This window comes from Lissotriton vulgaris, chromosome 9, assembly GCF_964263255.1.
Source record: "Lissotriton vulgaris chromosome 9, aLisVul1.2, whole genome shotgun sequence".
Classification (NCBI taxonomy): domain Eukaryota; kingdom Metazoa; phylum Chordata; class Amphibia; order Caudata; family Salamandridae; genus Lissotriton; species Lissotriton vulgaris.
In genome coordinates, this window is record NC_141697.1 from 637282083 (window position 1) to 637426261 (window position 144179).

A 144179-nucleotide genomic window follows, 5' to 3' on the forward strand; every position below is an offset into this window, starting at 1 on the left:
GGTAATAACCGGGGGTGGTGATTCGGGTGGCCCGGCCGCTTGGCACCAGCGGCTCCCCTTGACTGTCTGCTCGACTCGTGTATCCATTTCTGGAAAACACACTTTTGTTCCTGAGTCTACTTTTTGTCTTCACCATTCCCTGGTGGCCACGGTGAGCCAGTTCGATGGCTTGTTGGGTCAGACTCGTTGGCATCACGAGTCGCGGTCCTCTGAGAAGGCATCCTTGGCTGTCCACTGACAGTTCGTCCTTTATCTTGAGGATGGTTTCTAGGGCACGCTTCGCCTCGGGCGTTCTCTTGTTTAGTGATGTTTGAAGTGTCTTCCAGTCATTTTGTCGTAGAGTGTTTGCGACTAGCCGGAGTATCTCATTGCCGCGAGTCGCCTCCACAATCATGTCGATGCTCATGGGTAGTGGTCGTGATCGCTCCAGGATTATTCTCACGTATTCCTTTGTTTCCTCTGCATCTTATTTCTCCTGGTTACTTGCCTCCATAGGATGCCTGGAGAGGTAGTCTGCAGGTTTGTTGCACCAGGCTTGAATTCCAACCGGTAATCATACTCTTGAAGTTGAAGGATCCATTTCTCTATTCTGGGTGGAGGTTTGGACACTGATCCCCTTAATAGTGGAAGTAGAGGCTTGTGATCGGTAGAGACGGTGAATGGGTGCCCATAGACGTATACATGGAAGTGTCTGCAGGCCCAGTGGATTGCGATCGCCTCCCTCTCGATCTGAGAATACCGTTGTTCGGTTTCGGTCAGCGACCGGCTGGCGTAGGCGATGGGTGCCCAGTCCTCTCCACCTTGGCTCTGTGTTAGCACCGCTCCTAATCCGTATGGGCTTGTGTCCATGGCTATGTTGGTTGCCTTGGCAGGGTCGAAGTAGGACAGAGTCGTGTTGGCTGACAGGGCCGCCTTGGTGTTTTGAAATGCTAGCTCCTGCTCTTCTCCCCACTGCCAGCGGGTAGTGGACTTGGTGATCTCCCGTAGTGGTCTGGTGAGATTGGACAGGTCTGGGATGAACCTCCCACAGAAGTTTACCATCCTGAGGAAGCTCCGCACCTCCGATGTGTTGGTCGGCGCTGGGGCCGCTTGGACGTCTCTCACTTTCTCAGGGTCTGGGGCCACTCCCTTGTCGGAAAATGTGTATCCGAAGAAGCTAATTTTGTTCTGCAGGAATTTACATTTTTCCCGATGCAGTCTAAGGCCTGACTCCTTAATCCTTTGCAACACGTCTCTGAGCCTCTGGTGATGTTCCTCCACAGTATTAGCGTATATCAGTAGGTCGTCGCTGAAGTTCAGGACTCCTGTGAGCCCGCTCAGGACCTCCCGAATCGTGTTTTGGAAGACTTCCTTGGCGCTCGATATTCCGAAGTTAAGTCGTCGATGGCGCCGGAGTCCCACGTGGGTGGAGAAAGTGGTAATGTATCGGGAGTCCGGGTGCAGGGGTAGCTAGTGATACCCTGATCTTAGGTCCATTTTGGAGAACCACTTCGCTCCATTTAGCTCTCCCAGGATATCGTCTATTGTGGGTGTTAAATGTCGTTCCCTCCTCACTGCTGCATTGGGCAGACGCATGTCAACACTGATACGGACCTGCCCTGGCTGTTTGGGTTTTCGCGCTACCACAATCGGTGACACCCATGGGGTGGGCCCGCTGACTTTCTCGATTATGCCTTGTTTTTCGAGGGTCTCCAGTTCTTGTTCCACCTTTTTCCTTAGGTGGAATGCTATTCGTCGATGCCGGAGGGCGACAGGCTGAATGGACCGGTCAATGTGTAGAGACACTTCTTTTCCTCTGAGACATCCAATACCCTGGAACGTGTCTTCAAATTCTTCGAGAATCGTGTCCTGTTCTTCTTCCAACACCGCCATCGCGAAGGAGATCAGGTGGAGATTTTCGGCTGTTTGGCCACTGAGTAGCATCCCACTGCCTTCTTTAGTGACATAGATGGTTGACGGTGTCTTCCGGTCTTGATGCTGTATCTCCGTTTGGAAGCACCCAATTAACGGTATTGGTGTCTTTTGTCCATAGGCAAAGACTCTGATCTTGGCCGCCTTCAGCGCTGGTTTTTCCCGCAACTGGTTGTAGACATTTGCCGCCATGAGTTCAATCGAGGCCCCTGTGTCGATTGTTGCTCTCACCTCTTGGTGTTGTACCATTATTCTGCACTTCGTGAGCCGCCTTTTCTTCCTCTGCGGCTGGTCTATGGCAAACACATGGTGAACTGGATAGCTGTTGGCGTCGTCATCCATGTCTTCACTCTCTGGGTCCTCCCTTACGGCATGGGCTGCCTCGGGCTTTGGCTTGGAGGATCTGCACACTGATGTGAAATGGTTCATGCGCCCGCACGACCCGCACTTCCTCCCCCGCGCTGGGCAGTCTTGTGCTCGATGCGGTGTGCCACCGCAGTATCCGCATTCTTTTTGACGTTCTGGTGGTCTTCCTCTCCCGAAAGGGCGTTGCTTTGGCCGGAAGACATTGATTTGCTCGGCCATATTAACTTGCTCCGTCTGGACAGGTCTGTGGAGCGCTGCTTCCATGTGCGACGCTCTCCCCTGTGACAGCTCTTTAGAGCCGCCTAGGTTTAAAATGTCCGCCAGTGGTTTTCCATCCTCTTGGAGGATCTTCACCCTTAGGTTGGAGGAGTAGCAGCCTTGAATGATCTGTCCGCAAATTTCTTCCTGCTCGTCGCGGAAGCCGCATGTGCTCGCTAACTCCTTCAGACGACCATGGAAAGCGTTGAGGGATTCTTCCGCTTCCTGACGCGCCTGCCTGAAAATGAAACGCTCGTAGTCCTTACTGGCCATTGGCTCAAAATGTGCATTGAGTGCATTGAGAAGCGTGACATAGGTATGAGGGGTGGCTTCCACCAGGGTCTTATAGATCCGATGAATGTCCTTTCCTCCGAGATGTAGAAGGAGTGCCCTGTGCCTTTCTCTCGCTGTACCAGCTCCCTCAAAGTAGAATTGTAGCCTCTCCGTCCAGTCTTTCCATCGTGGGGCTAGGGATGCTGGAGCCCCGTCGACCACAAACGGTTCGATGGGCGGGATGGTCGCCATGGTGGTGTGTAGTGGCTAGCCGCCGCACTGTGGGTGCGCAGGGGCGGGCGTCGCAAGTTTGGGGCTCCTCCCTGCCTGATTCGCCCTCGGGCCGCTGAGATACGCTGGAGTGAGCTCCTGCCAGTGGTAGCTATTTCGTAGGCTCTTGGGGTGTGCCCTTCTGTACTGGGAGGGAAGTGCAGGGTCGATCTGTGCCACTTTTAAATTGCACTCCTTCATCAGAGCCATGTGCTTGCCGCCGCCGCTCTCTTCTGCGCATTCGCCGCTGCGAGGGCCGCCTGCGAGGTGTCTTGGTGCGCGCCGTCACTCCAACGTGGGGCCGACAGCCTCGTGTCCGGCTGCAACGTGCGGAGCCTGCCGAGGTCGGGGCGCGTGAGTACGGGTTAGCAGAGCATGCTATATTTATGCTTAGGGACCAGCATGGGCTCGTCAAGCCCTCGTCGCCATTGTCGGGCCCTCAAGATGTGGGGCGCAGCGCGGGTAATGCTGCGCGCAATAAAGGGACCCGGGACACTGTTCTATCATTCCGCGTGGTCCGGACTAACCCCGAGACCACGCCCCATTTATTTTATACTAAACGCGGAGTGACGTATCACGCCCACGCTAGCGCACAGCTACGTGCGCAACAACTAGACTGGGATCCCGCAGTCATACAACATTACAAGGACGAGTACCAATGGCTCCAAAAGTCGCTGTGAATTCCAAGGCGATAGCGGCAGCAGAACGAAGGGCTTGTGCAGAGAGCACAGTGGAGTCAGCGGCGCGAGAGGGCTCTCCCAGCCACCCGCAGCAGGTCCCCTCCCCAGATCCACCGGTGATCAGGAAAGGAAGGGGTGGGACAAGCAGCAAAAGTCGCCCGGCAGGTCCGTCAGTTCCGTCAGTAGCGGAGCTGCTTCTACGGACGAAGGAAACGCGACCAGGAATAGAGGCGGCAGCACCGGTGTCAATTACCGATACCAGCAACAATGCAGCAGGAATTAAAAAGATTCGGTTTTGCCGCCATGATACAGAGGTGAGCCTAGTGGGGCTTCAGGATGGCTCACATGCTGGCATAGAATCTGGTAACCCAAAAGGTGCTATTACTAAAACGCAGTTAGAGGGAGATATGACTGAGTGTCCCCTACGTGGGGTCGAGGAACTTGGTGAGGATTCAGGTGCTTCAACTGAGCAGATAAATTCCGTGGAAGTAGTGGGGACGCCCCTACCAGAGTTGCCACCCAGTCTGGAAGTGTCTGGAAGTAGTAAAAGTGATGCCCTAAGTACATCTCAGGGGGGCAGTAGTTTAGAATCTGATTCTGAGGATAGTGATGGTAATCTCCCCTCGACTACTAAAAGGGTGAAGAAAACGGCCGGACAGAGTAGTATTCGGAATAAGGAAAGCAAAGATCTGAGATGGGATTACTCATTGGCTTACCACTTTCTGGGTTGCCCCTGGGTAAATCTCCAGTGGTGATATCAGAGGGAGGTCCTACTACATTGGATACAATACACCAAGCCATACTTGGCCATAGAGAAGAGACATGCCAAGACAGTAGGAAAACTCAGGCGGGGATGAGGAAGATGCGGGGGGTTATTAGGAAACTGTCCAAAGTCTGTGCTAATATTGGAGATAGAGTGACAAATCTCGAAGAGAGAATCGTGACGACAGAACTGGATGCAACAAACGCCGTAGCCCTGGCAGAATCACAAGGGTCGCAAATAAAGGACATTCAATGGAAACTTGAAGATTCAGGAGGGGGTGGAGGGATCCAAAACCAGGTCGTATGTAATCGAACTCTTCAAGGAAGCTTTTCCGGAACAGACTGGCTGGAACTGGGCAACAGAGATACAGAGGGCCCACCGTACTCCATTTATATTACGAGCACCTGCAAAAGAAGGCGACAGACCACGAGCTATATTAGTCTTTTTTGGGAATTTCATTTTACGCCAAACAATTTCTGAAAACGCAAAGACGGACTCTAAAAGAACCAGTAGAGGGGTATCATTTTTTGTACGGCCCGATTTCTGCCACTCTACTGTGGAAAGGCGGTGAAAATTGAGGCAGCTTATTAAGCCCTTTCAAGAAAGAGATGCTCAAGCGTGGTAGACAGTCAAAATATCGAGTTGGAAATATCGACCTACCATAATATCGAGTCTGAAATATCGAAGGAGCATAATATCGAAGGCAAGAATATCGTAGGACAGAATATCGACCCAAGGTAAGTAATATCGATATACTTAATATCGATGTAAGTAATATCGAAGTTAGTAATATCGATAGCATATATATCGATGTTAATAATTTCGATGACACTAATATCGATTTTTGTATTATTTTATAGTTTTTTATTATGTATGTGTTATATGTTTAATTTAAGTATTTAAAATAATTACTATTATATGTGTATACATTTTCTATAATAATATATAAATTTATAAGGAAATTTGATGTTTTAGTACCGGAGCGGGTTGTGGGTTTTTTTTATTTTTTTTTATTTTATTTTATTAGGAAAAAGCACCTCGCAAAGTACAAATAATCGCTCGCCTACAACCCATCTCGGGCCGGCAATAGGACTTCGTGCAACAACAATGACATGTACCATGATACATTAACAGTCCAATATACGCGCTCGCCGGAGGTCAGGTGAGGGAAACCCTCCTCTGTAGGCTTGTACCATCTGCTAAGTAGTGTGCATTTTGACTAAATGAACAAAGCAGTAAAATTTTAGTTTTTTCTCCCAACCAGTCCCTAACCCCGTGAACACCCCCCTCCCCGTAACTGGTCCCTCATTTGTGCTCCCCAAGTAAATCCTCAGGCGTCGCTATCACCTGTTGCATCTAGTGCGGCCTACCACTCTCCCTCAATCCATAATGCTTCCCCCCCTTCTTACACCTCTAGGAATGGGGTATCTCCTACCGCCTATAGAGCGCTAGTTGTGCGGGGGAACACCCCGGGCAGGTGAATCAGGTGGCTCTTGCATGACACTCCCTTGTTCCTCCCCTTCTCCCTCCTCCGTGACATCCCCGTCCGGCTTGGAGGACAAGTAGGTCTGGTATAGCCCCCAAAAGTTCTTGGGGCGACTTCTGGGCGGAAGGAGCTCGCTGTATGTTTCCGCCTGCGTGTTACAGTACATCATATCGCTAGCCCACCGCTTGAGTGTAGGTACTGGCCCTCTCATCCAGCATAATGCAACGACCCGCTTCGCAAGGAGCATTCCCATGCCCACCAGTTTCCTAACCGAGACGGGGATCGATTTCGAGTAACCCATTAGAGCAAGGGCTGGGTCCATTGCCAGGTCCACCTCCACTATAGTGCTCATTTCAGCGAATACACCTGTCCAATACCTCTGGACCCCCGGGCAGTACCAGGCTAAGTGCAAGAAGTCAGCAACCTGAGCCCGGCACCTCTCGCAGTGTGGGGAGTCGCGGAGACCGTACCTGTGGAGGCGTTCCGGTGTATGGTATACCCTTTGCAAAAACTTAAAGTGGACCAAACGGTGCCTCCCGTTCAGGGAAATGCGCCTAGTGGCCGTACAGCAGTATGCCCACATGTCGTCATCGATGTGGGTGTCCAGGTCAGTCTGCCAGGCTAATCGCGCCCTCGTGTAGAGCAGGGCCGTGTGCTCGTGTCCTATCCCGTACAGCCTAGTGATCAGCTTCTTCGGTGATTCGCTGTCTATGACATACACCAGCTCCGGGACTGCGGGGGGTTCCTCCATGTCCGGGCCTAGTAGTTCCAAGAGGGCGCTACGGACTCGATGGTACTGAAAGCGTTGAAGCAACGTGGAGCTTTCCCTCCGATGCGAAATCTGTGCCCACGTCTTCGCCTTGCCATTCACAAATAGGTCCCCCAAAGTGTGTGCACCTAGTTCGTGGAGGGCCTTATGGACACCCGGTTCCGCCAAGGTCGGCAGCCAGAGCGCCCATTGTATAGGCATGTTGGGAGCGTACATCAGTTCCTTGTTTTGCCTCCGCAGAATGGAATGCCATGCGTGGTTGGTGGACAACAAGGAGTCCAGAACGCCAACTCTGCGGTCTTTGGGGCCGCAAATGGTAGCAGGAAGTGGGGTGGGGTCTGCGAACAGCCGTTCCAGGATCACGTGGGGAATGTCTCGGTTGCCATGAATCCAAGTGTGGAGGTGGGAGGCCTGCGCGACCCTGTAGTAGCGCTCCAGATCTGGGGCCGCTAATCCCCCCTGCTCATACGGTAATTGCAACACCTTCCATTGCACCCTAGGTTGTTTCCCGGCCCACGCCAATCTCACCAGGAGTTTGTTTAGAGTTGCAAAGAAGGCTTTCGAGAGGACAATTGGGAGGTTATTGAATAGGAATAGAAACCTCGGGAGAATGACCATTTTCATTAAGGCAACCCGTCCCATCAGTGACAACGGGAGCTTAATCCAGAGCTCAACGTCATCGACGAGTTTGCTGTAGGCAACCCCGTAGTTCTCCCTCAGCATGACGTCCGGGTCCGTGTGAAGCATAATGCCCAGATACCTTATCGGCTCAGTGGACCATTGTAGCGGGAAGTCCATCTCGAAGGGGACAGTAATTGGGGTCAGTGGGAAGGCGACTGACTTCGCCCAGTTAACCTGCAGTCCGGATAGCGCGCCAAACCTCACAACCTCCCTCAGTAGCGATGCAATATTATTGGCTGGGTCCCTGACATAAAGCAGGGTGTCGTCCGCGTAAGTGGAAATACCTATCTTGTAGGTGGGATAATTGATAGCTTCATACGAGTGGTATTCCCGAATCGCACACGCCAGAGGCTCCGCCACTAGGGCGTAGAGTAGCGGAGAAAGGGGGCACCCCTGTCTCGTGCCTCTGCTGATGGAGATCGGCTCCGAGACTGCATCCCCCAGCCTGACTCTGGCTGTGGGCTGGTGATGAAGGGCGCCCAGCAGTTGGAGGAAGAGCTCACCCAGCCCCAGCTTCTGCAGTACCCTGCGCATGAAGGGCCACTCCACAGAGTCAAAGGCCTTCTCCATGTCTAGAAAGACCGCGATGGCTTTGGTATCATGCCTGGTGTGCTGAATGGCTCCCATGACCGTGCGGATATTGTAAGTGAGGTTCCTAGCCGGGATGAACCCAGCCTGCTCCGGGGCCACCAACTCGTGCGCCACCAGGGCCAACCTGGTCACCAGCACTTTTGCGTAGAGTTTAGCGTCCACATTGAGGAGGGACAATGGGCGGTACGAGCCTGGCAGGTCGCTGGGCTTGCCAGGCTTAAGTATAGTGACAATGAGCGCCTCCCGCATAGAGAGTGGCATCGCGCCGTTTTCGCAAATTTCGTCAAAGAGGGTGGAGAGGTGGGGGAGCAACTTATCTTTATACGCCTTGTAAAAGGCCACCGTCAGACCATCTATCCCGGGGGCACTGTCCGCTCTCATGGTGGCCAACGCGTCAGATATCTCCTCGCAGTGGATAGGGGCCATCAGGAATTCCCTCTGCCAATTCTCCAGGAATGGCATCTTGATGTAGCTAAGGTAATTGTCAATTTGATCCTCCACCCCCGAAATTTTAGTGGTGTATAGCTCCTCATAGAAACTCCTGAATTCCGCCAGAATGTGTGCCTCCTCCGTAAGTATCTCCCCTCCAGTGGTGCGCATTTCCGCGATTGTCTGCTTGCGCCTAGTGCCTTTCATAATCCTGGCAAGCAGTGCACCCGGGCGGTCACCCTCCCCATACGCGCGCGCCGTCGCGTACTTTCCTAAATGTCGTACCTCCCTGTCCGCTTCCTCATGGAACTCTTTCAAAAGTTCTTACAGGGTGTCATCCCCAGGAAGACTCGGGTCAAGGAGCTGACGGCGTTCATGGTCTGCTATCTGCCCCTCCAAGAATTTCAACCTGTTTCTAATTGCCTTGAGAACCCCGGAGTGCTTCGCCATGACCACCCCCCGTACATACACCTTGAATGTCTCCCAGATCGTCCCGAAGCTGTCCACTGATCCCAGATTAGTGGTAAAGAAGTTGTCTATGTCCTCTCCCAGGTCAGCCCTGAAGGCCTCGTCCAGCAACGAGTAAGGTGGGAAACGCCACGTGAACGGCGGGATTCTCTGCTGGGGAGTGTGCAACTCTAACAGCACCGGGGAGTGGTCCGACAGGGTGCGGGGAAGCACATTGCAGCTCCTGACCATGGGAAACAGGGAGTGTGATGCCAGCCAGTAGTCAACTCTGGTATGTATGTTGTGGTACGCTGAGTAGTGCGTGTACCCCCCCTTGGCGCTATGTCTTTCTCTCCATACATCTACCAGACCCAGCCTCAACATTTCTGCCTGCATGCGCTGCGCCGCCGCTGCAGGGCACCTGGCGGGGCCCGTAGACCTATCTAGGTCAGGGCTGAAGGTGAAATTGAAGTCCCCACCCCAGACCATATTCCCAGCGGGCCATTCAGTACAATGTTCCGCAACCGTTGCATAAAAGTCGGGGGAGTCATAGTTCGGGCCATAGACATTCATGACCAGTAGGTTGTGTCCCTTGCCTGTGCACTTGCTCAATACAAACCTCTCCTCCGTGTCCGCCTTCACCAAGGCGAGGGATAGCTTAGATTTCGGGTTAACCCAGGTAAGGACCCCTCTGGCGTGTGTGGTGAAGCCTGCATAAGTAGAGTGTCCCTGGAGCCCTCTGTGATTTAGCATCCTGCTGGTGTTGGGCAGATGTGTTTCCTGCAGCAGTGCCAAGTCTATGTGGTGTCTCTGTAAGTAGTGCATCACCTTGCGGAGTTTCCGGTAATCATTTAATCCCCTCACATTCCAGGTGATAGCCCGGAGGGACTCCGAATCTCGTAGTGAGTCTGTCTGTGTCGTGTCAGCCATTAACAATAAAAGAGGACATCAAATGTAGCGTAGTGACTAGGGCCGCCCCCCTCCAGTAGCGGCAGCCGCCCACCCACCCCGCAGCACATAACATTTTAGAGCACATGTCGGACCTTTCCCCAAACCTCCCAAACATCCCCAAATTCAGAACCCCTATTGCCCCCCTCCGCCCACAGTCAACCAACCCCAACCTGGTGTGACCGAGATCCCTACATACACCCCCCCCACCCGTCTTCAAACTTCCCCAAGCAGTCTCAAGAAGAGCCGCAAGCACTATAAGCGCCAGGGCAGAGGTAGCGCACTCGATGTCCAAATCGACCTCAGACCGGTCGTTCCTTCTGCGCAATATCAATAGGCCGCCCCCACGCCAGCGCCTCCAAATGCAAGTGCGGCTGTAAAAAATGAGAGCAGAATAGTACCCGCCTCAACGGGCGTCCCCCCCCCCTCCCCAGCTCGCACCGACCCTCCCATGTGGCAGGGCCCCAGTAACTCCACCCCGGGTCAGTCTAACAATGTCATGGCAATCGCCGCCCTCCACCATAACCCGTGCTGCTTGTGCAGATCTCACCCGCAGCATCACGTCCAGAAGTCCGTTCACAGCAGTGATGCGCCCCGAGCGGGCTCCCCCCGGTCCAACCGACCAGGATTATCGCAGGGGCTAGAGTAGCCGAGCCTCCAGAGGAAACCACCGCTCCCCCTCTCCTCGCTAGTCCTGCTCCTCCAGGTCGCCATTGCCAGCACGCTCCTCCGCAGTCGCAGTCCGGTCTTCTCGATGCTCCTTGAGCCATTGCTTCAGGGATTTCTGCAGCTCCTTGGGGTCAGTGAAAAAATGCGAGTGGCCCTGCCTGTTGATGCGCAGCCGCGCCGGGTACAACATGGCATAGTCCAAGCCCAGGTCTCTGAGTTGCTGCTTGTAGGGGACGAATCGCCGTCTCTCCTTTTGTACCTTGGAGGTGAAGTCAGGATATAACGAAATGTTCATCCCCTCGTACTGCAAATCTCCCTTCTCTCTAGCAGCACGGAGGGCAGCATCCCTGTCCCTGTAGTTGAGGAGTTTTGCAATTATCGGCCTGGGGTTTGCACCCGGTGGAGGCCTTGGTCCCAGGGTGCGGTGAGCACGTTCCACTATAAACATGGGGGAGAAGGTATCGTCCCCCAACAAAGTTTTAAGTAGTTTCTCAACAAATAGTTCCATTTTCCCCGTTTGGGTCGACTCCGCCACACCCGTGACGCGGATGTTGGATCGCCTGGAGCGGGCCTCTAAGTCTTCGGATTTTTCCTGTATCACCTGGAGCAGCCTTCCAAACTGCTTGCGGTCAGCGTCCCAAGTTGTTTGCGCCTCCTCCGCCTCCGTTAGCCTGCGCTCCGCCATGTCCAGCCTCTCGGCATGCTTATCCACCCTCTCCGTCATTCGATCCATCCGATATGCTAGGGCGTCAATCTTGGTGCCAATGGCCGCCATGCCCTCCTGTAGGCCCTTTTCCATCGTGTTGAGCATACCTTTAATCTCTGCGCATAGTGCGGAGCTCGGGTCTGCAGTTGCTCCCGGGGACTGGTCCGCCGGGGGGTCCGGCACCTTCTGCCTCCTCTGGTCAAACGATAGTTTAGTTTGGGTCCTGTCGCCCTTGCCCATCACTGCAGCTGGTAGGGAGGCCAGTGTCCTCAGGCCTTATAGTGCCGACGGTCCCCCAAGGGGACGGTCCAGGTTCCTGTCGTGTGCAGGCCTGCCTGCCCAGCACTGCCACTGGCCGAGGCAGGCGCTCGTCGCCTTCACACCCCCACAGGATACTTCGGTGCCAGGACACCCCCAGCCAAATTAAGGGTGCAAGGCTCGTGTAGGGGGTACACTTCCACGGATCCGCCCGCCGTCCCTCAGGGCTCCCTCCAAGCGGTCAGGCTGCCAGTCAGGCCTCTCCGGCAAGAGGTAATGGCGCCCGCGACTATGCAGGGTTCCACCGGCGCCACGTGTGCCCTTCCGGCGGGTCCGCCCTGCCGCCGGTGCTCGCTCAGGTCCCCCAAGTCCTTCAGGGTGTGCAATCGCTGTAGCGGGAGACCGCCGTGTGGTCCTGGGGCGCCGAAGGGGTCACGGCTACCGCCGGCCTCAGTGCACTCTCCGTAGCGGGACGTCTTCACCCAGGGGCCGCACGTCGGGTGACGCAGCCCGGCCCCGCGTCTCAGGACAGCGCGGGGATCCCGGCCTGGTCCGCAGCTCTCCGGTCAGTGGCGATTCCGGGGGAACCCACAGACGCAACTCTCCCAAAGCCGCGTCGGAGGTTCGCGGGGGGGTAGGGGAGGCAGCCCCCGCCGAGATACCACAAGTATCGCCGCTCTGTGAGGATAATTAGCGAATATTCAGCGGCGCTAGCGCGGAGCTCCGCACTTAAGCGTCCACCATGAACGCCGGCTAGCTCCGCCCCCCGGAGCGGGTTGTGGGTTTATAGGGGAATAGGGTGGGAAGTAATTTAATTATTGTAAGTTGATTAATAATTAGTAGGATTAATTAATTAATTATAATTATTTGCTAATTAATATTGATTAATTGGGAAATAATTAATTGATTAATTGATATATATTTTCTGTAGCGGGATGTGGGTTTATAGGGGAATAGGGTGGGGAGTAATTTAATATTAATTAATTAATTAATTAATATATGTTTTTAAATATTTATAACTAATTAATTGGCAAATAATTAATATTAATTAGTTAATTAATTATTATAATTTTGAACATATTTTAAATTAGTAATTAATTGGTAATTAAATCATATTAATTAGTTAATTACATTAATTAGAGTAATTTATTTATATATATAATTTTTAGTTACTGTTAATTAATTATTTGGGGAAAAATGATATTAATTATTAAATTATATTAATTACAGATTATGTGCTAATATATTTACTTTATTGTTATTGTTAATTAATTAATAATTGCTAATTAAATAATATTATTTAACTTTGGGTTAAGGAGTATTTTTAGGGTTCAGGGTCATTTTTGGGTTTTTGGGTAAAAGGGTATTTTTAGTGTACAGGGTCAGTTTTCAGTTTTTGGGTAAAGGGGTATTTTTAGGGTTCAGGGTCAGTTTTCAGTTCATGGGTAAAGGGGTATTTTTAGAGTTCAGGGTCAGTTTTTAGTTCTTGGGTAAAGGGGTATTTTTAGGGTTCAGGGTCAGTTTTCAGTTCTTGGGTAAAGGGGTATTTTTAGGGTTCAGGGTCAGTTTTCAGTTCTTGGGTAAAGGGGTATTTTTAGGGTTAAGGGTCAGTTTTCAGTTCATGGGTAAAGGGGTATTTTTAGAGTTCAGGGTCAGTTTTTAGTTCTTGGGTAAAGGGGTATTTTTAGGGTTCAGGGTCAGTTTTCAGTTCTTGGGTAAAGGGGTATTTTTAGGGTTCAGGATCAGTTTTCAGTTTTTGGGTAAAGGGGTATTTTTAGGGTTCAGGGTCAGTTTTCAGTGGTTGGGTAAAGGGGTATTTTTAGGGTTCAGGGTCAGTTTTCAGTTTTTGGGTAAAGGGGTATTTTTAGTGTTCAGGGTCAGTTTTCAGTTTGTGGGTAAAGGGGTGTTTTTTGGGTTCAGGGTCAGTTTTCTCGACTGTTGCACTTTCTGGAGTGGGAATAGTAATTTTATCCCTACGCTATCAAATGCTTTCCCTACTGTTCCACTCTCTGCAGTAGGAATAGTAATTTTTACCCTTACGCTATCCAACGTTTTATATAATTAATTGTTAAAATATCGCATGTTTATTTTATTTTTTATATTACTTACATTTTATTTATGTTATTGTTTTATGTTTGTAAATGTATTAGTAAATTAGAATATATTTCATTAATTTATAAATTAGTAAATTAATTATTAATACTTATTGTTCAGTACATATATATTATATCTTTACTGTATATATTTAATTAATGTATTATTAATATATATGTATTATTTATTAATTTTAAACATTATTAGATACTTTTAAATATGTATATTTTATTTATTAGTGTTATATACTTACTTTTACATTTATATATATAAAAAAAAACGATATTTTTAACATCGATTTTTTTTACATCGATATTATTTTTTCGATATTTTTGTACTTACCATGTTGTAGATAGGATGTCGATATTTTTGCCCTCGATATTGTTGACTCGATATTCTTGTAGGTCGATATTTCTGAGGTCGAAATTCTGTCAGTGATCCGCTCAAGCGTATCTTATCAACCCTGCTCAGCTTACGATTATCAATCATGGGAAAATGCTTTACTTTTCATCAGAGATAAAAGCAAAAGAGTATTTGGACTCTCTTGACAAATGAAGGTGGAAGGGCTAATGAAAATGTTGAAAATTGTGGTTCTGGTGGTAGCTGGGTGAGGGGGTTTAGGGGGTTAGAGGGAGAGGGGGGGTGGCGGTATAGTATAGTTTATTTGGCTGTTAGGATTGTCACTATCTGGAGTTGTTAGAGACGTTGTATATGGTGTATTTGGTTTGAAAAAGATGACCAGCCCCTAGCACCGCGCACATCACATGCACAGACTAAGGTCTGAGCGCCTCAGTGGGGTTTGTGGAGGGTGGAGGGTTTGTCTGGGAGCAGGGGGGGTGCTTGTCACCTAGAAGGGGGGAAAAGAAAAGGGGAAAAAATGAAATTATCTGGTACTATACTATGTGCATATGGTTTCAACGAGTTTTTGAGGTATCTGAACTGGCGGAAATTGAGGAGAGGGGATTTAGTACAAAGAAAGAATGGGGAAACTTAAGGTTTGCTCTATGAAAATTGTGGGTCTGAATGACTGGTATAAAAGACAGAGGATGGGTTATATTATTAGATCAAACCAAATTGACATTCTCTGTCTGCAAGAGACCCATCTACCCTGGGCGAAAAAACATTTGCTTAACATTAAAGGATACGATATTCTGGCTTGCTCCACGCAGACATGTAATATCAGATGAGTGGCTATATTGGCTAAGTCTAGTTTAGGGGAGGCAGACGTAATTTGGCAGATGCACATGGTCGTCGGGTACTTTTTGAATTGGAGTTGGGTTTTACACTCTGCACTATATATGGCTCCAACCAGGATGAGCCTGAAGTTTTTGATAATTTGGAAATAGAACTTGTGAATTGACGAAGCCCTCTCGTGGTCTGCTGGGATTTTAATATTGCGGCAGATCTTACAGATGCTGGCATGTATACCCCTTATATGGGCCGCAAACCGAGGGTTTTTCAAGCCTTGAGCTCGTTAGTTAAAACCCATGGCTTGCTGGATGTCTTGTGGGGAAAAGGAGGTCAATAATTTGGGGTTCACGTACTTCTCATGCCCATTTAAGAAATACTCCAAATTGGACTATTATATCAGCTATGGAGGCAAGTAGAGTAGGAATTAAAAAGTTACCAAAAGTCATCTCCGATCACATTCCATTACTTTTACAGTGTGAGATTGATACTATGAATAAGCCCCCCCTAAGGTGGACTTTTGAGAGGAGACTGTTAGCAGATAATACATTTAGGGAATACCTAAAGGTTTGGTCTCAGAATTTTTTTGATATTAATCGCTACAGTGCTTCCCGAAACGTGGTATGGGACTCATTCAAAGAAGCTTTGAGAGGGGAGACAATCAGCTATTCCACCAAGCTGAGGAAGGAAGTTAGGGCTCAGAATGATAACCTTATGACTCAATTGGCAGAGTCTGAGGAACAGCATGAGAAGGATATAGTCGGGGGCATGAGGCCACGGGAAGCCAGCAGAAGATCCATGTTATTAAATCTGAATGTAATAAACAGGTAGCCCAAAGAGCAGCTGATGAATGTCAAACGCACAGGGGCTTGATGTATGAGACTGGGGAGCAGGCAGGGAAACTTTTGGTTCTAAGGACTAGGCAGGAGCGTAGCAGGAATGGTATAAAAAGTATTTGTGAGGGCGATTAGGAGTATTCAGATGAGATTCGTAAGGTTTTTAAGAACTTCTATCAAACTCTTTATAAAGAGGAGCCCAGAGTGGATTTTTCAAGCTTAACGTTTGATGATTTAGGTCCAAAACTGACAGATCAGGATAAACTGGCACTAGACAAAGATATTTCATTGGAGGAAGTAGTTGAAGCACTGCGGGGTCCAGCAGCAGGGAAGGCTTTGGGACCAGATGGTATTCCACTGGAACTATACAGGTGCCTACAGGATGTTCTAGCTCCTATGCTGCTGGATCTATTTAACGTCATAATGTGTATTAGGGGTATTCCTGACTCTTGGAAAGAGACCAACATAGTTGTCTTCCATAAAAAAGGTAAACCCAGGGAGGACCCCAGTGCTTATCGCCCAATATCCCTCATAAATACTGATACTAAGATCTATGCCAAGCTCTTGGCTAAAAGGCTAGGGGGGTCATTGCTAGTCTGGTCTCTCTGTGGCAGCATGGGTTTATCCCAGGTCGAGGAACAACGGATCATGTCAGGAGGGTAATTACGCTTTTTGATGTGCATGCTGCTGCGGGGGTGGATGGCAATGATCCTTCTGGATGCTGAAAAGGCCTTTGATCGCGTAACATGGAAATATTTATGGGGGATATTGGAACACAGGGGCTTCGGTCCTAAGATAAGGAACACTGTCAAGGCTATGTATGCTGATCCCAGGGCCAGGATTCAGTTGATGGGAGGCAGCTCAGAAGAAATTGTAATTTCTCGGGGAACACGTCAGGGCTGCCCCTGTGCTCCGATTCTTTTTGCCCTCTTTATTGATCCGCTGATACGTAGGATACTAACCTGTGAGGCTATCAAGCCAGTAGTGTGCAAAGGGTTTGAGACCAAATTATTGGCTTATGCCGATGATCTGGCTATAACCACTACAGATCTAGCTGCGGCTATAATGGCTCTTATGGGGATAGCTGTGGAATTTGGCAACTGTTCAGGTTATCTCCTAAACGAAAGTAAAACTCAAGTAGTTTGTACCAATAGTTTGGTAAGGCAGGATGGGAGATATATCGATTCCGCAATCTATTTAGGGGTTAGGATAAGTCCTGTAATGAATAGAATCATTGAAGAGAACTTTGCCTCGTTGGCTGCGTCTATTGCTCAAGAGTAAAAAAGAATAGATACCATCCATCTATCTATTAAAGGTCGAGCCAATGTTTTTAAGATGCCTATGCTCCCGAAAATTCTATGGGCTAGATGTAGGTAATTTAAATTTACAGATTCGAAAATACCAACTTTTACCGATTCAGTATTTTCAAATCGGTAATGCTATGTGTGTAATCATTCGGTAATAAATAATTTACCGAATCGGTAATTACCGATTTGGTATTTGCCATTCATTCCTATGGGCCTGGAGGCCCATAGGAATAAATGTCAATTACCGAATCGGTAAATACCGATTTGGTAAAATTGAGAAAAAGTCAAGGGTGGCAGGGTTTCACTTTGAAACCCTGTTGCACCCCTAATTAGTACTTGTGTGGTAAATAACGAATATTTTATGCCCAGAAGCACTGTTTGAAGTGCTTCCTACATTTCATTTACCGATTCGGTAAATACCGAATTGGTAAATGATGATTCGGTAAATACCGAGTTGTTGTTTACCGAATTGGTAAATATGTCCCCTACTTAGGAAAAGTCTATTACCGGTCGGTAACGGTCGATTTTGACCGTTACCGACCGGTAATAAGCCACCTACATCTGGCCCTATATCTTTTCCGCTCAATTACTCTTGTGGTAGGTGACGACTATATAAGATCCTTAGAGTCAGAATTCATGAACTTTATGTGGCAGTATGGTAAAGTTAGAAGATCTATGAAGTTTCTATGTCTATCACAAGAAAGGGGAGAGTTAGCAAACCCCAATATCAGATTTTATCACTGGGCTTGTTTATTGAGTCAGATGGCGATACTATTTGACCCTGCGGTTAATCCAGGTGATTCTCCCTTTGGCAGTGGTAATCCCCCATCCATTTTTGAATTGTTCCTAGGTAGAGAAGCTTATGGCCTTCTGCTTTGCAGAACAAAGAGACACTATTATAGGAAAACTCTTTACAAGGTAGCAGATGGAATTTGGAGAGTCTGGAATAGTGTTCAGTAAATATTGGCAATTCCGAAAATTAATTACTATAAACCCCTTTGGAATTCAAGTATCTTCCCGCAATTTAGTATTGACAGTATGGGAATTATATGGGAACAACGAGGAGTCAGAAGAGTAGGGGATATTTTCTCAGACACAAATAACATGATGAGTTTTGATGATATCCAATGCAAATTCGAAGTCCCTTCAAATCATGGCTTCAAATAATTTCAAATCCATCTAACACTTATGGGTATCAGACCCCGTATTCACTCAGGGGGTGGATTAAATATGATTAATTATTTACTAAGAGGTGGAACTAGGATCAAAATGTTCTATAGATCATTAATCGTTTTGTTACAAGATGATATGGATAAATGCGAGACCTCGTGGATGAGGAAATTAGGGGATCCTGATGTTGATTTAGAAAAGGTATTACAACTAGAGGGCATATTGTTTCGCTCCACGAATCTAAGAGCACAGCATTTTAAAACTTTCTTTAACCTGTATTTTACACCTGCCAAGTTGTGTCAGTGAGGAAAAAGGGAGGATGACAAATGCCAAAGGTGTTAGGAAGGGCCGGCTGACTTGGTACATATGTTCCTTGATTGTGAAAATCTGAAGGGAATATGTGCAGAGATTGAGAAATTCTGGGAGGGGCTGCTAGGTATTAAGATCAACCTATACCCTACCCTTATGATAACTGGCTTTGATAGTAACCTGGCCCTTGACTGTGAGAAGGAGGCCTTTGTGTTTATATGTGTGGCAGTGCTACGTATTCTGTTGGCTGCAGGATGGAAAGATAGTCTAGCGCCCACTTTCCAGATGTGGTTAACCAGGCTTATGGGAATTCATAATATAGAGGCCTCTCTGTATAGTCGGAGAGGCCGGAGGATGAGGGAGTTGGGTTCACGTATTTGGGCCCCCCTCAAGGCCTGGAGGGAGTCCTGCTTTTAGCTACCCTATTGTATAGATATGATCATTTTCCCCTGCTTTTCCTATTTTTTAATTATTAACTTAATATATTAACCAGTTAATTATGTATCCCTATAGTGATTGTATTGATGATTATGTATTGAGTATATGAAGTTGTACTGTATTGCTTGCACAATGTATTGCACCAGGTTTCAATAAAATAAAATAAAAAAGAAAACAGGCTCCCTCCCCTTCTTATAAATAGGCACAATGATTTCTCTGTGCTGGCGGGGTGTCCCCCCCTTCAGAATGCCATTGATAAGAGCACTCAGATACAGAATCCATATCTCAGGGTGAGGCAAGTAGAAGTCTCCCAAAATACCTCCAGGACCTGGGACCTTCTCCCTTTTTAATAAATGCTGTCACCCCAAGAAATATGTATTCTTTTAACATTGTTCTGGTCTTTTGCCAAATCTGGTCTACACCGCTTCTTTCGCAGTATTCAATACAAATTTTTGACCATATCTTATAAAGCTTGGAAAATGGACGACCCATACATCGGTTTGACCTCCTGAATCCAGTAATTTCCTGAAGCTATGAGGTATCACAACTCCTTAGTATTCCTCTTGTGTTGGGCCTCAGTAATTTTTTCCCAATGCTCTATCTCCCACCCCCTTTTCACCTTTGTGAGTTTACCTTTATAGGGTTTCCTGGCAATCTACAAGCCCTTACCCTCACCCAGTTTTGCTGTTTCTACGATTGCCATTTTGGCCTTTCTGCATTCACTTGTTAACCATCCAGAGGGGTTTGAGATGGAATTGCCCCTCCACTCTTATTTTTCTTTCACAGTTTTATGTGCCCCAAAAGGGTCGAGTGTAGATCTACAGAATTAATAACACTTGATTCTAACATCTCAAAATAGGGCCAACTTATCTACATAGAGGTTGTAGATACCTGACTGCACTTTGTCATCATCTGCTATTAAAGCCCATTTCACATTCCTTCTATTCTTACATGTATTAATTTGACTTATGGCAGAAGTAGTTCCCAATGAGGATAGATTTGCAAGGATCTAGCACAGAAGTAGGCCCCTAATGCTTCATGGTCACTGTCATTTCTTGCTGTCATCCTCATATCAATTAGGTAAAGCCAGAGGGGACTGTCTAACAACATATAATCAATATTACTTTTGTGCAGCCCCCGCTTGAAGGTTGGGCGAGCAGGACAGTCAGACTTGGAACAACCATTAACAGTATTCAGGACAGATGAAGCTATCAAATGGAAAATTTGCTCAACAATCCTAGGATGACTTACTTTATGATTTAAATTGTCAACTAAAGCTATCCTTGGCCCATAGCATTGTTCCGTCAGATGAGGTGGAATTAGACCCTTTGGCAGTTTTGTATTAAAATCACCTGCTATAAGTTTAAAATAAGTGTGATCTAGGGATTCAACTATGAGAGATATTGTTTAAGAGCACTTCCAGGCAGAAATAGCAAACAATAACACTCCCTTGCAGAAATAAACAATCCAACAATGTATGCATCTTCTTGCTGGTTTATTCCCAGGATTTGCAGTGATGTATCAGTATATACAACGAACAGCTCGTAAATTTCCAATTTCCAGTGATTAGTCATACAATGTGCAGACGACACGTGTTGCTTCTGATGCAGACTTTTTCAAGGTTTATGTATCTCAGCTAGTGGTACCTATGGACATTATGCATGTTGGCTAATGTCCTTTGGGCCTTGTTTATTACATAAACAAATAAGTAAAAAAACATTTGGGTCATTGGAGATCTACATTACACTGGATAGTCCCTTTGGGCCTTGTTTATTTTAAATAAATTATTTAGATAAATAAATAGGTAAAAATATCCATAGCCATTGGTTTACTTGAGATATTGGGCACTACAGAGTCCCAAATCTGTCACATTATTTGTGAAATATACCCAATGGTATATCAAATGTCCAATATTACAATCAAAATATTCCTCTCTAGTGTATCAAATCCACTTCATTATTATAGGATCATCTTTGTCCTCAAACTGAATACCAAGCAAGCCATGAGTGAAAAACCTGGTTCTTACCTTGGTGACCTGTTGAAAGAGAAAAGGTCTTAAATTCACCCGCGCCTGCATCTCCCTCAGTGCAGCCTGGTATTCTGCTGCCCGCTCCTGATTCTGTTGCCTGGGAGGAAATAAAAGATGTGACTAGTACTTTGTGCTCCCCCGGCGACCCCTTGCCACGAGTCCTACTTAATTGCTGGGTGAACAGATAGGCCCACAGGTGACTAGAGCCTGAATACAATGCATAGGTATCCCTGCATGCACTTATTGGTACTCCTGGAATGCAGGAATGCTTAGTTATTACTACATAGCCCATACCAAATAGAGAACAACATGTGGGAACTGATGTTTGTGTTCTGGTGACAATAACTGATTATGCTGTGGTATTCTAATTTTCTCGATAGAACTCCTGGGCAAATACATCCAGCAATTGAATGCAATTAACCAAATATTTACATGTGTTAATGTGCTCTATGCGTTACTGGGCAGTATTTTTGGTCTGGTAACCTAGAACCATTTTGGACCTGTCACTAAACAAAGTAAAAATGCTGGACAATCTGTTTATTTTCTCTCAGCAGTTCAATTGTTGCTGATATGACACTTCTTTGCATGCAGGGAGCGAGGAGTGCAGGCACTGGGCTTGGTAATGTAGTGGGGTACTGTAGCTATGAACCAATGTTTAATATGATCTTTCTAGTCCTGCTGTCATGTCAGGTCATTCAGAGCTAGTACCTAACATTGGCCTCAAGTTAAGGGGAGAAGGCTCATCTTTTCATTTAAAGGGAACCATGATCTTTCTAATACAGCCTTAAAAACTCCTATAAATTATATATACTGAAAGATATAGCTTGACTTAACAGTAGTCAACAGTTTCATGTATTTTCTCCTTGCTAGGGGCTCCTTCCATTGCAATGCATGAGTCACAATGTTTTCTGCCCGCGACAAGGACTATTTGGTGAAAATAGAAGCTATCTTACAAAAAAGGCTTGCCCCAGTGAAGTCGTGGAGCCATTCCCTGTTCAAGGAAGAATGTCAGATTTTTTTAAATGAAAATCAAAGGTACCAGAACTTATGAAATGCCTCAAAATGGCCATAGTCTAATGTCAAGTATAGGCAAGTCAATTGGTGCAGGATTAATATGCTAGCACATGCAAACACAGGTATGCACAGTGATGGCTAGTGAAGTATTAAAGTGGTGGGCGTCAAAATATTACTTTTATTCTTAGTGAGCGAGCGTGATTTTTTCAGAGTGAGGAAAGGCTAAAGATGTTTTTATTTGAGAAACATTGGGGCGATTCACAGAACTATTCTGAGATAAAATCCTAAACTTACTACTTTTGGTATTCACAGAAGGCATTTAGTAGTAGTAAAGTTAGGACTCCTAACTTTACTACTACTAAACTGGGATAAAATCCTAAACTTACTACTTTTGATACTCACGAAGGCATTTAGAAGTAGTAAAGTTAGACTTTACTACTACTAAATGCCTTCTGTGAATACCAAAAGTAGTAAGTTTAGGATTTTATCTCAGACTAGCTCTGGCCCCATTGTTCTAAAAGACTGCAGTCAGCGCGTGTATTTTTAGGTTTTATCCAATCTAAATAACAATCATGCTCTCAATGCAGAATAAAAGTGATAACTTTACCCCACCACTTTAACACATCACCAGCAGTCAATGTGCATCCATGTGCCAGCATGTGCTAGCACATTAATCTCACATCTATTAGCTTGCCAATGCTTGTTGTTATGCTATGATCTCTTTCTTGTATTCTAGGTTTATGTGGATAAAAAAGAATCTGTTAGGTCCATACAAGTTTCTCACATCAATGCCATACCGCGGCACCACATGGGGGTCCTCTAGGGTCTTGCTTATGGTCTGTTCAGGTAACCTAGAAGAGGTTCTAAAGTAAGGCTGATAGATCCCCAGAGTGCAACAATTCTGCTATATTAACGAGTTAACTGCTAAGGTTTAGGCGGAGGGAGGAAGGAGATGGGGATGATGATTGTGAATGCAATGTTCACAGTGAATCTTTCAGGGAAGGAGCCGGTAACTAGTAGGCTATGACTTGTAAATATGGATCTCGACCTCATGTACACTGCATATTTGTCACAAAAGGTCAGTGCAGAAAGCAGATTGCACTAAAAGCTACATTCTTCATAGGCCGTGGAAAAACACTCTCCCATTGACTTTTATTCAAAAGAACACTAACCACATATTTTTGCTATTTCTGAAATCACCAGAAACACTGGAAAAACGTGACTGGAATTCACAAAATATCGAAAATTAGGACAGTAAAACATATGTATAAGAAACAATCCTAATAAACATTGGTAAAATTGGTATATAGTTACCTTTGCCCTTAACAAATTAAAATGTGTGTACAAAACCTAATATGTACCCATAAAAAAACTATGAAGTGACATTATGTTTATACTGTAACACATAAAAACAATTGAAATTCCACTTTGTGGTAATCTGCACAAACCATAGTAACCGGTAGAAACGTGCAAATTAAGAAGTCAAATGTCAGGAGCCTGCCAGTGTATTTATCTAGTTATTTAGTAGCACTCCAATTAGACATCTGTGTTTTCAAAATTAAGATTCACTGTAACTTCTTCAGATTTCTAGAGCCAAGTAGAAAAAAAATCAGAGTTTCTTGAATCACACCTAGGAAATGGGGGAATCTTTAAGCGATTTACTTGTGTCAACGAGCAGGACCGTTGATGTTTGTGAAACAGTGACCAATAACAGTAGGGTAAAAACCAAAGAAGGTAAATCTTTGAAATACCGAAAGTCCTCCAGCTTCTTGTTGAGCTCCTCCTTCTTGCTGAGGAGCACCCCACGGGTGGAGAGACATTTCTGAACCCGTCGGCGTATTCGCTGGTTTTTCCTCTTGCGCCGCTCCTCTTTCTCCTTCTTCTCTTGGTCTCGCTTCCTCACTTCCAGGAGCCATGTCCTGCATTGGATCACATAGGGTTAGCAGCATTTGTACCATTTGCCTAGAGCAGCAAAAATACGCTTGTAAACTTCACTATTCGTAGTATGCCTTTTAACCAGACACACGGGCAGGTGGTTACAGTTCTAGCTGCATGATGTGGCTATTTAGGCCTACATCCCAACTCTAAACACTGCCCATTGTGGACAGGCCAAGCACAGACTGGAAAAACAACAATATATGTCTCATGCTTGCTGAAGGCAGATGCACATACACACCCAAGATGCTGTACTGATTGTACCCGGTGGGAAATGTGATTATAGTACAGAATCAAACTTACGCCTACGTTTACTTTTGCAAGAATAACAGTTGATGGATGGAATACTGAACAATGTCAAACACTAACCCTCCCAGCTCCCCCCCCCCCCCCTCAGAGATATCTGGGCCTAAATTCATTGTTTTTTGGCTCACCACACCATTCTAGTTTGGAACCAGACATTTTCCAGCCACACTCCAGCCTGAACTGCCAGGCCAGGTCCTTCCTGGACCTGAAACAAGCATCTTAGGACCGGTTTTGGAGTATCACCTCTCAACAGCCAGGCTAACTTGAAACAAATGGCATAGTGAGCACGGGACTCATGTCTGGGCATACCCTTTCCACTTGGGTGACTATAGCAACACAAAAACATGATGGACGGAATGCTGAACATTGTCAAACATTCACCCCAGTACAGAAATCTGACCTAAATCTATTGTCTTTTTGCTCACCATGCTATTCCAGTTTGGACAGAGCCATATGCAAATCAGTCTTGACACTGCTCACCAATTCTAATTGCGTTCCTTTTACTGAATCTATTGATGCATGAATAATATTTTTGAGAGAAAGTAAGGCCGGGTTTGATTGACCAGCAGGATTCCTAAGGACAGAGTAAACTTGGTCTTCTAGGATATGTGGAGATGAGGGGTCTTTCTGTTAGTGAAGCGGGAATACATATGCTTTTGATGCGTTTAAGCTGATCCTAGAGCCCCAGTTGCGGAGCAGTCACTTTTCTGGAGGAATTCACATGCTATTGCACATGGGGCTCATGGCATGAGGGTGGCTTCCTACGTGTTGCTTTCCGTAGGATCTAGAAACTTTACCGACTTGGGGCCTGAATACGATGTCAGTGGGAAAGCCTCAGATTAAGCGAGACCGTATCGGAACCCATCCGCCCGACTTGGCCGGAAACAATTCTGACCTGCAGATTACGATGTTCGCGGTCGGAAGGGAAACTGTTAGGACATTCTGAATCGGTTCCGCCTAACATTTGGAGAAACCGAGTCAGTCGGTGCCAATTCGTACAAATCAATGGACGGCGTTTCCAATCGACCAACTACAATGTTGGATTTCAACAGCTTTCCAACTCGGTCTGTCTGACACGAAAACACTGTTTGAAACTGACTTTGGGGCCCCTAGCAGGACCTCCTTCATCCTGAGTCATCTGGGTCGGGGTCGAGAGGGTACCCAAAGGACCCCCTTGTAAAACCATGCACAGTGTGCAGGCACCATGGGGTGCCCGCGACAGGGTGTAAGGTTTTCCACGTTCACCCATTTTCCCCATAGGACCCTGTGTTGCCGGTTGGAACACAGGCTCCCATTGCAGTCAATGGGAGTCCTTGCGAACCGTGTTTGGAAGCATCATAATCGGTAGGGCAGAACCACCGATGCCGTGTCGGTCGGATCCGAATCCGACAAGGAGTCGGGCGGTTTAGTTTCCAACAGACATCGTAATGAGTCCCTTAATCTCTTCAAAAGTCATGCTCGATAGGTTTGGAACAGTGTGAGGTAGTCTTAAAATATTTTCATGATTTAGAATGCCATGCCTACCACCAGATTGATATTCTGGGATGAGGACTGTGAGCTTGCTGTGGGTTGAGTTACTCTGGATGTTTGCTGAAACATGTCTGGCTTCTATGGGGGACATTATTATGTTCGAATCTGAGTATATTTATCTATCCCTTATAGAGTATGAATTGTTTATTTATCTAAAAAGGGTGAGGCATCACTAGTTTGGCAGATGGGACAAAAGCCATAATTTTTATACCTGTCTAATCAATCTAAGGTCTAAAGTGCACAACTATCCCGGATGCATTTTCTCCTCTAGCACAGTTATATTCATCTGGTGACCATTCTCTCTACACTAATAAATACCTAACACTAAAAGTGTGAATTTCTCTCCAGAAGAATAGGTTTGATTGCCCAAGATTGCTTGCAGTCAGAACAGGGCAATGCTTTAGAGCTTTTAGCCGCCATGCAAAGAGTGTGTTCCCATGATGTTCAGTACAGTCCATCTTCATTTCTACAAGAGCCAACCTACTAAGAGAACTTGGTTCATCCTAGATTGAGGCCAAAGAAAGGCTTGCCAGAAACTTTCTAAGATATGCCAGACATTGGTTGGGGTGTGGCTTTCCCATTTCCAATACTTCTTTTGAGGTGGCTTGAAAAACAGATCCATGTGGGTTGAGCCACAGCTTCATTAAAACATCTCTCAGTTGGGCTTACACCGATACTGAGCGTACTTCTGTTGTGAAACAAGAAGAGTGCTTGTATGATGCCAGTTCTAAGGAACCATTATTCCTGCTGCACTAAATTTTAGCAGGTTGCTGATATCTCCGCGCACTCTCCAATTCAAGTTGAGAATTACAAAAAAGTTGTAATTCTCAACTTGAATTGGAGAGTGCACGGAGATATCAGCAACCTGATACTTTCGAATTTCTGTCTACCCCATCTCCCGGTGCACCCACATAACTGACAAAGATGCAATTCGATGATATCGCTCAAATCACGACAAACCAAGCTGAACTTCTAGCTTTCACAACAGAGGCAGCTGAAGAGATATACGGACTCATACAGGAGACCAGAGCTTTCAGTCCAAATGTTTCAACTACAGCCCAACTAATCAGACAATTCGAATTTCTAAGTAAAAAGGAAATCAACCAAAGATTACATGCAACGACACTGATACATTACCACAAGAACAGAAGAATCCCTAGGGGATTGAGAATCGCCCTCAAACCAATGTTGTGCAAAAATAATAAACAATTTGTGGAAAAGTGGTACCAAATCTTAAATAAATGTTCGTTGGATTTAATACTTCTAATCATACAAGAACTACCCAAAGTATTAAAAGAAATAGAATCAGATTTAAATAACATGAAAAAGGAACTTGAAAAACTTCCAGATCTCCAAACACTCCTGGAAGACGTCAACAAAAAACTGGACAAATATGCCAAGGAAGTAAACGATCGCAAAGTGAGAAAATATAAAAGAGATACGATCGATTATAAATACGACGAAGTATACACTTGGGCAGAAATATATAACCAAAGGAAATGGCAACAACCTAAATCGAAACCATCGGATAACTCATCTCAAGAAAGTTTAGTTTCTGAATCAGACACTTCTCAAACACGACAACCAATCAAAAAAACCAACCAACCAATAGAAAAAAAACAACAACCAAGCACTTTTAAGAAGCACCCTTTTTTAGACATCAGCCCAGCAGCCAACGAACCACCCATTATCACAACAGGAGGGGCAGACGAATCACCGGAAGAAATAGCAAAAAGAACAAGAAGTCAGAAAACACCAAAAACGACTTAGTGATTAACATTTCATCTAAACATCTAACCACTGCTCAGATGTCCATATTGAATAAAGGCACATCATTCGTCCCCACCTATAGGACGAATCTTGCAGAAACTGAAATAGCACTGTTCAAGTTTTTCAGATCTCTCAAATTAAAATACTTTTTCAAAGATTCAGTAACTACACCACTCTCGAACACAACTTCCTTTAAACCCAAGAGTACATTTTGTGCACCATACTCACACAAGACCATCGATGTATTTGAAAGATCGCTTCTCTCTGATATACAAAAACTCAACTTCAGTAAAAAATGCAAAAGCAACCTGTCAAAAACAGAATTAAGCACACTGATGAACTTATCTGCTGATACAGACCTCACATTCCAGAGAGCAGACAAGGGAGGAGCTCTCGTTGTTATGGACACCTCCTTTTACAAAGACAATGTTAATCAACATGTGAATGACACTAACATATATATACTTTTGGAAACAGATCCAACTGAAGAATACCAACGGACTCTTTCACAAATTCTGGATCATGCCCTGCAAATGAAATGGATTGACGAAAAAACTATGAAATTTCTTGAAACCAAATATCCACGGAGACCAAAACTGTATATGCTACCTAAAATTCATAAAGACATTGAGAAACCACCGTTTAGACCCATAGTATCAGCCTGTGGGTCTATTTCAGACAGTATTGGTAAATACTTAGATTGTCATCTGCAGCCAATTGTGCAAAAAGGTCAAACGTACATCAAAGACACAACAGCTTTTCTTAACATGCTTCGAACCATCCAATTAGATGCAAATCTTGAATATTGGTTATGTACAGTGGACGTTGTGTCACTGTACACATCTATACCTCACAACGAAGGCCTCGAAGCTATTGAGTGGAACTTATTGCAAGATGAAAGATGCGAAGCCAACAAAGTTTTTCTCATTGAACTGATGCAATTTGCGCTATATCATAGCTACTTTGAATGGGACAACAAGTTCTACAATCAATGCAATGGCACCGCAATGGGCTTTGGGGGGGCTCCCTCATATGCTAATTTATTCATGTCTAAATTCGAACACGACAACATACTTAACAACAACGATTGGACAGATCATCTTGTGATCTTTCAGAGATATATCGACGATATATTTCTAATCTGGAAAGGAAACAAAGAGAATCTACTTGCCAATATCAGTGAACTCAATCAAATGAACCCAAGAATCAAATTCACTCATACCATGGATAAAGAAACAATTTCCTTCCTAGATGTGCAAATCACCATCATTAATCAACAGTTACAAACTCGAGTATACAAAAAGACCACAGATCGCAATTCTTGCCTACTGTTCCAAAGCTTTCATCCTGAAACACTTAAGAAACATTTGCCAACATCTCAATTCATAAGACTGAAAAGAATCACCTCAGATACTCGTATCTTGGAACAAACCATCGAAGAACAACAGAACCAGTACCTCTCTCGTGGTTACCCCAAAGAAATCCTAAAACAAGCTCTTGAAAAAGTAACCAAACAAACCAGAGAGAATTTACTTACACCAGTTTCACAAACAAAAGAACAAAAAACTGTATGTGTCTTAAAATTTTCCACAGCAGCAAAACAAATTAAAAGACTCATCACGCGTCATTGGATGTTGATCAAAGATGAACCGGATTTACAACATCTTTATAGTGACCGAGTAACATTCGCATTTCAAAGATCTAAAAGTCTGAAAGAAATCTTAACCACGACTAAAACCAAAAAAAGTCAACACAAGGGAATGTCCAAATGTTACAATTGCATTCAATGTAACAACGTAATAACTGGAAACATATTCATGCATCCCACTAAAGGCCATAAAATCAATCTACACTTTACGGGCACATGTGATTCCAAAAATGTAATATATGCCATCAAATGCCCTTGTGGTAAAGTGTACGTCGGACAAACTGAGAGAAAAATAAAGACTAGAATATCAGAACACAAAAGTAATATCTGGACTAAAAACACGAAATCAGCAGTTGCAACCCATTGGCTTGAAAACAATCACCAAATAGCCCAACTTAAATTTACCATACTGGAGATACTCCCACAACGCTGTGACATGGATCCTGTTAAACAGCGTTTACAGGCAGAATTTTTCTGGATCAAAAAATTGAACGCCCTTTAACCGATTGGAATTAACAACAGAATTGAATACGCATGTTTCCTGTAATATACAATTGCTCAACTTGGAACATTGGGGACCTTTCCTCCCCTAACGTTAAAGTACTATATGAGTTGTTCCACTATGGATGAACTGTGACAGTATCCCAATGGTCTGAAATGAACTATTGTTATGATTTAAAATGTCATAGACAGATTTAGTGTTAAATCTGCACTGCATTTTACGAATCAACATTTTTCAACCTCTATGATTATCATCAGTATTCTTATTATGTGTAGTCATTATTCTCAATATATGTATGTATTTGCTTTGCCGTGATTTAATTATGTGTACACTCTAGCTCTCACAAACCATTACACATAGCGCTTTCTAGCCTTCCAACATGAGATTATGTAAACAAACACTCGCCATTATTGTGCGTTTACTTCCGTGTCATGTGACCTCCTATATCGCTACGTCATATATTTCACCGTCTTATACTTCACGGTCTTCACCGTTTTGTTAAATTATATCACACTAGTTCTCTTGTTTGGTTTAATTCTCTCCTTACACAGAAATATCACACGTATATTCGTTAGTTACATTATTCCACTTTACCGCAAACTCCTATGTCACGTGACGACCACAGAGCTATAACCTAAGCTCTGATTGGGTCCTGAATATTCCAGACCGCTTCCGCATTCAGATGCCGAGAACACCGCATGCTTCTGCACCGAGTAAGTTTGCTCCTCCGAACTAACATGGGCACATTAGATAATTTTCTGGTCGTTATCCCATATTATGCAACTCAATATGATACTGAAGCAGTACTTAATACTCCATATTGTTTTTTGTGATCATCCATGGTTAATACAACGAATGTTAACTTGTAATGTATATACATTTGTTCTATCGTTTTCTTTGGTTAGCATTGAAGTTCGAATTGAATAGCATGTTATAAGCTAACACTGGATGAAAATGTGATATAATTTATTAATTTTGGTTACTATATATGACTATGGTTACTATATATGACTATGACTATGGTGCACCCTCTGATCGCTATGGTCCTGTGTGTCTCCCTTTTTCTAGGCCCCTGACGATGGGTTAACCCTTAACCCGAAATGCATTGGGCAAGCATGAAGTAATGCAATATATTGGCTTATGTTTGGAAATGAATTTTGATCTACTAAAAGTAAATATGATGATTTAACTATGAATAAATAGAAGATGAAAACAAACATGAGAAGATTGGTTTAATGTACGACAACGAATCAATGTTAAATGAGTGAAGAAACCCCTTGAGTTTCATGTTAAATGACGCGTCCTTAGTGATATCCACATCACACATTATCTGCACTAAATTTTAGCCCCATACAATACTGTGGCTACTGCTTGACAATGTTGCATTTCAAGGGATTCCTTAAATACGATTGACCCCATCCCCGAAAAGGCAGTTAAAGCCATTGACTCCCTGTGTTAGTTTCTGCAGCATATTCTTGATTTTCTTTAGCAGTTAAGTCCAAGGCCTGGAAGTCGTAAGCTTAACTTCACAGTAGTCTGGAATGGTAGCACCTCCAAAATGTTGCTTATTAGAGAAAAACAGAAATCTGTTTTTGCTTCAGCTCCTTCAAGTGTTACTTTAGACTTGACTGTGTTTATGATGTTCTGTCAGTCTGTTGATAGATAAACTCACAAGCAGAGGGAAGCTGTAGACTCCTGATTTTGAGCACTGTTGTACCTGGGGACTCAAATAACCCCACATCCCTTTGTGTCTATCTGAGAAATTAGGTTAGTAAAGTGAGGCAATGGCCTCCACAAGGGCAGACTCAACTGGGTTACTAAGCAATATTTGTCAATGGCGTTGCATGTCTATTGAATTTAATGCCTGCTTCAGGTCTCTAAGAACCATAATCAGACAGCCTTCCTTAAGAAAGAAATATTTGTCCCTTATCATGTATACGAGCCACCACTGATACAAGCTCAAAACACCTTTGCAAATACCAACGTATGCCTCGAACACAATGTTTTCTTCCAAAACCACTTCTGAAGTCATCTCTATAGTACCTTCCTATAGATCTTCGCATGGATACCCTAAAGTAAAATCACATGGTAGCTAGCAGAGTGAGTCTTAGTCCCTTGGAAAGAATAATTATAATTCTTCTTGACGCTGGTAGGCCCTGGTACAATGATGGCACACCACTTTAGTCCATAAATCAATGCTGTGTTGATAAAGGATCAAACACAATTTGCTGGATCCTGGGTCTTACCCTCCATCTTTTGAAATAAGACAAGACAGACTTTCCCTGTAATAAATGGCTACAGTTGTCCCACACCAACATGGTGGGATTTACCCTACATCCTGGCTACTTCACTCTTAATAATAAATACCTTATAACATATTATCAAGCTGTACCATCTTGGTACAACAGCGACTCCATCTTTACACGTATATCTGAGCCCTTGGGGACCTCCTAAGTTGAGTGTTTCTTTTGTAATGCTTAGTATATTTTATTAAGATCAGCTCATATAAACACTGGAGTCTAACACCACTTGGGTGACTTGCCTTATGCATCTAGGTGCTAATCCCGCAATAGGAGTTATACTTTCAGCCATATTCATCAACATGAATTGCGCTCGCAAATGGCCAGATTCTGAGAATCTGGCCGTTTGCGAGTGCGATTTTTGCATTTGGGATTCATCGCTATTACCGAAATCGCATATTTGCGAGGAATTGGATTTAAGGAACCTCTAATAGAGATTCCTTAAATCCAATTCATCACCCAATTTGAAATTGCGAATTCGCAATATTTGGTCGCAATTTACCACAAAATCTGACTTTGTGGTAAATTGCGAAAAAAGAGTAAAAAGCACTTTAGTGCATTTTTTTCTTTTGCATGTTACACACACACATGTCCTCTGGACATGTGTGTGCGCAACACCTGTTCAAATGTGGATTTGAGGGGTGCTACAGGGTGTCCTTTGGACACCCCTGGCACCCTTCAAATCGCAATCTTATTTGCGATTAGCAAATTGCTAATCGCAAATAAGGAATACTCCCCATTCATTCCTATGGGCCTTTTGGCCCATAGGAATGAATGGGGAGTTTTTCCTTATTTGCGATTAGCAATTTGCTAATCGCAAATAAGGAATCAGTAGGAATCGCAATAAATTTTGCTAATCCTACATGAATCCCGTTTTGCGAGTCCTTAATAGCGAATCGCTATAATTCGCTATTAGGGCCTCGCAAAACGGGAGATTGATGAATATGGCTGTATATGAGGTGGCAGATGCTAAACAGTTTGTACCAAAATGTGTACTACACCTGTACACCCCAGTTATTTCTCATACCATGTCCCTCCAAGGATGCTCCATTGCTTCAAATAATTTCATCTTTCAACAAGAAGGTTATCTTTGGGGTGACACAGAGCTGTTTTCTTGATACCTGATGAAGTTTTTGAAGTGGTTCAGGATTTTATTACAACACTCTTCAGATAACTCGCCTTTGATGCACAGTTTCATATAAAACAGCAACAGCATGCAGATTAAAATACACATCATGGGGGTTTATGTGAAACATAGCAGCATAAACACATCTGAATGGACTTAGAAGAGTCTGATATTTACATACCTGTAAGGAAAATGAGGAGACAAGGCCATAGGGAACTCTTTACAGAAAGGCATTGGTTTTTAGACATAGACATTTACTAGTGGGTGTAATGGCATGGTTACCAAAGTTGAAAATGTAAAAGAATGGATTGCTAAAAAAGTTTTGTAGTCTATAATGAACATTTTAGGGTTGTTCCTTTACCAATCGGGATAAAGGGTTCAACAATAATCTTGGATCATGTGTTGGGCATTCTCATTTAAAAAAGGGAATGTATTTTTATCATAAACTAGCAGCCCGTCCCGACCTTGTCCGGGAGCAATCATGCTTCCCCAACCCCCGCCCGCCCGCCCCGTTGAAAATATAGTTTACAACAGTTTGGAGAAGTACAAACATGTATTTAAGCATATTAGCAGAAACAGGATTTTGTGCGTCTCCACACCTTCCATGAGAGCAGCAGTCGGGGGTATAGAAAAACGCATAGGCGCCAGTATTTGTAAGCTTCCCTTTCAGTTCCGGGAGGCATAAACATACTGTGGTGGAAGGGATTTAAACCAGATAGTTGTTCTTTTAAGACCTGTCTCCTATGCCCTGGAGAGCCTGGCCCACAGCTATTAGCCCGGCCCCCGCCCGGCCCGTCCTCTGCCTGCTCCGACCCCCACCTGCCCCCAGCAGCAGCCAGGCCCCCGCCTGCCCCGACCCCCGCCTGCTCCAACATGGGTCCCCTTACCTCAGCCACCGCTCCTCAGTTTACCGCTCCTTGCCACTTCACCTGACCGCCGCTGGCCTGTCCGCTGCTCCTCACGTCACCGCTCCTCCCCCGCGCCATGTCCGCCGCTCCTCTTCTGGCTCCTGGATGCCTCTCCTCCCTGCGCTCCTGACGTGAGTACGCATGTCGCGGCCGGCGCTACTTCGAAGGGACTATTTTTTTTTTTACTCTAAATTTTTTAAATAACGTTTAAAAAAAAATGTATATAGCCTATAACCATCTACACACCCTGACGATTCCAACGCTGTATCGGGTGTGTGGATTGGCGCTGTGGTTCCCGAGTTTACCCGCCTCAAAGGCTGAAAGTTCTTCCTTTATTATAGTAGTATAGATATGAAGGGTTTTGTATGAAGTTTTTTGCTGTTCCAAGCATTTTTTGTTAGTTGTTCTCAGACCCGGCCCATTCAGGTTAGATTGGTGGGACAGGGGTGCGGGGTGGGGTGGATTTGACTTAACGACAAGGGAAACTTAAATTTAAAAAAAGGAAACCATGGCTTTTCTTTTTTTCCTTTTAATTTACCTTGCTGTCGTATGTCGAACCCCCCGCCCCACCGCTCTTACCTGCATGGGCCGCACCTGGTTGTTATCATAGAATCCCACAATCAGGCAATCATTTACAAGCACCTATGTCAGTGCTCTGAAAGGGAGGTGCAAAGAGCAAATGAGTCGGCTCTTTCTCTTAGATACACTAAGGTATAATTACCCTATGACTACCAAGGGTAACATTTACTGTTCCCATTCAGTAAAACAAAACAGAAGGGAAATTGTTCAACTACGAGGGGTTAAATTTACCATTCTCACTCCACATAGGGTAACTGTAGAGAAAAGTCTGGATTTTGGAGGGGTAACATTTACTATACCCACTCCAGTTAGCGCAACAGTGGGAAAGTGTTTGAACTTTGAATGGGTAAAATTTACTATGCCCACTTCAGTCTGTGCAACAGTAGGGAAAGTGTTGCATTTCAGAGGGGTGAAATTTACTATGCTCACTCCAAACAGACTAAAGTTGTGAAAGCATAGGATATCAGAGGTGTAAAATTCACTATTACCACTCCAAACAGCAAAGCAGTAGGAAAAGTGTTGGACTTTGGATGGGTAAAGTTTACTAAATTAACTTCCCACCCTATACCCCTAAAAATATTACCACCCCCAAATAACATACAACAAAAAAAAATCAGTATTGCATAAGTTACATAAAAAATATCAATCATATAATTAAATAAAATGTATTAAATAATTCTTATTTAAATAGTAGCTAGTTATCTTTCCAGCCTATCTCCTTACTTCAACCAGCTACAACACTATAAAAAATGTAATAAAAAATTCAAACTCACTTAAAATTACAAGCTATATTTTAGAAACAATAACTTTATATAAGCAATAGTAATATATACAATTAATAAATCAACTAAAACACATTCAAATAATTAAAAAACAACATTTTTAACCACTGTATTAGTGAAAAAATACCAAAAACATCGATATTATTTAAAATGATATTAACTCAAAAACCAATATTCTTGAAAACAATGTTTGTGCATCACGATATTTGTGTGGCACGATATTTAATTTCTGATATTTTTGTCTACCAATATTTTTAACTCTATATTTTGGTCAACCATCGCGTATACATCTCCTATGTTAAGTTTGAGGAGTGTCTGGGTTTTGTGGACAGGCCTTTGGTTGGGATTCAGAAATTTCAATTTGTGAAGGAGCCAGAGTCCTCTTTGAGAGATCTGCCATTGCAGGCTGGGTCAAGGATATACTTCAGTGTCCTTTCGCCACCTTTGCCACCCACTCTATCTGTTTCTATGTTACTTGACTCTAATCAACATCAGGTCGCCATCAGATATTGCTAACTGACTTAGTCCAGCATATCAAATGGCACTCACCCATCCCTTCCTATATGCCTATTGCCATCACCAATCCTTTTCCCACATCCTGCTATGGCATCTTTCAGGGTTCTGACATGCGGAATTAGTCCCAGGAACAGGAAGAACAGATCAGGTCCATGGAAATATGGATAGATAATATGCAACTGCCACAAGATCCTGCCCCTGTGTTAATGCAGATAAGGCAGTGCAGGAGTCAGGGATGCATGGTATTAGCTGTTAGCCCCACCTTTCAGAACTGCTTTCTCCTCTCCATAAAGTATGATGTCAGATTATGTCAGAATATTGAGGTGAATAATGTTGAGCTGTAAAAAATATTGGGTTCAGAATACGTACGATAACTATTTTGCCACCATATATAAGTGTATTTTGACTATATGTGTGTGGGTGTGTGTGTGTGTGTCGGTGTGTGTGTTTGTATATATATATATATATATATATCAAGCTCCTGGTTGACACACGCAGTTTGGAAGGCACACAAGCAGCTGCGTAAGGATCAACCTATTCCTTGAATCACTGGTATGGGCAGCATCTGCCTGCAAGAAGAAAATAAATGCAAATCACTTTTTTGCCTGACGCGTTTCGTTTATTCACTTCTTCAGAGGCAATACCATGATGAACACTCCCCCATCGCTTTTAACGTCTATTTAACATCTGCCACGCCCAGATGGGCTGTCTGAATGGAACTGTGGTGATTTCTGGGAATTGGAGTGTCCGAAATTAATCCTCAAATGGAAGCACATTTCTTTTAAGCTCTGGATGAGCCCCCACAAGCGTCACTGTCCTCAATCCAGCACAGTTGCCCCATGATCAGGTAGGTGTATACCAAGCCTTATGGCCCCCAATGTTCGCGGGGTGGTGCCCTTCCGACGGCCGTGCAGCCGCCAAAACATCAAGCTCCTGGTTGACACACGCAGTTTGGAAGGCACACAAGCAGCTGCGTAAGGCTCAACCTGTTCCTTGAATCACTGGTACGGGCAGCATCCGCCTGCAAGCAGAAAATAGCGCCCGGAGAGCATAGTCATTTGAAGCGCCCCGGTGCGCGAACCGGGAAGCGTCCCGTTAGCACCAATGTCGCGAATGAAAACATGATTGTGACGTATCGCGGAGCTGCGTCCGCGTGATACGCACGCCGTAAGCGCACCCGGAAGGACTCGAGCGAATACGCTCGCGCAACCGACATATCCGACGCGCTTACGATACGCGACCCGGCGGGCGCGCACGGGGGCGCGTCGCGTAAGCTCGTCGGTCATGTGACCTGAAAATAACACTTTTAATTGGTGCAGAACAGTTTTAGTTACATAATGTTGAAATCCCTGGTCTTGTGACCTGAGAATAACACTTCTCATTGGTTCAGGCCTTTTTTTTTCCAAATGATGAAAGACCCCACCTTTTTTCCTTATTCTGACTTTGTCATTTGACTAAGGAAGACCTGATTGTACCTCTCTGTACCTTTTTGATCTATATAATGGCTTCAGTAACAGCAGCAGCTGGTGCATCTGCACCACCACCACCACAACCACCAAGAGGACCACCACAAGATTACATTGGTGGTCAACAAGAGGAGGAAGAGGAGGATGAGGAGGAGGAGGGGAGGAGAAGATGGCTTGAAGAACACAATACCCCATACCAGTCAAGACCACACATTATATGGGAGTTTTTTTCGATCCCAGAGGGGAAGAAAAAAGTAAATGCAGCCAAGGTGACTTGCTTAATCTGTGGGATGGAACTTTCTAGGGGGAACCCGAATAAAAAATATTCATTCGGAAACAACACAATGATTAGACACATGCAGTGCAAGCATCCAAAAAACTATTCTGCTGCAGAGATGAGGGAACTGGCCAGAAACCCTCCCCAAACTACAAGCACCACCTCGAAAAGAAAGCAACGCACTCCGTCGGGACAAGAGGCAAGAGAGACGATGCCTTGCATTCAGCCACGGTTTGCAGATTTCAGAATAACCTGTAAATATTGTGGGAAGACCATCTCCTACGGAGAACAGAGCGTAAAGCTCATCGTCCTTGCTGGGGACAACCACAAATGCCCCAATAAACCCTAATTATTTCTTTTCTTTTTTTTTTTGCTCCAGTTGAGCCATTTTCAATTCCCTGTTTTTTCGTTTCTCCCCATGAAAAATACAAAAAAAATATAAAACCGTTCAGAAAACCCCCCAAAAATAAAAATGGTCAAAAAAACAATAAAAAATATATAAAACAACAAAAAGAAGAAAAAAACAGTTCTTTTTAGAACTACCTCCAATTTATAAAAAAAGGCTACATTTTTTAAAAACTCTGTCATTCTTTTTTCCCCATGGTCCGATCCCCGGTCCGCTCCCCGGTGCGCATACCAGGCGCTCCCCCCGCGCAAATAAAAAAAAAATAATTTTTTTTGCCCCGCTGGGCCCTTTTGTGACCCCCACATCAAACCTAGGGGGTCAGGGGGGGTCTATCCCTGCCCCCTTATGGTCATTTCCCCCTTTTTTTTTCCACCTCTTGTCTCTCGATCCTACCGAGACACAAGATGGCGGCCGCTCCGGACACCCGAGAGCCAATCAGCTTTCCGTGAGCACCTCGCGTGGCGCGCCCGGAGCGCTCCTTGGTGCGCGTACCGGGGCGCTGCCATAAATATATATATTTTTTTAACCTAAATTACTCAAAATCCACTGGAGCACATATCTTGAGACATAGCAAAGGCACATCGGGCTACCAGTCCCTACAATTTTGCCAAGTTTGGTGGTAATCCATTCAGCCGTTCGGGCTAAAAGTGAGTTCGACCCCCCTATGGAAATTACCATGGGGAAAACATGTTTTGGGACACCCCTTTTATCTCGGCCCCCGCTTGACGAATCCCCCCGAAACTTTCAAGGAAGGATCGGAGCTCCGCGAGGCAAATTTGAGGAAATTGTCAGGCAGATTCGTCAACCGACGCCAAAGTTATTCCAAATAGAATTTCGAGATTTTGCATTGAAAAAAGTCCTAACTATAACTACATACTGGCGACCGACAGTAGGTAATATATACATATATATATATATATATATATATATTCATCCACAGCTGTACAGATATCGAACAGCAGAGACGTACTAGCAGGTCAATTTCTCAAAGATTCTTTATTGTGCGGATCCCCCCGCATTGACAGAAGCGTTTCGGCGTTGAATGCCTTTTTTAATGTCAGTGACACAAAGTCAATTTCTGACTTAAGTACAACCTCATAGGTGCATGTGATCGAACATTTCATATGGAATAGTAAACATCAAGAAGGTGAAATAGGCCTGTATATATGGCGGCCATCTTTAAAGGTGCAAAAAATAATAAATAAACAGTGATGAATAACCAAGGTATTTACATTCAGTATTAAGGGAAACGGGCCATCAAAACCATAATGGTTACAACATGGTCTAATTATCACTTAATAATATATCATATTTCATGGGCCATTGTTAGCTCTGGGGTGAGCGGGGGTGGACCAGCACCCATGTCGAATATATCTTCTGTAGTTTGGGAAGCCCACTTTGGAGCACTCTATGCCAATTCTACTGAAGAGACTACCTTGCTCCCTATCCTCAAACCACTCCATGAGCATAGATTGGAGGGGTCGATGGATTCTGTGTTGGGGGAAGCTGTAGAGACCCCATGCTGGCTACCCTATGACCCCGCCATGAGTATTAATTGGCGGGGCCCTTGGATGTTGAGATGGGTCAAGACGTCTCAGTCCCCAGGCATGAGCAACAACTGGATGGGCTCGAGCACATTACGCTTATGGAGGTGGAGTCCGCAATAGCTAAACTATTACCCAATAAGGCCCCTGGTTTAGATAAGATGCCTGGGGATCTATATCGGTCTCAACCAAAAATCTGGGCACCGTACCTGGCTGTTCTATTTAATTAAATACTTAAGGGGAATGACCCGCCAGATACCTGGCTTGGAGCAGAGATTGTCCCTATCCACAAAAAAGGTTGTCCGTTAACCCCATCTAACTATAGGCCCATCAGTCTGATAGACACCACACAAAAACTGATGGGCAGGATAATTTTAGATAGAATCCAGGAGTGGATAGAGGAAAACGAGATTCTGACCATATTCCAGGCTGGGTTTAGGACGGGCATTTCCACTATAGACCAAATATTTAGGCTCCAGGTTCTATTCTGGAAAACGGTGAGAGTGGAGGGTGGCAGCCTCTACCTCCTCTTTGTTGACCTGTGGGGAGCTTTTAATCTAGTGCCAAGGGACAAGCTGTGGAGAGTTTTGGCAGAGCTGGGTCAGCCGACCTACCTATTGAATATGCTGATCAGACTCCATACGAATAACTATGCCCAAGTGAGGTGTGGGAGACATGGTGATCTATCGGCCCGCTTTCCTGTGATGAAGGGGGTACGCCAGGGGTGCGTCCTGGCCCCAACGCTATTTTGTCTTTCCATCAACGTTTATTAGATCACCTACTTGGTGTAAAAGATAATGATGCTGCAAGGTTGGCTACTGGGCAGGTGCCCACTCTGATGTTTGCAGACGACACCTTGCTGCTGTCCAAAACGTCAGCTGGCATCCAGCGCACCCTGGATGGCTTTGGAGCCTTCTGTGCTTCGCGAGGACTAGAGATAAACTTGGATAAGACCAAGCTCATGATTTTTAATCCCCTGAAGCAGACCCGTCCTAACCCTCTTTTGAACGGTATTCCTCTAGAAAGAGTCAAGACATTTGATTACCTCGGTATTACTCTGACTGAAAACTTTGACTGGGGTTTTCAGACTGCAAAGGCAGCCCTTAGATTAACCCAAGTAGCGGGGGGTAATAGTAAAGTCCAAAGAATTTTGTTTTTTAAACCTGCAGTTCCGGTCTTTGAAATCTATAGAATGCAGGCCAGAACGGCTTCAATGTATGGAGCTGAATTATGGGGCCATCAAAGCACATCTAACCTCACGAAGGTAGAACATGGCTTCATGAGGAATTTTCTTTTTTTTAAACCTTTATTTGGAGACAAGCAGGTACAAGGGAAGTGTACATTCAAAAACATACATTCACATTCGGCCATTACAGTGGTACGTCAGTGCCTAGAAAGCATACAAAAAAATAAATAAATAAGGAGACACAAGGAAGTACAGGGCAGGACATCAGTCAACACAAGGAGCAACAACGAAATGTGCAAGAGATATTAAAATACAATGATCCAGCATGGGCAGGCAAGCCAATAAGACAATGCAATATGAATACAGTACATTAGCGGAGAACACATGAGCCAGAGGGGACACAAGTATGAGGAGCACTGGATAGAAGGGTGCCGCATAGGGATACAATCTGGATTCCCGATAAACTACCTGTCCGAAGGGAGACTCCCACCCCCCAATAGCTCGCAGGAATAGGAGACAGTCAGCCCCCCCCCCGATATCGGAAGAACAGCAGGTGTTGTGTAAAATCCCAGCCCATCACGTTGTCATCAGCCTATCCCCTCACGGTCCTCAAGTTCAGAATCAGAGTCCCGCGCCGCCCTGGTCAGGAGGTACACCTGGAGCGGACTCCAAAAATCCTTTGGTCTGCATCGAACAGGCATCAAGTCAGAATAGATATTGTACTGATCCTGACAGTAAATGAGGTCAGTCACCCAGTCTTGAAAGCGCGGCACCCTACCACGACCCCAGCAACAAGCAACCCTACGCTTAGCCAACAACAGGGCCACGTCAACAAATCTACGGTGAGAGGCAGGTACGTCTTTAGAAAAGCCAAGTAACATCACCAAGGGGTCAAACGCCACCCCATCCTCCGCCATAACCTGCAGGGCTTCATGAACCTGAGTCCAATATTCCAAAACCCCCGCACAGCTCCAAGCCAAATGCAAAAAATCAGCGCCTTCCGCTCGACACCTAGCACACCTGTCATCCTCCGCCAAATGAAACCGCAGTTTCCTCGCCGGGGTATAGTAGTACCTCTGAACAAACTTGTAATGGATAATTTTAAGGCGACAACTAGAAGAGACATTGGCCGTGAGCCCGCAACAATATTTCCACTGCTCGTCTGTAATAGGAGCACCCAATTCGGCAACCCACTGCTCGCGCACCCGATTGGTCGGGACCGATCGCTGTCGGCGAATAGCCCCGTATAACTTCGACACCAGGTGTCGCCCATCTGAAACCAGCAGCACATGGAGGGGGAGGGTTACCCCAGGCTCCGAAGGGTAGTCCGGTAGCAGAGCCCGCATGCCCTGCCGCAGGCGGACAAAGTAGAACAGGTCTAGAGGGGAGCAAGCAGCCGAACCGAAGAAATGAGCCTGCGTGCGGAAGGCACCTTCATGAAACAAGTCGCCCCACGTGAGGATACCTAGCCGCTTGCACATTCGCTGAAACCCCGTCTCCAACAACAGCGACAGATCCGGATGATAAGACAGAGGCAAGGCCGGCGAGTAGAGAAAGGAAACGTCTAGCAAATGAGCCATCCGCTTCCAAGCGTCCACCGTGCATGTCACCGTCGTGCGGGACGTTTCCACATCTGACACCTTGCCCAAAACCATCCCCTCCAGTGGGAGCGGGTGGGCGACCCAATGCTCAGCAGCAATCTGGGGCATGAATGGCGTGGGGCGCATCCAATGATAGGCATAATGCGCCTGAGCGCTGAGATAATAGAATTCAAAATCAGGGACGTCGAAACCGCCATCAGCGTAAGGCAACGTAAGGGTGGCCCAGGCCACCCGTGGCTGCTTGCCCCCCCAGAACAACCGCAGAAGCTCAGAACGAAGTCTACGAAAGAAATAAGCACCAGGATGATATGGGAGGTTTTGAAAGAGATAAAGAAAGTGGGGCAGAACCACCATCTTGATAAGAGACGCCCTGCCGGCCATGGAGAGAGGTAAAGACATCCATCTGGTGATATCATCCGCCAGTTTAGTAATGGCCACACCATAGTTGAGCCGAACCGCGTCTCCCCTATCCAAGGATACGACAATACCAAGATACCGCAACTCCGAGTCACACCATTCCAAAGGGTAGTCAAGGGGAAACCTGGCCACCGCAGCCGTGAGGGGGAAAAATTGAGATTTCCGCCAGTTGATATGAACCCCGGATACACCTCCAAAAGCGACCAGCTCCCGCAGGAGCGAATTAAGGTTGTTCTCAGGGTCCTTGACATAGAGTGTGACGTCATCGGCGTATAAAGAAATGCCGACCTGCCGCTGAAGACAATTAAAGGCGCTCTGCTGATGAAACTGACGTATCCTACAGGCTAGCGGCTCAATGGCGATAGCAAACAAGAGGGGAGAGAGGGGGCAACCCTGTCGGGTCCCTCTCGTGAGAGGGAACGAGGGGGACAGCACCCCATTCACTACTACCCTCGCCATCGGATCAGTATATAAAAGCTTAACCCAAGAGATGAAAATCCTGGGGAACCCCATCCGACAAAGAACATCAATAAGGTAGCCCCATTCGACAGAGTCAAACGCCTTAGTGGCATCGAGAAAGATAGCGGCAACCGGGACAGTGGGATCGATGGTCGACACAAGCGAAAACAAAGTGCGAAGATTGTGAGAGGTGGCGCGACCGGGCACAAATCCCGACTGATCAGGCAACACGATAACGGGCATGAGTTCGGCTAATCTCACCGCCAAGGCCTTCGCGAGAATTTTAACATCGCAGTTGAGCAATGAGAGGGGCCTGTAGGAGCCCACATCCAGTGGATACTTACCCGGCTTGAGCAGCGACGTGATGGCGACCTCACGCATGGAGCCCGGTAGGCGTCCCTCCTCCAGAGACTCCTCAAACACCTCACGGAGCACAGGGGCCATGATGTCAATATAACACTTATAAAATTCAGCAGGAAGGCCATCCAGCCCGGCGGCCTTCCCATTAGAAAGAGACATGATGGCATTCCTGACCTCCTCCACCTCCAGGGGCCTGCCTAAGAACTCCCGATGACCATCCGATAGCCAACAAAGCGCCAACTCATCGAGGAAACCACCGTATCGAGTCTCACCCGTCTGCTGTGTCGTGTAAAGGTGTGCATAGTGTTCAATAAAAGTGCGCTGAATCTCCGAAGTGTCTCGACAGCGAGTGCCATCCGGAGACACCAATTCCAACACGTCCGACCCATGCCTAGGATGTCTAGTAAGGGCAGCGAGGACCTTACCGGGCCGCTCCCCTTCGCAGTATCGCCTCGCCGTCCAATATTTCCCCCTGTGCTTAGCCTCTCGAGCAGCCTCCTCCTCATACTCGGAGAGCTTAGTGCGGAACTGTGCCAAAAGATCGGGGTCCGAAGTCACCTGCATCCTGCGCTCCAAGTCTCGCAAGTCAGCCTCCAACCTCTCGAGGGTCCGAACAATCAGACGGAGTACTCCACAACTTTTAGAAATAGTGACACCCCGGATCGTGACCTTGAACGCCTCCCAAATGACCTCAATGCTCTCCACAGAGCCCTTGTTTCTAGGGAAGAACGCCTCCACCTCCGCACCGAGTTCCTCCTTGAACACCGGGTCAAGCAAAGCACTCGGAAACAAACGCCAAGGCGGGCGCGGCCTGTGTAACCCGGGGACGGACAAATCAACCTTCACCGGACAGTGGTCTGAATACGTCCTAGCTAAATGTGTGGCCCCCCTTAGGCCAGCCATCAACCCTCTAGAGAGAAATACATAGTCCAGTCTTGCCCATGAACGAGCATGTGTGGTGTAATGGGTGCCCTCCCTAGTGGCAGGGTGGGCGTACCTCCAGCTGTCAACCATCCCAGCCTCCTCCACTATCCCCCGCAGCACATCCCTAGCCTGTACATTGTACTGAGGGCTACCCTCCGATCTGTCCAACTGGGCCTGAAATGCAAAATTGAAGTCCCCCCCCCACACAATGTGAGTAGCATCCACAGCAAGAACATGACCCCACAGAGTGACAAAGAAGATTGGCGTATCAACATTGGGAGCATAGCAATTAACAAACAGTATAGTGTTCTGCCCAAGCCGTCCCCATAGCAGCACATAGCGCCCCTCAGGGTCCCCCATAGATCCAAGTTCCTGAAATGCAAGCGACCTCTTAACAAGTGTGACAACCCCACGAGCATAAGAAGAGTATGAAGCAAACCCCCTGGCCGCAGCCCACCTTCCCCCGAAAGTGGGGGAGGGAGCAGGGCGCAGATGCGACTCCTGGAGAAAAGCAACATGAATAGCATGCCTGTCCAAATACTGTATCACATTGCGACACTTCCTGGCATCATTAAGGCCCCGTACATTCCAGGACAGAATTGAGATCTGATCTACAACAGCAGTTGACATCACATAACGTAAGGGCCCCACAGGACCCTATAACCAAATACAGGGCATCCAACTACCAGCAACAGCCAACGATAGGTCCACGCCCCAGGGCACGGGCCGACCTCCACATACACTCCATACATTTCCCAGTCATCTCCAAAGCAACCAAACAAGAACACAACAACTCCCCCCCAGTCGACCCATCCACGCAGCAAGCACTCAGGACAGACTACGCGCCACACGCCGCCAAGCCATTCCACACGGCCCACATCTCGCACACGCGCTACGCGCGCAGAGTGCGCCCCGGCACGTGGCAGCCTAAAATGGCGGCCGGCGCACTCGGGCCCAAAATGGACGGGAGCACGGATCCCAGAACCCGTCCCGTAAGATAGGAAAGTGGAACAGCCCGGATAGCGGGCACAACGACATTCCCGTGCACTCAAACAATAGTAGCTGCTACCAAAGCGAACCAAAAGTCCCAGGCAAACAGACATGGACAGCGTCAACCCCCCCCCATCCACCCACCTGACACCACCCCAACCATCAGGCCACATACACCCTCCCCCCCCATCCCTCAACACATATCCAGTCAACCAACATAGGACTAGAATCAAAACAAAAGGTAAACATGGGGCACACCCTCCGGGGAACCTTCCAGAGGTGCACGACGCCACTCCCTCACGCCACGCCAGTGTCCGCGCCAACGAGTATCAGGCGGCCCCAGGCGCAGCGCGGGGGGGTGGGTGCCCAGAGCGCGACATCCCATGACACCATCCTGCGGCGCCATCCCAACCCCACATAAACAGCAAAACGCACTCACTCATCGTAATACAGACACAACCCACGCATCAGCGAAAAAATCAAAAACGGACAATAGCTAGGCCGCAAATACTGAGAAGGCAGCCAGCAGGTCTCAATACAAAAGTTACATGTCCACAATACTACAAGAACCGGGAAGAAAATAGACAAAGTCCAAAGTCACCAGAATCAGGCGACCTCCTCCTCAGCAGCCGAATGTTCACCCTCCGGATCCCGATCGTCACCACGATCCGCAGCAGCGCGCTCGCGCTGGAGGCGCTTCGCAAAGTCCTCAGCATGCTGTGGGTTGGTGAAAAAATGTTGTTTAGCCTGATGCGTCACCCTAAGTTTAGCCGGATAAAGCAAGGCGTAGTCCACTTGAAGGTCCCGAAGCTTCCTTTTCACCCCCAAGAACTTCCGACGCTGGTCCTGCACCATCGGTGTGAAGTCGGGGTACATGGTAAAAGACACCCCTTCGAAGGAGAGAGCCCTGTTAGTGCGGGCAGCCTGAAGAGCAGCGTCTCGATCTCGATAGTTCAAGAGGCGCGCGATGATGGGACGCAGTGCAGCCCCAGAGGCCGGACGAGGTCCCAACGTCCGATGCGCTCTCTCGACGATGAACTGGGACGAGAAAACTTCCGTCCCAATGGCGCCCACCAGTAGCCTCTCCACATAAGTCTCCATTTTGCCCACATTCGTGGACTCCGGCACACCTACAATGCGCACGTTGTTGCGCCTACTCCTCGCCTCCAACTCCTCGTTCTTGGCGGCAATAACACGCAAGATATTGTCCATTCTCGCCAGCTGGGTGGTATGGGTGGCCGCCGTGTCATCATGGTCCGAAATGCGCTGCTCTGCTGCCGTCAAGCGCTCCTCATGCACGTCCAATTTCTGAACGACCGCATCCATGCGCGACGATATCTTGTCCACTTTGTCCACTATAGTGGCGAACCCCTGCCTCATCTCCTGCATCATTTGGGCAAAGTCCGGCGGAGGTGGGTGCGGGACACTCTCAGCGACATTCGGGGGGGGGGACCGCGAAGCCCCAGCTTCCTGGAGCGAACGCGCCCCACGCCTGGCCCCTCCAGAGTCAAAGGACAGTTTGGACTGTTTAGTGTCCGGCTTCCCCATAACGGTTGTACAGAAGGGAAACGAGGCAAATGGGAGTCAGGATACAGTTCGGACAAGGGACCCGGCCAAACAGTAAGCAGCTCAAATCGTGGGGGCACGAGCAGGCCAGCACGCCCCGCCACTCCCACCGATGAGTAAAGGCCGTCGCCGTTCCCAGCCCAAGGGGGGCAAACCCTCAAAATCCAAGTATTAAATCCGTTGTACCTCCGTGGGCGATGGTATCTGGGCAGGCAGATGGGAGAGCCGAGAGATAAGTCCGACAACAAGGGAGAGCCAAGCGCCTCGCCCGGCCAGCGACCGAACCTGGCGGAGAAGGGCGGAGCTAGGCCTACACCCCACGTGCAGAGCCCCGGACTGGCATGAACAGTGACGCCGGGCAAGAGGGCATCAGACTTCCAGAGCGCGAGTCGGAGAAACTCGGGACCCTCGTAACTTCGGCCAGCAACCTCCGAATGGCTCAGGAGTTGGACCGTGGGTGGACAGCCGATATCCCAACCGAACCGTGGGGTCAGTTCAGGGCGCAGCGATGGTAATCAGGATACCTAGGCGGATAATAGCTCCGGGCAGCGGGAGCCTCACGACAGTGCGGCCATTCCGCAGTGCGCCCTCTAGCGCCCCCCTTCATGAGGAATTTTCTGGGCATACCAGCAAGTACACCGCTCATCCCCTTGCGGTTGGACTTGGGGCTAGAATCGATAGAGGAGCTAGTAGCAGCACGGCCTATTCTCTACTGGAAGAGGCTTTGGTCAGTGCCTGAATTGGTTTCCTATAGAGAGGAATTTATAGAGGTTTGGGCTATTTTAAAAAAGTAAGAACATTCCGTGGCTTTTACATATTAGGGCACTCAGTAATTGGATTGGCTTATCTGAGTTGTGGGAGAACCCTGAAGTAAGTTGTTCAGGGATAACCAAATTAGAGCTCTTGCGCCATCTGAGGTATCAGAATCTAGTAGCTCTACAAATGTCCACTACTGTGGGAAGACTGACGGTAGAGTTCCTCCAAGTAAAAATCGAATCAAGAATGGAGGAATTCTTATATGTAATTTATCCTCCACTTGCGAGGAAACTCTATATCCAGCTTAGGCACGGTTGCCTCCCACTCAGGGTATTTACCTCTAAATGAGCTAACACAGAGAATATTGCGTGCCCTGCATGCAATTACAAGCAAGAAGATGTATGCCACATTCTGTTTTTTTGCCCCGCATACCAAGCAATAAGGAAATGCTGGTTGATTCCACTATGTAGGAACCTAGGATTTAGACACTGCGTTCATGCGTGTAGGGGCTTAAGGTATGATACCTACCCTCTTATTGTTTTCGCTGTATCATGGTTCCTATTTGGTATGTGGCGCAGACGGAACATTTTTGTATAATAACTGTCTTTATTCATGTATTTTATCCTATCCGTTTTGATAACCATCTAGTTTAATCCGTTTTTAGGTCTAATATATGACTGGATGGGTATTTATTGTTTTATTCTTCTGTGCTACTGTGTATGTATTTTATTTGCACTTTTATGGTCTGTTGACCGAAATAAAGTTATCAAATGAATATTTCATGAGCATTGCACGAAAGACCATGTGATCCAAGGATATTGGCCCCAATGTACCCGTCATAATTGTGCCCTGAATGGGCATGATCCAATTAATTCATACGGTGTGCCAGGATTTATGTATTGTGTCACTAATCACTACAGCACGATTCATCACTTTGTAGATTAGTATATCTAAAGAAAATATCAATTCATACAATCATTGAAGCTACACTGTGTCTGAATGTTGTACATAAATGTAAAAATAGTGTGTATCTGTGATATAATATGCCAATATTAGTGTAATACATAAGATAGTGACATAATAAAATAATAATTCCATAAGAAGAGCAGCAGCAGTTACTTCACATAGTCACCATGTTACCTGGGAGTGAGTGGGAGGGAAGTGAAAAAGGAGTAATCTAATCCAAGTGCACCCACATCCCTCATCTCCATTGTGGCCTCCTGGGAGTCATGGTTTGGAGCTTGATGATGTATTTGGACTCTAGGACTCGCAATTGTCTCACTCTGTCTCCTCCCCTCTTATTTTTAGGTACCTGATCCAAGCAAAAGAAGCTCAGTAAGTACCTCCAGTGGTTGTGTGTTTCAAAAGAAATTCCTTGGAACGATATCAGCCCCCAGTGGAGGATTTAATTTGGCAGAATGACTACAAGTCCTGGCATGCATGGTAACTTTTGAAAAAAATGGCACACCAGAGGCCAATAAAACTGATGAAGCACGCAGGGGAAATGTAGAAGCCTGAAAAAGTGATGAATTCCAAAAGCGCCTCTGAAGAAAGTGCGAAAATGCACTGAAACGCGTCAGGCAATTGGAAAAGAAACCGGAGCTGTAACCCTGTCTCTTGATTAAATAAAGTTGTACTTACCCGCTGGAGGAGTGCGTCTTCATGCAGGGGCATCTCTTTTTGGAATATATATATATATATATATATATATATATATATATATATATATATATATATATATATATATATAGTCACTAACAAAAACAAGAGTTCAAGTAACGTTAGTTAAGGGAATTTGTCAGTGACAACATTAATATTTTGAGCTAAAAAAACACAGAAATTCGTCAGTTATAATTAGCAGAGCTAACTATAACTTGAACACCTGCCATGCAGTGCTTATGACCTCACAGATTACATCATTCATAACATGTTCTATGACATCATATATGATATCAATGATGACTTCTCAAATTACATCATTGATCACATCACTGATGACATCATCCAAGCTTCGATTTTTCCACATAATGCTCTATATATTAGTATGGCTTTAGAGGCCTGAAAGTAAGTACAATATACCTCCGAAGAATATGAGGCATCTTTAATGTCATCACAGATACAACTCCCTTAGGTGTAGAAAGCACAGGTTATGTTCAACATTGACCCTATCCAAAACACTTCACGGGTAGCACAGTTGATATTAACAATCAATCACAGATCTATGGGAAACACTTGTTTCATATGGTTGAATCTGAATGCAACTATTCAGAGAAAGGCAAGTTCCTAAAAATAGTGAACGTCTGTTCCAAAACGAATGCCATACTATGGACAGCTTCTATATGTATCAAACCCCTGACAGTCACTGAACCTACATTGAGAAAATGAAGTTTTGAGTAGAGAAGTGGGTACTATAAACAGTATTCACTCTATGAAGAGAACTTACTCAGTATCATTCTGTTTGCAGACAGTGAAACTCTCATGAGAAATACACCACACAGTACTAAGAAGCATCACCTAACAACAGTGCACAATCTATGCAGCACTTGGCAAAAAGACACTATTAGCTCAAAATAGCTGAAGGTGCTGAAGATTATTCTACCTTCAGCCTCCATACTGTGGTGAAAACTTTACAGATAAACCATCTTCTGAAGCAAAACATGCACATATATGTAGCTTTATACCTGGTGCACACAGTCTTCTATTCTACATAGAAACTGTCCTGATAAGACTATTTTGGCTGATAACTCAAGGCTGCTTACAATAATTGGTATTTTGTATATATTTTAAATGGGAGGGGGCCAAGTGGACCCCTACCCGATCACTACTAGGCCCTTAGGACTCAATCCCACAGGTTTTTTTTTAAAGTGGAGGAGGGCCAAGTGACCCTCCTCCCCAAGTCTTATTAGGCCCTGGGATCTCCATGCCTAAGGGCTTTTTGTTTATTAAAGGGAAGGAACGGCCACATGTCCCCCCTCCGCAAGGCTCATTAGGCTTTGGGGACCTCATCCCTCAGAGCCTTATGATTTTTAAAGGGGAGGGGAACCAAGTGGCTCCTTTGCCCAAGACTCATTAGGGCCTGGGCACCCCATCACCCAGGGTCTTCTTTTTTAAAGGGTAGGGGGCTGCGGGCCCCCTTCCCCATGCCAAATATAGGCCCAGGGAGCCCATTCCCGGGCGAAATTTACTTAACAGGGGAAAAGAGGTGAGGGGTCCCCATCCCCCAACCTTATTAGGCCTTTAAGACTGCATACCCCAGGGCCTTTTATTAATTTAAGGGGAGTGGGGCCATGCAACCCCCCTCCCCCAGGGCTTTTTAAGCCCTCGGAACACCATTCCCTGGGGCCCACCCGGGACACCCACCATTTAGTCACTCGACTACCATCTGGCACCCATTCCCATATGGATTAATTTCAGCCCCAGGGGTGAAATCCTGGCAGGAGCAGCTCCTCGGCTATGGTGGAAGAGCTTCGCACCACTTCTTTTAAGCAGTGCAAGGAAGAAGAAACATAAAATGATAATACCTTAGAGTTATTATCATTGTATGTTTCCTGCCTCTCTGCGGGCGGGCAGGGCTGCTCTCCTCTCAGACCAGGGCAGAGGAGGGGTGGGGTGCCTTTAGGAAAAACGGAATTTGCACTGGGTTATGTGCAAGGATTTAAATCACCCAGTTAAGACGCTGAAAGAAGATTCAGGTACTAGTGAGTTTTTATATAAACTATTTTTTGTTTAATTTTATTGAGTTGTATCCAAATAGTTTGTTCACATATTTGTATCTATATTTTTTATAAAAACTTTACATATTTTGTGACTATACAGAAAGCATCCTGTTATCAATGACCATATACACAAATAAATAAATTCCAAACACAGATAAATCTCAATGAGTTGATCAGTCTTTTGTTGAAATACAGAACCAATTCCTCTTCAACGCGTTTCAGCGGTTAGCCTTCCTCAGGAATTCTGTATTTGCTATCTCTAACACATTGATACTTTGTTATAAGCTGGCAAAACTCCGTAGATATGACCTGTGCGATGTTTACTGGGTTGTTCTTAGGAGTTTGATGTTATCTGAGAAGTTGATCAGATGACTGTGAAGGACATTCTATGTTGTTCCCGATTTAAAAAGGTAGAAATAACCTTCCTGTGGATTTCTAGTGCTCGTATGCTGCGCCCGTAATGATCTGCTTATGATAGAAATATGCGGACAAAGCAAGGATCCTGTGGAAGATGAATCATTAGGAATCCTGATTTAAATCAATATTTTCCTGTGGCAGGTGGGAGATGATGAGGTTTGTTTATAACGAGCAGCCAGTCCTTCTGTGTCCCCGTCTTTTCCGTCCGTGCGAGTGCAAGGAAGAAGAAACATAAAATGATAATACCTTAGAGTTATTATCATTTTATGTTTCATGCCTGTCTGCGGGCGGGCAGGGCTTCTCTCCTCTCAGACCAGGGCAGAGGAGGGGTGGGGTGCCCACTCTTAAGTGCGCATTGACTGTTTGGTTGGTCCTCTCGGGCTGCCCAAACCAGTCATGCACACTTTCCCCGTTCTCCATACAGGCTGCATAACAGCCTGCATGGAGAACAACCCCAGGTCCCCATTCCCTGGTTGAGCGTCGAACCAGGATGCTCAAACCATCCACACCACTGCATTGCAGCGTTGTGATAGGTCAGGGGAGCCTCGCTGTACTTCCTGTCCCTGTCTGACGAGGAGAGAAGACATGAGACCCGGCGCAGCAAGGTAAGTGGTTTATTATTATTTATATATTTTTAATTGCCCACCGTACCCCAGTGCGCCCACCCCGTCATCCGTGAACCATGCCGCCCACCACTGGATCCTGGGGCCTGTGATGGCTTGGGTAGGGGGCAGCACACTCCTCTTACCCTTATTGATCAATTTCAGCCCCTGAGTTGGACTCTGACATTTTTTTATACAATCCCACAGGCGTTCTCTGGGATTGTGGCAAATTTGTTTTTGGGCTTTGAGGGAGTTCCCTCTGGGTCCCCCCATGGGGACTAGTGGATCAGTGGATCCCTACTCTGCTACATTATATATTTGTTTTTACATGTTCAGGACAGAGGACTAAATCCGCGTATACTGTAATGTCTGCCAACAACATTTTTGTCATGTTGCGGGCAGCTAATTAGAGCGCTCGCTCCTTCAGGAGTCTGACTCCCACTGCAGCAAATTGGCCCAAGTGAAAAAAGCTCCCTGGCCCATTCAGAACACTCTATTGTTTAAAATTGGTTTTGAGAGACTCTCGTGAGAGTCCCTCAAACTTAACCATCCAGATAACTATATTTTTAAGCTTAATTTCTCGAAAACTACTAAATGAATACATGCCTTATCACAATAAGCACAATCTGGGTACCAAGATCTAGCTTCCTGCCAAATTTGGTGCAGTTCTGTTCAGCAGTTTTTGCTGTAGCCCTTCTTAAAGAAGTCTATGGAAAATGCATGGAAATGTTGCGTTTCGGGACCACCCTTTTTTCAATCACCCTCCCATGCACAAACTAGTCATAAAGTAGTACCTTTTAGGAAAGTTTTGTACACATCCGAGAAATGGATTAGCAACATGAAAACGTATTTTCTTATGGAGTAGCTGACGATACTATAAATACCCAGTGGTGACTGCCACAGGGTAAAATATATATTTTTCAAAATCCTTTGCTCTCATTAATGTCATTGTCCCATTGGGAGGTGGAGTGCAGGCAGATACACGGCTGAATAATCAGCAATTCCTCCTATGAAAAAAAAGAGAAGCTACCAGCTGATCAAGGCCGTTAGGGGTCGAAACACCCTAAACCGTTTGCTGCTGCAATAAAATGCACTGCACCCCTACCTTGTGTGAGTGGCTTTATTTTTTTGTGTTAGGAATTACTGAGATCTGAATGGCTGTCACCACATTAACCAAGAAGTGGCGGCAGCTATCTTAGGACTTGGGGTTCAGTCCTGAATCCTAAAAAAACAAAGAAACAACATAGGGGGCAGGTAAGGGATACCCTGACCCTCTAGGCCTGGTTGTGGAATCTGCGAATCCACAGCAAAAAACACAACAACCCAAAAAAACTAAGCGTGGGCTCCGCTCTTGTTTCAAAAACCCCTCTTTGGGGTGAGCCCGGGCCCGGGGCGGCAACGCGTGTTTTATTTTGGGGAGGGGGCTTTTGGGCCTCTTCACCGAGCCTTTGAGATTCGCTGCGGACCTCATCCACTGGGGCAGAGGTAAAAAAAGAAGGGAGAGGGGCATGTGGCCCCACCCCAGAAACCTAAGTAGGGCCTCAGAGACGCGATCATCCAGATAGGAATGCATTAAAAGGGGGAGTGGGGCCATGCGGTCCCTGTCCCCGAACCTTAAGAAGGCCCTGGGGACCCGAAAGGCATTTGGGTGAGCTCCGCGGGACACAGTATTTCCCTGCTCACACCAACGTGGTGAGGCTGGGAAACATATGCTTGCTTCCATCTGGTCGGAGCATTTGTAGATCTCACTCCAGACGGGGGTAAAAAAGGCACGTCTGATCCCACCCGGAGGGATATTAACACATGCTCCTCCCAGACCTGTGTGGTTCCTTTGCCTGTGTCTACCCTGTGGCAAGACCTTTGGTTCCCCAGAGGAAGACCCACTCCCTTATTATTCCACTCACAATGTATGCCATTGATTTCACTGGAGGATGTAATGGGGGAGCGACTGGCCCCTGTTTTTGAGACTGCTGGGCTTTAACAAGCGTGGTCCTCTCTCCGCTGTTTCACACTGATGGTTCAAGATCTTCCATGCTTAGGTGCAGCATCTGGGGCAGGGTGGGCGGTGCTGTGATCCTATATGAGAAGAGTTGCCTTGCCTCATCAGGCTCATCCACGTCTTCTGTTTTGTCAAGTATCTTTGGAACGCAGGGAGTGGGCTCTGGAAAATGCTGATTTTCCAAGTCTTGAGATGGTAGGTTCTATGTCTGGTTCCTGTGTTGAATGTCAGAGGTCTCGCTGTTATGTGCACAATAAATACGTTTTAGGTTAAACCTTGGCTTGGCTGGGCACTTTCTTCTACTTCCTCGTTTTCTAGGGGTGGAGTTAGTTGGGCGTAGCCATAGCACGCGCAAAGTGGGTGCTCTCCTCTCAGGGTCAGTTCTTGCTGTGCTCCCCTGCTCTCTGTCTTCAAAGGGAGCTGGAGAACCTGCAGTCTGCAGCTGCTACCTTTTTTTGGAGTGACTTAGCCAAAGGACCAACCTCCATTGTACGGATTTGGCTTGAAGGAAGGAAGCAGGTATAGTTAAGAGTTGCACAGGAGTGCCCCCTCCTCTCTCCCTACGCAATAATTCAAAACAAAGGTATAAAATGATGCTAAAATTTGGAAGGGGCAACGCAAACTGACAGACCAAATACTGAGGGGGACCGTATTTCAGAGTGTTTAACTTCCAATTGCAGTCCCGACAGCAGCATAAGGAAAGTGAAGTGACTTGGCATGACAAAGCGTAGTTAGATAACTCTATCTGTAGAATGCTTATGAAAAATAGGTAGGTTTTAGACGAACAGAGCAGGGGTGTGAGACGAAAAATGCTAGGGTCATTTTGAGGGTTTGCCTTAAGATTACTTATCATCGCTAACATTTGTATAAGAATTGCCATTATTCTAATATATATAACTTGTCGTAGAATTATAATTGAGAAATGCCTAATTATTGTAAAAATACCAACTTTTGTGTGTGATATCTGCTTTCGGAAACAGATTGAGGTTTCATCTATAAAACTCCTCCGAATTTGTCTGACTCCCAATACTCCTAACATTCTCTATCTAGTAAAGCATGTCTCATTAGGGAAAGGAGAGTGGGACCATTCCAAAGTGGGTATGCCAAAGGATATTTCCTTTTTGGGCTAAGGAGAGCTACGAGGTACACCCCTAAACAGTGGGAAGATGACACTAGACTGGACTCTGCTTTTTGGCCCTTTCGGATTTGTCTCTAGGGCTCTGTGCTCTGTCCTCTCAACAGTCCGTTATTGTCCGCTCTTTTTCTTCGGTGGCTCTTGGGCTGCTGTTTTTAGTATCCTTGATTGCTGTCACTAACTGGTGAGTGGGTTGTTCTAGGCTACTGTGCCTCATAACTGCCCCAACTGCTGCCTTTGCGTGGCCATCAATTGCTTCTTTGCATGCCTCTTGCCTGCGCTGTTTGCTTTGTGTCGTTCTGCTCAATCATTATCTCTCTCTTATAAGGCTGGGCTTGCATTCTGTGTTTCACCATCTGTGGCTATGTGGTCTATCTTGGCAAGTGCACTCATGTGCCAACATGGTTTTGAGGGTGTTTCCTTTAAGGTTTTCTTTGGTGCCTGCTGGGTAACGCATTGGGTTGCACAGGCTCTCGTGTTCTGACACACTCGTCTCCTGTTAGTCAGATTCCTCCTTGTTCTTCGTGCTGCTCTGTTTTTATGTGTGAGGGGTCTGGTGGGTCCTAGCCTTTTGACTTCCACTATGGGGTTCTTTGTTTGTCTGCCTACCACTGGGTTTGTTGTCATGCACCTCTGCTTGAATTTCCTTTCACTGAGGTTTACTTTTTGTACTACACCAGTTCAGTTCTTCACCAATCTAGTTGACCTCTGTTTCTTCTTGTGGATGTTTCTTTATCTTCTTGTGGGTTCTCGGTCTGTTGGTGTGGGTTGTAGTTTTGGGCTAGGGTCCTGTGATTTGTCCTGAGGTCTTGTCATGCTCATCTCCCACTGGGTTGTTGTGGTCTGTCTTTTCTTCCTCACAATGCAGTTTAGCCGGTTCGAGTTGCCTTCAGGCTTTGGCAGTAATAGGTACATTTGGGTGCTTAGGTCCTGCCCCCTTCTTATCTGTCAGTCCTGGTTGGACCTGGTGGTTGTCAAAGACTTTGTTCTTGTGCCAGATTGCTAGGCTCGAACACTGCACAGGCCCATCAAGCAAAGCTGGAGCTGATTGGTGGTCCCTACTGGCCTAGAGTTGGCTCCACATTCTTGCCATGCTTTTGCTTTGCTATGGGTGTCTCCAGTCCCTACCTCTCAGTTTGCCTTGATCTGTCTCTCTCTTGGGCTGTTTTTAGATTTTGTTTGGTCTAGCTTTCTTTCAGCTTGTGGTATATTTGTCTTTCAGCTTGGGATTTATGTTCCGGATGTGTGCACTGGTATCTGGCTCACACTTGGTTCCTTGTCTCTGTTCAGAGGGGGTTCTTGGTATGCTCATGGGTTGCTCTGCGGTCCTTCTTTTTCCCTTTGCACTACTTTTGCCATCTTGTGTCGCTAGATTTGTTGGTCCATTCTCAGCATTCTTGTTGTACGTCAGTGTAGTGTTTAGCCATAGTTGTCTGCCAATGCCCTTACACATCAATCGCAGGTGCCTCCTTCAGGTTCTACAGGTTTTTTCTGTGTCTTTGTTGGGGTATTTTAGGTTCTAGTCGGACTCTTTGATTCTTCTCATGGTGGCTTTGTCTTCCATGGTTGCCTTTTTGCACCATCTATGGTCTTCATGTGCACTTGTGGGCTGAGTGCCTGGAGTTGTTGGTTTGGTACATCCCCCTGTATATAAGTACTGGGATGGAGTAATATCCCATTTACTTAACATTAATCTTCATTACTCCCTATCCTACTCTTCCAGGTCCCAGTTCTCTTCCCACCCTCCAGGTACCCTGGCCTCTAATTGGACATTTTGGTTTCAGTTTCTTGTCATTTCAGGTGGTAAGAGTGGGTGGGTGGGTGGCAAGAGAGGGTGGATGGCAAGAGTGGATGGATGATTTAGTTGAAGGGGAGGGTTTAGGAAACATAGAAGGATGTAATGAGTAAATTGCCTTCTTCCAAGCAATGACGTAAGGCCCTAACTTTCTCTGGAAGCTGTGGATCCTATCCTCATGTATGTGAGAACTAGAATGAGGAATACCAAGACATGCCATCCCTTCAACGGTCACAGCCACAACACGTGCATCTGGGCTGTGGTAATTACATAGGCTCTGAACCTTCCACTATCAGAAGCCTTTGGGAAGTCACCATGGAAACCGAGTTTGCTGCTAAAAAGACAAGCCCTTCTGGAAATTGCAGACCACTTGGAGCCACACGTGCCATGGATAACACATCATGAAAATATGCTTCACAGTGGCAACCAGTGTTTAATTTGAGCTGGTGGTGGCAGGTGGGGACGTCTGTATTCATTTTTGGGGACCAACACTTGCTTTTTCCTTACCAGACTTTGACCAAGAGAAAAAGAAAAAAAATACAAAAGGACCTAAGGTGGAGTTAGAGAAAGAAGGAAAAAACGCAAAAAAGGGCAAAAGCAGGGATAAAAAATGAACCTGCAAGAGCCAAATAATGGGGCAGGGAATGTATGGCGATGGAAGAATGAGGCATAAGGTGAAATAAAGACTGTGCAACACTCCTAAAATTTCTCATCAACGACTGGGTACTTCTCAGAAAAGAGTTTGGAACCAACTCTTATTAGTTTACAAATGAAGCACTGATTAAAAACAGTGGCATACGGTGATAAAAAAATGGATATATTAGGGAAAAGATGTATTGTTTACCTTATGGCTGCCTGGCGTTTCTCAAATGTTTTATTTGTCGATGGCAAAGCTTGTGACTTATCATAATTTCCATGTGGTCGGTGTTGACTTTCTCCTCTTATGCAGTGCTCGTCTTTGTCGCACGTGCCGTTCTTGGCCGTCTCCTTGAGGTCATGCTGTGTGCATTGTGCTTTTGTATTGGACGTCTGCAGCTGGAAAGGTTTACACTGTGTCACATTTCCTGCAGATGATATAGAATGAGTTGATAGTGTGGGTACATTTGGAAAGATCCACTAATCTCTGCAATGACTTCCCGGGAACCCTATCTGCACCAGATTTTTAGGACAGCTACCGACTCAGTCAGTCAGTCAAAATGCTTTATTTGATTATTTAAAATCATAAAAGGCATGATTACAAACATTTCAAATATGTACAATAAATAACGACAATCAATAAACAGTGTACAATGAATACCCATAAAAACATTTAAAAAAACTGATAAAATAAGACTGGATTATTATGGGTGGCTGATCTTTTAGATTTGTTCCGAACAGCAGCCACCAAAAAGCTAGCCACACAGAAGATGTCGCAAGTACTACTTAACATCTGTAAGTAAGTGAGAGCGGGCCTAACTTGTAAAAAACCCGCCTCTCTTAAAATTGGTACTAAAAACTTTTTCCGAATGTCAGAGTAGAACTCACAAAACATAGTAAAGTGCAAAGTGTCCTGTGTAGAAAAATTGTCACACCGACATGGATTAGAATTTTCAGGTTTGTCCCACGTAGGAAAATCGCCTAGGGTTAAATGAATTAAATTAAATCGGAATCTAAACAAAAGCTGGCAGTGAAAAGGTCTAGTTACTATTATTAAATACGGCTCAAGTGAGGTAGTAGTTAATAGCACATAATTGGCTTTTACACACGGTTTCTTTAGCTCCTGCTCCTCACGTTCCATTGTTAGCATATTTAAAAAACTAGTCCTTATCCAGCTTACGTCCTCCCTTTTAATGCAATCCGGTGATGTGTAAATCTCGGGGCGCCCTAATCTTGTGAACATTGATCTTACATACACAAGCCAGGGAACCCTGTTTGTTTTATCCATGGATGCACAATCACCTAGGATCTGATGGTTCAATGTAATTTCTTGGTTTAGCCAAGTCTTAACCCAACAGATTAGAGGGGCAACTTTCAACTGGTCCGTAACATATCCTAACCCTAGTTCCATACGTAATGAAAAAGTTGGGGTAGACTGAGGCACAGCGAGAAGAGATCTTAAAAGCTTATTTTTCGCAACTTGAATCCTATCGTGCGATGTATAGTCCCATAAAGAGGAGCCATATGTAGCTATAGCCAGACATTTAGATTTATAGATTTTCAAAAGGGCCTCCATTGGTCTCGCCCCCAGCCGCTTAGCAAAACCCATGAGTGCTGAGGTAGACCTGGCTACAGTATTACTTTTAAGCTTCTGTTGAGGACCCCAGGTCCCTCTATCATTGAAGAGGACCCCTACATATGTAAAAACGGGCACCCGTGTTACCTCCACACCATTACAAAAAAAAGATTTTAGCTTAAGTTTCCTACAATGTTTCCCTACCACCATGACATGTGACTTCTTAGCATTCACTTTCAAGTCCAAAGACCCCATGAATTCCCCAAAGGAGTCTAACAGCCTCTGGAGACCAAGGCCAGTACGGGCCAGTAAAACAGCATCATCCGCGTATAGGAGAAACGGAATTGCTGATTCTCCTATACGCAGAACATCCAAAGAGGCCCCCCTGAGGACTTCTCCAGGGCGTTAATATATAAAGTAAAAAGGAGGGGCCAGAATGCATCCTTGCCTGACGCCCCTCTTAGAACTAAAGTGACTCGTGCATCTACCATCCCGTGTAACCCTGACTGACGCTAAAAGACCCCGATGTAAAACAGCTAAAAAATAACCAAAGGTGGGTCAATGCCTATATCCAATAAATTTGACCAAAGTTTAGCCCGATTAACCAGATCAAAGGCTGAGGAAAGGTCCATAAAACCCATATAAAGGGACCCTCCAGGGCCTCTCATGGCCTACTGTGTTCAAAATGTGGGACCACAGAGCCGGGAGGCCCCTGGTGATCCTCTATATAACAGTCCCAACTACACGGATGAATATTAAAATCACCCATAAGGATGATATCAAATGCAGTGTTATGGTTTAATTTATATTCTGACAAAAAACAATCCAGGGAGACCAAGTGTTGGTTAATAAACTCACTCTCTCTGGCATTATAGAAGTTAATCAATAAAATATTAGCCAAGTTTGGCATAGCCCACGCAACAATTGAAATATTACTAGAGCCTGACTCCAACATTGTTAGGGAACCTTTCAGCTTTAATGAGAAAAAGAGGATTTAGCCTCCTTTTGATCTACCCACAGTCCATAACGTAGCAGGAACAACAAAACGTATAAAGCCATCCAGGCTAAAATTCTTAGATGTATCTCACATTTCCTGCAAGGCAATAATGTCATGTTGTTTTAAAAAATCCAGCCAAATATCACCATTTCTTTTAGACCTAAATCCTGCAATGTTCCAACTTAAAATCTTGCAAGGTATTGCATGATTTGGCTATGTGGGCGCTCCTCTAAATGCTGGGCAGTATCCTGTAGTCAATCATTATCCTCCAAGTTTGTCAAAGGAGTAAAACGATTTGTTAAAACTATGTCAAAATCTCGTTATTTTGAAAAATTAAAAGTTGGTTGTGGTACTACGTTAACGCTTTCCACACTATGGGGAAACTCCCCAACTATTTGGGGCTGGGAGGTATCATGCAAACCATTGGGCGCCAGTAAGGGCCTCTTCTGGCTAGACAATATAGGTATAGAGCATGTGCCTTTGTTTGTACAGCTACTGGTGGATAAAAGTAGCCCAACGGTACTGGTCTAATACCAGAGATATCTACCTCAGAGGCATCCCAGAACAATCTATCTGCCACATTACCTCTATTGAAATTAACTGCCACACAATCCCCTTCAACACTATTAGGGTGACATCCTATCCATCCTAGCCTTCTTGCCATAATGATAGTGGACAATATATCTAGACCTCCGCTGCTGTATTTCGTACACCAATTTTTGGACTGCCTTAGGAGATCTTGAGTAGATTCAACCACGTCAGCACCTAAAGGGGGAAGCCTTGTAAAAACTGCCACTAAAGGGGCAGCATCTGGGAGAAGATCCAGGTTAATACCACCAGAATGAATTCACAAACCTTTTACTAATGCTGTGGTTCCTTACAGTTTTCGTTCCAACTATTTAGTTGATAGTCCCTACCCCTTGATCGTTACCGGGGATAGAACTCCCATTGGTTTGTCGGGGAGTTTTACCAATGGCACCCGAATACCCATTTGTAGAAGTAATACAAGGATGATCCTGGGTTAAGGTTAAGCTGGTACTACCATGATGACCCTCCTTATCCCCAGATTTAACAGTACATACTTGCTGGGCCTGTCTCGCCAAATCTTGCTGGCCTCTATACTCTTTTATAAATTGGTCTATTTATTCACATTTTTTTAAAAGACCTGCAACACAGGAATTAAGAGTGTCTACAATGTCTTTGGCTAGGCCAACTAAAGCTGGTTCCAGCCCTGAATTAAACATCTTTTCCACCAGGTCGCCCAATTTTTTTGAAATATTACAGTCAGTGTGTTGTAAGACAGCTGCATTTTTTGTCCGCTTTATGCATTTCTTGGTACTTCTGCGTTTCCCCAAATTATGTTGTGCTGTGAGTCCAGATGGCTTTCCCCCATCCACAGAAACTTCACCCACAGCTTCTACACTACCACTTTGGATCTTGGCCACACTCGTTGGATTTGTTATTACCACAACCGGCTCTAATGGTACATTAGACACAGGCACAGGCATAATGTCAGGTTCTTCAGGTACTGTTACTGGGATGTCCAAACCCCAATTCCTTCTCAGCTGATGTCAAATACGAGATTATGGATTCTGACTTTCTCTACACCTTTGCCTTTTTACTCTCCTGCTCCCCATTGCTCTGCTGTTTTCGCTTACCCATTTGGCGAGGTTAGAGGGATGGCCTGGCCCGACCTCCTTCGGACTCCGACGGCCTCAGACGGCCCGTCCTTTGCCCGGGCTTGGCCCGGTGCGCGCCTGCGCGTGTCTCGCAGAACGGAAACTGATGCTCACTGAAATACTTACGGTTATAGGTGGGAGAGGCAGATGCTCGGCTGCTGTCCCCGCGGCTTCCTGGGGCTTGTAGTCCCTTCCAAACCCCCACAGGCTCTCCTCACCAGTGCGCAGCGTCTCCCTACTGACTCAATATTTCTCATTTCAATGTATGGCATGTGAAATTCTCCCATGTGGTTTTTCTGAAAATGTGGCCTAGTTCTGGCCCTCCTTGACCAATGTTGGACGCCACTGCTCCCCATTAAGGGAAAGGAGTAGAACTGACATGGAAACCTGGGGGTGGTAATTTACAGGCACTTTGCATCAGATTTGCATCATGAAAAGGGGAACAAACCAGTCGCTAAAAAAGAATGGGAGAGGGAATGATGGGAGATCCTTTTACATGCTGCTAATTGCAAAAATGATCACATATTTTGGAATATAATGTCCTCTGGCAGTAGGGAAGGGACTGGAGCAGTGAAAGTTAATATCTCAGCTAGTGATTGGGTGGCCCATCATTTGAGTCTGTATGTGCAGAAGGGAGAATTGACATCCTCAGCTAATGATCTTACAGGCCAGGGGACCTAGGGGCAAGCAATCCTGGACCCAGGTGGGGAGGAGGGTGGTATTGAAGTATCTATCCTGGGGATCTTCTTAAAGATCAGGGAATTTCAGTCCAAAAAATCTGCTAAGCCGTACAGGGTATTGTACCCAACAAGGCACCGGGCTAAGATAAAATCCCTGGGGATGTAATTTGGAAGGAGGTAGCCATCTGGGGTGCTTATTTATCACCATTTTTTAGATCTTCCTGAAAGGGTCCAACTTGGCCCCCACTAGGGCTGGGGCTGAAATCATACCCATATACACAAAAGGCCCTTGTGATTCACCTGCCAACTACAGACCCATGAGTTTAATCGACTGCGTGAAAAAGCTGTTTCCTAGCATCATACTTGGCAGATTCCAGGAGTGGGTGGATGGAAATGACATTTTGTCACCTCTTCGGGTGAGCCTTAAAGAGGCAACAATAAGGATTAGTTAGGTGTTTCGGTTCCTGATGGTGTACTGGAAGGAGGTCACCTTGGGGGGTGCACACCTGTACGTTGTGTTTGTCAACATTGGATCCTCATTTGATTTAGTCCCCCAGGTCAACCCTGTGGCGGGTGCTTCAAGAGTTAAGGGCACTGAGTTACATATGTGATAATATTGTGAGGCTCCACATGAATAATTATGCACAGGTGAGGTGCAGCCAGGCCGGTGGGCTGACTGATCCATTCCTGTAGACAGGGGGGTGAGGCAGGGTTGCGTACTTGACCCAACGCTCTTTTCTCTTTATATTGATGGTATTACAGAATTTCTGTGGCAGAATCAAAACAATGCTCCTAGAATGGCGCCCATGAGGATTCCTGCCCTCATCCTTAACAACAATGCCCTCTTAATGTCCAAATCTCCCAGGGGTCTACAAAACCTCCTGTATTGTGTCAAACATTTATTTTTGTAGTGTTCGGGCTTCGAAAATAATGTAGGCAAGACAAAGTACATGATTTTAAACCCAGGGCACTCGACTGGGGCTAACCCAGTCTTAGCAGGGATTACCTTAGAAAGGGTTTATCCTTTTATGCTTTTTGTCATCACATTCACCAAACACTTGACGTGGCAGGCACCCGTCAGCCAGTGTAGGCTAAAGTTAGAACACTGTGTGGAGGGTATATTAAAGATGGCACTCAGCTCGCTATTCCGACCTGTTCATCCAGCCCTACAAGTCTATCAACTTCAAGCCCTGGGGCAGCATCCTATGGTGCAGAGCTGGGGGGTCATCTGGATGCATCCTAGATTGACTTAGTGGAAAATAGGTTCATTCAGCAACTGGTGTGTGTCCCCATAAACACTCCCTTACTGCACCTCAGACTTGATTTTGGGTTGAGAGCATGCGCCCTATCCTGTACTGGAGGAGGATCTGGGTTAACCCAGAAGTCCAACAGTATTGGGCTAGTCTACCAGAGATATATAGATTTGCAGAGTCCCATACAATACCATGGGTTACGTATGTAAAAACTTTGGAGAAATTGGACTCAAAATCATGTGAAAGTGAGGGGATATCTAAGAACCCCATTAAATCAGTCTACTACTAGCATAAAGATCTTGCAATACACTCCCAGGAAGGCTGAGGTTCTAAGACTGATGCATTTGTTATAGTCAAGGATTCATATAGCAGAAAAGACTTCTGGGATTAGATCGAACCACCATTGGCCAGGCGTCGGTTCTTGCAAGTACGCTATTGGACTCTTCCCCTTCAGTTTTTACAGTGATATGAGCTACAGTCCCTAGGGCCAACGACTGGCAGTGCCCAGCCTGTGACGCCCCCAAGGAAACCGTAGAACATATCCTGTTCTGCTGCTCAGCTCACCAGAGCAGTAGGTGACGCTGCTTATTACACTGGTGTCGAAACCTGGGCATTAGAGAATATAAAGTCACCCTAAAAACTTTCAGAACTGCCCTTAGTAAGCGGTTGGTTTTTGGACTTACTCGTAACTTAATGGCTATGTGGAGAGCTAGGGCAAAGTTTTGCGCGCTACCCAACAAGTAACATACTGCAGATGTAGTGATGTGATATGTTGGCCATATTTACGCTCAGTTCACAGATGTTATTACATGGCTGCTCTCCCTTTTTCCCCTTTTCCCTCTTCTTGTACTTTGATATTTCATTATGCCTTCTTACCTATTTATTGCACTCACCGTATGACCATAACAATGAGCATTATTGTATTCTATACATACATGGAAATGTTTAATCTATTCGTGTTCAGTATTTTTTTATGTGCTCTTATGGCCTTTGTGCTGAAAGAAAGATTTGACTGGCTGCATTGTTTTAGGATTTACTTTACAACACAAATCATGGTCTGTGTTTGAAAGTTGCCTAAACTAATGTAAGGTAGCGCTGTATGCTATTTTGCGGCACGGGGGCATTCCATGGATGTTACAGGAGTGATTCCATACTACCATTCCTGGGTTTTGATGTAAATCCTTGTCTAGTAACATTTGTATAGTAGGATTTGCACCAGAAAATTATGCCTCCTTGAGGCAGGCGCAACATGGAAACAGGCCATGGTTATCCCTCTTCTTAAAAAGCCTAGCCTTGCCCCTGAAGTCCCGGCCAATTATAGACCCATCTCGCTCCTTTCAGCACTCACTAAAATCTTGGAGAAACATGTTCACAGCGTGCTCTCCAACTTTCTGGAGTCCAATGAGCTTCTTCACGCGTCTCAATCGGGTTTTCGACCTAACCTAAGTACTGAGACAGCGCTCTTGGAGGTTTCAGAGATTGTTAAGGAGTCGCTGGATGCCGGAGGCAGGGTGATGTTAGTTATGTTAGACCTGTCGGTGGCTTTTGACACCGTCCCCCATGAGGATCTCCTCATAAGACTACATGACATCGGTCTGAGGGGGACGGTGCTCAGTTGGTTTCGTTCCTTCCTAGCCAACCGTCGACAAACGGTCTGGGCCTCCCCGGGATCTGCCGAAATGTCGCCTCTGGGAGTCGGAGTTTCTCAGGGCTCAGTTCTGAGCCCTACTCTATTTAACATCTTCATGACCCCTCTGGCGGCAATGGTGGAGTCCTACGGGGCCCAGATCGTTTCATATGCTGACGACACCAGGCTTCTCTTCACCTGCCGGAAGAGCGAAGAATTCGATGGGGAAAGGATCCGTGAGTGCCTTGGGGCTGTTTTTAACTGGTTCCAACTGAACAGCCTCAAGTGTAACTCGGATAAATCCGAGATACTTTTCTTTGGATGCCCATCGGAACCGGACTGGCATGGCTGGTGGCCTGCCGACATGTTCCCTCCAGCTCATTCTTCTGAGTCGGCGAAGAACTTGGGAATTAAAATTGACAACGGGCTTACGCTCAAATCCCAGGTGCTGACCCTCACAGGAACATGTTTCGGTATCCTCAGGATGCTCTGAAAGTTCTTTCCGCTGCTTTCTGAGGAACATCGGAGAATAACTGTTCAGGCCCTCATTGGATCCAGACTGGATTATGCTAATATCCTGTATCTGGGTCTTCCGTAATACCTCTTACAACGTATGCAGGTGGCCCAGAATGCAGCGGCACAAGCCATTTTTGGCCTGCATCGTCGAGCCAGTGCCTCGAACTTGCTGAAAACCTTACACTGGCTCCCCATACGGAAGAGGATAATATTCAAAGCTATGACACTAGCTCACAAAGCCTTACACGCCACGGGTTCCAAATACTTACAAAAGAGGCTGGCTTTCTACCTGCCGACACGATCTTTAAGATCGGAGTCACTGGCACTCGCAGTAGTCCCCCGTATAAAGAAAGCCCGTATTGGAGAACAGTCTTTCAGGCTGTTGGCCCCTCAGTTGTGGAATGCTTTACCGCTGTCTTTGCGGTCCACATCTAACTTGCTCGCTTTTAGGAAGGGTTTAAAGACCTGGCTTTTCACTGGCTAGAGCTTTTTAGTTTTATCCTCTGGTTCTGCCTCTCTTTTTATTTTTGTTATGTTTTACCTGTCTCCTTTTCTGGGTCTGGAGCACAAAGCGCCGGGACACTCCTTTGGAGTAGCCGTGCGCTATAGAAGGCCCATAATAACATAACATAACATAACATAACATAACATAACATAACAGGGGAGCAACTTTTAAAAGTCCCCACGCTTTCCAAAGTTGCATGTGCTGCACTGTACAGCACATATACTTGGGAAAATTACTAAAGAATAATTTTTGTACGGGAAGGTTTTTCTTCCAGTACAAAACCTATGCTTGACCAAATGCACACACCCTTGCATTGTAGTGCAAGAGTGTGTGTGTTGGTGAGTGACCACTTAAGGTGATTTGCATTGGGTAAGAGAAAAACAGTACTGTCTTTCTCTCACACTTTGATGCCTTGCAGTACAGCAAGTTTAGTTGCAGTGCTGCGTTGCGTCAAAACTTAGTTCATCTGACCCTTGGTTCCTCTCTCACCTCACACATTTGCTCACTCTAGGGGTATTCATGGATTTCATAAACACAGATAATGAGCTTCCCTCTTACCCTAATCAATAGCCTCTCACGAGAATCACAGATGGTTTGATCATATCATTAAATTTCATCCTGTGCCATCAGAAACTATTTTCTGTACATTAATCTATTTGTATTTCACTAGCTCACTGTATTCACCCATTGTTGAATCAATATGCGCTATTTTTTCTCCTTTCTCCCCCTTTTTCCTGTTCCTCTGTCTTTTTTCTTCTGAACTTTCTATCCCCTATCCCCCATCTTGGCGCCTTCCTCATCATTTTCTAATATTTACCCTACTTCACCTTCTTTGCATTCATCTACTTTGCCCTTTTCTGCTCCCCACAACTTTTTCTATTCCCCTTTACCATTCCCCAATGTCTTTTCCCTTGACCCTCTGTCCCTTTGCCAAACGTCATCACACTCTTTTCCGTTTCATGATTCCATCAGCCTTGAAAAAGCCCATGGCCTAAAGGCCACCGAGGCGAAACACGTGTCGGCTGTTCTTTATTCACAGATGTAACATGAAATAAAAGCTACGCACATAAAACTTTCAAAGAACGTCTGTATTTCATTTTCGGATCACTTCTGACAAAACGTGAGGGCACAGTCCTCCACTTTTCCTCTATACTTACCCTTACAATGGCTCTTGGGTGAAGCCTTTCGCAAGGAATGTACCACAACACAATTGGGCCCTGACAATTGTAGCACCGAGACCCAGCAATTTCCACCCAAACATTTATCCAGAAACTATTTTGGCAACTTCATGAAATGTATCAATATTCTGAATATCTCCCTAAGAGACTGACTGAGACCACCTACATAGACCAACAAGACCACCATGCAGCGATTATATATATAAATCAATAATCCTGGAGCCAGATACATGATATATCGAAAAAAGGTAAATGAATAAATTTTAAAAATTATATCTAACTCATATTAGATACGTAATGAAAAAAAAAATACAATTGACAATGTAATACGGCAGATACATATCGGGCTAATAAAAAAATAAGAAAATGGGGGAGTTACCGGAAATAAACCATCAAACAGTGGACTTTAGATGATTAGTAATCTTGCCCCAAATCTGTTGACCAAGCTTCTTTTTCCTATGCCCTTTAAGGGCATACAGACTATGCTCCATATTATGAACTGCAAAAAAACGCGCTCTCCATAGTTCAAAAGAGGGGGGTTCCTGCTGTAACCACCAAGATGCTAATAAAAGTCGGTATACAGCTGTAACTAAGAATATTAGTTTTACATGTGGATGTAATAGATCTGATATTACCGGCCCCATTTCTGCACCTAGCATTATCTGCGTAGCACTTAGTTTAACGGGAAACCCTAAAGTGGCTGTTAGATAATACTCTATCTGTGAAAGTAAAAAAGATAGCCGAGGGCACCCAAAAAAAAATATGGAGATCATCTGCAGATATGTATCCACACCTATAGCATTTCCCAATAGCATCACCCTGCCATTTCGAAACCTTGTCAGGCGTATAATATAAATTAAAAATGGATTTGTAATGCTGTGCAGATAATTTTGCCGAAAGGAATACATTTGTTGCCATCTCCAGTGAGATTTCTATCCTGCCTCCCAAGTTTATTCCCCCATTTAACATTTTGTTGCTGTAAATCATTCGCCTTAGTATTCAGCAAATGGCCATATAGCACTCCTATTTTTGCAGATTTGGTATTATCCTCTATCAGAGGGTTAGCTTGTAGATTACTGGCTTTTTGGGATAGAAAATTCCTAATTTGCAAATATTTTGCAAAATTCTCCCTGGGTAGCTGGTATTGTATACGAAGTTGCTCAAAAGATTTCAAAGATCCATCCCTAAAAAAATCCCCCACTAACCTTAATCCTTTTTGCCACCATACATAGACCACCTTATCCCATAAGTCAATTGGCAAAAATAATGGGGACGTCAATGGTGGATACCAAGAGATTTTCCCTATTGCAAACATTTTCCTTAATGTCCGCCAGATTTTATATGCTGCTAATAGTACCTTAAAACGTGTGCGTTTGTAGTAGCTCCATTCCTGATGTAGTAACAGACAATTTTTAGCCTTCACACCTAGTAGCATCTGGTAAATTGATGGGCACTCTGCAATATTCAGAGGACCAACACAGGTTACCAGAACATTCATCCCTTGAAGCATACAGGCATAGTAATAAAGAGTAAAATCTGGTACTGACCAACCTCCTAGATTTCTAGGTAAAATCATAAAACGCCCAGCTCGGCGGGCCTTACCACCGGCCCACATAAAACGCATACAGAGAGCCTGGAGTTGTGCTAAGCTAGTAGTAGGTACTTCTAAAGGAACACACATGAAAAAATACAATACTTGTGGCAAAATCATCATTTTTAATAGGCTACATCGTCCTACTAAAGAGAGATGGAGACATTCCGCCTGATCCAACTGTTTCCTCACCCCTATTGTTAAGTCCTCCCAGTTAGACTTGACCAGGGCCGTTGAAGAGACCCTTAATTTAATCCCCAGATAGGTGACTTCTTCACACACCCGTGGATCAGAGTACTTAGGCAGATTGGCACATAATAGCTGGGTTTTAGTAGCATTTAATTTATAGCCAGCGACTGCCCCGAAGTTAGCGGCAATAGATTCAATCTCCCTCATTGCCGCTGTGGGGCATGTCGTGACAACTGCCACGTCATCGGCATATGCTAGGACCTTGAATTGATAGTTTTGCATCACCACAGGTGGTATCCTAGAGCAAGTCTCCAGCATTTAAAAAAAATGCTCAATGTACAACGAAAATAAAAGAGGAGAACAAGGGCAGCCCTGTCTGGTACCCCTCTGTATTTGTACCAAGTCCGACACGAGTCCCAATGTCTGCACGGAATTTATGAATTCAGGGCCAAACCCCCATCGCTTCATTACGTCCCATATAAAGCACCATGAGATCCGGTCAAAAGCCTTTTCGGCATCCAATAGAATTAAGCATAATGGCTCCTGGGTAACATTAACAAAATCAAATAAAGTAATCACCCGACGAACATGATCCGCCGTTCCACGGTGCGGAATAAACCCATGCTGTATAGTGGAAACTAGATTGGTAATTACCCTAGACAACCTATTCGCAAGAATCTTCGAGTAAATTTTTCCATCCGCATTTAAAAGCGAAATAGGACCGTAAGACCCAGCAAGGTTCGAAGGTTTTCCTTTTTTGTGAAAAACCACAATGCATGCTTCGCTCCAGCTCCCTGGGGGTGCTCCTTTCTGAGCATTTCTCATCGTCTCTAGAAGATCTGTTTTTAAAACAGAGAAAAAGGTCTTATAAATTTCCACCGGGAGCTTATCTGGGCCTGCCGCCTTTCCCCTGGCTAATCCATTAACTGCCATTTCAAGTTCCTCTGCCGTAATAGTTGCCTCTAGGCTTTCTCTTTCATCCTCAAGTAAATCTACTGTGCAATATTGCCCAATAAGTAAAGTAGCACTATTTATGTCATATTCATCTCCTTTGTACAATGATTCGTAAAATTGTCTAAAGATCTCTAATATTCCAGTTTCGTTGTCTACAGCAGTCTGTCAGCAGTCGACACTTAATGAGCTATTTATTCAAAAGTACTTGTTAGCCCACACCCCAGAGCCCACATTTCCCCCCAAACACCGATGAACCACCTGCTCAGAGCAGTTCAGTTAGTAAAGGGAAACAGAGTTGTCCCTAAAATTGGAGATAGCCATGTAGAAAAGGACCTGATAATTCTGGATCCGCACAATTACTCCCCAATCCAGCGACACAAGGGTGTAATTGCATGGTACAGGGATGCAATTATTGACCAGAATAAGAGATTAGAGAGTTCATTTCTGCACCTTTGCCCTGTGCAGCTCATAATTAGGCCTTAGATGGAAAAACATAGTTTCTGTATCCTTATCAAATGTTAACTGTCTAGGGAGAGACCTTTACCCACTCTGAAACTAAGAGCTGTATTTCAAACAGATTACCATTGCGTATGGGACCATCTCTGTTGAGGCATCATCTTACGTTTGTTTCTGGTCTTCTCCAGCGCCTTCTGAAACCGTCTCTGTAGAATGTCAAAGTTTGGGATGGTCGTGTGGATGATTGGCCGGAACGTCAGTTCCATCTCGCTGGTGTGCCCACACCTTTGCTTCCAACCAGGAGAGCGTAAATTAAACAATGGCCGCTCCATTGATGGTGGTTGCCCTTCTCTTGTGCATTCCATATCTTGGTTGCTGACCGTTTTCTCATTGCCGTCTGGTTTTTGGCCCACATGAGATGCTTTCATTGTATGTTCTGCTATTCCTGATGCTCCTGTGTATCCCAATGAAGGAAAACTAGGGGCTCTATTTATGCCTTTGAAATGGTCCTGCATAGCCAGAAGCCATCTTTGGCTTTTTTCCTTGCTATCCCTCCTCTCGTTCTGCTCGGGTATTTTCATTGCAAAGTGTGTAGGATTTTTGGAGCTACGTAGCGTGGGCCAGTCTTGATTCTGTCTCTCAACGTTGTTCTCTTCTTGCCAGGCTTGAGCTCTACCCTTTCTTAAAGGCCTTTTCTTCTCATGCTCCAGGATGGTGGCGAGATAAGACTTTGCAGGTGTCGACCCTGTCGCTCTCTTTGCTGCTGTCTCGCTTGCATGGTCCCAAGTCTGATCTGAAGAGGGTGGGTCGGCAGGTGAAGGTTTAACAGGGATTCCATCCCACTTCTGCTGGAAGGTGAAGAAGTCGCCAGTGTGTCCCACAGGGGTCTGCGAAGTTTTCTCCAGTGGGTCATCAGGGGCCAGAATCTGTAGCTCCTTTATGTGGGAAGACAGGAAGTCTAAGGTAGCTTCTACTTGACAGCAGTCACTTTTGCACCTGGTTGAAAACAAGAGACCCACCCACCCAAAAATAAGTAAATATCAGAATTGAAAATGAAAGATTCACTCACTCACATGCGATTCAGGCATATGTCTGTTTCACTAAAGATGGAGGGGCAGATCTGTCATCAATTGTGGGAAGACTATTTGTGTCCCAGACTTATAACATCCTTCTTCCACTAGAACTGATTGCCCTTTACCCGACACGTGTGCAAGTTTCTAGCAGCCTGAACTTCCCCCTTTAACTTTGGTTACCCTGACGTCCATAGGAGAGTGTTAATGTGCCCTCTTTTGGAGTGATAAGGACGTTCTTCTTCTTGTCCTATTATTGATTGGTCTTTCTCCACATAGAGGTGGAAATTGAGGTGTTCAGCCACCAAGCCCAATCAATTTTTGGCTGCTTGGGCCTTAACAAAAGAGAATGACCCTCAATACAAGTGGCCATACAGATGGGCCTGAAATTGCAGCTCCATAAGGCAGCTGAAATTTTTGTGTAAAAGATCAGGAAAAACATGGGAATTGTCAGAAACTGGTATTTTGGCATGTTATTCCTCAAAACATGTAACCCTCCTCATCTCTCCTCCTTGGGTTTACCAGGAATCCCAGTAACAGTGATTACAAGTTGGGGAAAATAATGGGGATTAATCAGGGGAACTCACAATAAAGTCCTTTCTGTATAATGCCTTTTCCATCCTTAGGCAACCACTACAGATACATCTCTGTTGTTTTGCCATTGTATGTGTGGTCTGGGTCATGTCCTGTCTCCTAACTTTTCCATGATACTTATTGATAAATACCTACTGGTGTGTACTGTGTCTCCATTTAGATTACTTCTTTCTGTTTAGCAACATTTTATTTTTATCAGAAAGTAAAAGTCATCTCTGGCCCACATTACAAGTTTGGTATTAAATTCATATTGGAATTATACCCTCACTTTTTTCCTCTGACTGATTTCAGCAGATAAAACCTGCTGAAATGAATCAAGGGAAAATGCTCGTTTAAAAAATAAAAATAAAACAAAATGCGGAATTAGTTGTGTTAAAAACCTATTATGTCTCATTTCCAAGTTGAAAACTCAGCACGGGAGGTATTTGCCACACATGTTAAATACCTAACCCCAGGTTAGTGGTATTTCTGAGATGTTGTGAATACCCCACCCTGTATCAATTTGTATTGAGGGCTATAGTATTTTCCCATTAGCCTATGTGTAAAGCAACTCCATCCATCTCCTTTGTGAAACCTAGGGCTCTTTCTTCACTTACTCAGATCCATCGCTGGAAGGAGACTTCAGATCATGTCGGTGATCTCCCAGAGATTTTTCCAGTCCAGAAGAGATCTCTGCTTTCGCCACTTGGACCTGGTTATCATTAACTTCAACTCCAAAAAGTAGGCACGTTTTAGTCTCCCCTACCTTCTTCTGATAAAGCTTGCCTCTGTCTTCAAGTGGCCTCTGGAAATTAAAGAAGGACTGATTTAGTGATTAAATAGGACATTGCCTCATAATGTCTGTCAAGGTAGCATGTGGTGCTTCAGATAAAGGTGGTCCTACAGCCATACAATTCACATTATTTAACCCTCAGCACCTTTTTGGTCTCTTTCTCGTTATACATCCGAATTTACATTAATATGAGTGTTCTATATTAAACAATTTGTAGGGTTTCAATATGGCTGCAAAGTGCTTCATCGTCTGCAATGCTCATATCATGCCATACTATAGAGATGAACAGTGGTGCTTTAAAGGCCACTATGGGCCAGATGTAGGAGCCAAAATACCGGTCGGTAACGGCCGATTTCGGCCGTTACCGACTGGTATTTAGTAATTGGCATGTAGGGGCCCTATTTTACCGATTCAGTAAATTTACCGAATCGGTAAATTTACAGAATCGGTAAAATACCGAATCAGTATTTTTACCGATTCAGTAACTTCCTAATGTAGGTGGGACTCTTCTGAGTCCCAATGGCCTTACAGATTCGGTATTTTACCACCCAATCCAATTGGGTGGTAAAATACCGAATCCAGGTTTGCATGCACATGTGTGCATGCACACCTATGCCATGTGACAGACAGACATGCCCTCAGGGCATGTCTGTGTGCCACATGGCACACATGCCAGTATTTGGGGTGCTAGAGGGTGTCAAAGTGACACCCCCTGCACCCTTGCTGGAATCGGTATTTACAGAATCGGTAAATACCGATTCGGTAATGCCCATTGATTCCTATGGGCTTCAATGTCCATAGGAATCAATGGGCATTACCGAATCGGTATTTACCGATTCGGTAAATACCGATAGTTACAGAATTGGTAATTCAATTACCAATTTCACCTACATCTCCCCCCTTCTATTTTACCGATTCATAAATACCGAATCGGTAAAATTCGGTATTTATGAATCGGTAAAATAGCATTACCTACATCTGGCCCTTAGTTCCTTGGGTAGCCTAGACTAGTACTACTAGAACACGCTTTAGTCAAGCGGAACAACAATAACAAATAAATAAGTCTGAGAGGGATTAGCTGCGCAGTATCTGACGCGACACACGGTTGAAATTATATCACATTTATTAACAGCATAAATGGAGTATCACTTTTTGCATTCAAAAGGTAGTTCTGGTGCTCACACAAAAATAGTGAAGGTGCATGAAGTTAGGGGTTGGTGACATTTAAAAATACATCACGTTGACAACAATAGACAAAATTTCAATTCATTAATGCAATGGTGGAGTTTTGGTTGTAGAAAGAGGTCGACGGCGTTTCGATCTCATTTGATTGAGATCATCATGCCATACCGCACATGAGAAGTGGCTACTACTCTCAGTTCTGAGAATGACCTTTATTCCTTCATTCTAGAAGAACCATGAAAGCACTCATTTCTGTGTCAATGTTCCTCCATGTCTGCATTCGGATGCAGCTGGTGGCCACCAGCATTACTTTTGTGCTGGGACTTCTTTTTCCAAAATCATACATCGAACCAAAGAAAGGGTGAGACGGTCAGAGCAGGGAGGTACAGAATAGTGATAAAGAGAAAATACATTGATAAAAAAGAACCTGCAAGTGTGAGATAAAAAGATATGTGGTGCACGCCGGTGGGAGAAATAGGCATGAGGAGGGATCAAGGATAGGCAGCCTTGATATTCGATAATCCTAGCATTCAGCAGCGTCGGCGGCAGGAACCTAAGAAATATCCTAGGCTCCTAGGATATTGTTTATATGTGTTTTATACATGAAGCACCAGAACTGGGTTTTCTGCGATTGTAACAAACAGAGAGTGTGATTTATAATGCTTGTTTTGCTTTACAGATCTTTTGACGTCCACTTAGGGTGCATCAGCCAAGTTGCCTATTAAGGCTAGGGGTCGATAGTGCTGCTTTCTGTTTGGATGGAGAGCCTAATCCCATGCCTTTAGATCTTCATAGCAAGGGTTGTAGGTGTAGTAAAACACCACACTTCGGTGCACTTGAAGTGAAGTGTTTGCGTACTACATGCATGACATTGCACATCTATCAACCGTCCCTCTACGCATGCTATCCGCGTTCTATATTCCATCCTACCTCACCACGTTCTAATCATTCCTTAGTACGGCGTTACCATATGGACATGCCTGTCAACTATATACATTACTTCACAACTCCCCCCCCCCACTTATATGAAAAGACTTGAACAACAACACTCTAACATTTAAAAAAATATTACATAATTAAATTAACTAAGAATAACAGGAACACATTATGAGTGGATGCTTGCACAAATTAATAAATAATATTGTATATTATGGAACTCTTTAAACTTGTAGATATTTTTTTTTCACAACGCCTGCTTATAACTAATTTACACCTAGCAAACATCATCTCTGAGTTTGGATGCTTTGTAATTCTCCGTCCAAATCTACTCCTGGTATCCACTTCTCATGACTTATCTTGGGCTTCCCTCCTAGGTAATGGCATAGGCGTGGTTGCTTGACTGGGTGTAGATAATGAAAGAGGTATTGTGTCAGATGGTACAAGTGTAGTGTCCAATGTGTCACCTCCACCTTGAACACCACCCGGCCAGAGCTTCCACTGTGATTTTGCTCTTGATCCTCTCCAAAAGCTTCTCCTGACATCCAATATGGAGGATCACTTGGAATTTGTTTCCGTCTTGCCCTTGTACGGGGCTATGCGGCTTAAATTCCAAACCTTGCCATCGTTAAATAAAGCCAATTGCACATCACTTTCACAACTCTCAAAGGACGGTTAAAATTTCCCTTAATTCTTCCTGATGATTCCTGGCCTTTTGACCATTACCAAATCTCCTATTTGTATGCTAACCTGCTTACATCCGTGTTTGTGATCATACAAAGTTCTTAATATGTTTCTGCAACTTTTCTAGGTTCTCTTTAACCACCTCTGGCCTCCACTCACTTTGTTTGGTTTTGCATCTCCATCCCACATTATCTTTCTTAAGTGGTATTCTGCCCCTCATCAGTTCAACCGGGCTATGCCCAGTAGTAGGGTTTGGTGTGACTCTGTAAGCCCACACGGTCTTCCATACCTTGGTCTCCCAGTGTAAACCTGCTTCTCTAGTCAGTTGTTTGGACTTCTCCAACCCTCCATTGAAGCGTTCAACAGTACCATTACCGGCTGAATAGTACACAGATGTGGTGTTGTGCTTAACCTCCATTCCTTTTCAAATACTCCTTGAACCTCTCTGATGTAAATTGGGCCCCATTGTCTGTCCCTAGGCTTTCAGCAAGCCCTTCCTCAAAAATATTTTATCCAAAACACTCACTATGGAATGCAAATCTACTTTCGACCTGATGCTTATTTTCGGCCATTATGAGAAATGATCAATTAAAACCACAATATAATTTGCCACACCAGCCTCATGTATGGGACCAACAACATCCAAGCCAAGTCTTTTCCATGTCATATCTGGAGACCGCGTGGGGCACAATGGAGGTTTGAAAGTGATTAATGATTTTATAGACTCAGTACACAACATGCATTCTCTTACCTTACTCTCAATTGCCACATCGATACCAGGCTACCAGTAGACTTCCTTGACACAACTCTTGGTCTTTGAAATCCCTAGATGTCCCTCATGACAAATGTCTAGTATCTGTTCTCTAAGAATTTCTGGGGGAACTACCCTCCCCTTGCGTAGAACCATACCATTTTCTATTGATAATTCATTCTTCAGCTCCCAGAAAACACACAGTTTTGCTGCCATTTCATTCTTATCGGCCACCCCTGTTATGCATATTTGTACTTCTGTTAGAAACACATCATTCTGTGAAGCTTCCATCCATTCCTTTTCTGGGAAGCCGTAGATTCTTTCTGTCACACCGGCCACACAATAACTCTCTATCTCTTCTTCTACAGGCTGTGCAGATAATGGCAACCTACTTAAGAAGTCTGCAATTTCATTTTTTAGTCATGGGACATACTGCACTTCATATTTGTAATACAACAATTAAATGGACATTCTAGCTATACATGGGAATGCATTGAACAATCCACCCATGGTGAGCACCTTAGTAAGTGGCTTGTGATCGCTGCACAATGTTACCAACATCCCCCATATGAATGGTCTGTAATGCTGCAACCCCCATACATACACAAGCACTTCCCGCTCAATTACAGAATACTTCTCTTCAGTGTCTGTTAGTTAATGGGAAGCAAATGCAACAACACATTCTTTCCTCAGCTTGTACCTGTATCAAGACAGCACTGATACCTACATTGCTCGCATCTGTGGTAACTATGCATCTCATATCGGGATAAAATCCCTGCAGTGCAGGTGCACACAAAATACTTTCCCTAATTGCTCTGAAAGCATCTTGAAAATCCCGAGACCAGTTAAACACATATTTATTTTTGAGCAATTGTCTTATGTAATATGTCTTGCTGGAGAAATTGTTCACATATCTGGTATAGAATTCTGCCAGCCCCAACAATGCTCTAACTTCCACCTTATTTGTTAGGGCTGGTGCACTCATGATTGCATCTACCAATCCTGACCTGGGTTGTTTGCCACTGATTTCGTGTCCCAGATATGCAACCTTTTTTTGGAATTTTAAATTTTGAGTATTCTGCAGTGAGGCTGTTAGTATCTAAAATTTGCATAACCTTTTGCAGTTTAGAGTAATGTTCTTCGTTGGATTTTCCCATCATCAAGATATCTTGAAAAAATATTACATTACTTGTCTTTTTAAAAAGCTTAAACATTAGCCTCTGAAACATAGCGGCTGCAGTCGCTAATCCAATAGGGACTCTTACAAATTGGTAGCATCCAAAAGGTGTAATAAAGGCCGTCAGTCTACGACTTTTGGGATGTAAAGCCAGCTGATGGTACACTGATGTTAGGTCAATGGTGGTGAACCACTCCACCTCTTTGGTTAGTAATAGCATTTCGTAATTTTTTTGTAAGGGAAATTGATCCACCATGATGTTCCTGTTTAAATCCATTAAGTCCACATACAACCTCAGCTTATCATTTGCATGCCTGGCAACCACCAATGGTGCAACCCAGTCAGAGGACTCTATGGTTTCAATTATACCAGCAGATTGTACTTGTTCCAATTCTCTTTGCACTTTGTCTCTAATTCCCATTGGGAAATTCCTGGCCTTGTTAACACAGAGTACTGCCTTATCCTTCAGTATTATCCTATGTTGAAACCCTTTCAGTTCTCCAATGGTACCTGAAAATACTCTAGGACATGAACCTATGATAGTTGCTTCACACATGTTATCATCTCGAACCATGGAAACAGGTTCATCGATGTTAGGGTCGAGGATTATACCCAAATTGTCCTGATCCCATCATCCAAATACTGGAGGACCTGATTTAGAGATATACAGCTTACATACTGCATCCCTGTTTCTGAACACGAAATGCAATTTCCTAAATCCTAACAGCACAATTAGTTCCCCTGTGAAGCTTTTGGGGGATATGTCTGGGATTTCAAGGATTTCTTCCAATACAAGGTTACGTTTTTCAACCAATACAGATTCATTAACAATTGTGTAGGGAGTTCCTGAATCAGCTGTAATACTCAGGACCACCCCACCTATCGATATTTCACATTTGGGTTTCTTTCTCCAGTTCCCTTTATAACAGTCTTCAGAGGAGTTCTCTATGTTTAGGACACACATATTTGTATCCTCCTCCTCTGAATCTAATGTTTCCAAACCAGTTGCCACTCCCAACACTTTTATCACTCCCTTATTTTTTTAGTGCACACTTTCAAAAAATGCCCCATGATACCACAACTTGAACACCTTTGGTTGCGAGCTGGACACTTCCTGTTATTAGTAAAATGCCCAGTTAACCAGCATCTATAGCAATTTACTTTGAAGTTTTGTTCATCCCAATCCTTATTTGGTTTGTATTTCTGAACCCCGCCTTGTCTCTTAGGAGTTTCCTTTGTGCTTCCTGCTGGCGTCTTCCCTGTTCGAACTCTGTTCACCAACTGCATGTGGTCCAATTTTCCTTCCGCTGTACTGTCCTTCTTGTTTTCCGACAAAACTGCTTTTGGGCACCTGCCTCTGAGTTCGGCTTTCTTTACATATTACTTCTTACAATAGAGTTTCTCCTTTGGGCCATAAATGGTCCTGTATGGCTTAGTTTGCCGCATGCATGACTATTTGGTCCTTTATAAGTTCGTCATGTAGTGCTCCAGAACGACACGTGAGTGCCACATTTTTCAATGCTGAAACATAATCCTCTTGTGACTCTTCCTTAGTCTGTTTCCTATGATAGAACTTGTATCTGTCTATGCCAACACAGACAGTAGGTGCATAGTAAGTGTTTAAATCTTCCAGGGCACACGTGAAAACATCACCTTGCCCCTGCTGCCGTTATTTCTTTTCCATACGGTTATACGTATGTAGACCAACAGGCCACAGGCAATGTAATAGGATTTTGTTCTTTTTTCAAGGTGAATAATCCTCATCCTCATCACATGCAGATAGATAATTTAGAAAATATACATGCCATTCTTGCTTTCTAGTGGAATTATTACCAGATGTAGGTGCAAATGGTTGTGAAGGAGACAGATTCTAAGGGGCAGATTTATGTTGGGAATGTGCCACGTTTGCGTCACGCAACTGCGGCGTAAATGTGGCGTATCCCTACGACCCATTTACAACGTGACGCATCTAGGCAGATGCGTCACGTTGTAAAGCCCTGCGCCACTTGTGGGTGTTCCGGCGCAGGGTGGGCGTTCCGGGGCAGGTGCGCCTCACAAAAGTGGCTGAGTGAAATCTATAAGATTGCACTCAGTCACTTTCAGGCCAATGCTGCGTCAAAACCCTGCACCTGCTTGAAGCAGGCGTAGGTCTTGACGCAGCACTGTAAAGATGGGGCACCCCCAAGCCTTGCTGGAGCTGCATCGCGCCGCGTTGCGGCAATGCGCCACCTTTACGGCACAGATGCGTCACGCATCTGTGCCGTTTTTGCCCCATGGTGCGCCGCATTGTAAATGCGGCGCACCATGGGTGGTGGAGCAAGCGCAAAATAACTGGCGCATCCCTGGGGATGCGCCAGTTATCATAAATCTGCCCCTAAGCATTTCCAGACGCCATATTATTCCGCAGTCTGTAAATATTAGAGAATAAAATGCAGTAATGAAACAAAGAAGAATGAAATGACGCCTCTGGACTTACTTAAAAAATATATATTTATTTCACAGTATGCCACACTGTTGAAATCTTTTTTTATTTCAGAGGTTGTGTTCTTCTGGCAATTTTCCCCTGTGTGTTCTTGTTTCAGTACTAGTATATACTACACGATGGCAGCACGTGCCCATAAACAACCTGTGGACCTCGGAAATGACGAGGCTCATGCAGAGAGGAAAATGCAGCTCAGAGTGCAGGTTGGAGCAATGTCTGCAACGGGAGTACGAGAATGCTCGTGGCTGTGCGCAAGGCTTGACAATAAGGGAAATGAGCCGGTGAATTGATTTGGTTGAAATCAGGATATTCAGCGTGACTTACTTTTTTTTCTTGTTGTAAAAGATTTGCCGGTAAACCTCACTGCCTTTAAAAATATTGTGTTAGTTGATATCGGAGAAGATAGTATTTCAGACCATTTGGTTGGGAGCAACTGCTCAAAGATATGCATGGGGTTCCCAAGAACAGAGAAGATCAGCACTGGCTCACCTGGCTGCGGCTCAGGGAGAGGAAGCACCGCTCTATAAAAGTCAGGGAAAACGGAACATAAGACAAAATCGAATGTCCTGCTGTCCCTGTCCTGCTGATAAGCTTAGGCAAGTCCAAACATACAATTCGCAAAAAGAGCCGCAGCCAGGTGAGATGAGGCCTGATCCTCCTCCAAAATAGGTAAGCGGGGATATCAATACATTGATGTAAAGGGTATTTCATGCTGGATTTGATTTAATAATTCACGATGAGATACTTTAATGTAAGGCATTATAACCTTTTTTGGGATGTTTACTTTTTGAGACACCTGCATTTTTTACGTCTTTGACAGATTACCTGCAAATCAGTAACAGTAAACTTTTTATCTATACCAGTCCACATGCAGAAGGATACTGATATACACCTTCAAACGCAGGAGATATTTTTTCATTTTTTTCACATTCTTGTGTTTGTCACACATTGCAGTAGCAATTATATTTCATAAGGTCCTGAGGAAGGCAAGGACAAAGGGGTCCATTGATATTGCTGAAACATGTCGACCTAAAAACACTAACTTTGGCAGATATTTATTAGAACTGCCTTATGTTGCTCTGTTTTTAATCTTGGGCATTTGAGTGGAAATAATAAAACACACTGTCTCTCTCATCTACCCCATTTTAAATCAGTTTTGCTTACAATTTCTTTTTGTGCACTGCAATTTCTTTTCCCATCACTCCTCTATACCACCTAACATGTGGGAGTACATCTAGTGTGACATTACTGGATGTAGGACACTGTCATCAGGTCCATAGTATCATCATGTATGTCACACGATGGTAACATCATAAGGAGTCCCAGATGATGACCAGGGCGGTATCGAGTGGTGACTGATGGGTTTTCTTTAATTTTCTTAATTTTAAGGATGTTACTGATTTCTTGTACTTGCAAGAGATATTGCTAGGATTACATGTCACTGAGGTAGTCTCTCTTTCTATTATTAGACCCGTGGACATGCTTGTTGGTTATAAGTCAAGTTATTGGGGGCTGTGTCCACGCCAGGTCTCAAAATATCCCCTAGGACCCCTCTCTATCGTATTGTTTTTTTGACCTTGGGGTACCCATGGCAACAAAGAAGGCAGCTGGACCCAGTATGATGCTGAGACTTATGGGCATTGTGGTTACTTCTGTGGCCATAGAGGCCTAGTTATAGAGGGAGTAGAACTAACAAGCCAGTTTCCATGGACTGACAAAAGGTGCTGGACAATTGTGGGCAGCATAGGGCTGAACTGTGTCCCCCCTTTACCCAAAGGGAAGACAGTTGGTTCCTGTACGGTGCTGAATTCCTGGGCATTGAGTTGGGTTATGTAGCATGGAGACCCAGTTACCACTGGAACAAAGCTAACAATGCAGTTGATATGGGACACCATGCTGGCTAAACACAAGGTTTTGGCAATGGGGTTAAAACTTTCTGGGATATTCTACATATCACAAGAAAATTCTATTGCGCAGGGATGAAATGCGGTGGCAGAGGAAGCCATGCTGGGTACACATGAGGTTCTGTGAAAGAGAGGCAACAATTGCTGGGACGGCTATATTTCTCAAAGAAATGGGAAACATCCTTTACGACGCAACTTTTACCACGCAGTACCTTTACAACGCAGGTTTTTCAATGCAAGTCATTACAACGAATTGCGCTGGGGGGCGCTCTAGGATAGGTAATAGTTTAATTTACTATCCAACACCTTCCCTACTATCCACGGGGACTGGAGTTGGAATAGTAAATTAAACTATTCACTATCCAGCACACCCCAACGCAAGTCGTTGTAACGACTGGCGTTGAAAAACCTGCGTTGTAAAGGCATGCGTGGTAAAAGCATGCGTTGTAACAACGTACATCCCAAAGAAATGTTTATTTCACATTCATAACATAGCGGTGTGGGCAGTCCGGTTTTTGTGTAACATTTTGAAATTTGATGGCATGTTCAGAGCATGTCATGCACCAGGGAAGGACAAGGACACCACAGAAGCTTTCTCTTGTTCACAGTAAGTGAGGTTCCAAAGGAGGGCCATGTTTACAGAAGCTTTAAGGGAGTTCCTGACTAGTAGGGAGCAAAGGCCAGATAGAGGAATGAGGATTGTGTACAGGTAGTTGCAGCTGATTAAACAGGGACAGTCTAGAGTACCTAGCGCTGGACAGCAGACAGGCACTGCACTCATTGGTAATTTTTGGTGGACATATTCCCCAAGGCAAGTGGTGTCCAGGATTTGGGGGACTGGGTTAGGGAATCTAGGAGGGGATCCCCACTTAGAAGGTGATGACAGGGGGGGTATTATCAGATATTATTTGAACTTTGTCTGTGTTATGTTCTAGAAGAGCATGGAAAGGTGGTGTCCTTGACTCACATGACTGGGATGTCTTGGAGGCAATTTTTCAGGGTTTTGGGTGTAAAGGAGTAATTTGGGAGGGAGTTTGTCCGGGGGCAGCAGGTATCCAGATTTTGGTTGCGTAAATCTAGGAAGGATCAGAGGGGAATTGGCAGTACTGTGTCGCATAGGTACCCAGTTTCAAATTATGCCCTGCATAGTGAGACATTTTCCTGCAAAAAGAATTGCACAGTGCTGGGGTTTTTGGTGTTATGCCACAGTGGTGGTACACAAGGGACATCTTTCTCACGTTTGTCTGTACTTCTGTGGAACTGCTGACATCCAAGGTATTGGGAGGCATTCCTGGCATATAGATGGGACCACAGGGGCAGGTAAATGAGGGCGGAGCAGGGCGGGCATTATGGGCCTGGTGAGAAGGGCATCCACCTGCTGCAGTGATAGGCACAGGTTGGGGAGGAGATTTTGCTAAGATATTTTGCTTCCTCAATTTTATTGTTGTTTTTCAGGTTCAGCTCTATGTTTGGAGGTCACCGGTGTTTCTGTTTGGATAATTGAGCATTCATTAGTACAATGAGCTGAGCAGCAAGCAAAATGGAGCAGACTCTGGGTCACTTTGCGATTCGCCCCTTATCACTTTCACATCAGTTTGTTTTGTAGAGGGGAGCTTAGGGTGTAAGCAACTGCTACCCTCTTTGAATAGGTTATTAGTAGGGGGTAGATATCAGGAAGTTGCTATTACACTAAGTTCAAAGGTAAAAAGTCAAAGGTTAAAGTTCAAAGATGAAAGGTTAAAAGGTCACCGTTGGGGGTACTGAATTGCAGACTTAAAATGTTGTGGGGGGAACTTTAGGGGTGGGGATAGTTAACATAGGTAACATCTTGTGTAGTGAGGTTGTAGAGCTTTTAATTGTGATGTGCACCTGTTTCACACTATTTGGCCTTTTTCAAACTATTCGGGTCTCAGTGGTCGGTGCTGCCCCCCATGTTCCTCAAGGGGGTCTTGGGGGGCAGCTGAATAAAGGGAGGCCTGCCCCGGGTGTTTAGGGAATGGGAGCGGCCCAGGTGACTGCTCCTCCCCCTTTGGGCTAATTGGGCTAGTTTATAACCCGAGGGATATTTAAACCCTCATTTTCCCTCATTTTGTTGGATCAGCCGCCATTTTGTGGTATACGGTGGCTGGTCATAGGAATAGGAGAGCTATTTCCCCTCTCTCCTGCCCCATGAAAATCGTGTTTTAGGGGTTAATACCGGCTATTAAGTTGGTTTTGGTCGGCTTTGAGTTGGAACAGGTGTACAGGGTGGTTAGGTGATTGTTTTGGGGTTGTCACTTTGACTCAGGTCCAGGGATGGTTGGCAGTCAAGTTGGGATGTTTTAGCTTTGAGCAGCCATGGCGAGGAGGAGGCAGCCATGGCAGGTAGGAACCTTTTTTCTTACTTTATAATTACTTTGGGAAGGAGCGGAGTTCCACAGAGTTTTTTTCCAACTCTGTGGAACATCCATGTAGAAGCACTCCGCCTTCTCTGCCCGGGGTTAGTAAATTGCGAAAGCGTGCCAACGGGAATGATGTGATTGGCTGGACACAACCTGAACGGAAAGTTACGGCTGTGAAATTATGTTTTGGGGACGGTTACCGGGGCTGAAATATTTTTTTCCAAGTGACATAAGAGGTCAGGATAGAGGTACTAGTAGGGGTATTAGTGACAAAAGTTATGTATCCACATTTCTAAAAACATTTTTGCTTGCGACTGCCAGCACAGCCCCCACGTACCATTTTGGGCATTGACGCATTTGCGATGCCCGACGTCACTGCGAAAACGGATCGATTTTAAAGATTAATTTCTAACAAACTAGCTTCAAAAATATGATTTTAAACAGTGCACTAATAAATCCCTAGGGGCCAATTCACAAAGGTAATCTGAGACAAAAGTCTAACTTTATGACTTTTGTATTCACAGAGATCATTTACGAGTCGTATCTTTACGTCCACAGTCGGGCTGTACTCTCCGCAGGTAATCAGACATAATATCGAAAAAAAACATATCGACAAGACAAAATATCGAAGTTTTAATATCGAAGGTCAATAATATTGGGAAACATAAATATCGAATACAAAAATATCGTAATTGGTAAGTATTATAAAATATCGCAATTAATAATATCGTATGACAAAATATCGACTATAAAAAATATCGTTTTATAATGGAAAATATTTAAAAAAGTAGTTAAAAAAAGTAATGAAATTAAAGTTATTATAACATTTATAAAAAGAAATATAAAAAAATATTTAATTATTATAAATTTAAAAAATACATATCTAGTTTTAGGAGCAGGTTATTGGGTTTATAGGGGATAAGGGAGGGGAGTGTATTAAAATGTATGTTAAAAATTAAATAAATAAAAAAAATTATAATAATAATATTTAAGAAAAAAAAATCATAAAATACATTATTTAGTTTTAGGAGCGGGTAATAGGGTTAATAGGGGATAAGGGTGGGAAGTGTTTTAAAATATATTTTTAATTCAAAATAAATGAAGACAATTAATGTAGACTGGAGTTTGAATATTAATTATTCAATAATTAGTGTGCAGCAACTAATTCAATTTATTGTAGATTGGAGTAGGAATGGTAATTATTAATTAATTAGTGTCCAGCACCTACATCTATTTTATGTTAATTGGTGTAGTAATAGTAATTAATAATTAATTAGTGTCCAGCACCTACTCCAATTTAATGTAGACTGGAGTTGAAATAGTAATTAATAATTAATTAGTGTCCAGCACCTACTCCAATTTAATGTAGACTGGAGTTGGAATAGTAATTATTAATTAATTAGTGTCCAGCACCTACTCCAATTAAATGTAGACTGGAGTTGGAATAGTAATTATTAATTAATTAGTGTCCAGCACCTACATCTATTTTATGTTAATTGGAGTAGGAATAGTAATTAATAATTCATTAGTGTCCAGCACCTACTCCAATTTAATGTAGACTGGAGTTGGAATAGTAATTAATAATTAATTAGTGTCCAGCACCTACTCCAATTTAATGTGGACTGGAGTTGGAATAGTAATTATTAATTAATTAGTGTCCAGCACCTACTCCAATTTAATGTAGACTGGAGTTGGAATAGTAATTATTAATTAATTAGTGTCCAGCAGCTACTCCAATTTAATGTAGACTGGAGTTGGAATATTAATTATGAATTATTAGTGTCCAGCACCTACTCCAATTTAATGTAGACTGGAGTTGCAATAGTAATTATTAATTAATTAGTGTCCAGCACCTACTCCAATTTAATGTAGACTGGAGTTGGAATATTAATTATTAATTAATTAGTGTCCAGCACCTACTCCAATTTAATGTAGACTGGAGTTGGAATAGTAATTATTAATTAATTAGTGTCCAGCACCTACTCCAATAAAATGTAGACTGGAGTTGGAATAGTAAATATTAATTAATTAGTGTCAAGCACCTACTCCAATTTAATGTAGACTGGAGTTGGAATATTAATTATTAATTAATTAGTGTCCAGCACCTACTCCAATTTAATGTAGACTGGAGTTGGAATAGTAATTATTAATTAATTAGTGTCCAGCACCTACTCCAATTTAATGTAGACTGGAGTTGGAATAGTAATTATTAATTAATTAGTGTCCAGCACCTACTCCAATTTAATGTAGACTGGAGTTGGAATAGTAATTATTAATTAATTAGTGTCCAGCACCTACTCCAATTTAATGTAGACTGGAGTCGGAATAGTAATTATTAATTAATTAGTGTCCAGCACCTACTCCAATTTAATGTAGACTGGAGTTGCAATAGTAATTATTAATTAATTAGTGTCCAGCACCTACTCCAATTTAATGTAGACTGGAGTTGGAATATTAATTATTAATTAATTAGTGTCCAGCACCTACTCCAATTTAATGTAGACTGGAGTTGGAATAGTAATTATTAATTAATTAGTGTCCAGCACCTACTCCAATTTAATGTAGACTGGAGTTGGAATAGTAATTATTAATTAATTAGTGTCCAGCACCTACTCCAATATAATGTAGACTGGAGTTGGAATAGTAAATATTAATTAATTAGTGTCAAGCACCTACTCCAATTTAATGTAGACTGGAGTTGGAATATTAATTATTAATTAATTAGTGTCCAGCACCTACTCCAATTTAATGTAGACTGGAGTTGGAATAGTTATTATTAATTAATTAGTGTCCAGCACCTACTCCAATTTAATGTAGACTGGAGTTGTAATAGTAATTATTAATTAATTAGTGTCCAGCACCTACTCCAATTTAATGTAGACTGGAGTTGGAATAGTAATTATTAATTAATTAGTGTCCAGCACCTACTCCAATTTAATGTAGACTGGAGTTGGAATAGTAATTATTAATTAATTAGTGTCCAGCACCTACTCCAATTTAATGTAGACTGGAGTTGGAATAGTAATTATTAATTAATTAGTGTCCAGCACCTACTCCAATTTAATGTAGACTGGAGTTGGAATATTAATTATTAATTAATTAGTGTCCAGCACCTACTCCAATTTAATGTAGACTGGAGTTGCAATAGTAATTATTAATTAATTAGTGTCCAGCACCTACTCCAATTTAATGTAGACTGGAGTTGGAATATTAATTATTAATTAATTAGTGTCCAGCACCTACTCCAATTTAATGTAGACTGGAGTTGGAATAGTAATTATTAATTAATTAGTGTCCAGCACCTACTCCAATTTAATGTAGACTGGAGTTGGAATAGTAATTATTAATTAATTAGTGTCCCGCACCTACTCCAATATAATGTAGACTGGAGTTGGAATAGTAAATATTAATTAATTAGTGTCAAGCACCTACTCCAATTTAATGTAGACTGGAGTTGGAATATTAATTATTAATTAATTAGTGTCCAGCACCTACTCCAATTTAATGTAGACTGGAGTTGGAATAGTAATTATTAATTAATTAGTGTCCAGCACCTACTCCAATTTAATGTAGACTGGAGTTGGAATAGTAATTATTAATTAATTAGTGTCCAGCACCTACTCCAATTTAATGTAGACTGGAGTTGGAATAGTAATTATTAATTAATTAGTGTCCAGCACCTACTCCAATTTAATGTAGACTGGAGTTGGAATAGTAATTATTAATTAATTAGTGTCCAGCGCCTACTCCAATTTAATGTAGACTGGAGTTGGAATAGTAATTATTATTTAATTAGTGTCCAGCATCTACTCCAATTTAATGTAGAATGGAGTTGGAATAGTAATTATTAATTAATTAGTGTCCAGCATCTACTCCAATTTTATGTAGACTGGAGTTGGAATAGTAATTATTAATTAATTAGTGTCTGGCACCTACTTCAATTTAATGAAGACTGGAGTTGGAATAGTAATTATTAATTAATTAGTGTCCAGCACCTACTCCAATTTAATGTAGACTGGAGTTGGAATAGTAATTATTAATTAATTAGTGTCCAGCACCTACTCCAGTTTAATGTAGGCTGGAGTTGGAATAGTAATTATTAATTAATTAGTGTCCAGCACCTACTCCAATTTAATGTAGACTGGAGTTGGAATATTAATTATTAATTAATTAGTGTCCAGCACCTACTCCAATTTCATGTAGACTTGAGTTGGAATAGTAATTATTAATTAATTAGTGTCCAGCACCTACTCCAATTTAATGTAGACTGGAGTTGGAATATTAATTATTAATTAATTAGTGTCCAGCACCTACTCCAATTTAATGTAGACTGGAGTTGGAATAGTAATTATTAATTAATTAGTGTCCAGCACCTACTCCAATTTAATGTAGACTGGAGTTGGAATAGTAATTATTAATTAATTAGTGTCCAGCACCTACTCCAATTTAATGTAGACTGGAGTTGGAATAGTAAATATTAATTAATTAGTGTCCAGCACCTACTCCAATTTAATGTAGAATGGAGTTGGAATAGTAATTGTTAATTAATTAGTGTCCAGCACCTAATCTAATTTAATGTATATTGGAGTAGGAATATTATTTATTAATTAATTAGTGTCCAGCACCTACTCCAATTTAATGTAGACTGGAGTTGGAATAGTAATTATTAATTAATTAGTGTCCAGCACCTACTCCAATATAATGTAGACTGGAGTTGGAATAGTAAATATTAATTAATTAGTGTCAAGCACCTACTCCAATTTAATGTAGACTGGAGTTGGAATATTAATTATTAATTAATTAGTGTCCAGCACCTACTCCAATTTAATGGAGACTGGAGTTGGAATAGTTATTATTAATTAATTAGTGTCCAGCACCTACTCCAATTTAATGTAGACTGGAGTTGGAATAGTAATTATTAATTAATTAGTGTCCAGCACCTACTCCAATTTAATGTAGACTGGAGTTGGAATAGTAATTATTAATTAATTAGTGTCCAGCACCTACTCCAATTTAATGTAGACTGGAGTTGGAATAGTAATTATTAATTAATTAGTGTCCAGCACCTACTCCAATTTAATGTAGACTGGAGTTGGAATAGTAATTATTAATTAATTAGTGTCCAGCACCTACTCCAATTTAATGTAGACTGGAGTTGGAATATTAATTATTAATTAATTAGTGTCCAGCACCTACTCCAATTTAATGTAGACTGGAGTTGGAATATTAATTATTAATTAATTAGTGTCCAGCACCTACTCCAATTTAATGTAGACTGGAGTTGGAATAGTAATTATTAATTAATTAGTGTCCAGCACCTACTCCAATTTAATGTAGACTGGAGTTGGAATAGTAATTATTAATTAATTAGTGTCCCGCACCTACTCCAATATAATGTAGACTGGAGTTGGAATAGTAAATATTAATTAATTAGTGTCAAGCACCTACTCCAATTTAATGTAGACTGGAGTTGGAATATTAATTATTAATTAATTAGTGTCCAGCACCTACTCCAATTTAATGTAGACTGGAGTTGGAATAGTAATTATTAATTAATTAGTGTCCAGCACCTACTCCAATTTAATGTAGACTGGAGTTGGAATAGTAATTATTAATTAATTAGTGTCCAGCACCTACTCCAATTTAATGTAGACTGGAGTTGGAATAGTAATTATTAATTAATTAGTGTCCAGCACCTACTCCAATTTAATGTAGACTGGAGTTGGAATAGTAATTATTAATTAATTAGTGTCCAGCACCTACTCCAATTTAATGTAGACTGGAGTTGGAATAGTAATTATTATTTAATTAGTGTCCAGCATCTACTCCAATTTAATGTAGAATGGAGTTGGAATAGTCATTATTAATTAATTAGTGTCCAGCATCTACTCCAATTTTATGTAGACTGGAGTTGGAATAGTAATTATTAATTAATTAGTGTCTGGCACCTACTTCAATTTAATGAAGACTGGAGTTGGAATAGTAATTATTAATTAATTAGTGTCCAGCACCTACTCCAATTTAATGTAGACTGGAGTTGGAATAGTAATTATTAATTAATTAGTGTCCAGCACCTACTCCAGTTTAATGTAGGCTGGAGTTGGAATAGTAATTATTAATTAATTAGTGTCCAGCACCTACTCCAATTTAATGTAGACTGGAGTTGGAATATTAATTATTAATTAATTAGTGTCCAGCACCTACTCCAATTTCATGTAGACTTGAGTTGGAATAGTAATTATTAATTAATTAGTGTCCAGCACCTACTCCAATTTAATGTAGACTGGAGTTGGAATATTAATTATTAATTAATTAGTGTCCAGCACCTACTCCAATTTAATGTAGACTGGAGTTGGAATAGTAATTATTAATTAATTAGTGTCCAGCACCTACTCCAATTTAATGTAGACTGGAGTTGGAATAGTAATTATTAATTAATTAGTGTCCAGCACCTCCTCCAATTTAATGTAGACTGGAGTTGGAATAGTAAATATTAATTAATTAGTGTCCAGCACCTACTCCAATTTAATGTAGAATGGAGTTGGAATAGTAATTGTTAATTAATTAGTGTCCAGCACCTAATCTAATTTAATGTATATTGGAGTAGGAATATTATTTATTAATTAATTAGTGTCCAGCACCTACTCCAATTTAATGTAGACTGGAGTTGGTATAGTAATTATTAATTAATTAGTGTCCAGCACCTACTTCAATTTTATATACACTGGAGTTTTTCCCAATAATAAGATTGTTAGATTATAGTAATACAATAACATAAAATGTGCAACATGATTGTAAATTTTTTTTTATTATGTTTCTTTTTTTTCAAGAGATAACAATTTAAATCATAACAAATTCAAATTTATGAAACATTTTTTTTATGATAATAATTTCTAAACACAATGACAAGCATATTTACAGAAGCATTATATTTTTTTTAATTCTCATTATTAATATGTAATATTATTTTGTATAGTATTACATATTATATATTAAATACAAAAAAAAATAATAACAATTTTTATATTCATAATAATTTTTTTCACCTTTAATTGTGAACATAAAAGTTTTATAATATAAGGAAAATATTTTGTTAACAAATTTGTTACATTTATACATTGTGTGACAATCTAGTAATATTTCTATACATTGTTTAAATAAATATTATTGTTTTCATAATATTTATTTATTAACTTTTTATACATATTTGTAAATAAAATCAGAGTAGTACAAAAGTAAATTTTTTTCCAAATAATAGCTATTTTAAAATTATTTTAGGGAATTGTTTAAAGTATTGATATTATATTTATTACTTTGGACTATTTTAGTGCTTTTGGGTTCTTTATTTTGTAACCGGGTTAGGTCGTTTTGGTTGATTTGGATGAAGAGCTGCTCGTGGTTGCGAGACACTTCACGTCGCTTCAGGTAAGGTTTATTTTATATGTTTTATGTGTCTTTTAATGATGTTTTGAGAGTAGTGTGCTTCTATTTAGTGTTATTAAATGTGAGGGAGTTGTGTTTTACATTTTGAAAATGAGTATTTCCGTGTGGTAGATACACGTAGTTTTACTTAGTTATAGGATTGTTTACAGAGTTACTTTTTGTATGTTTAAAGTATATGTACTACCAAATTTATGTTTTTTATAATGTTAGTACTTAATTATGTGTTAGTTTATCTGGGTGAGAATGTCTGTTTTCTATGTTTTTGTTATAGGTGTTCGCTAAATCGGAAGTTCCATTTTTTTTTTTAAGGAAGTGTTTGTTGGTTTTATTCACCACTGCTTTGCAAACACTTCTTTTCACTTTTCGGTTTTCCTGGAGCGTTTCTTTAATTTTAAACATTTTTCGGGTTTTTTATGGTTATTTGATGGCTCTTCACACCGTGGATTTGTTATTTTGGGAACAGTTGTATTTTTACTTTTTTTGGGTTACTTTTGCACTACCTGGATTACTTTGGTGGAGAAGGACGTCATTGGATTTAGACCATGATTGGTAATGTAATGTAAAAATTACTTATAAAGCGCGGCATACACCGGACGGTTTCTTGGCGCTGTTCACTATATTCGGTAGGAGGCAGAGGGGGGGGGTGTGAGAAAAGCCTATGAGTAGACACTACGGAAGAGGTGGGTTTTAAGGAGAGACCTAAATTGAGGGTGGGAGCAGGAGAGTCTAAGTTCTAATGGGAGAGAGTTCCAAAATGAGGGGGCCCGAAAAGAAAATCTGAGACCTCCATGTTTTTTGCGCCTGTATCTGGGTACCTGGAGGAGTGCTTGGTCATTTCTGTGTTATCTTTTGTGGGTGGGTAATGTGATTATTAATATGGCATTGTTTTATAGTTCTTATTTTTATTTAATGTGTGCATTTATGTGAATAATATCTCTATATATTGCATACATTAAATACTTTTAAAGATCACGTTTGAAATGTTATGCATATTTAGGTGATAGTTTTAGGGCTTTATTTGGTTTTGGTAATTATTCAGAGTAGGGTTTTGGCAATGATGTTTAAGTATTCTATGCCTTTTGTACTAGGGTATAATTTTACTTGTTCTTCTAGGTATTTGTGCATTTGCTTATTTTGTTTTGACGTTTTAGGGACTAGTTCAGTTATGGATTGGTCCATTCTGAATTCCTGGTAGCTTTGTTCTTTCTGTAGGCATTTAATAAAATGTTTTAGAGTAGGTTTTGTTCTGCCAGTTGATTGTACAAATGCATTATGCCAACCTTCTACTGCGTTGTTAGTTTTAGATTCTCCATTTAAGGTGCTTCTGTAAACGTTCCACCAGGGTATTAGGAATTTGGGGTTTCTTCTGTGGCCAGATCTGTGGAGTCTGCCTACCCAGGTGTCTTCAAAGTAGTCCAGAAATGAACTCAACTTAGCTTCATTTTGTTTGTAGAAGGGGCTGTCTATAAGAATGTTGTAGTGTTCTGCTACGTCTGTTTCTGGGACATAAGCAAGTGCAATGAGCTTTTTAATTTGGTATGCAAAAGAAGAGTTAGTAGCATATTCTACACTTAAGGTAGTTTTTTGTAGATGTCTCCATAAACACTGGTTTAAATGATAGTAGCAGCCTTGAATGCAGGTATGGGGGTGGATTTTTAGGATTGTTGAAAGCATTGCTTGCTCAAAATCTAGAATTATTTTTTCAGGAGAAAAATTATTTGTTTTTTGTTTAATATTATTTAATAATTCCATATATGTGGAATTATTTTTGTTTGGTAATAGTGCATATAGTAGTGGTATGTTGCAGTTGTGGTAGAGGCCATGTACTGTGTATAATTGGAAAAATGGTTTGGGACAGATGTTAAATGTTCCAGCCATCATCTAATATTGGCTTTGCTGAAGTTTAACTTAATTCATATTTGTACCAAAAATAATAAGTCTTTTGTCATTGTTTTCATTGTCGTAAACTATAAATGGTTGTTTGTTTAAAGTTATAATTTGGTTAGCATTTAAGTTTATATCATGATATGTTCTGGGAGGTGGTGTGGTAGTAGTAGTAGCTTTTTTAGTTCGTGCTATAGTTCTTTTTAGGGAGAGAATATTTGGCATTTGGGTTGTGGCAGTTTTAGGGATTTTAGGAATGGCTTCTTTTACTATGACGTTTGTTTGTTTTTGGGAACCTGTACTTGCCTCTTTTATATTTTCCAAAGCTGTTCTAACTTCAATTTCAGTAACATTTGGTGGATGATTGTGTTCCCTAGTATACAGTACTGTAGCTTCTCTAGTTGTTGCTCTTCCATAAGACTTGTTAGAATAATATTTACATTTCCAATTAACTTTCATGCCATATTGCTTTTCTTGTGTATAAGTGTAACCCATGTAGCACAGTAATAGTTTTCCTTTCTGGCTGGTAACAAATTCTGCTCCTTCTGTCATTTTGTACTTTGTATATCTAAAAAATATATACATCATAGTTAATGTCAAGGAAAATGTGTCAATTAATCTAAGTAAGTGATAAGTAGTAATGTATATACTTACGTGTTTTATAAATCAGTGCAAAATTTTGATCTGCTTTATTCTTTTGTTGGGGATACTGTTTTGTGATGTTGTTGTAGCTGTTAGGAAAAACATGAAAAGAGTATATTTTTACCCATTTTTGTGTATATTTACAATGTTACAGCAAATTTCGACTAAAAAAGTGGATACTAATAAGTGTAGATTTATCATTTACATTGTCAAGATACTTACATTTTTATTTTTGTTAGTGTTTTCCAGTATAGTTGTATGTTCGTTTTCTGGAGAGTAGTTTGTAGTGTTATCTTAAAAAAATAAGGAACTTATGTGTTAGAATATTCACCATGTTGGTAGGTTTTTAACAGATTAGCAGTTAATTATGTGCTTTAATATACTTACTTAGTGAGTTGTATATGTGGTATTCCGATTTTGGAGATCTTTATAATTTCAGTATATCTATTTGTAGTGTTAGCTGCGTAAAAAAATAGATAATAGCAACTGATTAGAACAAGTGAAAATGTTTGTAGGTTTTTTCCACATTTATTTCAGTTTACAAATACTTACTTAGTAATATGTAATGTAGAAATAGTAATGATGTCCTTAGTTCATTTGTAGTGCAGTTTTCAGTAATAGAATCTGGAGGAAAAAATGAAATATGTGGGAGAAATGCCATACTTTGTGTGTGTTTAGAATTATTTACAATTAAATAAAAACTGACAATTTACTTACTTAGTTATTATAATCTGTATTCCTATGTTTTTGTTCACAGTTGTTTTGTGTAGAATATTCTCTAGTTGTAGTATCTATAAAAACATTTGTATATATAACTTATTTGCATGTTCAGTAGTACGAATAGAAAAGGAGCCGTGGGTATTGAGCAGGTAAGTAATGTAGTAGTAGCAATTAATGTAGTTTATTATTTATTTACTTACTTGGAAGATGTAATTGTATGTTGATAGTCTTGATGTTCTTGTTGGTGTGCTGCAATTCATAGAGAGATGAATCTCCTTCCGTGACTTTTAGCAAGTAGTTTGTGTTTTGGGTTTAATTGTTTATATAGGGGAGAGTCATTAGTAATTAGTTTGCTATTGGTTGATTTAAAAAATCAGTGTTGTGATTGGTTAGTTAGTATATTTGAATTTCAGTTGTGAGTATTTTGTAATAGAAGTGAAAAATAAAATAAATTATATAATTATAAAAATAGCATAGAATATTTTTCTATGTGTAGGTAATATAATGGTAAAAAAGGAATAGTTTTGAAGATTTAATTGGGATCAAATAATGTTAATTTAAGTAGTGTGTGTTTATTTCGATGTTAAAACATATAAAAAGTTAAATAAATGTGCAAAGATATGTATATAAACTGTCGATATATCTGAAAATCGGATATGTTAGTTCACGATATTTTTGATGTCGATATTTTATTTATTGTGTATGTATTTTTAAGAAATTGATATTTATGTATACCGATGTAAAAGTAGTCGATATCAATGTAAACGATGTTTGTGTATGTCGATATTAAGATATCAATATATTTGTACATCTATAGTTAAGTATAGGAAGTCGATAATAGTGATGTCGATATTTTTGTTCCGATATTAGTGTATGACGATAATCTGAATTTCGATAATTTGTTAGACATTCCTCTCCGCACCCAGGCTGTACTCTTTGCACCTGGGCCATACTTTCCGGCTTGGGCCGTACTCTCCGGCTCGGACCGTACTCTCCAGCTTGGGCCGTACTCTCCAGCTCGGGCCGGGTGAAGTGAAATCAATGGGCCAGATTGCAATTTTTACAAAAGGAAACATTAGGAATGTATGATAATGGTAGAGGAGGTCATGAAAATTCATTTGGGCAGGGAAAAGTGTGTGGTCAGTCACTACATTATGTCTGAGATATAATAATGTCAGATATATTTGACATGATGTCAGATATAATGACATTGTCAGTGACTTCACTCACTTTTTTTGTTTATCGAGTTTTTGTGTATGAGAAATCATACCTGAGCAGTTACATCCATTTACAGTATATATGCAATTTACATATTCTTGCTGAGGTGTTACATATTCCTTGAGCAGTAATGATTACAACACATTCACACTTACATGTTTTGTCTTGTAACTGGTATTACCTCCCTTAAATTTCTTGTGTATGTTGTGTACATACCTTATGTTCATAATAACAGCACGTTGCATCCTTACTCAGTTTACTGCGCTAATTGAAGTGGTATTGTTAGGAGTACGTGATATAGGGGTAGCTATTGCTCTCCCGGTTGATTATGTATGCATCTTTTCCGCATTATTTTGTAATCAAGTCAGCCATGTTGTATCACCTGCGAGGTGTGTAGTTGCCTGTAGCAGATACATTTTGAACTTTCTTAAATGTATCAACTATTAACATCAACTTGTTTCCAGTTTATCTAGACCCCAGTGCCTCCCTGGGTTGATTTTACAGGCTTGTGGTATTGTATTTGCTTGGTGTGCCTTTGATCTTCACCCCTGCCAACTCGCAGTATATTAGATACTGCTCAATTCACATTGGATATGCTAATGTGTGCTTTTGTGTCCCCTACCCCGTCCTTTGCCTGGTCCTCCCCCAGGGATGTATCTGATTGTGTATTTAGCCAGGAAGTCTCCTGAAAGGATCTAAGAATCGATTCCAGCTATCCGCTACCGGGAGCGTGCATAGTACTAATGTGTCCTCCCTGCGGAGAGAGACCTCTTTGTCTCTAGCACAATTTAAGAGGGAACACTCCCATGCTATTATAGCTAGTGGCTCTTTGGATTTCAAACGTTTCGTTATGAGCCTTTTGGCTACAATAAATCCAAGCTCCAGGAATCTATTTGTGGCCCTGAGCTTCCGGTCTTCCGTGTACATTCCCAGTATACATGTTTACCATGTGTTTGAATGTAGATAGCTGGTGAGTTACTCCTTCCCAGTAATGTCCTAGCCGTTGGCAGGACCATAACATATGTATTATGCCTGCATCCTGCAAAGTGCATTGGGGGCAGCTCGTATCATCTCTGCGAAAGAATGATTTATTTTCTCTGAGGTCATATATGCCCTGTGTACAATGTATAATAGGATCAACCTGAACCTAGCATTAAGGAGGATATGTGTGTGCCCTGCTAATATGGTATCCCTTCTTTAGTTGTGTATGGACTTCCAATATCTATCTCCCATTACCTTCATAGAGATGTGAGATCCATTGACGAATGCATAGAAAGTGCTTCCATAAACCAGCAAATTAAAAGGCTTCCATCACCCATGACATGAATATATTAGAGCACTAAGTGTTTCTGTAATTCCTGGACATGTCACCCCATTTATCATGCAGTATGTCTGTCCATGAAGCATACGTGAGAAACTGCCCTGCAGGTATGCCCACTTCCTGTACCAGTTCGTTATATGGGATGAGCATGCCATCATGGTAGAGGTCTCCCAACGTGTGTATGCCAGCCGAGTGCCAGGTGGTCTAATCTATTGCAGTTGTTGTCTCTTTTCCTCGAGGCATGACCAGAAGCGGGATCGCCGGTGCATATGGTGTGGTGTTTTGGTGAAATACAGAGATCTACGAAAGTATCAAGCTGCTACTTGTAACAGCAGCGACCAGAGACCATGCCTGCTGCTTCAAGGATGGAACATTGAGAGTAAGGTTTGTACTGTGTATGATACCCCCGCACCTGCTGTGTCCAACGGCCACCCAAAGGGCCACCCATTGTTGTTGCGCTGCCTGGTAACAGTGTTCTAGATTGGGTACAGTCATACCACCCTGAACATTAGGTAAGTACAGTTTTGTGAGCACTATTCTATGCCTTGATGTATTCCAAATTAGATCACGGAGCATGCACTCATGCGGTCTGAGGAAGGATGGTGGTAGATATAAGGGTATGTTGTTGAAATATTATAGGAGCCTCGGAAGGACTACCATCTTAATGAGTGCTATTCTTCCTGCAACGCAAAAAGGGCGAGCGACTTCCAGAAAGTCATTTGCATTGATAATGACAAGATGGCCCTAGTAAGATTGCTGTCCAGGAGGTCCCTTTCCTGGCAGTATATCGCGGATGCCTAAGTAGCGGAACATTGTTGGCTGCCATTAGACCGGAATGTCATTGACCCTAAGGGCGGGGTCAGGGATGTGGGTTGTGAATGGGAACAGGCATGATTTCCCCCAGTTAACCTGCAGCCCGATATGTGCGCACACTGGGCGAGTGCGCTAGATATGGCGTCTGGCATATTCCCGATATGTCCTATATAAAGGAGTAGGTCATCCGCTTATAGGGGGATAGCGTTTGTGTCTTCTCCCAATAGGATACCCCATGCTGTGGCCGAGGCCCTCATAGCTATGGCCAGTGGTGCAATGTCCAGTGAGAATAGGAGGGGGAGAGGGGCAGCCCTGTCTTGTGCCCCTGCGTATTGGTACTAGTTGTGAGATCAATTGGCCAGTTCTAATTCTAACAGTTAGGTTACAATAAAGTAGTTTGATCAATGAAATAAAGCTAAGGCTCAGGCCATGCCTATGCAGTACTTTGAAAAGAAAGGACGACAATATCGTATTGAATGCCTGCTCGAGATCAAGCACCATGCAGCCTGAACTAGGCCATCCATAGGGGGCATAATGCATGAATCGGAACAACCCGCGCAATTTAAGGGAGGTCGATCGATTTGGGACAAAGCCGTTCTGGTTAGTGTGTACCAGATCCGGTACCAATGGAGCCAGTCGTCCTGTGAGTATACTGGCCAGTATTTTTGTAATCCACATTTAGTAGCACCAGTGGGCTGTATGCTCCGAGTTGGGTGGGGTCTCTATCTAGTTTTGGTAGAGTGACCAGTGTGGCCTCTTTCATGGAATTTGGTAGATGTGATAACTGTACTGCCTCAGCAAATATCTTCTGTAGCGCTGGTGTCAAAATATCCTGGTATGCCTTACAAAATTTAGGTGGGAAACCATCTGGGCCCGGTACATTCCCTGAGGCCAAGGATCTAATTGCACCTTGTATCTCGCTAGGTGTTATGGGTGTATCTAGTTCCAAGCGTTGTTCAGAAGTCAGAGCTCTGAACGCGATGTTATTTAAGAAACTGTTCTGCTTTGAGTCCGAAGCATCTATGTCTGTTCTACACAACATTTAAAGTGTGTCACCAGTTCCTTATGTATTTCATGTTAGGTATATTTCAGTTCTCCATCTGCCGACCTGAGTGCCATAATGGGTTTTCGATTGTGATCTTGTCGGATCATCCATGCAAGTAGGGTGCCTGAGAGGTCTGCTTTTGCATATGTCTTGGCTGAGTGCGCTGCATAGTCCATGCACCTCAGGCTTTCAATCAAGTCTGTGTGTTTTGATCTCGCTGCTGCTGCTAGTTCCAGTGTACCTGCTAGTTTGTCTGCTTCCCATGTTTCCAGTGCCAGCATCTCCCGTTCCACCTCTGTAAGTTCTGCCTCCTCCAGAGGAAAGATGAGGGCCGCTTGAGACAGAAGTGTGTAGCTCCTCGACCACCTGGCAGGTGTATCCGGCACATGCACAACTGTAGCAGTATTTGTGAATGAACCCACCTGGCGCTCACTTTGCTGTGATATTATCTTGAGGCAAACAGAACCGGTACTTGCCTCCCGGAGGTTGCTTGAAGTGGCAGCCCGTGTAGATCGAAGACATCCACAGATGACCACACACACGATGCTCGACATGGGTCCTAAGACATTCAGTGGCAGAGGAAAGGTGACTGCCACCCCGCCATGGCCTGGCGTTCACACTTCAGAGGCTCCAGGCACAGACATGGCTTTAGCATCCACTCCGCAATTGAGCTCCGACTGCAGGTCTCAACCTCAACCTGGACGGAGACCTCAGCTGAAAGGAAGGGGAAGAGCCGGACCGTGCCTCCCTAGCAACGTTTGCCTGGCACAATAGTGTTGGAGCTGCTTTGCGGTCCACCAGCCAGGACAGCTATGGGTCAAGACCCACAGCAACTCTCCCAGCAATCCTCTCAGGGAGGCCAACAGAGTGATACCCAGGATGGTTAGCACCTGCATCAAGGTAAGGAGATTGCCATACCTTCAGATCCTACATCTGAAGCCTCAGGGGAGATGGTGGCACAGGCGGGAACTATTTCATTAGCAGAGGTAAAGAATTTAACTAAGGGGATGCCGACAGAGGAGGGGAAGGAGTGTGCACTAAAAGACACAGCAAGGGAGAATCCCCAACCACGCCAAACTCCTCTGGAGGATAACATAGAGAGCGCAAAAGACATATTGGACAGACATAAAGATGTGAGTAAAACCCCCCAAAAAATTCAGGTGGACTCAGTGGGGGGAGGTGATGTAATCCCTTTACAATTTAATCAGAGGGGGAAGCAAAACCGTCATTCAGCCCCAGCTCCATGGTGTTTGAGAAAGAGGGCAATGACTGGGACCCTGACCCAGAGACAAATGATTGCTTCTTCTCCCTGTCAGGTGGAACCTGGTCAGTACATGGATCAGAATCAAGTATGTAGTCAAGCAAGATTGAGAGCTTGCCTGATATACTAGCGGAGAGGACTCGGCAGTTACTGCGCGCATAGTGATCAAGAAAGCTGTCGGCCGTGATAGTAAGGGGGGCAAAGACCTCAAGTGGGATTACTCCCTAGGCGACCGACTGGTTGGAAGTGAGGCTACCAGACTGCAAGAGGTTCATACAACTGTATCCCCAACCATGGACACTATCCTACAGTGTGTCATGTTGCATCGCGAAGAGGCCCGGCAGGATAGCCGCCGTTCGCAGGCTGCAACACGTAAGCTACAGGGGGCTGTCAGGAAGATTGCCAAGACATGCAACACCATTAGTGAGCGGTTTACGGACCTAGAGCTCAGAGTTGCTGCTCTTGAGACTGATGTTGCAGGTACCCATTGAACTTAAAACCCAACTGATTGACATCCAGTGGAAGTTGGAGGACCAGGAGAACTGCCAATGACATAGCAACCTCTGGTTCTTAGGAATTCCAGAAGGGAGCGAAGGATCCGACATGCTGCTGTACATAGTAGAGTTGCTGAGTAAAGCTTTTCCAAGCTTTTCCGGAACTAGAAGTATGGAACTGGCATCAAGAGGTCCGACGAGCACACCAAGTTTCTTTCTCCCTGCGACAACTGGTCAAAGCTGACGCAAAACCCTGTGCTGGTGCTAATGTAGTTTGGGAACTATTTACTGAGACAAAATGTCTTTGAGAAAGCCAGACCTGGAGTTCGGCGATCTGTTCAGGACATCTCATTTTTCCCCAGGCCGGATTTCTGCCACGTAACTGTTGAGCGACAGTGAGCGCTCCGTCAAAAGACCAAACCATTTAAAAATAAGGGTGCAAAGGCTTTTTTAATGAACCCGCTCATTTGAAGTGATCTGGGGGGTTTCTTTACTTCGAAAATTAAAGCTAAGGAGTTCCTTGCTGAGGGAGGGTTATAACCTTAGTCTATCTTGGCAGGGCAATATGCCTACCTTGACTTTAAGGCTTTAGTGAGCAATACACTTGCTAGGGTTAATTTAGGTGTTTATTAGGTGGTGGCGGCAGTGTAGGGCAATTGGGTGTAGGGTATTGGGTGGTAAATTATAGGTAATATTCACCACTGGTTGGGGAAGCTGCTCTCCATCCACCACAGACTGACACTGGTCTGTTTTCCCTCATTATAGGGGTGCTTAAAGGTGGGAGGGAGAGGTGGGTTGGCAATGGTGGTGTGTGGGCAGGGGGTTGTGGTGATGGTGGGATGGTGTAGTAGGGGGGGGACCCAGAGAACAAGCAAGGAAAATAAAGATCCTTTTGTAGCTAATGTTAGAATGAAGATTAGATTATTTACCTACTACATGTATGGGTAACATTTCTATTTGTTCAATAAACATTAGTAGTCTTAACGACAAAGCAAAATGCGGTACGGTGGGTGAGACATTAAGATCTGTGGGGTTTGACATAATATGTCAACAGGAAACTCATATTCTGTGGGATAGGAGAGAAGAAATCACAATTTCAGGATATACACTTGAAGCATGATCTACCCAGACCTCCACGATTAGAGGGGTGGATATTCATGTATTGAATAATCTGGTACCTACCACGCGTGTTTTGGAAGATAAATGGGGGTGATGGGCAGTGATAACATTACCCATAGGGCTGACGATATGCACAATCTATAGGTCTAATCAGGATGACCCTAAGGTACTGGAAGAACTTTAGGTGGAATTAGCCTCCTGGTCAGATCCCCTGATAATAGGCAGAGAGTTAAATATCCATTTGGATGTTAGTGGAGCCATGACTAACAAATATCAGGAGAGACAACCACAAGTGTATAAGGCATTAGCAGCATTAACAGCTAGTCATGGCTTAGTGGATGTTTGGGCCATGAGAAATCCCTCAGATTCGATTATATGCACTTTTCATTTCCCCACAGGAAATATGTGAGATTAGAATAATCCTTTGTGTCCACCACACTTCTTGATGATACAAGCATTAGGAAACTACCTAAAATACTTTCAGACAATAACTCCTTGGTTCTTGATATCAGGGTACAAGGGCACATGAAACCCCGTTCAAATGGACATTCGATAGGAAATTACTGGTTAATGACCTATTTATAGAGCTTATCAGTGGCTGAGTGCAATACTTTTTTGATAAGAATAGATTTAGCACCTTGAGGGAAGTAGTTTGGGATATGTTTAAGGCAGGATTAAGGGGCGAAGTCATTAGCTTTGTGGGGCAGAGCAGAAAAAGGCAGCAAGATGAGCTGCACCGGCTGACTGTACAGCTGGCTTCCCCTGAGGAGAAAGACACTTTTGCAATAGCACAGAGACAAGAGGAACACAAGCTCAACTACAGCTAGAAGCAATTTGGATCAAAGCCAAATATAATAGTTATTACAATAAAAAGGTTGTAGAAGCCCATTAAGCGTACAGCACAGTAAACTATGAGCATGGAGAGACAACCAGCAACCTCCTGGGTCTGCACACGAGACAGAAGACAACTAGAGACAACATTGGTAAGATCAGAAATAAAGATGAGGCATATATAACGGATTCAAATGAGGTCCATAAAGTATTTTCAGAGTTCTATTGGGTGCTGTACCAGGCAGAAACACAGGACATGGTCTTAGATACAGGAAAGGTAATATCTGCTGGTGGGTTAGCAGGGGTTAGTCTTCCTGTACTGCCAGAACTGGAGGCTGATATTACATTATGGGATGTCACAGAAGCAAATCAGATGATGGCCCCAGGGAAGGCCGCAGGCCCAGATATAATTCCTATGGAAATCTATAAGATGTTTCACCTTGATTTGGCGCCTTTACTACTAGATTTGTTTCTGGCCTTTCAACATATGGGGCAGCCCCCATTCATGGCTATTCACTGATATAATCGTCTTTCTAAAGAAAGGGAAACCCAAGGGAACCCAGCTTTGTACTACCCTATCCGCCTTATCAATTCAGATACAAAACTTTACTCCAATATCTTTGCGGTTCTATTAGGATAGATCATATCCCGGTTGGTTAGCCCTTGGCAACATGGCTTTATACCAGGGACAGGGACTATGCACCATATTAGGCGAGCCATTGTTCTGTTTGATATAGTCTCCATCACAGGGGTACAGATAGTCCTGATTCTTCTCGATGCACAAAAAGCATTTGAGGGATTATCTGTGGTATATTCTAATGCAGAATGGCTTCGGGCCACGATCAATTGCGGCCATCAAAGCAATGTACTGTCACACCGATGTCAGAATACAAATGATGGTCAGGGAATCCAAAAGGATAGAGGTTGCGAGAGGGAGGAGACAGGGGTGTCTCTGCTCCCCGATTCTTTTTGCTCTTTATATCAATCCACTTATTAGAGTAGTTCTCTCTAACCAGATAATTAAGCCAGTTTCGGTCAGGGGTTATGATACGAGAGTGTGTGCATATGCTGATGACATAGACACAGTGACTTCTGATCCAAAGAGTGAGATCGCTCAAGTAGAAATTTTGGCCAAGGAATTTGACAGGCAGTCTGGGTATCTCCTAAACACAGAGAAGACCCAGACTGTCTGTTCGAAGAATATAATTTTTCAGGATCCTCGTTGGACTGAAATTACCACATGTCTTGGGATCAGGATAACCCCAAATGTGGATTTAATCTGACAAACGAATTTGGATCCTTTGATAGCCAAAATCAGCAAAGATTTAAGACTTATTGATAAGTTGCACCTTTCAATAATTGGGAGGTGTAACATCCTTAAAATGGTTATGTTCTCAAAAGTACTTTATTTATTTTGCTCCATCCCCCTCGAAGTCAAACTATTTTTATTAAGAAGCTTGATGCACTATTCTCAAATTTTTTATGGCAATATAAGAAAATTAGATGGTCACTAAAATTCCTAACTCTCCCTCAGGAACAAGCGGGGCTGGGAAGTTCCGAATTTAGTCCATTATTACAATGAAGACTCACGTTTGGAGTTCTGTCTTATAAGTGACATAAAGGGGAGAGCTGGTTTGAAGAACTTTGGCTCTTTCATGTCCCTGTTTAAGAAAATTTCAGTGTGCAGTAACGGTGCTTGACGACCCAACTGCCCTGATGAAATTGCCTCAAAGTTGTAGTGGCAATGAAACATGTTGGCTCAGTATGAAGCGGAATGCATAAATTGCAATCGGTTTTAACTTGAATAAGTGCACAAGCGAATAATAAAGATGGTATTGGTTAATGTGCTACGTATTTCAATTTTACTCTCACATGGTCGCATTCATGGTAGTTTGTGATACATTCACTTCATGTTTTTTCAGCACTATTTTTGTTTGTTCTGGACACTTTCTTATTCTTTAAGGCAAGATGGCTACCAATTATTAAACCAGTGGGCATAGTTGGTGAGTACCAATCAGAAAGCTCTATTGGTGGTGGGCGCGTGAGGTGCCACCTTGCCTTTTCACTTTTTTTCTAAGTTCACATATAGTTTGATGTGATCTGTCTCTGATACATCATTCACAGCTTTACTCCTGTATGTTTGATAGGGGTATTTTAGCTCAGTGACTGTCATCTGTAAAAATATATATATTTTAAAAATGTAGAGGCAATAAAGTGGGAGGTCCCTACCTCTGATTGTAAATGAGGGGTGTATATGGAGAAAGAGTTATGGAACCCCTACCTCCACTTATATCATTATCCTCAAAAGAGGTGCCTTTGATGAACAGTTCTTGATGTATTGATATTACATGTTGAGTTGAGGGCGACCTGTTCGGATTTTTCCCTCTGTAGCTCCCTATTGTTTGGGTATTTCTACTCGGCCACAATGCTCCAACAGATGGGAATCTTGCTCATATCAGATAGGGGAAATATAGAAACACAGGAAGTTGAAGCTCCCCCTCTATATATGAACTGGCCATTGGAAGAGCAGCACAGGAGTGCTATTATGACAGCTGGAGTCCAGCTATTATAAGAAAATACGTTTAAGTCTCTTAAAGTCGCCTGGGAGGTATGGCATAAAGTTGGTAAACTGCTGAAGCTACCAAGGTACCACCAATATATACTCTTGTGGCGATCACTTTTTTTTCTTACCTCTTTTTACAATGGGAGCAAGCTGGCATAAGTAGAATAGGGGATATCTTTCTCACAGAGCGATTGGCTTCATTTGATGAGCTACAGGAGCAATATGGAATAGATGCTGGGTCTTACTTTAAGTATATTAAAGTTAAAGAAACTATTAAACAGTTTAAGTCTGAAGCTTTCTCCACAGACAAAATCCCTCTCTCAGAAGCTGTTATCCATAGACATTGCCAGATAAAGCATATATATAAAATTGTTTCAGAAGCAACCTGGATGACCTAGTGAAAGTGGAATCTAATTGGGCTAGGGGAAAATGTAACATGTAAACGCTGGTGGGAGGAGCGGGTTCTCATGGTCAAACACCAGGCAGTCTACAGTACCAACATAGTGTCGTGGCTGAGGTACATAGACGCCGCCTTTGTGATTTGGCGAGGGGATGTGAGCAGTGCAGAGAGTTTAATTGAAGAGATCAATAATAACAATCTCAATCAGTATCAGCGCCACCTCCACTGAATTCCTAGATGTCAGTTTGTATATCACCAATTACACTCTCCAGACCAAACTCCACCGCAAGACCACTGCAGGAAATTCCACTCTACACGCCTCTAGCTTCCACCCTAGACACCTAATCACAAGCATTCCATATGGGCAGATGTTGCGATTGGCCAGAATCTGCAGCACACGTGATGATCTCCTAGTTTGCCAGGCGGAAGCATCCAAAAGATTTAAGGCACACTGTTATTTCACAGTAGCCATACGCAAAGCCATAGAGAGAGCTAATGCCATACCTAGAGACGAGCTGTTAGTGGATCCAACAGCAGTTGAGGTTCCCAGTGCTACCACTATTCTCTTAGAGCCCAGTGGCGTGGTTACCCCCAGATTGATCATCACACACAACACAGAGGAGAGAACCATCAGATCAATGATCAATAAACATTGGGGGATTATAAAATCTGACCCCACAATGGGGAGTTTGTTAGCACAAAAACCCGACATCACATAGAGGAGAGTGTTCTCCATGAGAGATGCTCTGGTCAGAAACATTTGTGGAGAGGGTGAGCAACCCAATATACCCTTGCGGGCTTGGGCAAATAGTACGTTCAAAAAATGGGCCAGCAAGGGGTTTTGTTTGAAATTCTCAGTGTCAGCACGTAAGGGACTCAGGTTGATTGTGTACCCACACTACTACTAGTTAGTGGCTGGATATGATTTCTCTAATACAGATCAATAATGTTACCACACTAACACAATGAAATGAAAAAATACAATAACCAGGTTGTTAAGTCAAAGGATTGTTATTTTCTTTGTGACAGATAAATTCAATCAATGATAAAAATAGGGTACAGAGAAATGCATTTGAGACATAAAAGGAGTGTCTTACATGCTTCAATATTACATCACAAAATGAGTCTACACTGCTAATAAATAATAACACAATGATTTCAGATAGGTAAATGAAAATCAATGGTAATTGATGAATAATGAGCAGAGTTAGACTTGATAGTCGACGTTTCGGTCTTTAGCAGATAGTTTCATAAGACCATCATCAGGACATGGGCTTTATGCATTATAATTGATGACCCTAGGAAAAACTGTAACAAAATAACATAGCATTACAACCTGGTTATGTTGCATCACATAAATGATACGCATGTCTATTCACAGAGAATGAAGTGTAAGAACATTTTTATAGCAATTTAATAATAAAATGCAGAAACACATTAAAAACTTGTCGGTGTGGCGGCTAAATATCAAGTCAAGTCAACAATTTATGACAAATTACAAGCTATTGAAAAAAGTTAATTGTGAATAAAACTCACTTAAATTAAGGTAAAGCAACATACACTTCCCAAGAGGGTCAGTGATGCTTGTTGAGGTGAATCGAAAAAACAAGGGAACTCTGCCAGTTATGAGGCCAGGAGCTTCAAGGCAACAGCAATGCTGTAAAACAAGGGTAGCAGGTTCACGATATTGTAAAGTAATTGTCTAATCTGAAGCAGTGAACCATATTTGTGGAGAGCATTACCTTGTGCCTAAATATCAGACACACAGCAGAAGAAGTTCAGGTATCAAGGTTGGATATGACTTCAGTGGCAGCTGGTGGAGAGTCACGATCTATATATGGAAGAGATCGATCTTTTTAAAAGTTGTGTGGCTTTCGATTCATAGTTGGTGCAGACACAGAACTACGCTAATTTCTAGAGGACACAGCTTCATCGTGTCCAAAACAGATAATTGTGGACCAGGCTTGTGCTAGAAATAGGTCACAAACAGGTGGACCTGAGAGTTATGCCTATTGGTGCCGAATGCTTACTAAGGAAGAAATCTTGAAAATGGAGCGATCTATGTCAAGGAGAAAACTGATTTTGACCCAAACAGTTACAGCACTTATACATATATGGGGTGGGATAGAACACCCTCAAGATTTTTAGTTGGCTTTAAAACTTCAGGGAACATTCAAAGTACATTCGAACACGTCCGATGAGTTACATCGGGCGTTGCTGGTAGCATCGATTTACCAGTCTCAGAGTGTTTAAACTTAGTCTGTATGGCATATTGAGTCACTAGGCACGAATAGATTTAGGAATAGAGGTCCAAACGAAAGTGCCTCTGTGGCTAAAACAGACGAAACAAGCACTTACTTGTGAAAAAAAGAAGAAACGAAGCAACGGGGTTGACAACGTCGGCAGCAACAGCACATCTGTTTGAATACAGCTGATATCTTCCGCAAAAGGGTGCTGCTATTTAAATTGGTTTACAAGGTCTTGAGGCAGCTTACAGCAACAAGTGACAGACTTTGTGTACTGTGAGGGTGGCGGCCATATTGGAACGTGCAAAGGCAATCGTTTTATAATTGACATCCTATGATATTGGGGAACTTTAAAGCAATCATAGTGGAATTGTGTTAGAAACAACTAAGTTTTCGAACAATTATAACATAGCACAGTAGTAAAATGTAATTTAGGCGGCCAACTGGCAAATAGGCGATCGTTTCGTGATTGAGGTTAAGGAACCTTAAGATAAGTCGTATTCACGTGAAAATCACAGTGGGGTGTGTAAAGGGTCATCAATTATAATGCATAAAGCCCATGTCCTGATGATGGTCTTATGAAACTATCTCCTAAAGACCGAAACATCAACTATCAATTCTAACTCTGCTCATTATTCATCAATTACCATTGATTTTCATTTACCTATCTGAAATCATTGTGTTATTATTTATTAGCAGTGTAGACTCATTTTGTGATGTAATATTGGAGCATGTAAGACACTCCTTTTATGTCTCAAATGCATTTCTCTGTACCCTATTTTTATCATTGATTGAATTTATCTGTCACAAAGAAAATAACAATCCTTTGACTTAACAACCTGGTTATTGTATTTTTTCATTTCATTGTGTTAGTGTGGTAACATTATTGATCTGTATTAGAGAAATCATATCCAGCTACTAACTAGTAGTAGTGTGGGTACTCAATCAACCTGAGTCCCTTACGTGCTGACACGGAGAATTTCAAACAAAACCCCTTGCTGGTCTGAAACAGTCCGGAGGTCATCGCCACGCAAAAATGGCTAGCTGACTTAAAGGGTTTTGTCAAGTGTCTGAGTTGCAGAGCGTGTACGTTTGGCAAGAATTTGACCAGGATGGAGTCGACCTTCAGGCACACTTCCCTTACTATTAAACACAGATTGACATGCAGGACATAATTTGCAGTCTATATGCTTGAGTGCAAATGTGGGCTATGCTACATTGGGAGCAATAAGCTCCAGGTCCACCTCTGCTTACTCCAACACCTCAGGGCTATAGTGAATAATGACCCAGCTTTTTACCCTGTAGCGAGGCACTCTAAGGAGGTACACAGTAATAACCTAGAGCACTTGCAATATTCTGTCTTTATTTGTGTTCCGCCACTTAAGCGGGGTGGCAACATGAAAAGGCTCTTGAGACAGTTGGAGAGTAGATATATTTTACAATTCAACACCAAGAGACCTGCACATCTCAACACCACAGAGGATTTACATCACTCCCTATAACCCAGCGCAGGTGACTGACACGAACATCGCCCACCACACAGCTGAGATTACACGTACACATGACACTACCATTCATTGTTGCTTTCTCCTGCTGGTTTCTATTAGCATCAGTATAGTACATATTGTATATATATATATATATATATACTAGCAGCCCGTCCCGACCTTGTCCGGGAGCAACAGGCTTCCCCGACCCCCGCCCACCCCGACATTGTCCAGCAGCCCGGGCCCCTGCTCGGCCCGTCCCCCGCCTGCCCCGACTCTTGCCTGTCCCGACCCCCGCCTGCCCCGACATGGGTCCCCTTACCTCAGCCGCCGCTCCTACCGTTTGTCCGCTGCTGATATACTGCTTTAAATATGTCTGTTCTTGTTTGCAGAGGTGTACAGCTGACCAATCCGTTCTACAGAGTCTACATTGGCTGGGAAAGCTTACATTATAGCTAATCTTTTTGGCCTAGAGGTGTGTTAATGATTGCTGTTTCACCATAAAAACACGGGATCATTCTCTGTTCTCCTGCAGCCCGGGCCCCCGCCCAGCCCGTCCTCCGCCCAGCCCGTCCCCCGCCTTCCCTGAAATGGGTCCCCTTATCTCAGCCGCCGCTCCTCCCGCCTGTCCGCTGCTCGCACCGCCGCTGGCCTGTCCGCTGCTCCTCACGTCACCACTACTCCCCCGCGCCATGTCCGCCGCTCCCTTACCTCAGCCGCCGCTCCTCCAGCCTGTCCGCTGCTCGCAGCGCCGCTGGCCTGTCCGCTGCTCCTCATGTCACCGCTCCTCCCCGCGCCATGTCCGCCGCTCCTCGTCGCGCTCCTGGGCGCCGCTCCTCCACGCGCTCCTGACGTGAGCACGCACGTCGCGGCTGGCGCTACTTCGGAGGGACTACTTATTTTTTACTGTAAATTTTTTAAATAACGTTTTTTAAAAACATTTATATAGCCTATAACCATCTACACACCCTGACGATTTCAACGGTGTATCGTGTGTGGATTGGCGCTGTGGTTCCCGAGTTTACCCGCCTCAAAGGCTGAAAGTTCTTCCTTTATTACAGTAGTATAGATATATATATATATATATATATATATATATATATATATATATATATATATGTACGAAAATTCGTCATCAGCCAAAGCAGCCGCCTCAGCCCAACACTCCAACGCTGACGAAAGAACGGACCCAGATTAAGGTGCTTTAACCGTGGTGTTTTATTTCAGCAAGCCTGCCGCCGCCATATATATATATATATATATATATATATATATATATATATATATATATATATATATATATATATATATATATATTTTCTACTGTAACTGTCGATATCTATGTTTGTACTTAGTTTCCTCACTGTATTGTATCCACATGGATATGCATTATGGTTTGCGTCATTTGAATTTAGCCAGAGCTATGAGTCACCACTGAGTATTTATACCGTTATATTTTTTTGCCATTTGTGGACTGCTAGCCTACTCACTACTAGCACATTTGTGACTTTTGTGATAGGACATATGTATCAGCATATGCCTGTCAGGCATTGCGCATCTTATGCTTTATGTGGTTCACACACAGCCTCATTGCACTTGTCTAGTGTGGCATCAGAGTGGCTCATCAGCAATACTTTTGTTAGTATGGGTTGACAGCTCATCATAAGGTCGCTATTTCTTTTGTTTTTTTAGTTCACCCACTGGGCATTCATGATCTGCTCTAATGCCTGTGAGGTAGGCAGCACATCTATTACACTCACGGTATATTCGCGCATTGAGCACCTTCACGCCTACCTCACCTTGTATATACAACTCATAAGGCTCACGTAACCACTGTTACCCCTTCCCTCACAATCACTACTTTCAAATTTAGTGGCTAGCAGCATTCATGCAGTTAGTTTCTTTGGCTTGCAACATTAGCAATGTGCTATTTGTTACTTCACATCATGCACTGAACTACACACACCAGGCACCATCTGATACACCTAGATCAGTTTGTTTATAATTGAAAGTCGCACCTCTACGTGAAGTGCATACTTCTATTATAGACCACGCCATTTCACAGAGATTGCCTCAGCCGCCGACAGACTCACACTTGTGAACATATGTCGCAGTTATGCCGTCCTTTATTCATTTACCTCGCTTCTTTAATACGTTTAGCGAAGTCTCGGTGGAGTCGGTGAAGACAGGCATTCACTCGTGGTCTCATGCTCCGACACAGGAAACTGGCAACATCCTTACTTATCTTTACACATGGGGGATAGTAGATTCCTAGGAGACTCCTCGACCAGCACATCTTGCTTGTGGCCATCACTGGCTCTGAACCATGTGCTCAGTACTTATAGTCTCTGTACCATGTTTAGGCGCACTGTAGTAAAACATGTGCAGTAAACCTGTGATGTCACACATGTTGCTTTACCACACGTTGCAAACCTGTTGAGTCACTTCAATGAACATGGAAAAAATACTGCCAATTGTAGCCCTGTATATATTGAACAGTTCCATCATTGCAAGTGCTATGTGATCAAGACCGCATGTCTAGCGGCCGAAACGCGCCAGTTGGACATTTGATGCACTAAATAAACAACATTAAGCATTAAGTCTTGTGTGCGGAGTCTGTTTCCCGGTACTGCGCCGCTCCCTGTGAAGGTTACATCGCTGGGATCCTGATGTGATATATATATTTTTTCTTGCGTTCTGTAACTTTGTGGTTGGCTGCTAACATTTCTGCAAAGCATAATGTAGGCACTATGTCGTGACAAATGCTATGTTGCTTTCTTATTTGTTTTTCTTAGCCAGCTACATTCTTTTACTTCCTTTGAACGCTCTTTTTAATCCATGCTGGTATTTCACTATATCCTATCTGCAAATTACTTTGATCACTGATACAAATGTGCAATCATGCGTGGTACATGTTGCTGTTCATGTGAAATTAACATGTTATTTAATTCAGACACTGTTTCTTTATTTCCTTCTTTACTTTTGGGTGTGTTTTCCCAATCAAGCCCCTCCCCACACCATGTATATATTCTCTCACTTTTTCTGAGTGCATTTGTGTGAACAAGCTCCCTAGTGGAGTGAAACGTGTTACTTCTAAATAAACGTTTAAACCTGCTACTCACTTGAGTTTTGGATCGTTTGTGAGCTTGACATCTGGCTGTCTGCCGTGGCGCTTTGAGGTCTGCACCCTGCTGCTGTCTGTCATCCACTGACAGGCTGGGATTCCTTTTCATCTGTTTGCCGGGATTAGCTGCTTCTGGCTTGTGGACCCTCCCGCTGACTGAGGCACAGCGCCGGCGCGGCTGCCTGCGCTTGTCTGGAACGCATCTCTACTCAGATTCACAGAATCAGCTTTGCTGTGCCCCCCCGCTGGACTGTATCATCCTGACAGTTATCTACGCCGGCTTCTAGGAGGTGAGTGTGTCCGATCAGGCGTGGTGCTTGTGTGTTCGGCTGATTGATTTTCTCGGCTGAACCACGAGGCGCCGATTCCTGCGGACCGCCGCCGCTTTGTTGCCGCCTATCTGTCATTTATCTGCTTGTCCATTGCTTAGCGGGGCGTGGGATTTGCCGTACATGTTGAGACAGCTTGCTCCGTTAATATAGCAGGATTGGGAAACATATTCTGTCCCAAATACAAAACGTGACTTTGCATTTAAACACGTTTAATATGTTATCGAGTGACGCACTCAAAACCAGGGAAGCAACAGCAGAGGCACGATTTGAAAGCCTTTCAACAAACATTCCTAGAGTTAATGAGGCGACACCAATCACTACCAATAGTGATGCTAAGACTTTGCTAAAGAGTTTGGAGAAATTACTGAGAAGTGAACTCGCCAAGTGGTGGGAGAAGAAATCTCTTGAAAAATACCGGGATGCAAACAGAGTTCCCAGGGGTCTAAGAATCCTCACTGTTCCAACTTATGAAAACCCCGACCCTCAGATGCTACAAGAATGGGCGGACAATAGCCTACAAAGCTCTATGAACATGGTAAACATCCTAATTAAATACGCTGAATCAGACCGTGATAAGCTATTAGTGGAAATTGACAAAACACAAGCACTGTTGGAGGCAACTGGAGAAACAGACTTCATTGCTAAGAGCAAAGCGGAGATTGATATCCGCATTAAGAAACTGGAGGACAGTATAATAGAGCGCAAAGTAACTAAATACGCAAGGGATAAAAACGACTACGCTACTGGAAGGATATTTACCTTCTCAAGAAAATACGACAACTTGAAGCGCAAAGCATTATCTAACAGTGGCAAAGCGCCAAGCGGTAAAACAGTTACACTCAATCAAGGCTCTGGCATTCCAATCGACAACAGTGATACAGTATCAATTAACTCACTAACCTCAAACAGTGAAGACGAGGGCGCTTCGACATCCGCCAGTCTAGACCCTGATAAAAACTATACAGTAGTAGAGAAACTGGGTTTTGTAAACGAGGACCGGCGCTACTCCCTGCGCTCCCGGAATCCTCAGAACCAAGCCGGCAATCAGTCAGCCAGCGCAGGCGCTCAAGGCGGAGGCACCACAAAAAGAAATACCTCGCAGGCAAAAACAAACAAGAACTGGCGCAGATAACTTGCACTGTGGACAATACCGTCATCAACTTATCTGATACTGTTCTCACCAAGGCGGAGGAACAGCTTCTGTCTCTGGGTCTTTCATTCTGCCCGCCTAATAAATTTTCCTACAACCAAACCCGGATTGATCTGTACAAGTTTGTGAGAAAGATCAAACTCATCAAATACTTTAAATTGGAGGCAAAACGCAAACAAAGTGGGGCTACTGAAACTCTTTCTAATATGGCACCACAACTCCAGGTACAAGACAATGCTGGTTTGCAAGACCTATATGACTTAGCATTTGAGGGCACATCTCAAACTACGCCCACTGTCAGTCAAGTGCTCAATGTGAACCGAACAGTGACGACGCCATTCAAACCCAAGTCAACATTTTTTCCCCTTATGCCCCGTGATGCTGTAGACATCTTCAGTGACCGTGTTATCATTGAACTTAAAGCTCTTAACAGGTCAATCATGATGCAACGTAAACAACTCAAATACAATGACCAACAATACAATTTGCTCATCAACAAACTTCAATCTGACAATAAGGTGGTTATTAAAAGTGCTGACAAAGGTGGCAATACTGTTCTTTGGAAAACTACGGACTACATTGCGGAAGCACAAAGACACTTATCTGACTCTACCTGCTACACCCTATCATCACGAATTTGCCATGGTTCAGAATCACAACCTAATACGTAAACAGTTGAGTTCCTAGAAAAGACTTAATCTCCTCACCAAGGATGAATGTAACTTTCTGTCTAAAGACCATCCTGTGACACCCTACCTATACTTTTTGCCTAAAGTTCACAAACTTTTTACCCCCACGCCTGGTCGACCCATCATATCGGCCATTGGAAGTATGACGGAAAACATTTCTAAATATGTAGACTTCTTTCTCCAGCCCCATGTGGCGAGTCTCCCTTCTTTCTTAAAAGACACTACAGATTTCTTGACCAAGATTGGTAATGTTAATTGGTGTAATGATTATTTGTTTTTGATTCTAGACATCGAATCCCTTTACACCTCTATCAATCATCAGAACGGTGTAAACGCATGTCAGTATTATCTTAACAAACGTGCCATTTGTTTCAGGGAACACAATTCCATGTTGATTGCCATGATCAAACTTTGCCTGACCTCCAATTTTTTCCGCTTCAAAAACAACACTTACCAGCAACTGTGTGGTGTGGCTATGGGCTCGTGCTTTTCCCCCAGCTACTCATGTCTTCATGTGGGTTGGTGGGAGGAGCACGAGCTCAGAGCCACACACGCACACTGGTCGTCATGTATCGCGCATTATTGGCGTTACATCGACGATATTTGCATCATCTGGAAGGGCACCCAAGATCAAGCCCTTTCGTTCGTATCTGACTGCAATGCCAACACCTTAAATCTGAAATTCACTGCCAACCTTAGCAGTTCAGAAGCTGAATTTTTGGATGTGCATTTGTTCATCAGGGACAACACCCTCATGACCAAACTACACCGTAAGAGTACTGCTGGGAATTCCATCTTGCACGCACGTAGCTCCCATCCAGCTCATACCATCCGTAGTATCCCCTTTGGTGAATTTATTCGTATTCACAGAATCTGCAGCGACCCTGACTCCTTGGCTATTTGCCTCGAGGATTCTAAACAACGCTTCCTGCAAAGAGGGTACTCCAGAGCCATATTAGATCAAGCTTTAGCTAAAGCTTCATCATTAGACAGGACCACATTACTTAAGCCCAAGGAGCCCCGTACTGCTAACACCAAAGACAACACAGATGACTCCCAACTTACTGTCAGGCTCATAACTACTTTCAGCTCACAGGAGCGAAAAATCAGGCGTATCATTGGCACGGAATGGCCTATCATTCTGACGGATCCCATTTTGGGTCCAATGCTAAGTGAAACACCTACCATCACGTTCCGACGTGCGCCATCCATGCGCGATGCTCTTGATAGGATAGCACCTGAAAACCCTCCCAAACTTACCAAGACCACCAAAATGGGCTTTTTCAAATGCACCTCTTGCCGTGCCTGCAACTTTGCCACGAATGCCAGTCACTATGTCACAGCATTCAGCAACACGCCTATTCCCATCAAAGAACACCTCACATGTAGATCTGAGTTTGTGGTTTATAAGCTCAGATGCACATGTGACTTGGAGTACATAGGCAGTACCAAGTTGCCTGTCCATCAGAGGATATTGCAGCACATAAGGGCCATCGTCAACAGTGACAGCAATTACCCAGTGGCTAGGCATTTTGGAGCAGTCCACAATAAGAAACTTAAGGACCTTCAATACACGGTCCTCTGTTCAGTGCCTCAACCCAGTCGGGGTGGGGACCGTGAAAAACTGCTGAGGCAGAGAGAAACTCAGCTCATTCTGTCCCTCGACACCAAAGCCCCTAACGGGCTTAATTTGAGTGAAGATCTGAAAAGTTTCTTGTAAAACATTACATACAGTCTTATTTGGCGGTTTGGTCTCTGTAGATTTTTTCCTTTTTTCCTTCTCTTGCTCAGTCATGGTGTCAACTATTGTTTCTGGCTCATTGCCAGTTGTTTGATATGGCGCCTACTCTTAAGTCATGTCTTTTCATTTATTTGCTTTGAACAGGATTTATGCCATGTCTTTGAATATATCCATGTCGCTTTGAATTTACCATTTTGTCTGTTGTTTTCCCTTTGAACTTTTTATTTTTTCACATTTGTGGTTGGGCTCTTGTATCTTTTTATAATTTTCTCACTTTTTTAATTTATTGTGTTTTCATTATCCTCAGCAATTTATTGCTTTTCATCTTTCATGGAGCATTTCACTTGTGCCACCCGTATCTGCGTTTTATTGTGATGACGTCTTCTCTGAATTTGAGAAATGTTGGCATTGTTGAATTTTCAGGCACTATGTCTTGATTTTTTTCTTGCGTTCTGTAACTTTGTGGTTGGCTGCTAACATTTCTGCAAAGCATAATGTAGGCACTATGTCGTGACAAATGCTATGTTGCTTTCTTATTTGTTTTTCTTAGCCAGCTACATTCTTTTACTTCCTTTGAACGCTCTTTTTAATCCATGCTGGTATTTCACTATATACTATCTGCAAATTACTTTGATCACTGATACAAATGTGCAATCATGCGTGGTACATGTTGCTGTTCATGTGAAATTAACATGTTATTTAATTCAGACACTGTTTCTTTATTTCCTTCTTTACTTTTGGGCGTGTTTTCCCAATCAAGCCCCTCCCCACACCATGTATATATTCTCTCACTTTTTCTGAGTGCATTTGTGTGAACAAGCTCCCTAGTGGAGTGAAACGCGTTACTTCTAAATAAACGTTTAAACCTGCTACTCACTTGAGTTTTGGATCGTTTGTGAGCTTGACATCTGGCTGTCTGCCGTGGCGCTTTGAGGTCTGCACCCTGCTGCTGTCTGTCATCCACTGACAGGCTGGGATTCCTTATATATATATATATATATATATATATATATATATATATATATATATTGCCGCTCTCCACACACCAGTGCGCGGCACTCTCAGGCGGGTGCTGACAAGCGAGGGTGCACTCGCTAATCAATTGCCGCTCCCAACTCCAAAGTAGATTATCATCCACAGGAATAAAGCATTCGCGGGGGCCGTTTGAATCAATTTATTGCGAAACAAACACAGCAATCAGCAAACAGATGCATTTCGGTTGTAACCTTCTTCTATGTTTACCGAAACGTCACACAGATCATCATTTTAACCAGTGTGCATGGAAATCAACAAAGGACAATCAATGACTCAAATAGAGTAGAAAGCATGAACGCCATCTTAACATGCCTGTTACATCATAATACTAAATAAATGTAAATAGATGTGGGTAATCCTTGTGTGCTTAATAATTGTACAGATGATGAGGAATTTCAAATTGCTGCCAAACAGAGTATCGAATGCTTTAAGGTCAAGGGGTATAGCTCCAACATTCTTGTCAATGCTTATGAAAGAGCCAATACCATAAAGCGTGAGAATTTGTTTAAGAAGAAAGACAAGAAAACCAACCAGTGTTCTAAACAAATTCAAACCCAAGTGGGCCGTTGAAGAGTTATACTGAAATGTCCTGTTGTCATCATTCTGCTGCTTCTGGACAGCCGGTCTCCCGCATCACGATGGAACCGTTTGGGCGCCATCACACAGTCCATTCGGGGCTTAAACACTACGTTTGTATATATAGGGGCAACAGACTATTAACACTGAGGAGACTAGAATCGAAGTACATAATCTTACTAAATAGCAGAGCACCACATGGGCTTAACGCAGATGAAGCTCTAAGTGTACATCTCTAACAACATCCTTCATGCTGCAAGAACATTGGTTTGTAATATAAACTGCAATCCCGCATCCTGAGCTTACCCCCTCCACACAAACACCTACACTCACCATCTCTTGTAAATACACGCACAATACATGACAAATACAATCACCAACACAGAATGAAAAGGGCAACCAGACTGATAGACCAAGAGTCATTAAGGGTTGATTTACTTGTCAACGACCAGAAGCCCAGATTAGCAATTAACATTTTCCCCCAAGCGCGTTTCTGTACAATCAGGCACTTTGCCTCAGTACACACCAGGACACCAGACTTTTATAGGCTGACCTTACCAGGACCGGACTTTCCCTAACGCTTCAAATCTACTAGGAAGTAACACGCGGAATGGGGTAAAGAAAGGTCCGTAGCCTTATGACACACGGCTACACGCCGTTACGCAGCCTGTTTATTCAGTGCCATCCACACAATCACGGTACCCAAACCGGAGATTTACCTTAGGCCCGGCCACATTTAAAGCCGAGTGATAATGGGCTTAACTGAAGGCATAGTGCAATGTGAGCCCTCTTCCCCGCAGGTTGTCCAATTTGAGAGATGAAGTTACAGATTGCGCGCGCAGGCAAACATATATAGTGACAGGATGACAATACCTTCTCACTTTCCATCACTTTGAAGAAAAGCTGCATTAATTAGGCTCTTGAACCGATAATCCTTTTGGTTGTTTAATTTTGTACAAGTATCAAGTGGTATTTAATGCAACATGACCCACTGTATTAACAACAAAAAAGTCACTTTTAACGATTTTAACGATTTTAACTCATCATGACTTGCATATTTTGTTCAACTCCACTATGTCTATTGTTCATTTGCCTGTAACCATGACACCCAATGGTCTTTTTTCGATTTTTTTCATTTTTTTGAACTTTTTTCATTCGTGTCACATGTTATCTTGAACCACTATAAAATGAGCATGCACTTGGGGAGAAGTAGATGTAGTGACCAAGGCGGCTGGGTCCTTCGAAACGCGTCTACGGTATGCAATAAACAATAATCCTTGATACCTATCTCAGGGAGTCGTTGCCTACTTTGTATGTTGTGGAGAAGGATTGAAAGAATATATATATATATATATATATATATATATATATATATATATAGCTACACGTTTCCTGCATCCATACGGTTACCAGAAAAAGAAAAGGCCGGCACACTGGTATCCGTTTTCAAGAATTTAATCACCAGAACCCCCCTTCACCCCTTGCAGACGCGTTTCGCCTTGGCAGGCTTCGTCAGTGTAACGTTAGTGTCAAAATCAAACCACCATTTAAAGTCATTGGTTAATTGCATATTCAATTGGTATGGAAAAAGGACATTATTTCTCAGAATGTTGTGGGCGCCATCTTATAACGTGCAAATACCACAAGTACCATGACTTAACACAGGTGATAACGTGAAAGTGCTTAGTGCTCATTTAAAAACAGTTAACGTTATTATGCATTTTATGTATCATTTACATATTCACAGTGAAAAAGTAATAAACAATCAATTGAAGCATTTACATTAGCTCAAGTTGAGTTCATTATTTTGAGTTCATTATTTAGCCCTGAATGGGCAAACTTCACATAGTGCAAGACAGAAAAAGGCATGAAAATCAAAGATATACTGATTGGGAAAGTAGAAATGTTCTTCTGTTCAGTTTCTTAGTCTACTGTAGTTACCCAATGGTTCAGCTATTTACAAATGTACCCAAAGTTCTTCGTTGTTATTTAACCCCCAGGGGGTAATGGTTTTGAGGCCAATGATGTGCTTGGATTCTAAAATCCGTAGGGACTTATCTCTGTCTCCTCCTCGTTCTAATTTGGGGGCCTAATCTATACAGTAGAAACTTAGTTTCTCCCACTTGCTCTGATGTTCTTGTGCAAAGTGGCGGGCTACTGGATATGATTTGTCGTTGTTGGTAATAGCCCGCATGTGTTCGAGAATTCTAAGTTTCACCGGTTTTATTGTGCTGCCGATGTATCGCAGCTTACATGGACAGGTGAGACAATACACCGTATACTCCGAGTTAAAGTTAAACAACTGTTTGATCTTAATGTTTGGTTTGTTGTCACCTGTGCGATTTGGGTATTCTGTTGTTTTTGTAGCTGAATTTGCATGCCTTGCATTTAAGACACGGAAAGAATCCCACTGACTGTGATATTTTGATGGATTTAGCCTGAGATTTAAAATGGCTGTGGACCAAATGATCTGCCAGAGAGGGACATCTTCTGTAAGTTATCAGAGGTTTCTTTGGCAGATCCTTTTTTAGGACTTTGTCTGCAGCGAGTATGTGCCAGTGTTTTCGAAAAATGTTGACTATTTCCCCTGATTTAGTACTGAATTCAGTGATCATACGTACTTCATCAGGAGCCTCCATTTTAGGTTTAGGAACCAGGAGATCCCTCCTGTTAGTTCCTGAGGCTTTGGCACTGGCTTGTCTAAGGGTGGTGATATTATAACCCCTACGCTCAAATCTAGTATTCGCCTCCGTCTCTGCCAATTTGTAGTCTTTCTCAAGAGAGCAATTTCTCTTCAGGCGTAAAAATTTGCCGTAAGGTACATTTTTTACCAAGCTTTTTGGGTGGTAAGACTTGGCATGCAGGACCGCGTTGCCTGCTGTGGGTTTTCTATACAGGCGTGTGTGAAGGGTGTTATTATGCACAAATATTTCGAGGTCCAAGTAGTTGATACTACTGGTACTTATAGTACTGGTGAATTTAAGGTTGAGCGTGTTATTATTTAGTGTAGTAATATACTCTTCTGCTGATTGACGATCCCCTTGCCAGATTATAAAAAGGTCGTCAATATACCTTGTCCACATAAGTATTTTTTCGGTCCATTTTTGATTTGAGTCACTCCAGGCCTCGTGCTTCTCCCACCAGCCCACGAATAAATTCCCGTAGCTGGGGGAGAAGCACGAGCCCATCGAAGTGCCCCTTCTTTGATTATACAAAGTTCCATCAAATAAAATTTTTTTATTGAACAAACAAAATCTAATCATTGACAAAATCATGGTGTTATGACTCTTGAAATGTTGTGGTTTTTGGTCTAAGAACCATTTTATCGCATATAAACCTTGCTCATGGTTTTTAGAAGTGTACAGGTTTACCACATCTAGAGTGATTAATAGCATTTCTGAGTCCCACGTTACATTGTCCATGATGTTAAGAAAGTCTTGAGTGTCCTTAAGATACGATGGAAGGTCTTTGACAAAAGGTGCCAGGTAAGAGTCGACAAATCTGGAGGTGTTCTCTAGAAGACTACCTATTGAGGACACTATAGGGCGTCCCGGAGGCTTAGTTGAAAAAAAAAAAAAAAATATATATATATATATATATATATATATATATATATATATATATATATATATATATATATATATATCACACAGAGTTCTGCCCGTTGTAACATATTCAAGCCTTCATGGGCGTGGTTATCTTGCCCCAGTGAGCACTGGTATTTGCAGTCAAATTGAACCCCAGTGGGTGTCGCCATATGCCTTATTGGTGAATTAAAGCCTAAGTAAGTGAAGAACAGCATTCACGAACTCGCCGCTGTAAAGTCTCACACCAATGTGCAAATTGGCAGTCCTGTATTACGTGCCGTCAGACACTCCAGGGCCGCTTGCAGACACAAGCGGCGGTTCCTCCTTGCGACCCAGGCATGGCCGCTATTCATCACACAGAGTTCTGCCCGTTGTAATGAGGCCCACTCTACAAACATTTTGCCCTTTTTAAGTGGAGCTTGCAGCTTCGAAACACCATTTTCCAGCAGCTTTGGACCTACGCGTTTCGGAAAATGCTTCCCTGTTCACGGGCCATGCACAGATAAGGCAAGTGACGACCAGCGAATGACAACTGCTTTATTAACATATTCAAGCCTTCATGGGCGTGGTTATCTTGCCCCAGTGAGCGCTGGTATTTGCAGTCAAATTGAACCCCAGTGGGTGTCGCCATATGCCTTATTGCTGAATTACAGCGGCGAGTTCGTGAATGCTGTTCTTCACCTACTTAGGCTTTAATTATATATTATATATATATATATATATATATATATATATATATATATATATATATATATATGCACAAACCTCCACACACCACTTCCAAGTCAGACCAGAGGTCAGGTCGGCGGCGGCGCAGGAACAGAGGAGACGGACCAGCTGATGCGCTCTACACAGGTTCTTTATTTGCATTGCAGTCGGTAGCAAGAGGGCACTACGCGTTTCGGGCTTCAAGAGCCCTTGTTCACATGCAAGTGAACCAGTTAGATTTTTGTAATTTTATAATGCAGTGTGACACAATTAGCCCGCCCAGACACGTGATGTTGCAGTCTGATAGACATAAAAGACATACTTTTATATATATATCGAATCAGTTGTTATATATGGCCTTTATACATTATTGCAAAAAAGAGTATGTGTAAAAAGACATTCTTTAAAACAACATACCATAAAATATAAATAAATGCAATGATAATGTCATATGATTCCACACACATAGTTGATAGGAATTTCATAATTTCAGGATAAATCCCTTAACAAAAAAGACCAAATATTTCATATGTATAAAATCTTCAAAGTGACTAGCGGACTAATGTATAAGTGTGAATATATTTAAATTAGACCGGTTCTGAGCCTGCGTCGAGTGGAGTATATTAAAGTGCATGAGGGAATAAGGAGGATGGGAATAAAGTGCTGAGCCAACATATTGCACAAAAGTACCATGTGTATTGAATGCATAAATGCAGTTTAACAGTTAGAGATAGGACATTGTCGTTTACTATATCTCATATTAAAAACTGTAAAAACATTTGATACTGGTATTAAAACTACAATATGTAAAATTCATTATGACTAAAAACACCCAGTGTAAAATACGTGTTGATTAAATAACATTAGGTAGTAAAAAAGTGTATACAAAATTTTAAATAGTAATTAGTGTGTATTTACAAAATAGGAGGAGGTAAGGAGCTATCTGTTTTTATGAAAAGGAGGTCAACAAGGAACTTGACTGGCCACCTATCTTACCTATCAGAAAAGTCATATCCTAGTTCATGTTATATATTATTACATATACAGACTCCTATATATTTATATGGTCCACTAGGTAACAGGGAACCTGACTACCTAGGGGAAGTTGCATCCAGAGCTGATACTTTGTTTACAAGGACTCCATGTTTACATCATAAACCTTATTATATAAAGTGACGAAGATCCTCTGTGATGTTGAGCCCATTTGGCCACTTACTATCATATTCGAGAATCATACGTGACTCTAATTGTCGGAGTTTTAGTTCTCGATTACCCCCTCTTCTTGATTTGGGAACTGAAGCCATAACATAATAAGATAGACAGTTGATGTCTTTGTTGTGTGAGCTCAAAAAATGGCGGGCGACAGGATAAGCAGGATCTGAGTGTAGAATGGCCCGAATATGCTGCAAGATTCTGACATGCACCGGTTGTATAGTACTGCCTACATAATTGAGGCCACAGGTGCATGTCAGTACATATACAGCGTATTCTGTTTTACACGTAAATTGGCCCTTGATGGGAAACTCAGTGTCGCTGAAGGGAGTTTTATAGTGTGTTTTATTTATTCCAAAATTACAAGCTCTACACATAGAGCATTTTCGGAATCCCTCCTTGATTAGCCAATTGGGTTTCAGTTTGAGCTCTGGGCTGCTTTGATCTAGTGTAGCTCCCATATTCAGTGCCCGGCGAAAGGTAACCAAAGGTTTGTCAGGAAGCATGTTGCCCAAAACATTGTCCGTTAATACCGTGGGCCAGTGATGGTTAAACATTTGTCTTATTTTGTTGTGTTGGCTGCTATAGTTCGTAATAAACCTGGGACATTCTTGTTTGGCAATATCTAATGTTTCGTCAGGTAATTCTGTATTGTCAGAGGCTTGCATTAACAAACTCGCCCGGGTTCTACTCTGAGATTTAGCTAGAGCTAGATTAAACATTTTTTCAGTGTAACCACGGGCTTTCATGCGAATACGCAGGTCATCAACACAGGTATCGAAATCAGAGGCAACACTACAAATTCTTTTTAACCTGAAAATTTCTCCATATGGAATACTCTGAATTGTATGCCTGGGATGTAGACTGGAGGAATGGAGGGTAGTGTTGCCTGCAGTGCTCTTACGATGAAGGGTAGTCTGCACTCTACTGTGATTGTCAATATAGACCATGACATCCAAAAATTCAGCTTTTTTAGTGCTGATCTTTGAAGTAAATCTGAGGTTATAAGGATTGTCATTAATAGCCTCAATAAAAGCAGTAGCCTCTGTTTCACTACCTTGCCAGACTATAAAAATATCATCAATATAGCGGAGGTACCGGATGACTTTCTCTCGTACCCACACTTGATGCGTAACATTGAGGACCCGCTCCTCCCACCAGCCTACGTGTAGACACGCATAGCTGGGGGAGAAGCAGGCCCCCATTGCCACGCCCCTTAATTGCCTCCAGATTTCCTTGCCAAACAAAAAGTAGTTATTATTTAAGCACCATTCAATCAACCCCAGAATCATTTTGTTATGCTCGTAAAAGTCAATTGGCCTGTGACCCAGGAAATAAGAGACTGCATTCATTCCATCGATATGTGAAATGCTTGTATAAAGTTGTTCTACATCCAAGATCAAAAGCAGCATATCATCTTGCCATTCTAGGTCCTCTATTTTAGCCAAAAAATCACCAGTATCGCGTACAAAGCTGGGCAGGTTGCTTACCAGTTCTTTCAAGAAAAAGTCCACATATTGTCCTACTTTTTCTCCACAACTGTTTAGCGCGGAGATAATTGGCCTGCCTGGCACTGGTGATAGTCCTTTGTGTATTTTAGGAATTAAATACATGTTTGGCAGAGTTGGATGTTCATTAAGCATGAATTTATACTCATCCTCCGAGATTAAACCCACTCTACGATGTTTGAGTAGGAGTTTGCTTAAATTTTCATTTGCCTTCATGTATTCCTTGTTGGTAGATTTTTGATAACATAGAGGATCTGATAGCCGTCTTTGTGCTTCCAGAATGTATGCTGATTTGGGCCAAATAACGATGTTTCCACCCTTATCTGCCATTTTGATCACGATATCCGGATTGTTCTTTAGTTTTTTCATAAGTACATGATATTGTGCTTGTTTCACATTGAATCTCCTTCTTTTTTTATGGATATTGCTGGTTTTGTGCAATTTTTTCATTTCCATAATGATGCAGTCCTGGAACACATCAACTGCGTCACGAGTCATTATAGGCACAAATTCAGATTTTCTCTTAAATGGAGTGATGCCTGCTCCAGATTTGGATATATTAATCATTTCAAGTCGGTTTTGGGTACTCACAGCTTCTCTATCATTTATTGCCTCATTACTTACATCATCCGCCAAATCATGGATAGTAAGGAGTGTAGATGCATCCAGCACTGACAAGGGCTGTTCCGTGTTAGTTGTAGCTGTATTAGTTGGATTGTTAGTGCTGGCAGTACCTTTTAACTTTTGTAGGGCAAAGAATTTGCGTAACTTTAATTTACGGATGTAGCAGTACACATCTACTCTGGTGGAGGCATAGTTGAAATTCTGGTCAGGGCAGTAATTTAGACCTAAAGCAAGAAGTTGTTGTCCGCTTTATTGAGGACAACGTCAGATAGGTTGATAATTGATCTATCCCCTATTGCTTCTTTTTCTTCCACTGTTGGTTGTTTTTCTGTTGTTGTTTTTTGGTTCCTTTGTTTGCGACTTCTCCGCCTTTCCCGACGTTTTTGGTTGCGGCAGGATCTGTTGCTGCCTTTTGATATGACCGGAGTGTGCGTAGTCTCTCTGCCACTAAAAAACCCAACTCCTCATCGATCTCCAAAACTGGCAAGGGTTGATTGATGGCATCTAAATCTGTGTTCGAACCACTGGACCCACTGTAGCTGGACAAGGTGTCACTGCTGGTGCCAGCAAGAGCTTCATTTTCGGTTGCATTTGCAGTTGCAGTTGCTGTAGGCTGTGCATTGGGTGTGGATTTTGAAGCACCTCTAAATTATTGTCTTTTTGTGGCGTTGTACTTTCTGGAGAAAGTGAAAATTTGCCCATTTACATAGTCTGCCGCATCTCGGGCAAATTTGCTAATCTTTCTTGCCTTAATTTTCTCACCATGCTTCTTGAGGCGGTCATCCATTCCTTCTCTCAATTGTTTGACCCCTTCTACTTCACCCAATGCATTTATTTGTTCTTCCAGCCCAGCAATGATTAACAGGATAGCCTCCCTGTCGATAGCGGCATATTTGATAAGAATATGGACCAAATTCATAGATGCCGCAAGGTTGTTTTGACCCCATTCTTTGAGCATTAATGGATTGGGGTTCTCGAAGCTCGGTGCTAACAAAATATATATATATATATATATATATATATATATATATATATATATATATATATATATGATGAAGGACGGAAAGCGAGGACGCGTTTCGCCAAGAAGATCTTTTTTTTCAGCCAATTTGAAGGCTCAACATAACAGGCAAGGCCCATCAGATTTAGTCCATGTGTTTTATGAGTGTGAAAAACTAGACTCTTTCAAAAGAGGAGTGGAAACTTTCCTGCAAAAGGCATTGGGGCAAGAAGTGAGTATCTCCTCACCCATGATGCTCCTAGGGTACGATGAGAAAGCTCAACTGGAACAGACCCAGATATATTAATTTTTATTTCGGTAGCAGTAGCCTGCTTCCTGATTGCAACAAAATGGAAAGACCCATACCATCCCACCTATTCGCTTGGCTTGCCCGGCTATTCCATATCTATAACCAGGAAAGAGTGCTATATAACTGTAAGGGAAGGTGTTATATGAAACAAGGTAGTAAGATCTGGGATCCTATGTTAACCTGGACTCTTTATGGATAGCAGAGATTGGCTTGTGCCTGAACCTCCCTCCAGCTAGCTATTTAATAGTAGGTAAGGGCTATACCTGTAGTAAAACCTATATATACATTGTGGTATTGTTGGAACCTCTGTGGCTGCTAATATAACTTATATAACCCCCTTTTTTTAGCCCATATATGAATGTGAACTAACTAATTATGACATCTTTTAAGCAATGTTTAGCTAACTTTTATGATTTTATGGCGTAATAAATTGGGGCCTCACCATGAAATTTCTACTACAGTTATGCTTTGTTTACTTGAATTTAGTGTATTGCATTGTACTTTTGGAACACCATGTTTTTACACCCATTCTCATTTCTCTCTAGTGCTTTTATTGTGTTTTTACGCTTATAGCTACATTTTGTCTGATGAATTGCTTAGCTATTCGTTGTATTATCTGGGATTAAAATAATGATTAAAAAAAAGGTCCTGCCTCCTCATTTCACGTCCTAGCCTGATACAGCTCCCTCATATCATCACTTTAAATACATCCCATTCTACCAGTGGAGATCATGCCGTCCTTATGTTGTGGGTGAAGTAGTCCTCCGTGACCATGCGGACAGACTCTTAGGACTGTGGGCCCTCAAGCAATGCAGGCTGAAGATGCCATGTTGACACTGGGGGGCATAGCACTTCCCATTCTAATCCATGAAGTGTGAGTTATGGTCGCAGTGCGTGCAACCTAGATATTCCGTCTGTTTTACGTATCGTAGTAGATTGAATGTGCTTAGGAAACTGTCTAGTAAGACATGTTAAGTATGCAGAGAAAAATAATAAGAGTATACCCTTGTGCTGGGATTTTGGTGTTTCCACACATAAGCTAGTCCCCAGCTCCCTGCCCAGTCTACTAGCAGCTGAGCCCCTATAGATGCTGTTGTGCTATGAAAACGGTCGGAATGAACGGTCTAAAGTTACATCTAGTACATTATTAAAATCTCCCCAATTACCCAGGGTACATCGTGTCATCCCGAAAGTAGCAACAATATCGATATCCAGAAAGGTCCATGCTCTGTGTTTGAGTGTTTGGCGCATATATATTTCCCAGCACAAGGCACCACCCATCCAATTTACCTTTAAGAAATAAATATGTATCTACTGGTAGGGTCCTTAATTACTTTTTTCTGTCCGGAGGGGGGTGCTCAGTGGATCCAGATTAATACTCCTTGGGCAAACATTCAGTAACTTGTGGCTAAGACTTGCCCTTGCTATCTACGCTGCAGCCTGTTTGTTTCTATGTGATTTTAGTGGGTCTCCTGGGGGATGGCTATCTGTACATTGTGTCTCTTGAGATATGCATATACTGCATATCTGCGAGACGGAGTATGTAAGCCCCGGACATTCCAGGTCATTATGCGTTGTGCGGCCATGTGTGATGGGAAATCCACTTTTTAAATGCGAGTATGGCTGCGTGGACACCATTTAGTGTGTCTAGAAGCAAAAACCACCTCTTCTAATCCTACACCCCCCCTGCCCACAACAAAAAACCTCCCTTGCACAACCCGCAAACAAACATGGGACACTGCATATATTAGCGTAAGCTTTTCAAAAGGATATAGTTTCTGTGTCTCTTCATATGAGTCCTTCTACCATTTGCGGGGTAACATCTGGTAGCGTTAGTGAGTTTGTCTTGGATGTGATCACTTGCGTCTGGCTAGACACTATTCCCTGTTTCGGAAGGATCTCAAGACTTTTCTTTTCACTCAGGCTTTTTCCTAATGTGAAGCGATTCTAATTCTCTTTCTGCATTTGTCTCTTTTGCCCTGCTGCTAAATCTGCCTCCACAGCGCCAAGAAACCGCATGGTGAATGTTGCGCTATACAAATATTTTAAATTCAATTCAAATTCATATACTTGGGATGCAATGGGGTCTGGGAGGAAGAGTAATCCAACTCAATGTCAACATAGCTATCTTGTAATACCAAAAGAGCAATCCTCGCGACAGTGCGGGCTGCCCAAACTTTGAGCGGAGCTCATACAAAACAATAACTCCCCTCCAGGCTGCGTGGGCTCGGGATTACGCCATCTGCAAAGTGTATCAGTTCAGCACTTTCATCTGTTTTTCACAGTTATCTATACCCTGCATTGTGATTCTTTCTTCTAAAGGTGTAGGTGACCCCATCGGAGCGTACCAACATTTGGGGAAACACGCGTCCGCCCCCACCTCTTCTAATCCTACACCCCCCCTGCCCACAACAAAAAACCTCCCTTGCACAACCCGCAAACAAACATGGGACACTGCATATATTAGCGTAAGCTTTTCAAAAGGATATAGTTTCTGTGTCTCTTCATATGAGTCCTTCAACCATTTGCGGGGTAACATCTGGTAGCGTTAGTGAGTTTGTCTTGGATGTGGAAGCGATTGAGGATCTTTTGTCATCAGAAGACCTAGCCGATAGCCCTTCTTTGTCAGAGTCTCTAATTAAGTCTGATAGCTTTTCTGTTTCTAGCACAGCCTGCTGGCGTTCACTGATGATCTGCTCTAAGTTTGGTAGTGCAGCTAACTTTGACGCATGGGTTATTTTCCTTTGCTACGCCATTTTTTGGTTTTCCTATGTCTCTGTGTGTGTGATTTCTGCCCGTCGGTCTAGGCCCTGAACATGTCCCGGCGGCTTCCAGCCTGTCTAAAGTGTCTAGTGGGAAATCAAAAACCCGGGTTTTGCCGTTTACCACTATACGGAGTTTTGCAGCAAAGAACAGGGGATATTGGATGTCCAGCTGCAGCTGCTGTTGTTTAACTGCTAAGAAGGAACTGCGTTGACGTTGTACTCCAACAGTATAGTTGGAGAAGTACATCACCTTGGCATTCTCGAGATTCACTTCCTTGAGTTTTCGTGTCTCTCTTAGAAGACAGTCTCTGTCGTGGTAGTGCAGCACCCTGAAAAAGAATGAGCAGGGCCAGATCCAGGCGCTGACCTCCTGATCGGTACTCTGTGTGGCCTTTCGACCAAAAAGAAGGGTGACAAGGATGCTGCTGTCAGAAGTTCTTCAATCCATTTTTCTATGAATTCTACTGTGTCTTGACCTTCCGTTCCTTCCAGGAGTCCAAATAGGCGTATATTGTTTCACCTGAACCAACCTTCTGAGTCTTCCACCTTGCAGTGTAGTCTGCTTTCGTATTCCCTTATTTGATTTTCCAGTGTGTCCATTATTGGTCGCACTTCCATCATGGTTTGCTAAGCAGTGGTGACACGCACCAACAGTTTCCTGTGGTCTTCATGAAGGAGCATCAGGTCCGATGCTACATTATCAGTTTTAGATTCCAGGGAGATTTGTGACCTCTCTATTGCTCGAAGTATTGCATCAAACCTGTCTCCTTGTCCAGAGGCCTCCAGGTCTTTGGAATTCTGCTGGTCCGCCTCCATGACTGAAGAGGACCTGGAGGAGGCCATAGAGCCTGCCCCATGGTGCGCCTCATTTGGGCGCTCCAACTTCTCTGGTCGTCTCTTCTGCTCTATTTACCACAGCCTTTCTCGAAGTTTGTTTCTTTGGTTGACTTTAAAAGATAGAAGAGTTCACGGAAATGAATGCCAGGGATCTACTTGATATGGGTGGGCTCTTCAGTGCCCCCAATATAGTTACTTCTGTGATTAATTCTCTCACTAGCTCTAGGCTGGCATCTCCTCCCCCTCCTGTTGTCCCACCACCAGGGCGATGCCTGACACGCAGGAGGTCAATGAATCACCAGTTTGGTCTCCCCGTCATAATATGTTCCACTGCGTCTGGTTCTCGGGTTGTCATGCAAGGCTGCTATCCAATCCAACCTCTTGGCTAGTGGGCGTATGAGCCCTGTGTGTGTAATACTTCGGTATATGCTCAGTCCCGAGCATACTTAAGCCCAGTGGTCTGCTTTAGTACCGGGAACAACGTCTGGCATGAGTGTTCACAAGGGGGCCTCCAGAACACCGCCGGAGCAGTGACAGCACCCCGGGCCTGGCCTGATTCTACAACATGTCAACAGTGCATTTTCGCCCCACAGTGTATGTTCCTATGGCGTATTGCTCCCCGTTAATTCCGGCTTCTCTCACCGTGCTCCTCTGAATTTCAGGCCACCTCTTCCCAGCAGGGAGGTTCGTCTCAGATCCACACACCTCTCCGCACTCAAGGTCCAGGCCCCCAGCCTCCGCCCCCACAGCATGTGAAGCAGGGGGCCACCCCTCACTCCAGTGACGTGCTACCTCCAATTGCTTCCCCCCTCCGTGTGACCCTGTTGCACCGAGTCACATCTCAGGTACTACCGCTTCTTGTGCATTCAGCGTCTCCGTCTCCATCGCCGCTGGCTAGACCGATACATGCACTCCTGTCTAATCCTCATTCTAACTTGCTATCCTCCAAGGGCTCGGGTGAACCTGTGCCGATCGCACACTGCGCCACCCCAGGGATGTGAGGGTGGGGGAAAGAGGCAAGCGCTGTTGTACCTCCACAAAACAGGGTCCGCAGCAGCCTCTATTTGGGTGGTCACCACACAGCCTAGGTGCCTGGTTTCACATGGCTCCTTTCTCACACGCCGACTTCCAGCCCTCCTGTCGGGCCACCTCAAGCAGCGTAAACTCTTGATCCTGTCCAGGTGTTGTGCATTCCTCCGCTTCTCCCCGAGGGCCCAGGTAAGGCTCTGCTACCCTCCACACATGTACATGTAGCAGCGGGTGGGAAGGAGAGTCAGAGCCCCAACACTGCCATCGCATAGGGCTTGGATGCGGACCCCGCCAAAGCCGGTTATCTACGTAGGCCGGGGATTTAGGGCCTCCTCCAAGATCCAGTGGCGCAGGGTAATGTCCTGCTCATCAGCACAGCTTCTGGATGTACCGGTGCCCGTGGATGGGTGACCACGAGTTGCATACTGTCCTGTTGAGGTATATTTTATGATATGTCAGGTGCTCACAGAATTATGTCTGTTCACTAGAAAGTGAAATGATTATCAGCGGTGCTAGAGGTGAAGAAACATACCCTAAACCCCCCACAGTACTGACCCCAAAGTCAACCACACAAGCAATGCCTATCATCTGCGCACGCTGATATTGCAAATAAAATTTAAATTTATTTCCATTGCATAACAAAGAGTAATCCGTTATACTCTTTTCTTTGTCTTTAATTTCACAATGCCCAGCCAACACGTGTTTCATCGATAGGGGAAGACCCCACAATTTCTTCAGGGCTGTCAGGCTCTTCACAGTCTCCCATAGTCTTTTCCTCTCTACCGGTTCTACTTCCAGCCTGGCTGGTCTAATCAATATAAGTAATTCCTTATTAGGGGTTAAGCCAATCTTCCTGTATCAAAACCTGTATATATATATTGACGTGTCACCCGACTGCTGTTATGTCCGGTCTGAAATGCTCCTCCATGACCCGTTTTTAACTTTTCCTTTCCTGTAAGTGCGTATGCTTGCAGTTTTTGACAGTCTCTGCTGTCGTCTGATTGAACGGGTTGCATAACTGGCGGATAAGTCGGATGTTGTGCAGAGCAGTTCTACATTGCATCCGACATCATGGTCTTGCAAACCACGCACCGTCAGTGACATCACTCATGACATCACTGATGACATCTTCCAGTGACTGTGAGTGTTTTTAAAAAGTTTATGAGTGTTAAATATATATACCAGGTTGTATTGGTGAATCAGTGGGTGTATGAGTGACTGTATGGATGACTCAGTGGGTGCATGACTGACTGTATAAGTGAGTGATTAGATATCTCAGTGAATGTACAGATGAGTGACTGGTTGTGTGAATGTATAAATCTGTCTGTCAGTTGATGTCAAGGTGGGTGTATGAGTGAGTTAGTGGGTACGTGAATGGCAATATGGGTGATTGATTGGTTGTCTGTAAACCTCTATGGTTGGCTGGGTGTCTGTGTTTGTGGGTGAGGACGTGTGTGACTGCATGTATGGATGAGTGAATGGGCGAATCAGTGGCTTTATGGGGTACTGTTGCGTGTGTGAGAAGTTGTATAGGTGAGAAAGTGTCTGTATAACTGTGTCTGTGATTGAGTGCATGTGTCAGTACAGGTCTGTAACTGAGTTTGTGAAAGGCAGTGTACATGAGTGACTGTATGCATGAGAGTGGTTATATGGATGAGTGCTTGCTTCCGTCAGTAAGTGTATAGCTGAGTGAGTTTTGTGTTACGATTTGTATGAGTAAGTAAGTGGATGGGTGTGTAACTGTTTGGGTGAGTAAGTGGCTGTTTGATTGACAGTGTGTGAGTGCCTCTATGGGTGTATGAGTGAATATGTCAATGGCTGTATTAGGGAGTGAGTGGGTCTATGAATGGCAGTATGGGCGAGCAAGTGGATGTGTGTGTAGATCAATGAATCAGTGAGTGGGTGTTTAGGAACTGGTATGGTTCTGTAAATTAGTTTGTGAATGGTTATGTGGGAGTGGCAGGGGGTGTATAAAAGATTCAATAGGGGCATGAGTGGGCACGTCAGATACGCTGAGGATGATTTCAACACTGTCATGTGTGATATCATTTGAGATGTCATCAGTGATGTCACTGACCATGTCATGAGTGATGTAATATGTAATAGCTAACTATAACGGCTGAATTTGTATGAGTAAAATCTGACTCTTAACTATAACGTCCCTGTAACCTTCGTTTTTTTTTTGTGGATTTCTAAGGTTTTTTAAATTCCATTTGCTAACTATAATGTCCCTGTAACCTTTGCTTTTTTTAGTGAATTTCTAAGGTTATTTACTTAGCAGTCACGTTTGCAGAGTGGTAGAGAAAGGGGGCTGGGCCTCCAACCAGCTCTCAGGAATTCCATTGCATAGGACTAACAGGAGGTACCAGGAAACCTTTTTGGCCCCGAAGGTCCCTCAGAGCTAAAGTGGACTTCATCCCTCAACCAGTAGTGCGCCAGGAGGGGCGTTTGCAGAGTGGTGGAGAAAGGAGGGGGTGGCCTCCAAAGTCCTCACAAGATGGCTGCCAACACTTCTTGTTTGAAGTATTGGCAGCCTATCAGACCTAAACCACAAGGTCAGGAGGGTCCGCGGATCCACCGCGGTCACAGTTGTATATCTGAGACATTTTTACATTTCTCAGGAACTACTGAATGGATTTACACCATTTAACAAAAAGAATGATTTCTGAACCAAGAGCTAACCTTTTGCCAAATTTGGTGTGATTCCTTTCAGCAGTTTGGGCTGTAGCCGTGTCTAATGTTTCCTATGGAAATTAACATGAAGAAAAAGTTTTTCTCCTCCCGCTTGACGAATCACCCCAAATCTTTCAACACAGCAGCTGACTTGACCGCTCCATTAGTTTGGAAAATTTTGCGAAGATTCATCAAATGACACCAAAGATATTAGAAAAAGAAAAACGCCTTTCCTATAGAAACAAGGTCCTAACTATAACTACCTACTGACAACCGCCAGTAGGTAATATATATGACAAAGTTGATTCCACCTGTTCTCGAGATAGGTGACTTTACACTAAGCTATCCCTGATGAATCTAGACTTCCTGAATGTTATTAGTGGGAAGTTGTAAATGTCCTTTCCTATAATAGGGTCCGATTTCTAAATTCCCTAGTGTTTCGGTAGGATGTTTCTAACTGTATAGGCCTGGTTCAAGAAATTGGTGATCATTCTGAAGGAGTTCAATGTCTCCTCCACTCTCTTATGTGGCTCCTCCTGCAATAATTCCTTTCTGCTCTCACTGCTGCCCTGTGTTTCGCACTTTGTAACACTCCTTTTCTATATCTCCTCACTCTTAATCTCCTTCCTGTGCAGACTGCTGGTAATCTGTCTCTCCTGCTGTATTTCTCTTTATAAGGAGCAATTCCTCATATGGAATAATTTTTACTAGTTTTGGTGGATGGCTACTATTAGCATGAAAGACTGTATACCCTTTTGTGGGCTTTCTATATAGTGAGGAACAAATTTTCCCCCACGTTGTTACACGGGAGACCCCCCCCCACCTGTGGACTGAGCACCCGCCCGCGAGTGCAAAACACAAGGTGCAAGTGGAGCGGTAAGAATATATATATATATATATATATATATATATATAAATATATATATATATATATATATATATATATATATATATATATATATATATATATATATATATATATATATATATATGTGTGTGTGTATATGTATATCCAAAACAAGTTTGACCCGCAGTGACGCCGGCGCTCACAGTCTAGCGCAGTGCATTTTCGTCGACAGGGTCAGTCGATAAATATGCAACAAAATCCAATTTTTCAATCGATAATGAAAACGCACTCACTCGTGTGTTGTTTTAACCCCTTCCATGCTGATGACGGCCCCCAGCCGGCATGCATCATGGTGCTCGTGTGCTGATGATGGCTGGGGATTTACAAAAGGGGCTGGGGGCCATCATGAACCCGCCCACTCTTAAAAACGGCCGCACAGGCGCAGAATCGTGGCCGTGCCCAAGGGGTTAAAGAGTTTGCAGCTGCTTTATTTACCAAGGTTTTTAGCCAAAGCCCAACGCGTTTCACCTTATCCAAAGGCTTGATCACGGGATGTTGAGCTTCGACATTAAGTCTTCTTTTATTTTTAGTGCACAGTGATTTCCTACTATACATACTGGTTCATTCTGGTTAATGTGGTTTGTTATCACAATTTTAACCTATGACCATTCAAACACAGAATAGCCAAATTGCAAGTGCTCAATGTGTAAGCAATCAAATTAAAAAATATTATTAGTTCAATGTTCCGGATAATGGTTAACGAGATGTTATCATCCCTGTTTTTTGGTAAATATATTTTACCTATTCATTTTTACCGTATAATTATCAATACAAGACAGCTCATTAAAATGAGAGGCAGAGTCCGTGGTATCTGAGTCATACGGGCTTTAATGTTATGCTTCGAAGCAATGGATATCGGGTTCCATCACCACGCAGGTTCAGGAAGGGACATTCAACTTTTTGTTAACAGTATACAATATATATAGTAAAACAGTATGCATGGCAGTGAATACAGTAGGCGTAACAGGTGAAAAAAAAAGAGAGATAAGAACACATGTGCGTAACAGGAGGCGTGTAAGAAGGCGTACACATAGGCGTGCACTGGACATGTCAGAGAAACGTAGCACAAAACGTCACAAGTGGGTGGATGCTTAGTGAAAGTTTGCAGAGTCGGCAGAAACCTCTAACCTATGTGCGCACGCAGCTGAGCATGACGTGGAACCGGGGAGAACTGGGGCTTTGACTTTTGCACGAGTAGAGGAGACTGGTGTCTGGAGTGTCAAAACGACCTGTACCTATAGCATATCTGATATCGTATGTTTTGAGGATGTAGTGTCTGGAGGAAAAGGTCTCTCGGACAAGGGCCGTTCAACACTGAATGCGAGTGCGTGTAAAGGAATCTCCATGTAGAGTGCGGGGGCCATGGGCCTACCATGGTAACGGGAACAGTAAATTACTTGCATGGAGACAGGAAGGCAGGGCCCTTCGTTCTGCAGCCGGGAATATGTTTACCTATTTCGCTAGACTGGAATGTGTTTTCGAGGAGTCTGGACAGATAACTTGTAGGTGAAACATCATCTTGGCAAGCGAACCAGGCCGAGCCAGGCACCGCTCGTCTGAGGCAGGAAGCAAGGCAAGGGTCAGGGATGCATACAGCTTTCAGAGACAGGAGAGATGAGACTCGGGGCCTCGTTTAAGGGCCTAACTCGACTGGGCCAGAAAAGGTGGATGAAAACGTGAAAGTGCACCATGTAAAGACGTTGGCACCGTAGGTCTAGAAACCTAATGAACAGGATATTTATGCATGACTGGATAGCTGACATGTTAAGGATGGACGCAAATGTATTTGCGTCTCTCCAGCATGAACAGAACGGAAGTTACACGACATACAAGGAACATGGGTGCATTGATAGGGTGCGAGTTGGGGGACACTTTGGCTACCTGAAAATTTCTATTACCTCATTCCCTCCTTGGCCCCTACTTCACCCTCTAGGATATATCTATATTCATGAGACCATCTATCTGTTCATACAACATCATTTGTTCATCTTTTTTCATTCGGGAACGGGAACTTGGACTTGGAATACAGGCAGTGGCGCACAAGCCGCAAATCGCTGGCCCACATTGCAGACATAGACAACAACTGAATACTATGACCAATATTATACCTAGGAATGATAGCAATTTCCATCCCCAAGCTGATATCACACTCCAGAGCCAACCGGACCAAGTCCAGGTGTCTGGATTCTGGTGAATCAGGTGAGATATTTCATGAAGCCTAGTAATGGCTTTATACACAGAAGGCACGTTATTTGGAATGAAAACGCAACAACTGGATCCGATGACTCTACAAGCCCCGCCCCTATCTGCCAAGATGACGTCAAGGACAAGGCGATTTTGAAGAACAACAATTCTCATAGCAGATTGCTCTTCGGTCAAGTTACCTAAAGCAAAAGTAGTTTCGTTCACTACCTTTTCAAGGGTGCTCGTTAACCTGCGTAGTAATTTACTGTTCTGGACAGGACCTATGAACCAGAAATATCCTTTCACATAATCCCAAGGAGAACCAGAAACATCAATAACAGGAGGAAGTTCTCTTCTATGTCTGATATTTACAAGACGTGAATTCCTATGATAATCAGGTGGGGCTAGGAAAACAGGTGGCAGGAGGAACGCAATATAACACGTCCCATCCCAATCAGGGGGCAGATGAACATAAGCTGTATGTCCACAAATAAAATAAGAATGGCGAGAGGCTTTGAAAGTAGACTTTCCTTTGTCACTGAATTCGACCACAGTATTACAATCACTGTGTCCTAAATGTACTGAGCCATTCTTTCTGACGCATAATTCACCTTTCACTGGCAAAACTGTAATGAACGGCAAGTTCGAATTAGTCTCGGACTGGACGTTCAGGATCATGAGGTTGAGGGAGAAGTTACCTAATGCATACACTTCATTTTCTAGATCGGTCCCTGTCCTTTGTGGGAGACCGTCTGCATCTGGGATACATGCTTTATTCATGACTGTATTCAGGTTCCCCCATATCCAATTGCCTTGGGAAACTTTGGACTTACTATCTAGGGATGACAGTAAAGCAAACCATGCACCACATGAACCATTATGTGTGAACGGGTAAGGAAAGAGAGGCAGAGCTCCCTTGTATTTCTGGTAAGGTGGAAGTCGGCCACATACCCAGCAATTGGTGGCATTGCTGGTCTGGTGAGTGTGATGTAACATACGAATGAATGTATTATTGCGCATTGCTGATCGATAGGATAACTCGTGGGGAGGCAGGTCGCTGAAAGTGTGCTCTGCGGAATTGTTATAGGAAGCATGTATATATGAATCAAGAGGGAAAAAGACATGTAACAATAAACCTGTACATTTTATCGTAAGACTCAGAAGAAACATAGAGAATAAGGCGATTATGCATCCGCTGTGCAAAACTTTACAGTGCTTTTTTCTTTTCTCGTTACGCCTATCTCTCTGACTACTTGGGTCTATCTTGTTCATGTCAGAAACCTGTCTAACCGCTTCACCCGAGGGGGACTTAAACAATTAAACGCTGTCTGACTTACTAGACCTCAGCTTTAAGCGATACTCCTCTTGGGGAGTTTTCTCTAGCAGGGGAAGTTTAGAGTCAATGTCCGGAAGGGGGCAGTCCTTAATCACAGTGTCTGGACACAGTCCATGAATTTTCTTTACATGGCTGGAGTGCACCCAGCCTTTCCTGCCCTCCAGCTTTACTGCAGTCCTCGTTGTCATCAAAACCAACTTAGGCTGTTTCCATCTCGGCTCCAGCGGACTTTTCCTATCGAAATTTCGCACAAGGACGTGCTCGCCGGGGACCACTTCATGCGGTTTCACTTGGGTGTTGTATGGGAAGGCAGCGGCAACCTGTGAACGACAAGATTGTAGTGCAGACATCAAGGAGGCCAAGTAATCTGTAAGCATAGAACTGTCAACATCTGTGATTTTTCTTGGCATAGGCGTACCCCACATATTGGGAGGCCGCCCCAAAAAATTCTCATAAGGAGACAATCCTGTCCTAGAATGGGCTACCATACGCATATAGAAGAGTGCGACTGGCAACGCTACTATCCAATCTACACCTTTCTCTGCACATATTTTGGCCAATCGGGTTTTCAGGGTCTGATTGTGTCTTTCGACCAAGCCAGCTGCCTCGGGATGCCGTACGCAGTGGAACTTCCATTGGTAACCTAGCAGGAGTGAAACCTGTTTCATGAGCTCGGACGAGAATGGCTGTCCATTATCTGAGTATACGACACGGGGCAAGCCGTATCGCGGGAAAAATTCACGAACCAACTGCTTGGCAGTGGTCGCGGCAGTGTAATCTGGGACTGGATATGCTTCTGTCCATCGGGAAAGGGCACATACAACTACAAGGACATATTTAAATCCTCTACATCGGTCCATCTGGATATAATCCATCTGTAGGACTTCAAAAGGATGATCGGGAGGGTGGAAACCACCTTGTTCCACGGGAACACCTTTGCCTGGATTGAACTGGCAACAGATCATGCAAGTACGCTCTTTCTGTTTTGCTACTGCTCGTAAATGTTTATTGAACCATAGGTTTTGAATGCTGTCTAACATGGCTTTTTCCCCTAAGTGTGCTGGACTATGTGCGGTGTCAATGATCACTTGAACCATAGAGTCGGGGAGGAACCATGTGGCTCTTCCCTTCGTCATCCATCCCTGATCTGTGTGGATCCCTCCTTGTTCAGTCCATTTCTTTATTTCGTCTGGTGTGGCATGTGTCTGTATGTCAAGCACGTCTAGAATGGGATCCTTCACTGTCATACAATGTGTCTGTGTTGGTACTACAGTCTTTGTCGGGTTTGTCTGAGTCTGAGCTGTAAGTTTAGCTGTTCGATCTGCCAGGTCGTTACCCTGGGAAATAGTATCAGTAATCTTTGTATGTGCTTTGCACTTCATAATAGCAATGGATGCAGGTAAGTGTATTGCTTCTAACAGGGCTTGGATAAGGGGACCATGTTGGATCTTGGTACCGTGAGAAGTAAGAAAACCTCTTTCTTCCCAAAGAACACCGAAGTCGTGAACGACTCCGAATGCATACTGTGAATCTGTGTATATGTTTACTTTCTTGTTCTTGGCTAATATACAGGCTTGGGTCAGAGCTATGAGCTCTGCTGCCTGAGCAGACAGTGTGTCAATGCGATGTGTATCTAAAACTTCAGTTTCAGTGGTCACTGCATAGGCGGCCACTAACTCTCCTGTACTTGTTCTCATACATGAACCATACATGTAAAGTGTCAGGTCTGGATCGGGTAATGCAATGTCTGTCAAGTCTTGTCTGGGCTTCGTTACTGTATTGATGACTTCTACGCAGTCATGTGGTGTCGGGTCAATCGTGCTCGAGGGTAACAATGTGGCAGGATTTAGTATATTGCAGCGTCTGATTTCTATGTGTGGCTGAAACAATGTCAATTCGTATCCAGTCAGTCTTGCTATGGTCAGGTGCTGAGTCTGTGTCCGGTTCAAAAGAACCTCCACAGAATGGGGAACTTGTACTGTCAGGGGATGTCCTAACACTATTGAATCGCTTTGTCTGATTGCTAGAGCTGTTGCTGCAACTGATCTGAGGCACGCAGGCAGAGCCTGGGCTACTGGATCCAATGTACTCGAAAAATAAGCACAAGGCTTATGGTGTCCTGCTTGATCTTGTGTGAGAACAGATAATGCGGTGCCATCGCGTTCAGTAACAAAAAGTGTAAAAGGTTTGCTGTAACATGGTGTCGCTAAAACAGGTGCTTGACATAAGGCTTTCTTTAACTCGTCAAAAGCTTGTGTGTGTTCCTGAGTCCAAGGGAGGACAGTCGAAGTCGCTGCCTCCTGTGTTGTCAACTGTATGAGTGGTTTAGCTAGAAATGCATATTGAGGAATCCACTGTCTGCAGTATGAGGTGAGGACAATGAAGGCCCGTACCTCCTTTTGTGTCTTGGGTTGTGGCAGATGTGCAATTAACTGAATACGTTCTGGTGTCAGTTGTCTCCCCCACTTGGACAGCAAGTGCCCAAGGTATACCACTTGCTGGGCACAGAATTGTAGCTTCGAAGGGGACACTTTATGCCCCTTTTTGGCCAAGAAACAAAGGACAGTCAGTGACGCGTGCTCGCAATCACGTTCGGTCCGTGCAGTTATCAATAAGTCGTCCACATATTGGAGCAGAGCAGTGGCAGCAGGCATGTGAATACTGTCTAGTTGTCTTTTCAGGGCTTGACTGTAAATACTGGGACTTTCCGTGAACCCTTGAGGTGCACGTGCAAATTTAAAACTTCGGCCATTTAATGAGAATCCGAACAAAAATTGGCTTTCCGGATGAATGGGGACACTAAAGAAAGCGTTCTTAAGATCAATTACAGTAAAGAACGCAGCTTCGGAATCAATGGCAGTCAACAAAGAGGATATGTCAGGCACTACTGGGTACTGGGGAACGATGCATTTATTTAGCTCGCGAAGATCGAGCACCAGTCTGTAGACTGGAGGTGCATTTGGGTCTGTTTGTTTAAGAATCGGGATGATTGGGGAATTACATACATTGGAGTCAGTCTCTATAACTACTCCTTGGACAATCAATTCGTCAATGATTTTCAATAAGGCCACTACAGCCTCTGGGGGCAATTTGTATTGTCGGATTCGGGGTAGAACAACACCTTGCTTGAGAGTGACACGATAAGGTGTAATGTGCATACATCCTACATCAGTTGGACCTTTCGCCCATAAATGTGCTGGTACATTTCTCAATCTTGGATCGAAATCACGTAACACATAGTGACCCTTAAAGTCACGTAGGAACAATCTCACTCCTTCCGGAGAACAACATATTACAGCTCCTAAGGCTTTCAACGTTTTAATACCAAGCAGATTTTCAGGACATGCTTTCGTAAGCAACAGGTCAGAAGTTCGGGACAATGGACCAACTTCAAGAGAAACTGGTTTTGATACTTCATTAACAATAGGCTTTCCTGAAAAACCCAGGGAAACATTCTGTGAGCCTGAGAGGGGAGCCCCTGGAACCTCGTCATGACTAATGGTAGTTCTACTTGCCCCTGTGTCAATCAAAAATGTTCTGTCTTTCCCTAATACCTGACTATGTACATAGGGACCATCTTGATCTACAGGAACCTCAATGAGAGGCAAGCCAACCTCCCTCTCTAGGCTGTTTCATGTGTACTGCTGATAATCGGGGTAATCTGACATACTGGTACATTTGTGACATGACATGTTGAGTGGCAGCAATAGGCTGTGGTTGCGGTTGGGGTACAGCTACTGTCTGTTGTACTTGCTGTGGTGGCTGTTGTGTATTCTGTGCGACATGCTGTGGGACGTGTTCCTGTCTAGGAGGACGCGGTCTCTCTTTCGTTTTACCGGTAGCAATATTGTGCTTCAAAACCAAACATTCATTAATATAGTGACCTGGCTGTTTGCAGTAATTGCAATTCCCTTGAACGGGAGCTGCAGACTGACCTGGAGGTGCTGTACCCTTTCTTTGACCGTCTGCTGGAACAGTCTGGGCTACTAGTACTTTCATTTTCGTGTCTTTCATAATTCTCTGTTCATGTTCATGTTCCTCTCTAATTCGGTTCTGGTGGTACTGTAACATTTGCAACATTTGGGAAGGTGTATTTGCTTGCCATGTGCTCTCGACTTTCAGGACTCTATTCTTAACCTGTGGTAAGGAATTCTCAACCAATTTGGTCACAAAAAGATGTGGATATG

At 43.4% G+C, this 144179-nt stretch overlaps 1 protein-coding gene across 1 annotated transcript; it reads right to left on the minus strand.

The window, feature by feature from the left end:
* Positions 1-10560: 10560 nt before the first annotated feature.
* Positions 10561-79698, minus strand: TSGA10IP (testis specific 10 interacting protein). Its single transcript, XM_086939490.1, has 7 exons — positions 79573-79698; positions 73506-73693; positions 71412-72241; positions 58253-58472; positions 23642-23809; positions 20874-20973; positions 10561-10665 (listed from the first exon to the last, which is right to left on the minus strand). Exons 1-7 carry the CDS (start codon positions 79696-79698, stop codon positions 10561-10563), a joined length of 1737 nt encoding a protein of 578 aa, XP_086795616.1.
* Between the last annotated feature and the right edge of the window lie 64481 nt (positions 79699-144179).

Excerpts from the sequence above, each read along its gene's own strand:
- TSGA10IP (XM_086939490.1), bottom strand. The coding sequence starts at position 79,698 with ATGCAGTTGGTGAACAGAGTTCGAACAGGGAAGACGCCAGCAGGAAGC. Across the intron at positions 73,694-79,572 it reads GGGATGAACAAAACTTCAAA|AGGCCACTTGAAGACAGAGG; the intron begins GTAAATTGCTAT and ends TTTAATTTCCAG. Across the intron at positions 72,242-73,505 it reads CCTTCCAGCGATGGATCTGA|GTGCAAAAGTGACTGCTGTC; the intron begins GTAAGTGAAGAA and ends GTTTTCAACCAG.